General features: G+C 48.2%; 2 protein-coding genes across 3 annotated transcripts; one reads left to right on the plus strand and one right to left on the minus strand.

Annotated features, from left to right (window-relative positions):
* The first annotated feature begins 344 nt into the window (after positions 1-344).
* Hsph1 (heat shock protein family H (Hsp110) member 1) lies at positions 345-19,774 on the plus strand. Of its 2 annotated transcripts, XM_038345306.2 has the most exons (18): positions 347-727; positions 2,888-2,945; positions 4,520-4,660; positions 5,205-5,327; positions 5,843-5,942; positions 6,278-6,411; positions 6,740-6,984; positions 7,540-7,768; positions 9,488-9,594; positions 9,767-9,900; positions 11,851-12,059; positions 13,431-13,562; positions 15,829-15,966; positions 16,564-16,689; positions 17,493-17,600; positions 17,699-17,818; positions 18,010-18,171; positions 18,910-19,774. In XM_038345306.2, the coding sequence occupies exons 1-18, from the start codon at positions 621-623 to the stop codon at positions 19,111-19,113; spliced, it is 2,577 nt and encodes an 858-aa protein (XP_038201234.1). In that variant the 5' UTR covers positions 347-620; the 3' UTR covers positions 19,114-19,774. The 2 variants fall into 2 exon arrangements, with proteins under 2 accessions (XP_038201235.1, XP_038201234.1); XM_038345307.2 differs by lacking the exon at positions 13,431-13,562 and having other exon boundaries at positions 345-727.
* A 4,853-nt stretch (positions 19,775-24,627) lies between these two features.
* LOC119824389 (WD repeat-containing protein 49-like) lies at positions 24,628-72,393 on the minus strand. The gene is made up of 20 exons (XM_038344511.2): positions 72,296-72,393; positions 71,398-71,498; positions 68,782-69,025; positions 65,708-65,813; positions 57,207-57,358; positions 52,288-52,390; positions 50,401-50,507; positions 50,236-50,315; positions 49,472-49,526; positions 48,107-48,152; positions 46,610-46,669; positions 43,582-43,747; positions 38,866-38,961; positions 37,017-37,075; positions 36,692-36,833; positions 35,723-35,762; positions 34,489-34,577; positions 32,995-33,188; positions 29,795-29,892; positions 24,628-24,883 (listed from the first exon to the last, which is right to left on the minus strand). The coding sequence occupies exons 1-20, from the start codon at positions 72,391-72,393 to the stop codon at positions 24,628-24,630; spliced, it is 2,292 nt and encodes a 763-aa protein (XP_038200439.2).
* Between the last annotated feature and the right edge of the window lie 70,523 nt (positions 72,394-142,916).

Here is a 142,916-nt window from a genome sequence, read left to right on the forward strand (position 1 = left end):
GGTCTCGGAGCACTGGGTTCTGTCTCCCTCCGTTCAGTAGTTCTTCGGTGTCCGGGAGCCGGACACTGCTGCTCGGTGTCATTTCATGAGCGACAGGAGTTTCCGTCCCGTTATTCACCGCTGGGATCAAGGAGCCCCAATTGCCCCCGGGGTGGGGAGGGAGGGATGGAGGTTGGGCAAGCTCGGTCTGCTGCAGCCAATGGCGTCCGAGCGGCTGCTCTGTCACCATGGCGACGCAGGCCGCCCGCGGGGGTGACCATCCTTCCATTGGGTAGAATCTTTCTCGAAGGCTCGAGAAGAAGGAAGCGGAAGTGGCACGTGGAGGGGCCGGTGGAGGCGCCGGTGAGTAAATGCCGCAGATTCTGGAAAGTTCTCCTCAGTAGGCTACATAAGGCTGAGCGATTGGGACCTCCCCTTTTGGATTGGTAGCTGAGCGGCGGCGGCAGCAGCGGCGGCGGTGGCGGCGGCTGCGTGCGAGAAGGCTAGCTGCGAGCTGCGAGCTGCGAGCGGTGGCAGAGGCTGAGCGCAGGCTCGCGGGGTAAGCCTGCAGCATCTTCCCGGCCGGTCGGGAGCAGGAGGCGTACGCAGCGAACCCGAGGCGGAGGCTGACCGGGCCAGCCATGTCGGTGGTGGGACTAGACGTGGGCTCACAGAGCTGCTACATCGCGGTGGCGCGGGCCGGGGGCATCGAGACCATCGCCAATGAGTTCAGCGACCGCTGCACCCCGTAAGTAGGAGCCTGGGTGGCCGGGGAGGGCTCGAGCTCGCCGCTTCTCGTGGGAGATGGTGGTCCGGGGATTCGGAGAACCGTGACACCCGGCGACCACCTGGCCTGGCTTGGCCTTTCCCGGGTCGCTCCCCTGGCTCCCCACCCAGCTTCTTCCAATCTGGCGCCGGTTCCCACCTCGGCAGGGATCTCCGCGGAGCCTGAGCTGCCGAGCCTTTTCTTCCGCATGGTGAATCTCCAAATGACCTAGAAGGTTCCAGAGCCTGTGCGCTGCTGCTTGCCTAGGGAGCGGGTGGACTGTTGTTAGCGACCACAGAAACACTATGGTAGAGGAATCCACCGCCTCTGTTTTCATCGACTCTCGATTTGCTAATATTGCCTTACTGCCCTGAATCGTTTTTTTGGAAGAGTCCTTTTTAAAGCTTAACGTGAAAGCCGTTCGTGAGAGTTTCCAGACCTAATGTTTGTTTATTTTTGGCACGGTTTAGAATAATCAGTACAAATTTCACATTGTTGTTGCTAGCACGTTGCTGTGCAAAAGCCTCGGTGGGAAAGATGGATTTTTGTCTCTGAATTAAATATTCTGCGGCACTGTGGGTGGACAAACGGAAGCATGGTAAAGAGCAACTTCTTGAGGGGGTTAGTTTCTGAAGGTTATGTAGGCAAAGACCTGCGTGTGCAGTCAGTGACAACAGCTATTTGCTTTTATAGGCAATTATTGTAGGTCTTTTTTTTTTCAAGTTCAGAGTCCATCATTATTAAAACCTGAAGGTAAAATCATTCTGACCTTAGATGATTTATGTGCAGAGGAATGTTTATGAGAGTGAATAGGAAATAAGCCTTGCCGGTAACTCACTCTAGCAACGCAGTGTGATACTCTCTCTACCTCCTTACAAAGCCATGGTCGTCTGTTCTTTGGCGGTTAGGAGGAAAGATGCCAGTCTTTCCTCGTGCCTCTCTCCTGTGAGTGCTTCTACAGGCTCTGGATTTTTTTTTTTTTTTTTTTTTTAAAGCGGCTGAGAGGAAAGCAGGGGAGATGCTCGAGTCAGTGTTGACCAGCATTTTCGACTGATGTATTATATTACTGTTAAGCTACAGGGTTAACAATTGGATTGGCTACTGATTCCTATTACAGTTGGTTTTAGTTGACTTGGAAAATGAGAAGATCGAATGTCTAGTCTCTCTGGGCTCAGAATCCCGGGATTTGTAGACTGCACCTTAAAAGACCCAGCCATTGCGGGAGGATCCCTGGCTTTTAGGGTGACATTTGGTGTACCTGCTTAGACCACTAGGTCCAGGCTGTTCTGTCCCAGCAAACTTAGCCGTCCTCAGCAGCGTCGCATTTTACTCCCTCTCCCTTACCCATGTAGGCGCGGAACTGAACCAAAATTAGATTGGGTTTGGATTAGTAATGCACAACGGGTTACTCCTCTAATCCAAAACCTTAATCACTGCCTCCTCCACACAAGCCCTCTCCATCTTGTCCCTGTTCTGTTACTACGCGTTCCCTTTCCATCGCTGAGAAAGCTGTCTGTCTGCTTGCAGGTCGCTCTTCATCTTGTCAGAGCAGGCTTAAGTGACTGACTGGTCACACTCCTTTCCCTCAGACTGCAGTAACTTTGGCTGTGGCTTTTTCTTGCTTGACTTTCTTATGGGAGCCTCATCCGTATGCTCTAAACTCTACAGGCAATGCCATAGACCTCTTAGAGTTACATAAAACCTTTTCAATTCTAAAGCAGGTGGTAGATCAGGACAAAAATAAGTGACAGTGACATTTAGGGTTGTATGAAGCTGATGACAGAGGTTCGGTTATGCTCTACTTTTTGTTGGTTGTGCATAATGCCAAGCTTAATAATACTCTAAATTGAGAGCTTGCAGAATTAGTGTTGTTCCATGTTCTTTGTGACCTGGTGACACTGTCTTAGCACTCGAGGTATTGAGCAAGAATGCCTGAGAGACTTCTTCATTGGGGTGAGCAGGACTAGCAGTTGTCAGACCTGTGGCTTTCAATTATTAATATTCCCAGACTCAGTTTGGAGTATCGGGGAAAGTTAGAAGCTGCAAAACTGGGCTTCATTTCTGTTGGAGTTCCCTCCTGTTGGTTTAGAAACTGTTTTGTGTGCTTTTGGACAAACATGGAACATTTGTGTTCTGTTCTAGGTCAGTCATATCATTTGGACCAAAAAACAGAACAATTGGAGTCGCAGCCAAAAATCAGGTATGTTCCTGAAGAGAATGCCCATTTGCCTTAAAGGGAAATCCCAGCGGCACCCCAGAAGAATGATGCACCGACCTTTAATACAGTTTCGGTTTTAAAGCCGAAACTCGGCTGGAGAAATGGCTCAGTCAATCAGAGCACTTGTTGATCTTTCAGGTTTGGCTCCCAGCGCCCTCTTGGTGGCTCATAGCTGCCTGTAACTCTACTTCTTACATCCTCTCTGCCCTCCATGGGAACCAGGCTCACATGTGCCGCGCATACATGCAGACATGCACACTAAAGATGAAAGTGGTAGTAGCTCTATAAGATATGGGTGTCAGGTGTTCGTTTGGAACCTTTGGGTGATTGCTTCATCATCCCCAACCTTGTTCCTTTTCTCTTGTTTCTGTTCTAAGATTTTTATTGGCAGCCTTAATTAGGGTAACTTCATTGCCTGTGTGTGTGTATGTATACATACATATACATATATGAATGAATGAGGCTTCTTAGCCGCTGCCTCCTAAGTACTGGGATTAAAGGGACAGGACAACGTGCTTGGCTTTAAAATGTCTTAAATGACAGACACTTTATTAAAAAAAAAAAAAAAAAAGCCTGGCTAGTGAGGCTCCTCAGTGGGCAGAGGTACCTGTTGCCAAACCTGACAACACAAGTTCCATCCCAGGGCCCCACGTGGTGGTGGGAGAGGACCAACTCCAGCAGAGTGTTTCATATTCCTGTGTGTGTGTCTCTGTCTGGCTTACAAGCTGACTGGATGAGCACACCCACTGGTGCTGAGCCGCGGGCACTGCCCAGCTGTGAAAAAATAGTAGCCCCTTGGTGCTTCTGAGTTTAAGTGACTTCACTTTTAGTGAGGAGCCTACCTTTGAGTGACGTGTCATCTGAAGTGGGTTGACACAAGCAGTAGATGAAGAAAACACCTTCTCAGAACAAGTTGGCATATTTCCATCTTGTTTTCCTGAATTTCATGTCCCTTCTTAGCATGTGTACCTGCGAGCAAGACCGCATCCCAGGGAACAGGTTACTGAAGTACCCTGTTTTTAGCATGCATGTCCAGCAGTGTGAGATGGGTGTGGATTTGGCAATAAGATCTGTGTCATCATACCCCCCCATAGTCATTTAGACACTTTTGAGATGACCCTCACCTCATCTACCTCTGGCATAGGCCCGTTTCTAGGCAAAAGTGCATACGGTCCTTAACCTGGCAGTGCCCCGAGTCTGACTTCAGTGGGACAGTGAGCTAGGGCTTATTTGTGGGGAGAAGATGGGGTGCAGCAGTGCAGTTGCCGAAGCCTTGAGAGCTTTGGAGACTGTTGCACCATCTTTTCCTTTATCTTGCAGATTTTGAGATCTGCCCCAAAGTCTGATGACACCATTGCCTTTCCTTCTGGCATTTTCCATAGAAGAAAGTACAGTAGGAGCTATATATGCATTCATGGAAAGTCGAGGACTCTGAGGGAAAGTTAGGTATACTCCCAGAGTTGGTCTGAGTGGCACAGGTAACGGTCTGAAGCTGCTGTAGGCACTGGTAGGTTGTGAAGTTAGAGAGAAGTCTAAGTCTTCCCTTTCTTTTGCAGCAAATCACTCATGCAAACAATACAGTGTCTAGCTTTAAGAGGTTTCACGGCAGAGCGTTCAGTGACCCCTTCATTCAGAAGGAAAAGGCAAGCCTGAGCTATGACTTGGTCTCAATGAAGAATGGAGGCGTTGGAATCAAGGTAATGCAACTGATCCCCTGGGCTCTGACGGAAGCATCTCTAGAGGGGAGTGCTCAGCTTAGGATTTTAACCCAAGTTGACTGGACACAGTGGGGTCTTTGCCTCCTATGGCTCCTCTTCAAGTGTGGTTAATAGAGCTATGTCTTGAGAGCTACTTAGCCGATAAAGCATGCTGACATAGATTATTTGATGTTCCTTCTAACTTTCTAGTAATTTTTTGGTTGCTTTGGTATTTTTTTTTTTTTTAAAGAAATTCAAGTAATGTTGATGGCTCAGACGTGGTCAGAGAGCCCTTTGGGAGCCTGTGAGAGCAGCGGAGTGCCAACCAGAGAGCTGACTAAGAGCTGCTGTCTGTGGCCAGCCCACACTGATGACTCAGCCCTAGCTTTTCCCTCCTTTTCATCTCTAGGGAAAAGTTCTTCCTTCTTTTCCTCCCTTTCTTTTTTAGTCCCTTTTTTCTTCCCAAACCAATAAACTCAAATTATGTGGAGCAGGGTCCATGCTAACAGCGAAGAGTATGTCAGCATGTCCCATTGTGTCATAGGTCATGTACATGGATGAAGAGCATCTCTTCAGCGTGGAGCAGATAACAGCCATGTTGCTGACTAAGTTAAAGGAAACTGCAGAAAACAGCCTCAAGAAGCCAGTAACAGATTGTGTCATTTCAGTAAGTAGAACCCAGCCAGGCAGTGTGTTTGCTTGCAGCTTGCTTTTCTTTGCTGCAGTATTGCATATATGCATGCTCTTTCCTTACAAGGTATTCTTAGCTGAGTGTTCGGGAGCATTTCAAAGTAAGCTTGAGTGATAATTTTAGCTAGAAGCTGCAAGGGTTTTTGACTATAGTGGGGTCTCCCGTGGAGCTTTCTGAAAATACAGGTTAGCTGGCTGCATCTGCATCTGGGTTCTCTCTGGGACAGTTGGCTGCTGTAAGGTTGGTGTTCTGAAGAGCTTCTCACATTGAAGGATTGCTTCCCTTGACTGAAAACCAATGCTTTGGGAATTACTGTTTTATTTGTTTGTCTTTTAAGGCAACTCTGAGAGCCAAGGAAATCACTAGAAACAAAAGTCTAGATCTATGTTTGTGTTTTGGGGGACTGGCCAGGCCACCCACTGTGACTTTATTAGGAGACTTGCGAAGCAGTTGGAGGTCCTGTGTCTAAGAGTTACCCCTCTTCTTTGCAGGTCCCCTCCTTCTTCACAGACGCTGAGAGGAGGTCTGTCCTGGATGCTGCGCAGATCGTGGGCTTGAACTGCTTAAGGCTCATGAACGACATGACAGCTGGTAGGAGACAGCCCCTAGTGGTGTGTTCCTTAGCGGTGCCTTTTAAAGGACGCTGCGGTTTAGATCTGCATCTGTGTTGACTGATAGCGTTTTCTCGGTTAAGGAAAACTAAGTTTGGATAACCTAGCAGGCTTGGTAGTGTATATATAGTCTGACACTATTTGTGACTTTTGCTTTATCATATCTAACATTGAAGAGTGGTGGGGCATTGGCCAACAGTCAGGAAGAAAGGAGCAACTGGTTCTTTATAACATGTGGGGGGTTTTCCTGTGACATTAAATCCCTGAGAAAATGGCCTGGGCAGCTGGTGACATGCCTTCTTGTTTCCCTTGTAGTTGCTTTGAATTACGGCATTTATAAGCAGGACCTGCCAGGCGCGGATGAGAAGCCTCGGGTAGTGGTGTTTGTGGACATGGGGCACTCCTCTTTCCAGGTGTCTGCCTGCGCCTTCAACAAAGGGAAACTGAAGGTAAAGTTGAAACTCCTGCGCTGAATAATAGTTTGTGAGCCGTGAAGCTGCTTGTTGAAGATGGAGCTCCCTCTTGGCAAACTCTGGAGGGGGTTGGTGGTCTTTTGTGTTTAAAAAAAATAATGTTAAGGTTCTCTTCAGTGCAGATGGTAAGAGTAGTCAATACCATAAGAGTCTTGGAGAGGCTGGCGTTCCTTCAGTGGGTGCCTCCTGACCTGGATTTATGTAGCTTTGAGCCTTTTGTTTGAATAGGACTATCTAAGAGTCTAATTGAAGTGTGGTTGAAAGTAACCTGATTCTTTCTCTTGTTTTTTTTAAACAACCTTAGGTTCTGGGCACAGCGTTTGACCCCTTCTTAGGAGGAAAGAACTTTGATGAGAAGCTGGTGGAGTATTTTTGTGCTGAGTTTAAAACCAAGTACAAGTTAGATGCAAAATCCAAAATTCGAGCCCTCCTTCGTCTGCATCAGGAGTGTGAGAAATTGAAAAAGCTCATGAGCTCCAACAGCACAGACTTGCCACTGAACATTGAATGCTTCATGAATGACAAAGACGTCTCTGGGAAGATGAACAGGTGCTTGTGGCTGGAGTTGTACACATGAAGTGGGCGAAAGGTGGAAGTTTAGCCCAGTAGTCTTGACTGACGCATGATTCACGATATGGCTATTGACTGTAAACACCATTGTATATAACTTAGAATTTAGGGATATGGCTGTGAAGGATGCTTTTTGTGTGTGTGCGTGTGTGTGCACTAGCGTGTGTGTTCCTGCCATGGTGCACATGGGGAACTCTTAGGACAACTCTCAGGAGTCAGTTTTCTCCACCCAGGTTGTCAGGCTTGCCAGCAAGTACCTTTGCTTGCTGCGTCATCGCATCAGCCTGTGAGGGCTTTTAGAAGTACCTTTCCTCAGTGTGATTAGCTTCTTTGTATATTATCCACAGAATTTTCTCCCCATCCTCTTTATGATGTGATGTGTATGTATATACATAAATACATGTGATATATACATTTTATATAAAGTCAATAACGTGGCCCGTGTGGGATTTCGGGTCTGAGGAAAAGGCTGAATGAGTTGGGTTGGTAAAAACTCATAGTAATGGTTGCCGCTGACTCCTTTCATTTCCTAAGGTCCCAGTTTGAGGAACTGTGCGCAGAACTCCTGCAAAAAATAGAGGTCCCCCTTCATTCGCTGATGGAACAAACGCACCTCAAGGCCGAAGATGTGAGTGCCATTGAGATAGTTGGAGGTGCCACGAGAATTCCAGCTGTGAAAGAAAGAATTGCCAAATTCTTTGGAAAAGATGTCAGCACCACACTCAATGCGGATGAAGCCGTGGCTAGAGGGTGTGCCCTGCAGGTGAGGTTCTGCTGGGCTTTCTCCTGGGGTCACATAACGTGGAGCCCTGGGCCTGCTTCCCTTCCAGAGGAAGTTCCTTTAGGTGATCCAGTAAGCCTAGCAGACTTGGGGTACTACTGTGGAGGTGAGAAAGGGGAAGGCATAAAGGACTGCCCAGCTGCTGTTCTTTTTGGTTTTGTTTTTTTTATTTTTGTTTGTTTTCTTTTGGTTTATTTGTTAGGTTGGTTTTTTTGGTTTGGTTCTGTTTTTTGAGACAGGGTTTCTCTGTGGCTTTAGAGCCTGTCCTGGAACTAGCTCTTGTAGACTAGGCTGGCCTCAAACTCACAGAGATCCGCCTGCCTCTGCCTCCCGAGTGCTGGGATTAAAGGCGTGCGCTGCCTCCACCACCACTGCCAGGCCCCAGCTGGTGTTCTGAGATGATGACTAGAAATGGGCCTGGTTGGGAGATGGCAGAAAACAGCTGACTCGTCAGTGTGTGGTGCCGGCAACACCTGACTTCAGGCATGGGAGGGAATCAGCTGTGATGATTGATTTGAGGAAGAACGTGTTTTTTTTTCCACCCCCACATAAAGCTGAAGGGTTACGCTGGTGACACAGAAGCACCAGCTGTAGATGTTGGTAGTGAACAGAGGATGTCTGACAGTCGTTCACAAGTAAAGGAGAGTCTATGACAAAGGTCTCTAGAGAACTCGCCTTGTATGACACAGAAGAGTGGGTAGCCTTGCCCATTGTCTTGTCATGGCCTAGACTGGCTTTGGGGTTTATTAATGTTGGTTAATTGTGGGCTTCCTTACGACGTTGTCGCTTGTCTATAGGTACATACATGTAGAGTGTTTGACCCCTGTTGCCCGAGCTAACCCCTTGCCACGGGTCATTTACTCTGTAGTAGCCCTTTGCAGGGAGGAGTGTGCTCCTTTATATCTGCTTCCCTGGATGGTGGAAATTCGAGTTCCTGAAAAGTAGTGCATTTCTGGCCTCTGCTTTGAGGGAGACCACTGATAAGATGTTCTCCTTGTGGGTCTGTATGCTTTCTTCATTTGTTTAGTTTTGTGTGTCCTGTGTACAGGCCACCCTGTCCCAGTTTAGACTTGACAAATGATATTGTAATATCATATGTGCACATTTTGATTTTCACCCCTTTTGGTGCTTTGACATGTGAAAGCAATAAAGCAGAACTTCTCGTGGGTGCCCACATCTCGGAGAGAATCAGCTTGTAATTGAAAATGCCACCAGGGGCTGGAGAGATGGCTCAGAGGTTAAGAGCATTGCCTGCTCTTCCAAAGGTCCTGAGTTCAATTCCCAGCAACCATATGGTGGCTCACAACCATCTGTAATGGGATCTGGTGCCCTCTTCTGGCCTGCAGACATACATGGAAGGAATGCTGTATACATAATAAATAAATAAATAAATATTTTAAAAAAAAACAAAACAAAACAAAATAAAAAAAAAAAAAAAGAAAATGCCACCAGCAAGGCATTTCTGGGAAAACCTGTATTTTCAGTCTGTGAAACTTGGAATTAAGAATTGCTGGCCCCAAGATTCGTGATTTGTCTTTGTGGCTGGTGATTAGCATAATGCTAGGATGACACATTCTTTATTAAGGTGACACATGCTACAAGCAGTTTAGATCTGCCCATCCCAGTAGAATTGTTATAGTGAAAGGTGTTTGGAAATACTGTGCTGATACTTCTAACCTTTAAATACCTTGTCTTTTCAAGTGTGCGATTCTCTCTCCGGCATTTAAAGTTCGAGAGTTCTCTGTCACAGATGCCGTTCCTTTTCCAATTTCTCTGGTCTGGAACCACGACTCCGAAGAGACCGAAGGGTACGTAGCCACAGATAGCTTTCCAATGCTGTCTTCAGATAAGAGTTGAATGATTAGGGAGTTTTTGGGGGCCAAACCTATCCACCTTTGCATTTGGTTATTGGGAACGTCAGGCAGAATTAGTAAGGTTGTCAAGTCTGAGCTGTGGATGTCTTTGCCGCCTTCCTCCTAGTGTCCATGAGGTGTTCAGTCGAAACCATGCTGCTCCTTTCTCCAAAGTTCTCACCTTCTTGAGAAGGGGACCTTTCGAGCTGGAAGCGTTCTATTCGGACCCTCAAGGAGTTCCCTATCCAGAAGCCAAAATAGGTAAGCAAGTCATGTGTGCACCAGCCCTGGGACTTCGTGCTGCGGCTGGTTGTTAGTGTAGAAACTACTACTACGCTGGAACTACTGTAGAAGAGGCCTTAGGAGTCCTTTCACTGGACGCTTTGACCTGGACTTGCTGGCCTAGCTGCTTTGTTGCAATAGAGTCTGTATTTGTGGAATACTGGCCACTGACCTCCCTGCAGGATTAATTGTTGTTGGCGAGGTGTTACTTCAGGTCCCACAGCAGGGCAGTACTTTCCAGGTCTTCTTGTGTACTTCGCCCTCTCTGAAGGGGTGTCTCTTCAGGTGCATTTTCCACTGGGAGGCTTGCCATTGTCCCTCTGCTTTTAGTGTTATTAACGTCATGTTTTTTATATTGGAAAAGCTGCTGCTATTGCCAGGCCTCTAAGAGAAAGCATTAGGAGGACTCAAGTCTGGCCAGCTGCGTTTTCTTCTGCCGACTAAGGTGTTGTGGCCTGTCACCTGTTCACAGTGTGGCAGGATAGCGGCTGGAGAAGCTGTTGACTGCAGGCTGAGGTTGTCAGGACTGGACTCTGCACATCTATCCCCTTCCCAGAGATGAGCTGTTGCATAAGTGTCGGTGTTGTGCTCACTGATGACGAGCTGTCCGTCACGTGCACTTTCACATTCCGTACTCATGAGTGGCGTGCCCAGAAGGGTTTCTGTAAAGGACCATTTGGCAGTTACTTCCTGACTTAGTGGTTTGTGCCAGCCGCCATGCTTGACTGGCCAAGAAGTTAAATCTAGCTGTATGTGCTGTGCGGACGGCTCCTAGGTTAATGTTGCCTTCCATGTACCTCTTGAATATAACTGGTTCGAACACTTACTTGTGGAGACTGGGTCTGTCTCTAGTCCTGGCTATCCTGGTGCTTACTATGTATTCCTGAGTGCTGGTACTAAAGGCATGTGCCGCCATGCCCAGAAAAGTACACATTTTTAGACTATTATTTGTGTGAGAGTGCACGTATGGAGGTCATGGGAATTTTGGGAGTTTGTTTTCTTCTTGTACTGTAGGTCTAGGTTTGAACTTGGGTCACCACACTTGCACAGCAAGCCCTGAGCTGCTGAGCCACTTAGCAGCCCTCGAGAGGCTCGTGATTTAGTGGGGGATAATTGTTGACACTTGACTCTGCAGTAAATGCTCATTAAAAGTGGCTCTCCAGAGCAGTGATCCTCATCCTTCCTAACTCTGACCCTTTAATACAGTTTCTGACATTGTGGTGACCCCAGCCATAAAATTATTTTTGTTTTTACTTCATATCTGTAATTTTACTATTGTTGTGAACCATATTGTTTACATATTGTTGTGTTTTGTTGTAAATATCTGTGTCTCCCAATATTTTTAGGCCACTCCTATGAAAGGGTTGTTTGACCCCAGAGGGAGTAGCAGTCTACAGGTTGAGAACGCTGCTCTAGACTAGTTCACAGCAACGTTCAGACGACATTCTCTGTTACTCCTCAAGGCTGTAGGACTGCCTTAGCATTGCAGGTTTTGATGTGTGCTGCTGTTCATGTCCCCTAAGTAAAACATGACTTAAATAATTTTGATTATTCCATCAGAAGATTAGTATTTCCTAAAAGACTAAAAAGTTAGCCTGTGCTTGGTCCTGCCTTAGATTTGCCCACAGGTTCTCATGTCTGGTATGGGCACATCCACCTACCTGGAGATGAGGAGGGGGAAAAAGACTTTTCCAAGGGTTTCCTGCCCCTGGTGTCTGCCCAGTAGGTATTACCACAAGAGTGTGCTTCCTTCCAAAGGTTTAATGGCATGAGTTGTAATAGACTCCTAAGAGCCTGCTTTAAGGAACTTGAAGTTGGTTGGGGATAGAAAAACAAACAGTTTCGGCTTGATTTCTTAGCCTTGTGTTTTCTTGGCTGTCTTTGTAGATATAAAGTTCATCTCTAAACTGGCAGTTTCTTTTGCTCTAGGCCGTTTTGTTGTTCAGAATGTTTCTGCACAAAAAGATGGAGAAAAGTCTAAAGTGAAGGTGAAAGTGCGTGTGAACACACACGGCATCTTCACCATCTCCACGGCATCCATGGTGGACAAGGTCCCAGCTGAGGAGGACGACGGGTCTTCTGTCGAGGCAGACATGGAGTGTCCAAACCAGAAACCAGCAGAAAGCTCGGATGTGGATGTAAGTGGTTGGAGTGACTGTCAGTTCAGAAGTAAAATTGACTTCATCTGAGCTATAGGTGGGGGGAAAGGTTAAATATGTTTTAATAACATAGCATTGATCAGAAGTTATGTAATGATAATCAGTCCTGCCAGTTAATGGCAGGATATTAGAGCATGATACATTGTGACTGAAGCGCATGGCCTCTTGAAGAAATTGGTCTGTAACTAAGACAAGCTGCTTTTCTTTTCTTGCTATGTTAAATCAGATGTTGACTGGCTAAAAACAACTATAACAATTGAAATGGAAAATGGTTTTGTTTTGTTTTCATTGTATGGCAAACTTGCTCTTGCTTTCCAGGCCCCATTTTTATTAGCATGGCTTTGTGGGTTGGGGAGACAAGAAGAACAATGTCACGGATAATGGTGGCGTTGTGACTGCTTAGCTTAGACTTGCAGTTGATTTCTGGGAGCAAGCAAAAGTGGCTTACAAGAAGAGGCAGGCAGACAATGCAGTGTTGATGTAAGACTTTGGTATCCACTGGTCTCAAACACTGAAGGACCATTAGAATCACAGAGCCTTCGCTTGTTCTCATCTGGACACTGTCACAGAGTGAGTGGCTAGTGCTTCATCCTCTCGGGGTCATAGTGCCTTGGATGTGAGTAATGCCTTACCTCAGTGCTTGCCTTCAGTTCTAGAAGCTGTAGGTGGAGAATGTGGAAGACCTGAGAGGGTTGGGCAGGGAATAGAGTAGTTCAGCTTTGGTTCTCTAGTCGTGGGAAAGGTCATAGCAGCACAGACTTGCCGGGAACTGGGGGCTACCAAAGAGCTTCAGAGGTAATTTCCTTCCCCTTTTGTCTTGAAGCCATATTTTTAGGCAGGGTTGCTGGTTGGCGTGTACTAGTTATTCTTTGTTCTGAGATCCCTTGAGGTGAGATAGCTGAGTCAGGAAGCAGGGGTGATAACCCTGGGATAAACCATAGTTGTCCTTTCTGTAACTCTTGAGTGATGCCATCGAGGCACGTGCTGCCGCTGCTGCTCGAGTTCAGACACTTGGTTTTGGAAAGAGCCTGGGCTAGTAGCCAGCCCATTTCCTGTGCTGACTAGAGTCAGATCTATACAGGATTAGGAGAAAGGCTCTTCAGGGGACTCTGGATTGTCACCATCGGTCAGAGCCCCTGTGGACTATGTAACTGGTTATAACACTGTCATTCATAAAATTTCTTACAGGTTTGAAATGTTTCACGAACTTGTTTTATTTTTATCTAGTACCTTTTCTGCCCACCTACTAAGATTTCAGAAATTGAGAGTACTGTCTTTGGTGCCCTGTAACTTTCAGTTCATACAGTACACCTGCTTTCTACATCCTTTGTGCCTGGGCTTTCATTTCAGAAAAATAGCCAGCAAGACAACAGTGAAGCTGGAACACAGCCCCAGGTACAAACTGATGCTCAGCAAACCTCACAGTCTCCCCCTTCACCTGAACTTACCTCAGAAGAAAACAAAATCCCAGATGCTGACAAAGTGAGTGACTCTTCCAGTTCCTTCCATTAGACAATGTTGCAGCATGTGATGGTTAACGGTGTAGACCTGGGGTTTCGAGAGGAATCCAGGCGACTGCGGGCTGTAGGATTTGTTCTGTTTGTTTTCTACACATTGCGTGGCTAAAGAGCTGCGGGAAGTACTCGGACTTATGCTGGGAACCAATGTTTTCCTTTAGATCTCAAAGCCTCTGATAATTCTACTCCAAGATGAGCCTAAAGCAAAAGTCTGCTGAAGGCAGAAGTACCTGCTGATGCCAGAAGCAGAAAGATACATCCCAGCACTGCAAGAGTTGCTAAAGAGTTGATTGATTAATTAGCTAATTCATGGAATTTAGGAGTCTGGTCAGCTTTTTCTCTTTCAGCTTACTGTCAGTTTTGAGTTAATTTGATGGTCTGCAAATAAATAGCCGGCTATATTTCCAAGTGATTGTTCCTTTACCTTGCTTCCAGTATTGGAAGCCAAATAAAACTAATGTGTCCCTTGGAAAATGGTAGCTTGTAATCAGACCTTTCAAACTAGTGGTCCTGTTGGTAGTGAGGAGCCCTCATTGTTCCAGCACAAGCTGTGTTTTGGCGTTCACATCTCTGCAGGCTTCCTGTAAGTGATTAACTGTCCATCACAGTCTGGTTTCCTCTCGCCTTCTGAGGATACCTTCCCCCGCTCAGCAAGTTACAGAAGGGAAGGGCTGCTGGAGGCCACAGGAGATTCTCGGAGGCCGGGTTTTCATTTGTCTCTGTCCTGATTAATCCTGCAAGTCTTAGCATTAACTCTGGATCCAAACTGAGTTTTGAAAGCTGCTTTCGTTTTTTCCCCTCACTAGAAAAGAGTTGAGGTGGTAACATTTATTTAGAAAACAGGTCCTCACGTTTCAATATTTTCCCCTTGATTTAGAGTTACATGTCAACAGACTTCTGCAGATAGCCTCAGTACCTTTCTAGAAAATGACATTGGGTTGGCTCTCAGACCTTAAACATGTCTTGGAAGGTTTCTCATCTGGGTTGGAATGCCACTTTGTGGTTGTGTTGGTTTGGCCAGGGGTTGGTTGAATTTTGTTTCTGTTAACTGCCGTAGTTTAATTGGATCCTGGAATATCAATTGCACTCCTGTGTCTTGTCAGCGATAAGCAGTGGGTTGGTTTTTCTCTGTTGGGGTTCAGGGCGTGATGCATTGGCACTGCAGGCTGACTGCATGGGCTACAACACTTAGCCGAGGTACAGTCTCTAGGGAACATGTGTGTGCCTTGTGCTCGTAGTGCAGCTGTCGAGCAAGCCCAAACTAAGGCTTGTCGCTCAGGTGCCCAGGACAGTGATGCAATGGATTGGTAGTCCCATCTTGACATGTTAGCCTAGGCGATCCTGCTAGGTTGTTCTGTACACCTAGCTTAAGTCTACCCTGTAACTGCGTCTCCTCAGCAGTGTGTCATTTGGGGCAGAAAACATGGTAAGAATCTGAGGGCAGGGAGTAGACAGTGTTTGGAAAATTGAAGGCCACCTCTAGAATTGTATTCCTATCATGTGAGTAATCTAGAATAAATACACTGACTAGCTAGCCTTTCTCCAAAGTATTTGCCGGTAATGCTTGAGTTAATTTTCCTTTTGGTAGTCACATACACGTAGTGACATATCTTAAGGTTAGGATGTCAAGCGCTTGTTTTTTATACACCTTGCATAGTCCAAAGCCAGTTTCCTGTAGTGTTTTTATGTTTGTAAGACCCTTTCATCTCTGTGTGGCCCAAGCTGGCCTGACAGGCATAGCTACAGGCTCCTGAGTGCTGAGGCGACAGGTATGACCATTGTGCCTGCTGTCTTGAGAATTCCAAATGAGAAGTTATATGGCCAAAAGGCAGGTAGTACTTCTGCACATGATACACAGACTTGTAGGGGCGCTCTGGGCGCTAATTCTTAACGGAACAGGTACTGTGCTGGGCTGGAGGGAGTAAGATAGTTGTTTCAGCAGTAACCGAAGTCTAGCATCTCCAGTGGTGTTCTGAGTGTATGCGACAGTGTCGTCAGGTTCTAGACCTGACGATTTGGAGACTTAGAGACTGGTGTGCATAGAGAAGGTGATGGTGATGCAGGAAGATGGTGCACGTAGCTGCTGCCTTAGTCCGAGGTGGGCGGTGGGCGCAGATGGCTCTTCCACAGTTCCAGCGTGAGAGTTAGAGATCTGTGCAGAAAGCATCAGTCAATGTGGTAAGTGTTTGTTTTCCAAGGATTAAGAATTTTTATTTTTCTTAACCCTCAAGGCAAATGAAAAGAAAGTTGATCAGCCTCCAGAAGCCAAAAAACCTAAAATAAAAGTGGTAAACGTTGAGCTGCCAGTAGAAGCCAACTTGGTCTGGCAGCTAGGGAGAGACCTTCTTAACATGTACATTGAGACAGAGGTGAGTGTTTTTATTGGGTGTTTGTGTTTGGTTGTTTCTGTATACTGCAAGGGATGAGTGACTAATTCCTCACCAGGAGTGAAGTTTAACTGAGTTCCGAGAGCAGAGAGAGGCAAAGGGATCTGGTCTTTCCGATGAAGCTATAGGGAGTTTGTTGGGTTTGGATACTGTGCATGCAGGTCTGTGCTTCGGTAGTTGTTTGGTTGAGAATAGCTCTGTTCTTTGACATAATTGTGGACAGTCTGAGCACAGGCACTGTAGGAAGCAGGCCATAGAATTACCCTCTTAAAATACCTGTGCTTCACAGATGTGCCTTCATAGTCTCAAAGTCAGGAAACTGAGGGGAATCACTGCATTTAGAAATCGTAAAAAATTACCCCTTTGTAAATTGAAGAGTGTATTGAAAAGCGGGATGGCCTAACGTTACATTAGAAAACAACTTCTCCATGTGTGTTTCTAAGTCAAAGGACCATGACATTTTGTAGAATGTTTCATGAGGGGCAGATTAGAATGAACTGGTTTTATGTGGTCGTCGTGCCAACACGTTGAGGTGTGGCTTGAGTCGCTGGGAGTCGGCTGACCTCTGCTTCCTGACAGGGGAAGATGATAATGCAGGACAAACTGGAGAAGGAGAGAAACGACGCTAAAAACGCAGTGGAGGAGTGTGTGTACGAGTTCAGGGACAAGCTGTGTGGACCATACGAGAAATTCATATGTGAGCAGGTACGCTTCAGGGCTCTCTTACCAGGTAGGCCCGTCTGTGCTTGTGGTCACTTGAGTGTTCCAAAAACAAAAGTTTGAGAGCAGAACTGAGCAGGGCCCTGGACAGGGGCTCAGCTGCCACGAGTGTCGCCTGTCATTCGAGTAGTCTTCACCATGCAAACGTCTGCTCTTGACAGACGCATGACATCAATCAAGGCTGGAAAGATGAATAGGAACCCTTAGCCTCTATGATGGTGTCCCCGGGCAGCCGTCTGTTGCTGTCACCCGTGAGGCATGTTCAGCACTGTTACCAAGCATCACCGGCCGCTGCCCTTTCTTTGCCTGAAGCTCTGGGTAGATCCAGAAGCACAACTGCGTTTCAGATGGAACCTGGAAAAAAGATTGGCCAGACTGGTTTAGGGACTAACTTGTAAAGATGGTTTAAACTTGGGGTAGGACCCCCCAATCCTCGACCCCTCAGCTGCCCTATGGTGTACTTTGATTACTGTCTGTGCCAGGCATAATTGAGACAGTTGCTTTGGAGAGTAGGGACATAATTGCTCTTCCGTGACCCAAGCATGACTTGGAGCTGGGTTTCTCGGGTACAGCATCATGAGGCAGAAGTGGTGTTAAAATCATTGTAGTAAGACAGAAGCCCCAATACCTGTGCCTCACATGACACCGTAGGATTCTAGTTAATGTGAGGGGAACCCAGTGTATCCGGTCCCTCTCGGGTGAGCTGCTGGGGTCATTGCCTAAGATGCCTACTTGGGCTAAGAACCTCTGAGGTAAGGCAGCCACTAACCTTTATCTTTCATATAAAGGAACATGAAAAGTTCCTGAGGCTTCTCACGGAGACAGAAGACTGGCTGTATGAGGAAGGAGAGGACCAGGCCAAGCAAGCATATATTGACAAATTGGAAGAGTTGATGGTAAGCTCTTTGCCCTGACAGGTGCAGCTTGCATTGTAAGCCATAGACGGTTACTGAGGTGTGAGGTTGGCAGTTGTTAACCCTCTCTTACACTTTAGAAAATGGGTACTCCTGTTAAAGTCCGTTTTCAAGAAGCCGAGGAACGGCCGAAAGTATTGGAGGAGCTGGGGCAGCGACTGCAGCACTATGCCAAGATTGCAGCGGACTTCAGAGGCAAGGTAGGCGCTGCTGTCATCCCGATGAGTGACCTGAACTTAGCCAACACGTGACCTCAGGATCTCTAGCCTAATAAATGTTGAGTGAGGAGTATTGTATTGGTGTTTCACACCAAGGTGGATTTGAACTTAGGGAAAGTGGGTCAGAGTAGATGTGTCTGTTCAGAACTCTCTAGTGTCTATTTTCTGTCCAGGATGAGAAATACAACCACATTGATGAATCTGAAATGAAGAAGGTTGAGAAGTCTGTTAGTGAGGTGATGGAATGGATGACTAATGTCATGAATGCCCAGGCTAAGAGGAGTCTTGACCAGGACCCTGTTGTGCGCACTCAGGAGCTAAGAGCGAAAGTCAAGGTGAGTATGTCAGCTTTCGTCTGGACTTGGTCAGCTTGACACATGGCGTTTTCCCTGTAAATCTTTGACCTCATCTGGACTGGTACTGGCTTCCCTAATGCATTATTGCCATTACATACATTTTTCCTAGTTGGCTGCATGCAGTACATTGAACCCCTCCATGTCCCAGCAGGTGCTATTTGTCCTTTTGAGGAAACAGACACCATTGAGGGCAGTTAGTCCTGCCCCCTGTGGAGGGGAGACCAGAACCTGCGTCAGGTGTCAGCATTAATCCTGTGCGAGAAAAGTAAAGTGGGGGGCGGAGTGGGTGGATGCTCAGCCGTGCAGAGCAGCAGGCGGGGCATCTGATCGGGGCGTCCTGAGAAGAAAACAAAGGGCTTGTCTGGGTCACATGTGAGGAAGTCCAGGGAAAATCGGCCGTTTCAGCCACTTTGTAGTTCTGAGCTATAAACCGCATCTTGAAGTGACTTAACCCCGAGTCCCTTCTGTATAATGGAATTCATGATTCCTACATTTTATGTTGCAGCAATGAGGTAGTGTTTATAGCCACCCAGCAAGTCCCCAAAAAGCCCTAGGCAGTAGTCACTTTGATCAGGCTTGTCACTGTGGTTTGTATGGGTTTGTTTGACGAGACAAATGGAACTGGGTAGGAAAGTCCTGAGTCAGGAGTGTGAGGAAGTAGTTGAGTGAACTGGGTGGATCAGAGCTAAAACCTAATGGCTAATTTTGTCTTCTTAGGAACTGAACAGCGTTTGTGAGCCTGTTGTAACTCAACCCAAACCAAAAATTGAATCACCTAAACTGGAGAGAACTCCCAATGGCCCAAATCTTGACAAGAAAGATGATTTAGAAGGCAAAGATAATTTTGGTGCTGAAGCCCCGCATCAGAATGGTGAATGCCACCCTAACGAAAAGGGCTCTGTCAACATGGACCTGGACTAGGCTCTCTGCCAGCTTCCCCTCCATGTCATGAAATGTTTGCCATAGTATGTGACTCTGTACAACAGACTTGAGTATTTATATTTTCTTTCTTTTTTTAAGACTGTCTAGAAATTTTGTGTATTATATGGGGAAAAGGAAAAGCTTGAGTCTGTAGTCTTTGACTCTAAGGGAGAATGACCTTGGTGACAGAGTCCTGTGGCAGTGTGACCCACACTGAACGCTGTGCAGTATTGCTGCTTGGACCGCTGAGGAGTTGAGCTTCTTTTGAGGAGAGAGACTCTGCCTGCTTGTTCACGTGCTCCGTGATTGGAATCTCGGAGCAGTGCTTCTCACCAAGGTGTTTTTTTTTTCTTTTGCATTTTTCTCTCCATTTCCGCATGTGTGTGGCTGTGGGTGTTTATAAATGAGATTAAGTTTGATTTGTAAGGGCTTTCAAAAATTAAGTCTGCCCCATAGAGTGATTTTGCTTCCATTATTACACATTCAGCGAGTGCAACGCAGCTAGTGACCTGTAGCAGCATGCAGAGCAAGGCTGTAACCATCACCACAGTGCACTGTCCCGTGGAGGTGCGACAGACACGGGAGATGTATGGATCATGTGATCATTGTGACCACCTCATGAGCTTTAGAATAAAGTTCACCCTGTGGTGTCATTTCTAAACGGCTCACTTTGTCACTGATTCAGAATGGTATTGGGGGACAAGTACATCTTAAAACACGGCACCTGCTGGAAACCCCACCCTGGAAGACCCTGCTGGTGTCCATGACCATCCCCTTGTTCTCTGGTGACTGTCCAGCTGTGGGTGGGTCGGCTAGTCATTACCCACCTGGGGTTTCTCCACAACTATAAGCCCAGAAGGTTCTTGTAAGTGTTGCCCAATATTAAAAATTCACAGCTGTGGTGGATTCTGGTCTGAAGCCAGCCTCAAATATTTTAGCCAAATCCCACCTTGGGTGGGTTTGAGTGTTCTTTAGGTGTTCTGTTGTCCTTCAAGGTTTTGCGACGTTGAGTTCTTTGAGCTTAGGGAGGCGTGGCTCCCTATGGCAGGGAATCATGGTTGTCAGCAAGTGGCAGAGGAAAATTCTTCACCTGGAGTCAACCGGGAAGCCCAGAAAAAACAGATTTGGTCAGTATCACCTTCAAAGGCATACCTTCCAGCAAGGTCGTGTGTCTGTCTGTCTGTCTGTCTGAAATCTGGTTTTGGCCTTGGGAAGCTTCACACCTAACATGCACGGACACCACCACCCTGGAGCTCTGCTGCCGTATAGGTTGAGTTTTGGTAGTCTGGGATGGGTAAACATCCATTTTGGAAGCTGAGACAATTAGCCCAGGACTAGCACTGGAAAATTCCCTGACTGCATCCCAGAATGGTGATATATCACTACTGTGTAAAGGAGCCAGAGAGACTGGCCCCTGCTCTAACAATCCTCTCTGCAGAGCTAAGCGTAGCCCCCTAGATGCCTACCAACTCCTGAGGGCAGCATCTCTGGGGACTTCACACGTGGCTCTGCTTTTTAGGATTTTTGAAAACTGGGCAAGTGAATTTAAGGGCATGTGCCTGTCCATAGAGGATAGTAGAGGGCATTAGATCCCCTAGACTTGGGCTCTGAGCCACCATGAGGGTGCTGGCAACTGAATGAACTCTGGTCCTCTGCAGGAGCAGCAAATGATCTTAATTGCTGAGCCACCTCTCCAGCCCATGGTTTCCGTCTGCTTCTGTCACTTAGCATCTCCAACATCTGTATTCCAACTATTGGTTGCTTGTGGCTTGACACAATTCCTTTTGGATTCTGACAGCTTTCACACAAATGTAAGAAAACCTCCCTTAAATATCAAATTAGCGCTTATTATTACTGTAAGGCTCTCATCTTTATACGGGTAGTGAACACTGCAGTAGCCAGTCACTCTCAGGCTCAACACATCTTCCCACGCACTTGTCACAGGGGCCTCTTCGTCCTGACACAGTTGTATCATCGTGTCCCATTCTCACAAAATGTCATTTACAACTATTCCTTGGATTTAAGATCCATTCAAAGTGTTAGCCCAGTCCACCTAATACTTTGTGATCGAAGTTTTGCTTGAGAATCTTTTTAAAAAAATTTTTTTTTATTTATTATGTATACAATATTCTATGTGTATGCCTGTAGGCCAGAAGAGGGCACCAGACCCCATTACAGATGGTTGTGAGCCACCATGTGGTTGCTGGGAATTGAACTCAGGACCTTTGGAAGAGCAGGCAATGCTCTTAATCTCTGAGCCATCTCTCCAGCCCTTGCTTGAGAATCTTGAATGCTTTCCTCCTACCAGACTAAGGTGTTTAACCAGGTGTGTGGGGGGTGGCTTTAAAAGAGAAATTAGCAGATGGGTTACTTCAGAGCCACTGAGCAATTAAACGTAGCCCACTGAGAAAGGCAGACATGTTAGGTAGAAAGCGTTTGGCCACCTGACTGTTGCAAGCTACTGGGGCGACCTGATTAAAGTCCTATTTGTCCCTCTTGAATGGCACGTATCTCCGATCAAATGATTCCCAAGCTTAACAGCCCTGAGAATAAAGCCTGTGGTGGTCCCTCTCAGCGGCACGTGCACAGACAGCAGAGCACGTGCATTCTGCAGTCCTGAGCTGGTGTGTTCTGGCTGTGTTTCTTGAGGGTCCCTAGCCGCTTGGGATTTCTCTGTGTTGGTTTGAAACCTGGCCCTCAGGGAGGAGGAGGCAGCTTATTACTCTGCCAGACAGGCCACTAGCTGTGGAATGAAAGAACCCAGCTGAAAGCGTGTGGTCTGAAGAGTGGGCCATAGGAAGAACGGTGGTCAGGCAATTCAGTGCAGCAGGGTTCTGGACGCAAAACTCAGAAGGTCCAGCTGAAACAGACCAAACTGGTTCGAGCAGCAGGTGCGGATGCTCAGATGCGGTCCACAGGAACCCAGGAGGAACCTGGGTTCCACAGACTCACGTGGAGGAGTGTGGCAGCCTTCTTTGTTTTGGTAGAGTCATTATTTGAATGACTAATAGAGTGAGTCCGTGCAAACAACTTCAGAAGGCTAGACGTGAGGATGTCAGAAGACACCAAAGGACCGGCCAGTCTAGAAGGGAGAGCAGCCTGTGAGGACCCCTAGGGCACAGATCGGAAACGCCATAGAACATGCCCTGGTGATCTGCAAACGGTTACCGTGTCAGTCACGGCTGCATTCCAAAAGCACACTGGACAGGCAGAATTCGGAAAGCAAGCGGTCACCTGGGGGCAGTAAATGACCTCCAGAGTCCATGTGGAGACTGTGGAGCCTGGGGTGGGGGTGGAAGGCTAGGTCTGATGATTTCTCTTAATTTATCAAGGAATTGTACTTGCCTTTTGCCCATTAAATCAGCAAGACCTGGACGTCAGAGACATTAACACCGCAAACTCAAGGGACCTTTGAGTGTCCTGTGTCTCTCTGTCCATCTGGCCTTCCCCCAGGTCTCACCCTCTGCATCAGTGTCAGCCAATAGCTGACGTCATCTCTGATACACTTACCACACAGCTGTCTCATCACAAAGCATTTCAAACTCCATTCCTCAGAGAAACAATAAAATTGTGTGATCAAGACCTAATGGGTTGGCCTGGAGAGATGGCTCAGCGGCTAAGGGCTGCCAGAGGTCCTGAGTTCAATTCCCAGCAACCACATGGTGACTCACAACCATCTATAATGAGATCTGATATCTTCTTCTGTCTAATACTCTCTCCATCATGCAGGCATACAAATAAGCACATACGTAAAATACATAAATTTTTAAAAAGACCAAACTGAAGTCTGCCGGTCCAGCCACCAGTATGGTAGGTGGCATTTTGGTTGCTTCCTGGAGACAGGGAGGGCACAGCCAGGACTGGGGCCGCCTCTGGTGAGTGAGCGCACACCTGTGGGCCAAGGCTTTGCAGAATCACATTCTCACTGTGGTACCATTTCCTTCCCGAGTTAGTACCACCCCCTCCACCCCCGCTGCCCTGGTTTAAGAGAAGTGGCTGGGTACTCTCCTCTTAGAATTGGTAAGAAGAGACATGGGCTGGCTGAAGGGGGTCCTGAAAATGGAGAAGGGGATGAGGAGACATTAAGGCAGGGCTGAGGCTTTGGTGAGAAGGGCCATAGCGCACCCCAAATTCTATTTGCTTGGCATGGTGGCCCTGCCTGTCCCCACCTACCTCTCACACACACACGTGCACAAACGCACTCGCACACACACACGCTATTTTGTGGATGCGTGGCTCCACACAAGGATGGCCCAGGAGTGGTCAGTATTATGGGAGGACAACCTTACCTCTTTATCACCCCCCTGCTCAGGATCCCCTTTCCCAGCCCCCATCTCCTGTGCCACCCCCCACCCCTGTTCACAGTGATGTGCGTCTCTGCCACCAGGCTGTGTGCTCTTCTGTTTGTGTCCCCAGGCACATACATTTCGTGTATATGTCAGTGCCAGGGGCCTGACATACACATGAAATGTGAACCGCTTGGGAGTAAAATGCAGTTCCGCGCTGGCCGCGCTCCATGTGTCTCGGGGAAATCTGCCTTCCTTCTAGAAAGCATGGTATCTGTGTTAGGTTTCTGGGCCTGCCGCTGGTGCACAGTAGCCACAGGCTGCCTTCAAACACATTTATTCTCACACAGCTCTGGAGACCAGAAGAATGAGACCAAGGTTTGGGCAGAGCATGCTCCAGAGGTATCTATGAGTATCCTGTCTCCAGCCTCTGGGGGCCACCCTACCTCCCTTCTCCTCCTCTCCCACCTCTTTCCTACAAAACCTCTTTTTATCTTTTCTAAGGACCTCAGAAATATCCACAGTGACCCATCATCTCAAGACCAGGAGCATAATTTAGTCTGCAGAACTCTCACTGGTAGCCCAGGTGTGGTCAAAGGTTAGAGGACGGAATAGCCACCAGTGCCTTTGATCTGCCACCTGTACTGGTCTGAGGGACTGGTCCCCCCTCCCCAGCTCCTAGGAGCCACACCTAGCCTGAGTATTGGGGTGGAGAAAAGGCCGAGCCCCTCTTGATAGAGCTCATGTCTTATAGCAATCTACTTCGGGAAGCCTCCATTTCCTCCTTGGTAAGGCAGCTGCTAACAGTGTCTATTCCCGGGGAACTGTTAGGAATGGATGGGAGACCACACATCTGTCCGAAAGCAGGCCTCCCTGCAAAAAGCATACTAGCAAACTGCCATCTGTTTCCCAGCAACCTCCCTGCTCTGCCCTATCCTCGGCCTCAGCCTCCTCGGAGGTGGTCGGTGGGGGAGCTGTTTGGGGGCCACTGGCTGTGACCACCTGCTTTGGCTTTCCTCCACACAGTGAGATATCGACTTCCCAGAAAGAACACTGTGATGACTTGTTCTCTGAGATTTGAGCTCTAATTGCTTCGGGAGGAGCCCACCTGGGCTGAGATCATTTCTTCATTTTGTCCTTCGTTTGCTCCCACAGGGCAAAGCTTAATCTCAGTTAGACCTTTTCCATTACACAGGAAAGAACTGGCCAAGCAAGGAAGGCAAGGTCCTTAGCACTCAGGAAAGAAACTGCCCCAGAGTGAGTGCTCCTTCCTTCCCAGCAGCTCCGCTTCTCTTTCCTGGCCACAGAAACCCTCGGTGGTGAACATGTCGGTGGTGAACATGTCAGAACCAATGACGGACAGATCTGGCTTCTCCCCGAGAGCAGACACACAGGGGACCTCGTGGCATTGGAGGGCCTGGTAAATGCTGGGCCATTTGAGCTCGGGCACCTTCCAGCGAGGCTTTCTTTGTGCTGGTAGCAGTCTGGGGGAAGACAATTGTGAGGATTCTTTGGGTGTCTGGAGACTGGCCGCTACAACAGCCCCAGCTGAGCACCCTAGCATCCCTTCCCCTTGGCCGTCGGTCACCAGCTCTTTGCTTCTGGTCATTTCTAGTACCATGGAAGGCCAACTGCTCCCGCCTCTTAGGATTCTTCTCTGGTTCCAGCTGCTCCCCCACCCACCCCGACACCATTTCAGTCACACTGAACTCAAGTGCAGGAATTGTCCCTCGGCTCTACCTTTAGGGCTTTGCACCTTTATATTCTTACTGCTTCTCTTTTTAATTTCTGGAAAAACTACTTTTGTTTTATGTGTATGGGTGTTTTGCCTGCATGTGTGTCTGCGCACCATGTATGTGCAGTACCTGTGGAGGCCAGGAGAGGGCATCATATCCCTGGAACTGGAGTCACAGATGGCTGTGAGCTGCTGTGTGGGTGCTGGGAACTGAACCTGGGTCCTCTGGAAGAGCAACGAGTGCTTTTAACCAGAGTCATCTTTCCAGTCTTCCAGTTCTTTATTTTTTTTTATTTTTTTATTTATTTTTTTTTTTTTTTGGTTTTTCGAGACAGGGTTTCTCTGTAGCTTTGGAGCCTGTCCTGGAGCTAGCTCTTGTAGACCAGGCTGGTCTCGAACTCACAGAGATCCGCCTGCCTCTGCCTCCCGAGTGCTGGGATTAAAGGCGTGCGCCACCGCCGCCCGGCTCCGGTTTCTTTATTTTTATTGTGCTATAAAACACATTGTATAAGTTGGCCACCTGAACCAAATACATATTTAGTGCATGCACACTGCTGTATGGCGGGCCACCATCAGCATCATTTCCAGAACTTTGTTTTTCTTTTAGTTTTCTGAGACAGGGTCCCTATACAGTCTAAGTCTGGTCCCTGGCCTTTTAAACTCCCTATAGCTGAGGGTGACCTTGAACTCCTGATTTTCCTGCATCTCCCAAGTGCCAGGACTGTATCTACATTTCACCATATTTAGTTCCCAAACTCTTCCACCTTACAAAACAGAACACACACACACATTAAACAACATCCCACAACCTCTGGCCCGAACAGCAGCCGCTCTGCTTTGACTCTATCTAACGAGTCTGATTGTTCTGGGTGCCCCGTGCCTAGGAATCAAGCAGTGTCTGTGATGTTGTGGCTGGCTGTCTCATTTAGCACAGTATCCTTAGGTTCATCCACGTGGTAACGCCTCTGCCTCCTGTTGAGCCCCTTTCAAGTGGCCACATCCTAGTGTTCGCACTAATATCTCTTGGGCATCAGCATGAATTCTCTCTCTCCCAGCATCCCATGTACCAGTGTTCCCACAGTGCTTCACGCTCCTCCCATCATGCAAGAGCCAAATGAAGAAGCCATGGAGGCTGCAGACCTGTCCTTCCCTCTTCAGGACAGAGTCCTCTCTGCTTGTGGATGTGTCCCCCGTGTTGGATTGCAGTACGGTGTAGGCACAGAGTGGTGCCCAACAAATACAGTAAAGCCCAAAGGCGCCCAGGGATGACTTAATAAAAACAGACCTGAATGTTCAGGGAAACGAGGGCTACAGAACCCTGCTTCCTGCAGCATGGTTTGTGTCTTGAGTGCTGCTGCCATCTTGATCCCTTGTTCGCTGGCCTGTCCTTTAGTCTCTGCCAAAAGCTAGTCTATTTTCCCTGCACTCCATGCACGCATGTCCTCTTGGGCCATCTGGTCCTGGTACCTTCTCTTTGGAAAGGATTCCCAGTCATTTTCTCGTGCATCGGCTCACGCTGCTGAGCCCAGAAAGCCTGAGTGCCACCGCTAGGGCTGCGGTCTGTAGGCGATGGATGCTTGATTAGTAATCATCCACCACTGGCCCAAGGCATCCCCTTGTTTAGAGCAGGTGCGATCTCTGTCTTGCCTTTTAAGGCTTGGTCTCAGAGGAGAGCTGTAGGGGAGCTAAAGAGCAGCCAGGCCCTACCCGTGCCTGGCCAGTGATTTAACTTGAGCTAAACAGCACGGCCTCCCCAAGCCCCAATTTCCTTTTCTGTGGAGATCACCAATTGGGTGTTCTCCGGGGAGGGATATCACGAGGGCCGAAGAAAGTCCTTGTTGTGGAATATTCCTTTACACTATGTGAAGATGTGTCACTGTGATTGGTTTAATAAAAGCCAAATGGCCAATGGCTAGGCAGGATTTTCAGGGCAGCGAGAATGTTGGTAAGAAAAAGGGCGGAGACGCCAGGAGTTGAGAGCCAGACTCAAAGGAAGCACAGCACAGCAGGTAGGTGACGCCAGGAACGTAGAGCAAACAGCACGGGCATCACAAAGTAAAGGAAACCGAGTCGTGTGAAAAAGCATAGATTAAAAGATATGGGTTAATTTAAATTATAACAGCTAGTTAAATCAAGCCTAAGTGATCACCCAAGCTCTTATAATTAATAAGTCTCTGTGTTGTTTTTTGAGAGCTGGTGACCCAAAGAAAAATCCATCTATAAGTCCTATTGAATTTAATATCTGAGATGGCCTTGGGTAGCAGATCCTCCACACGTGGGCCTCATTAAGTCAGTCGTGAGAGGAACACCTTGTCCTATGAGCTATAGATGAAGTCCTCCCACCCCATCCCCAGCCTGTGATCTCTCCGGCTTTCTGTGTATAGCCAAGCTACCCCTGGAAAACTTAATTTGACTTCTAGGGAATCTGCTGTGTAGAGGATTACTGCAGTAGATGCTTGCTCAAAGGAAGTGGTGGTCTGAGCGGCCTCATCAAGACCCACCCTTCCAATGCTCCCAGCCCTGTGAACGCTCCCGTGTGCTAGACAGCAACAGTAGCCTTCTGCCTGAATGGGGAGAGCAGTGTGCTTCCTACCCAGAATGAGCTGTGACTGTTTCTAAACCTGCCTATGCCTCTTGGACACCTGGTTATGATTATAAATGTATCTGAACAGAGTGAAAATTGTATTAATGGGAAAATAACGGGAAAAGCAAAGAAGTTTCTGTGGAAGCTGCGGAAGGGTCTTTGAAATGAGGAGCTGGCAGATGACGGACTCGAGGACCAACAGCTGTCAGGGGCTGGGGAGATTCTAGACATTGGGGAAGACACTGCAGCTCCATGCTTTGCAAACAGCTCCACGTTCCAGCTTTTACTTTTGTAAAAGCAGAACTCGAAACTCATTCATGATGCAGCGGGCATCCAAAGACTGGCGAATCAACGTACAGTCTTCACGTTGCAAGCTGAAGTAAAAGTTTGATAGCACGTGCGCTTCCTTTCTAATGTTTCCTGCCTTAAAAGGCATACATTTTAAAATGTGCCCAACAGCCACCAGTGTTGATGGGCTAGCCCCACCCAACAAACTCAGCACCCCTTTTCCCCTCTACCACTTCCTCTCACTTCGCATTCTGTTCTTTTATCCTTGCCATAAGCAAACACGGAGAAGCGAATTTAGAGCTAACTCTGCTTTGCCACTCTGGGCTGCCACTGTTTGAACCCAAGAGTCAAATAACACCTACCGCTGTGGCATCTGGCTGCACTTGCTCTTGATGACATTGGGAACCTTTGCCCACCTCATCTCCCTACACCAGTGTCTCTGAGGAGAGAGGCAGCTGGAGGCAAAGAGGGCCTGTAGATGTGTATAAAGATTGCCCTACAGCTGCTGGCTCCCTGTTAACCCCATCAGTAAAGGGTGGAAATGCTCACGGTGTCAGCGGACAGGGAAGGAACCTCCCCTTTCCAGTCTCCAGTCCCAATGCACCATACCATCCGATTTCTTGGTATACCCCATACTTTCTTGTATATAAACAGGAGGTTGAAATGACTTACAGTCACATTAGCTACAGCCCGGACCTTTGTGGTTTTCTCACGGGCTAGCTATTTGATCTGGTCAAACTTTGGATTCGTGGCTTCCAGACACATTCTGGCATGCTACGCATGGTGGGTGGAGCTTCCATGCGACAGTCCTTAAATTCTGACAGCATCCAAAGCATTTTTACATTTTTAGCATCTGGGACAGAACTTGGTAGCTGTCTACCAAAAACCCCTTCTCACCCTTCGTGCCTTCCTTAGTCATTCATGGCCTCTGTTGTGACTAGCCGTGGCCGTGCGACTAAGGGCTGCAGAAACTCCTAGAATATGCCATAAAGAATGACCCAGCTGGAAAGTGGATGCCCTGGACCCCCACTCTTATGCCTCTGTTTGCACTTTTGCTGTATAGGTGGAAGACAGGGGGTCCCTGTAACTGTCTTCACTGTTGGCAAACTGTAGAGATGGAAACAGGCCTCATAGGGAAGGAACTTGAACTCATGACGACTGTCACACATGGTGAGGATGGGGCCATCACTCACCCAGGCTCTAAAGCTAGATTCTACAGTGAGAAGACCCTGAAGGGGCTGTTTCCCTGGGTCTGCTGGTGACTGGGACCTCGAGAAGAACATCTAAGGGAGCCAGTGAGGAACATCATTCACTCTGTTTCTCTCGAACCTGCCATAGTCCAGCACTTGGGGACCTGGGATGCATGTAGGGCTTTGAGATGGCCTGAGATTTGCAACTTTGGGGATTCTGGGGCCTTCCTCTTCACCCCATGTCCTCGGGGAGCCAGAAGGGCCATACAGGGCATCTGTGTGAGAGAAGGCAAGGCTACAATGCCCCTTGTGCTGCTTAGGCCAGCAACACCAGCTACAGAGCTGGCGGCAAAGATGGACGGATGTGTGGGTCTTGGCCATGTGTGGCAGTCAGATAAAATAGGGATGGGGGCATTAAATCACATTGATAAGACACACAATGGGTGACACTTCGGTAGTGACCTCACGGACTGGGGGAGCTTAGGGACAAGGACCACATGCAGGGAACAGAGAGGGCTAGCAGGCCTCAGCCAGGAATGGCTGCCGCTGTATTCTTCCCAGGGTGGCTTCCTGGACCCGCCTGATTTTCCAGACTGACCTGCCACGGCAAAACGCAGACCAGCGGCTTTTATCTTCTTTCGCCTCTGCTTCACCAGTGGGACCTTCAGGGGAGGGAAGGTTCTGGGTCTTTGCAGTCTGGAGGAAGAAGACAGGGATGTGAGATGTGAGAACAGGAGCCGTGACCTCTCCGGTAACTGGGACTAAGAGCCACCTGTGCGGCACGTGGCTTTCTGTGTTACAAGAAGACTCAGGCTGGCTGAACTGTCCAGATGACAAGAGAACTTCCCGCGGAGCTTTAGTGCCGGATTCCGGCACCAGTTAGCAGGCAGCATTTCCCCGTGGGCTCTTCTCAGCATCTAGCCAGTTCACTTTGACTGTGCTTGTCTGCTGTCTCTTGTCATCTTAGAAGAGGCACTACCCACATTTAGAGTCCAATGAACACATTAGGTTTTTCTTTGACAGAGATTTAGACAAGCACACAATTTTTTTTTCTAAAAATTTATTTATTGAATATGTATACAGTATTCTGTCTGCATGTCTGCTGCAGGCCAGAAGAGGGCACCAGATCTCATTACAGATGGTTGTGAGCCGCCATGTGGTTACTGGGAATTGAACTCAGGACCTCTGGAAGAGCAGTCAGTGCTCTTAAGCTCTGGCTTTCTCTCCAGCCCCCAAGCACACAATTTTTAAGACTGGAAAGAAAATTCTAGATCATCTAAACCCACCCTTCATTTTATAGTTCAGTAGAAGGGACTGCTGGAGATCACATGACTAATGAATCAGTTTGAGATTCGAACTCAGGGATCCCTCTCTCAGGAACAGCAATAAAACCCCTTACTCTGCAACTCTACCTTTTGGATTTCTGGTCCAAATATACTGTACAAGGGTTCAGGGGTTTGTTTTCTGTCCTTTTTATCTAAGAAGTAACTTTGTGGTGTTATGAATGATAAGTTTTGGGCATTTGAATACTTGGTTCTTGTCTTAGTTGTAGTTTTTATTGCTGCAAGGAGACACCATGACCAAAAAGCAGTTGGGGAGGAAAGGGTTTATTTGGCTCACACTTCCACATCGCTGTTCATCATTAAAGGAAGTCAGGATAGGAACTCAAGCAGGCAGGAACCTGGAGGCAGGAGCTGATGCAAGAGGCCATGGAGGGGTGCTGCTTACTGGCTTGCTCCACATGGCTTGCTCAGCCTGTTTTCATACAACTCTCAGGACCACCAACCCAGGGATGGCACCACCCACAATGGGCTGGGCCCTCCCCAGTCAATCACTGAGAAAATGGCCTATAGCTGCAATTATGGAGGCATTTTTTTTTCAATTGAGGGTCACTTCTTTCAGACGACTTTAGCTTGTGTCAAGTTCAAGTTGTTCTAAAGATAACCAGGACAGTCCAGTCCACCACTGGCATGCTGTTTGGGAGGCTTAGGAGCCACACCCTTGTTGAAGGAAGTGTGTCACTAGAGGTGATTCTGAGAGTTTGAAGACTGGCACCATTTCTAGTGTACTCTCTTGGCTTGGGGAGCCTTGCGCCATTTCCAATGCTTTTTTTTTTTTTTTTTTTTTTTTTTTTTGAGCTCGCATTGTAGACCAGGCCAGGCTGGCCTCAAACTCACAGAGATCTGCCTGTCTCTGCCTCCCAAGTGCTGCGATTGAAGGCGTGCACCACCACACTCGGCTTCACCGCTCACTCTTCGGGCAGTGTTTAGGATGTGAGCACCCAGTTCTGCTCCAGTTGTCACGTCATTGGCTGCCGTGTCTCCCTGGCATGATGAACTCTTATCCCTCTGGAACCAGTAGCCAAAAAAAAAAAAAAAAAAAAACCTTCTGCAAGTTGCCTTGGCCATGCGTTTTTATCACAGCAGTGGAAAAGTAACTAATATGAACTTTTGACTGGTTTTCCAAGTACCTGCTGCAGTCCGACTGATCGGAATGATATTTTCTTAGACAAGATCAAGATCCCTCAGGAAGACTTTGCTTGCCCTGGAGAGCAAGCACACTGCAGATTATTCTGTCACACTGAGCACTGAGCATCCTTCAGCTTCCGCTTCCTTCCTCCTCCATCCCTCTTCCTGCTGCCCCCTCTCTCCTTGCCTTCTCTGTCTCCTCTTCCCTCCTGTCCTCCAGGACCTCACCCTCACGCCCATCCCCCACCACCGCCCTTGAACTTGAAGTTTGACTTCTCTTTAGGTCTGCCTCTGAGCACAAGAACTGGCTGGGGCTTTGTCTCTTTTCTGCCTGTCTGTCTTTCCCTCTTTCTTTTCTTTTTTTCTTTTTCTCCTTTCTCTCTTCCCACCTCCTTCTGAGCTTTTGTTTTCTAAATTGCAGGCCTATCAGCATTAATGAAGACATTAGCATTCTCCATATTGAACACCAGCTGAAACGACTGTTTCTAGATCAGCCAACAATGCCAGCAGCATTCTGTCTCCCCAGATTGCCACGGTGTGGATAGCCATGAGGAAATTGGAGCAGCGCTCCAGGTGAGGCGGAGGCTTCTCCAGTGTGCTGGCCTGGATCCTTTGTTTCTATTTTGAACACCTCTGGGCCTCATGTAAGCTGGAGTGAGCGGCCGGGTTATACTGGGGGATCTGTATTTTGAGAGGCTGCCGAGGAAAAACTGAGTCCATGATTCTGCCGGCAGAGCAGGTGTCCTGCTTTGAGCTGTCACCGAGCTGGCAAGCAATCGCTCATGAAATGACCTTCTTCTCAATTTCTGAAAGGGCAGGCATTTCTTGGAAAGCCATATATTTCATGGGAGCTCTAAATCAAGGCTGCATCAGCCAGGGCCCTCTCCGACCCTCTTGCTCCCATGGTAACTCTCATAGGCTGGTAACTCACATAAGGCTGATCGGCGCTTCCTCTCAGTTATTAGGCGCCCCTGCTTTTAAACACATCTCAGCATAAAGTACGGGCTGCGTGTGCAGGGTCTGCCTTTCTCAGATGTGGCCCTAGGGTTGAGCATGCTACTGTGTCTCCTGTGTTCCAAGGCCAGGAACAGCTGCCTTTCCACAGGCAAAAAGGAGAAAAGTGCTGGGAGAGCCTCTCCTTCATCCCATGGAGGGGTACATGTCCTCCTGGTCCGTCAATGCCGTGGCCCAGGATGGAGGGGACACGCCCTCCTTCCCCTGTTGCCTAGGTTCACCAGATCCTGCTTAGATTCTCTTAGCTTATGTGTGCACCCCGCTGACCAGCCGAGAACCCACGAAGAGAACACAAGTGGCTGGTTCAGGCACTAACCTCAAACAGGACCTTCTCCTCCATCACAGCGTCTGGCTCCTGGCGTCCTTCCGAGCACCCGGCGGGAATATCTGTTTCCAGTATTGGGTAAGTGGGCATGCTTTGAGGGTCTGTCAAAATCTCAAAGGGGACTCTTGGGTGACTCCAGGAGGCAGGGGTGAAAACATCCCAGGGGCGACTCTGCCCAAAGGTCCCTGGAGGAATAAAGATAAAAGTAAATACCAAGCAAATGACAATGGGTAACCTGTCTCCTAACCAGAGCAGAACTTACTGCTCATGGGGGTAGAATGCCTCAAGACTGGCAAGGCCACCTTGGTCCAGCTAAGCTATGCTCTGGCAGTTTCAGAGGAAACAAACATAGGACAACTAACCCTCCAAAGAGAATCCGAGAAAGCCTCCTGCCATGTAGGTGTGCAGTCTACTTGATAATGTACTAAGAACTTGAATGATAAATTCAATCAGTCACAAACCTATTTCAAGAAACGTAAGCTATGGTCCAAGACACCATACTCAGACAGACCACAGTCTCTCTAAGCGGAGGACTAGGCTATTCTTGGTACCATGGTCAATATATGCCAGGCATTTGCCCACCATACAGCCTGAGTCCCTGCCTAGATATGATTCTTATGAAAAAACATTTTCTTCCCAAAGTGACGACATTCAGCCCACTGATTCGGTGAGTTCAAAGGTCTTTGATTTTCTAATTTTGGAGACAGGAAGTTAATGTTACAGTATAGACCAAATCATATCACCCCAAAACGTGTATGTTGAAGCCCTAGCTCCCAAGGTGACTACATTTGGAAAGAGGGACCCTGGTGAGGTAATTAACTTTAAATAAAGTCATAAGACCTAATAGCATTAGTGTTCTTGTGGAAGCACAATTAATAAAAGCTCAGAGACTCATACTGGTATTCAACCCGAAGACCCACCCAAAGAGCAAAGCAGCCAGTCACCAGTTCTTACGTCGACCTCAGTCTGAAAATGGCAATCCTGCCTCCAGGAATCTCAGAATGAGACTGTATCTGAGAGCTGCCTCCTTCCCATTTTATAATCATCTCTGGGGCTGAGATCAAAGGTGTGTACCACTTCTATCTGGTTTCTAAGGCAAGCTAGTGTCTACTGGGATTAAAAGTGTGTGTTATTGCTGCCTGGTCTGTAAGGCTGGCCAGTGTGGCTGTTTTGCTTTTCTGATCCTCAGGCAAGTTTAACTTATTAAAATACAAGTTAATTGCCACTACATCTTGTTGCAAGAGACAATAGAGAGCTGCCCCCATCAAGTGTGGATCAAGAGACCAGTGCTCTGATACCCAAGATTCCTCACCAGAACCTGGCCATGTGGAGACAACCATCCTGGACTTCAAAAGTCTAGAGCTGAGAGGAAATAACAAGCTGCCCAGTCTAGGGTACTCTGTTTATGGCAGCCTCAACAGAAGACCTGTGACTCCGTAAAGGCACGGCCCCTTTGGCTCCAAGCAAGCAGAGGCGGAACCTTACCTATGTATGCACCATCTTTGCTCCAGAGGCGTACAGTGCAGTCAAGGGAGGAAGACAGTAAGATGCTATCTTCCTCTATCAGCTCCAGACTAGCAAGATAAAGGGGGAAAAGAGGGTTGTCAAGGCTGCTCTGCAAGAGAGCGAGGGACGTTGGGTCCAATAGAATAGAAGAGAGAAGCCAGATTCATTTTTAATAATTATTTATTTTTATCTCATGTGTGTTGGTGTTTGGCTTGCATGTATGTCTGTGTGAAGGTGTTGGATCTCCTGGAACTGGAGTTACAGACAGTTGTGAGCTGCCATGTGGGTGCTGGGAATTGAACCCGGGTCCTCTGAAAGAGCAACCAGTGCTGGTAACCACTGAGCCATCTCCCCAGCCCTGCCAGATTAATTTTTAGTTTTTTAAAATATTTATTTATTACGTATACAATATTCTGTCTGTGTGTATGTCTTCAGGCCAGAAGAGGGCACCAGACCTCTTTACAGATGGTTGTGATCCACCATGTGGTTGCCGGGAATTGAACTCAGGACCTTTGGAAGAGCAGGCAATGCTCTTAACCACTGAGCCATCTCTCCAGCCCCCCCCCCCAGATTAATTTTTAAATGCCATTCTTTTCCCCTACCTCCTCCCACACCACGCTCCCTCCAAAATCCCCAGTCTACTTCCAAGACATCAAGTGGGATCCATATGGGAAATCACCTTGCAGGTGATCAGGTGGGTGGAAGAGCAAGCGGTCAAAAAGAATGATCTAGCAAGTTTGGCCTCTCTCTCAGCATGGACTCCAAACCCACTAAGCTCATAAACTTGCAGTAGACTACCAGGTCAATACAGGGAGAACCGCCCATGAACACGAAAAACAATGACTTGGAACCTCTTCCTTCAGCTCCATGTGGACCACATTCATCTTACATCATTGGGAACAGAATGAAAATGCAGTTTTCCTCCTTTGAAAAGCTCACGGGGAGCCGGGCGGTGGTGGCGCACGCCTTTAATCCCAGCACTCGGGAGGCAGAGGCAGGCGGATCTCTGTGAGTTCGAGGCCAGCCTGGTCTACAAGAGCTAGTTCCAGGACAGGCTCTAAAAAAAGCTGCAGAGAAACCCTGTCTCGGAAAAAAAAAAAAAAAAAAAAAAAAAAAAAAAAAAAAAAAAAAAGCTCACGGGGATTTTGAGAGGACTGCCTTAATCAACCCTTCCTATGGAGATTACTGAGCCCTTCAAAGGGATGATACTCACGATGTCACCATGCTGACATGAGCCCTCCAGGATGTCACCGCTAAGTGGAAATAAAGAAGACATCTGAGTAGAACCCTGCAGGAAGAAGTCCAGCACGGTTGTGTGCCCAGAAGGAAGTGGCACCCATGGGCTGTTAGTAATCTTTCTGCGTTAGTGCAGACCAAGGGCCTACTATGTGCAAGTCCCCCCATCCCCCACCAGCTCTGAAAGTGTATGAATAGGACCAATGTAACACACTAATGCCATGATTTTCCTTGGTGATTTTTATTTCCTGTGTGTATGTACATGCTGTGCTTGCATGTTTGCAAGTACGTGGATACAGATGTGTGTGCGCACATGTGTACAGATGTGAAGGCCCCAGGCTGATGTTGGGTGTCTTGCTCTATTGCTCTTCATTTAACTGAGGCAGGGTTCATCGGTGAGTCTGATCTAGCTAGCTGGCTTGCCCCGGGGGTCCTCGGTCTCTGATTCTTGAGTGCTGGGATGACAGCTGGGCCATTTTGCCCACCATCCTCTTAGGAGAGAGGGGATGTGTGGGTGTGTGCACCTGGCTTTTAAGCGAGGGTTGGAAATACAAACTATGGTCCTCATATAAGCATTCTGTGTCTCTGATAAACAATGTGTTGTTGTGCAATCTTGCAAGCAAATCTCTGTGCATGTTTGTCATTTCCTTCACAAATACCTAGAAGCAGAGGTGCCATTTGCAGCACTAGACACAGGTGGTCAACGGGCCCCTCAGTCACCGTCTAGCAATCACCCTCTGTTCGATGCTATCCGACACCCCGTTCCCTGCATCCTTGCTGGCATCAAATGTTCTCAGGAAACTCTCTTTCTACGGCGAGTCTGCTTTCCAAGGGCTTTAAGGGTAATCCCTCCCCAACGGGGACAACTTAATTTCCCCACAAGACCATCAGATGAAAACCAAAGCAATCTTATCTGAGGCTTAACATGAAGAAATTCACTGCCTACTCTTGGGAGCCCGCAGCTCTGGTCCCCGGAGGCCGTACTCCTGGATGTCATAGACATGCACAAAGCCCTGCTGGTCGGCCAGGTAGATGAGGGTGTCTCCTGCCGTCACCACGATGCTGCTCACCTGGGCTTTCCCTTTGGACTGAGACACATCGAAGGCAAAGATAATAAGAGGGGAGAAATGTCAGGAGGCTATCAAAGCGAAGCATTAGAACCCAGCCGACAATCCCAACTTAGAGGCTAGCGTCAGGGAACAACAAACAGCAGCAGCAACAACAAACCCATGGCCAGGAAGTTACCCAGTTGTTCCCCCCTCCCCACTTACCTGTGTGAAGTTTGCAATGAGGCCAGCCCCACTAAAGAGCTTCCAGAAAGTGACAGACCCTAAGCAGGAGGGAAGCTGTAAGAGACGGGCTGCCCAGCCAAGGGTTCTGCGCGGGTTCTGGGCAGCCCCGGTTGCTGTGGAATATTTGTTTAGCCAGGCAAAGATGCTGCATTTGTTAACCACGTAAAGCTGTGCTGTATTTTCTTTCGTTAATTAAATCAAGTTAACCTGGGCTCAGAGAGGTGCCATTAGCAACCGGTTGGCGGGCAGTCGCAGGGAGGAGCTTAGCATGGTTTTTTTTTAGGTTGGGGCGGTGTGGAGGGAGCAGTTCCAGGATGGCAGCAAAGGGAGGATGGTAGCCAGTTGCTATTTTAGCTCTCTGAACTCACAGGATTTCACCCGAGCCTTGGAATCTGAGTTTTATTAGAACGATAGAGATTTGGTTAATTTGAATCTGAGTTGTATTAGAATGATAGAGATTTGGTTAGTTTGAATCTTATTAGACGGATAGTGATTTGGTTAGAACTACCTTTCGTGGCAGTAATGGAGCCATTGTCTGGGGGAAGAGAACTCCCCCAGGCTATGTACCACCTTAGCATGACAAGCCACTAGCAGTTTAAAGTGCAGCTATCACAACACACGTAAAACAGCACCCAGTGGTCTCATGCGGGGGGGGGGGGGGGGGGGGGCAAAAACATCTCTTCCTTCTTTGGTTTAATTTCTTCAGTTAGAACTGTATTAGGGAGGGGTTTTGATTTTGGTGATTCGGTGGTGTCTCCTCCACTAATCAGGGTGGCCTCTTTGGCTGGTAAGGATGGGACAGTATGTGCCAGGCTGGAAATTAGTGTGTGGGAGTGCGTGCACTATTTTAATTAGTTACTTGTCAGAACGGACCTGGTCCAGTGACCACAGTTCGTGCCTGTGGTTTACGTGTGGGTTTAGGTAGCCAGGCTCTGTGAAGTGGGGGCCCCATGCAGACCATCTCCTCTTCTCTTAGGAGAGAGGGGGCCGCACTCCCACAGGTAAAGCAGAAAGGATGAAGATGACTCAGGAAGGAGTCAGAGACAGCTGCCCCCCTCCAGCATCCTCTCTCCTCTCTGCAACAGCACCTGATGCCAAAAAGAGCTTCAGTGTGGGCTGGGACAAAGAGGGAGAGGTGGCCTCTCACTGGTGACAAACAACCAAGCACCCTGGTACCAAGTAGGGACAGCCTAGCCCTCCCCTGCTACCAGGACTGCATGGCCACTGCCTTTACCTTGTAATTTTACTAAAAGCCCTAGAGCGTTTAGGGGCTGGATTTGGGCGCACTTTTGTGACAGTTGGAGCTTGGAGGGCCTGTCCCTGGGTTAATGTCACTAGCTAGTGATGGCCCCTCCTGAGTCCTCACTTTTTCCCCCATAGAGCGCACCAACTCCACCGCTGACCCCAACATCCGGCCAGCTCTTGACCCCTCGACCTTTCTCTTTGGTTCCTCTGTGAGGTTACCCGTGGCTGCCTATGCCGGCTTCCTTTGCACTGTTGGGCTTTTCTGGTTAGCCTTATGGGTCTCACACTGTCCTTGGGATGCCTGAGGCCAGTCACCCTTGCAGGTGGCCCGGGACCCAGCAGGCAGTAAGAACAACAGGGCGTGGAGACTTGATTTGAAGGAAGATGGGCTGGGGGCCTGGTTACATGGCTGCCCTCCTGTAGGGTCGACTGAGGTTGATGTGGGTTGGGATGTTAGCCTGGGATTTGTTAGTAAAGCCAGCAATGAGGTAACAGAGGAAGCCTGAGATGGACAGTGGAACTCAGGGGCCTAACTCACCCATCCTGGACCGGGATGGCCTTACCTTGGAAGTGAGAGGCTTACCTCCGGGCCCATTGCTGATGAGGGAAGCAGCTGTTGAGTCCAGCTTCCTTGCCCGAGTCTTTAGGAAGGCCAGTCGAGAGACACTTCTGTCTGGGCCTGAAAATGAAAGATTCTTTTTCTTTGGCTTGTTTCACAATCTCCCTGCCTTAACGTCCCCCCCCCCACCATTGTAGCTCCCCCATCGAGTATGGGAGGGTGCGTGTGCACGCGCGTGCACGCACACGTGTGTGTTTCTCTCTTTCCTTCCATGCTCACCTCCCCCTCTCTCAGTCTCTTTCTCTCTGCCTTTTACTCACTTGCTCACCCTCACTGACACATATATTCAGCTCTCTTGTACGTAGCTGCCCCAGCAGCATTTGGAAAGCAAGCAGAGAAAAGTGGCCCTCTTGGCTAAGAACCAGTCAGAAACAGAAGGACAGTGGCTCCGGCAGTCTGTGGACACTCCAATCCTTCCTCCCCCAACCCCTAGGATTTCTAGAGAAAGAATAGGAAAGTGATACAAGATACAAAGATACAAGAACAGGTTGAGAGATCTGAGAAGCCCAGGCAAGCGCTCTGGGGTCAGGGTAGGCATTAGCCCAGGATGCTCAGATACTTCCCCAAAGTGCCCCCGGCTGAGCAACTTTGAGGATACCTGTTGTCCAGCAGAGACCTTCACCTCACAGTGGGCTGTGTCAGGAGAACAGATTCACAGGTAAGCGGATGGGAAGATTTGTTCCTGACCTGAAGACTCCCATCCCTTCCTGCTTCTTTTCCACCTACATCTAAGCAGGTCTTGACAGCTACAGCCTTGTGCTGGATGTGGGACAAGCGGCAGAAGGAAACTAACAAAAACTCCCAAGAAATGAATGAAACCCTGTTGGCGCATGCAGGAGGGGACAGAGCTGGGGGAGCTGTCTCCAGTGGGCTGTGTTGCCTCTGACACTTGGAAGATGGCCTAGGCAGAGAAGTCACTGTGGAGGGGACAGGTGCCAAACCAGGACTCAACAGACACTACCAATTCCCAAATAAATCAGCCTGGGACTCCATTCCCAGTGCTCCCTCCTCTGCCAGGGTCTGCGGCTCTTTATCTCCAGTCCCCCATGTCCCTTAGGATGAGAACTCAAATATTTGCCATTGAATAAAAATCTTAGGAATCCACCCAAATCCCTGCCTCCAAGAAACACAAGTAAGATTGTGGAAAGGGAACCTGGGCAACACATCCTTCCATGACCTTCTCTGAGCCAGTCCAGGGTGAGGACTCTAAAGAGGAATGGGGAGCGACATATAAATAAGGGGCTGCTAGGCACCACATGCTTACAGCCCCCGATGTTCAATATAAGGGGATTAGGAGGTAGGTCTTTGAGACATCCAGAGGTGAAGTCCATTCGCCTGCCCACATCTGTCCCAGAGATGGTGGCAGAGGAACACAGTGTGGTCAGGATGCCAGCCTCTTTCTTGCCCAGGTGAAGTCTGGGGATGTGTTTCACCTCCTGGCACCTCAGCGGGGTCTATCTGCCACATGGAGACAACCTTCTCCTTCACAGGATGGACCACACCAGACCCTTACATGGCCTTGCTGTGAAGGCTGAGGGATTATGGCCCCAAAGTGCCACTCTTCAAGTTGCTCAACCCACGGCAGCTGTTAATGACGATGACCATTTAACTCTCAAGTGTTGGGGTCCCATGGTTGGAAGCAGATAAATAAGCGTGTGGGAAATGCGCTGAAAACAGAGCTAACCGGTAGGCATTGATGGTCTCCCTAGAGAAAACTCCATCTCAGAGGTGACAACTTTCCTAAACTTCCCCTGGTCTCTCTCACAATCAAAGTCTTTTCGATGCGGGAGAGGAATTAACAGCTGAAACATTAGTGATTTCATCTATTCCAGCTTTGCCTTGACACCATTGCAAGCCCCTTTCCTGAGGAGACCACAGTTTTCCATACAAGATGGCATCCTCCTCACCAATCCCATGTGAGAAAGACAGCTGGGCTTCCGTGTGGTTGTTAAGAAACCGCCAGGCTGCTCCTTCATGGAAGGGTATGCCTGTGTGTGTGTGTGTGTGTGTGTGTGTGTGTGTGTGTGGTGTAGGTGTGTCTTCTATCTATCTGATGATATCATTGGTTAATTAATAAAGAAACTGCTTGGCCTGATAGGTTAGAACAGAACAGGATGTAGACAGAACAGGATGCTGGGAATGAGGCAGATGCCTTCGGGCAATCGCCATGCCTCTCCTCTCTGAGCCAGATGCCATGAAGCTCCGGCCCAAGATGGACATACGCTAGAATCTTCTTGGTAAGCCACCACCTCATGATGCTACATAGATTATTAGATATGGGTTAAAGCAAGATACGCGAGAATTAGCTAATAAGAGGCTGAAACTAATAGGCCAGGCAGTGTTTAAAAGAATACAGTTTCCGTGTAGTTATTTCGGGGCATAAACTAGCCAGGCGTCTGGGAGCCGGGCAGGAACACAGCCCACTGCTCCTCACTACATGTGTGTGTGTTAGAGAGAGAGTGTGTGTGTGTACACATGAAAGTGTGTGAGAGTATGTATGTGCATGCATGTGTGTGAGTGTGCGTGTGTGGGGGTGTCAGTGTGAGCGCGTGTGTGAGTGTGTGTCAGTGGATGCACATGTGTGAGTGAGAGTGCGTGTGTGTGCACACGCGCGCACGGTGTGTACGTGTGTGAGAGTGTTTGTGAGTGTGTGTATGTGCCTGTAAAAACTTTGCCTTGCAGATGTGTTACTGCGGCAATAGCTGGATCTGTATTTCTGTAACAGAAGGGATTCTCAAACAGCGACTGCTTACAATTTACAACCTCACGGTAACTTGGAGCGGTGATTGCTACTGTGAACAGGGCTTTTGCATCAGAATTGCTTCCTGAAACGTCAGCATCACATCCTTGGCCAGTGACTTTAACTTCAGGTTAATGGCAAAGAAAATCAACTTCTGGAATGCAATGAATGTCACCTCTTTCCTCCCAGACGATTAAAAACAACAACAACAACAACAACAACAACATCATCAGCAGCAACAAGAACAACAAAACTCCAAAAGGAATGGGCTAGGTGGTTAGATGTTCTCAAGTTTTTATTCGTTTGTTTGTTGGCCATGGCTGTCCCGGAACTCACTCTGAAGACCTCTGGCCTTGAACTCACTGAAATCCACCTGCCTCTGCTCTTGAGTGCTGGGATTAAAGGTGTGCACCACCATCGCCTGGCTGAGAATAATCTTTTTAAATACGTGGAGAGATGGGGATTAGGAGCTGAGACGGTGATGAGGCTGCAGGTAAGAATTCCCTGTTGTCCAGGTTGCCAGAGGCTTTAGCGTCTTCTCTAGGTGGCGCTCAAGCCGACCACATGACTTGACTGTTATTTTTAACTGGCTGTGTACCCACAGCTTGTCTCTGCCTTCCAACCAGGAGTTCCCCGACTTTACTTCTTAGAGTGTTCTGCCTCTTCGAGCAGCTCAGAAGTGTTTTCTGACTGAATGACTCAGAGACTTTCTTTTCCTTCCTTCCTTTCTTTTTTTTTTCTCTTTCTTTCTTTTTTGTAACAGCTACTAAGTTACCAGATGCTTAAAGCAGGGCTCTAATATTCACTCATAGTTCTCTAAGGATTTGTGGGTTGGATCTCAGGAAATGAAAACCCTTCATAATTCTACGTCCAAACAACTAACTTCCTGCATCTCCTCTCCCTGTGGCTCCACAGCAGACAACTGATCCTGGGGAAGACTTCCCCTGGGCTGTTAGATGGGGGAGGAGCAGGAGGAAGCCTATCTGGCTATCCTATAGCCTGTTTCCCCACCCTGCACTCACAGAAGTAAAACCCGTAGACAACCCAGTTTGTCCGGTGTTCACCATGCATGATTATTAATAGGTTCAGGACTCAGGAGAGGACTGTAACTTTTAGCATCGGACCAGGCACATGGCAGGTGTTCCTCAACATTGCTTTGATGACTACAGAACAAAAAAATGAAGCCATGATTGTTAGCAGACAGAGAGGAGCCTGAATGGAACCAAGCTAGCCGGGTGGTGGTGGCACACATGTTTAGTTCCAGCGCTTGGGAGGCAGAGGCAGGCAGATCTCTGTGAGTTGGAGGCCAGTCTGGTCTACAGAGTGAATCCCAAGGACAGTCAGGGCTACACAGAGAAACCCTGTCTCAAACCAAACAACAACAAAAAAGGCACCAGGCAAACAAATCCAGAGAGTGGGGGTGAAGTTTTGCAATCGAATCTAATACTCAAGCAATAAGGTCGGATTGAGGTAGGAGATCTGTGGGTCAGGGGCAGCAGAGGAGGCAGAGGATGAGGACGGTATGGAAGCCTGAAATGTTGAGGGGGCGGTACCTGAGCTGGACGTGGGGAATAGGCTTACTAGCTGGGTGGAAGAAGCATGTGTCAGGTAGACGATAACAGAGAGAAGGGGAGGAGGAGAAAGGATGGTGGCCGCAATGCTGGCGGGCTCAGTGGGAGCATCCTTCAAGTTGGGAACAGATAAACCAAACCTCAAAGAGACTATGAGACAGACTTTGATGGACAAGCGTCCAAAGATGGTGCCTGGACCTTTGAACTCTTAAGCTTTCTCCCAGTTTTGGGAGGGAAACGTGACCCAAGGCCAATCCCTCCCGAGCAGGAAGTGGCCCTCACATGGAGACTCCTTCAGCTTGCCGAGTTCAAGCTGATGGGGGGGGGGCAGTCTGTGCACACAGGCTATGGCGCCTGCCCCTTCCCTACCTTCTCTGTGGTCCTGGCCATCCACGGGACTGGGAGGGTTCAGCTTGCAGTACATGTGGCCTGAGATGACATTCCAAACTATTATCTCTCCATCATAACTGGAGGTGGCCAGAAGAAAAGGCGGGCACTGGGCCACGCAAAGGATGTCCTCTTTGTGCCCGTGGCTCTAAGAAAGAAAGAAAGACAGAGCTGAGAAACGAGATCCCCAACTCACATATGGCAGGGGTCATTTGATCCTTAAAATCAGACGCACAGGGGTTCTCTGGGACCTCTGTCTCTTCCTGTCAGAAACTCTGTATGCCAATCACTATGTTGCTGTGTTTCCCTGTTTGGCTAGCTCCTCTAGGGCCCCAGCTTTCTAAGGGAAGTAGCATGTCCTTAGTTCATTATCCCGCCAGCATGCAAGTCGTTGACAAGGTGTCTTCATTCCGGCTGCATGTGGACAAGAGAACCCAGCTAGGGGGCTAAGGAGGTCTGGCTCCCGCCAGCCAGAAAGCCACACACCAGAGCAGAGAGGAGCCCAGGACTCCCACCCGCCCTCCTGAGGTGAAACTGTCAATGGGAGGTGAAGCTATGGGCTTCTCTCAAAAGGAGGCGCTTGGCACAGGTGCCTCTGCTGAAGACGAGAACCCCAAACTGGTGTGTGGAGACCAGTGCCGCAGGGTTTCCCGGGCCCCTGGCCATGTACGTTTCCCATTTCCCACTGTGAGAGCTTACTATGTCATGGCAATTGGTGGCACTCAGCCGTATGAAGATATCCTTCTATCTTTGTTCTTGTGTATTTGCCACAAGGTGTGCCTTGAGGATTTGGCTTGACGGCCTAAGAGGCTCTGTCTGCTTGAACACAGATTATAATGTGAGACCCGGGAAAAAGAGGACTAACACCTATCTCCTTCCCATGATCCTCTACTGCCAGATTTCTACTCCTGCCCTATTATCCCACAATGTGTGCTGAGCACTTGGGTCTGGGCTTTTCCATGTCCTGTCCCAACTATAGAGAGGCTACTGGTGACAGATGAGCTCATGAGGATGTGGTCCCCAAGTTGGGATTAGGGTTCATCTAAGAACAGGAAGAGGCACACAGCTCATGCTCTCGCTGTTGTCTGAGGACATAGCAAAGAGTTGCTGACAGCCGTCACTATCTCTCTGTGAGCCAGAAAGGGAGCCCTCACCAGAGCCTGACCAAGCTGGCACCCCCACCTCAGGACCAGCCCTCACCAGAACCTGACCAAGCTGGCACCCTCACCTCAGGACCAGAACCCAGAGAAATAGATTTCTGTTGTTTAAGCTTTGTAGCATGCACATTCTGTTGAGACATCTCATTAGCATATCTTCCCTCCCACTTCTAATGTGCTAGCCAATCAGACTCTGCCCAGTCCTTCCGGACAACACGCTTCTATACTTCCACACCGTGCTCAAGCATCTCCTCTCGGCCCTCATAAAGATTATCTTTCCCTTCTGAAAAAGCCCTTGTGATCCTTAATCTCCCGGATATGCTGCAGCAAAGCTAGTGGCTCCACTCATCATCACTTGATTTGTTCGGTTCCATGCTTCCTCTCTCCTCCGTGCCTCACCTGTCTGGGAGCATCTCAAGAATCATAGTTGTCTCTTCTATGCCTGCCTACTAAGTGCATGAGCAGGCCAGTGCTCGGCAAATATGTGTGCAGGATGGTGGACTGGATACATGTGCACTTCATTGACTCACGTGTGATATCCAAATGCCATGGCTCCCCTGGGACCTGGCATATACTTTCGTTACTTCCGCCATGCCCACTAAACTGTAAGCTCCGTGAAGGTGAGGCCATGCTTGCTCACCGTTGCAACTCCCAGACTTGGCCCACAAGAGGCACTCAGTGGATGCTGAATGAAAACATCGTCACTGGGCAATTCTTATAAGCTGGGCACTGCGTAAGGTCTTTCAGACCACGGAGGCTTAGTTACATGGATGTACTGGTTAGCTTTATGTCAATTTGACACAAGCTAGATTCATCAGAGAGGAGTGAGCTTCGGTTGAAAGTTGGAAAAAAAAATGTCTCTAATAAGATCAGGCAGCAGGCAAGCCTGTGGGACATTTTTTTCAATTAGTGATTGATGGGGAGGGCCCAACCCATTATGGGTGGTGCCATCCCTGAGCTGGTGGTCCTGGGTTCTATAAGAAAGCAGGCTGAGAAAGCCATATGAGTAGGCCAGTAAGCAGCACCCTCCACGGCCCCTGCATCAGCTCTTGTCGCCAGGAGCCTGCCTTGTTTGAGTTCCTGGCCTAACTTCCTCCAATGGTAAACAGGGATGTGGAAGTGCAAGCCAAGTAAACCCTCTTCTCCTCAAGTATCTTTGGTCAAAGTGTTTCATCACAACAATAATAACCCTGACTAAGACAATGAAGTATGTATTCGAGTGACATGTGCCCTCTGGAATATTTGTAGGGCACATAAGGTAGGTGGGGCAGTGGCAGACAGTTGGGCGGGGTGGCCTTGTTTTCTGTACATTTGTCCTATTGCCTAGGCACCCAGACAGTTTTGAAGGAAGGTCATTCATCCCTGGGAGGCTGTAGGGCACCCAGAACGTTCTGATCTCTAACAAGCATTGCCAGCCGTGCCCCAGCTCGGAGCCTCTAACCAGCCACAGCGAGTCAGGAACGTCATGACATCATGAATAGCATTTGGCTCACCAGGAAGATGCAGGAAATGAATGCTTCTTTGGCAAAAACCCACACACTCCCCACCTTGAGCATCCTGCACATGGGGACTCCCAGCGGGCCTCATGGAGAGCAGCTTGGAACCTTGCCCACTGGCTCCACGCCACAGCATGAACATTGGGGCCATCACCTTTTCCACAGAGGAGGCAGCTGCTTGGACCTCAGTGCACCTTGTTCTACACGGGCGGGAATCTTGCCATACATAGCAGAGGCTTCTGGGAAACTGAGCGTGTGTGGCAGGTTCAGAAAATGCAGGGTAGCCCCTTGAGTGAAGGAGATCTCCACTGTGTGCTACTGTGTGGATTGAGGGTCAAACAGTGGGCTGCGGCTCACCAGGTCATCCTGCCAGCGGGGTTGAGGCTTCCAGAAATGATGAAAATCACGAGGTGTGTCCTGTATCCAAAGCCAAACAGGACACATTGTGCGAGCCATAAAGTGAGCTGCCAACACACTCACAACTTCAGAGAGAAGGTGTTGGCACGTTTCATAACCCTACCCCTCACCCCACGGCTGATGCAGATTTTTGAAATGTCAAAGCAAATTCCCCAAGTGCCAGTGGGAAGAAAAAGCAATCCACTCCTGACGTCTGGGTGATTGCATTTCAGCAAATCATATGTCAACTGTCAAGCTCTTCTTAGATCCACTGCATAACTTTGCCTTCATAATAAGACCCAGAGCCGTTTCACGGGCTAAACCCAAAGCCATCAGCCTCGAAAGCTGTAATACCAAAGGACAAATTCAGTGCTGAAATTTCCCAGGTATTCATCTCTCAAATCACTCTCAGGATGCAAGGCTCAGACTTGAAATATAGTGAAATATAGTGAACTTTCAAATGAATAAGGAGCCCGGACAGCGTTTAAATGCATCCGGAAATCCAGGACCGCCTAGGCTAGCAAGCAGGGCAATAAATGTCACAGGTAGATTTAAAACTTAGTTTGGGGCAGTACTTTAAACTTCGGTCTCTTAAGCCCCTCCATAAAGAGGGTTCTCGTGTCTGTAGAGAGGCCTATGGGTGGCCTCTCATTTCCTCTTCCTGATTGGAGGGGCTCTAGTAAGCTTTAAAGACAGGCCTGGAGGAAGGAAAGAAGGAACGAAGGAAAGAAGGAAGGAAGGAAAAGTCAGCCTTTCCATAAGACCTGTGTCTTTGCAAGTGGGCTGGGAAACCCCTCAGGCTGGGGAGGAGGGGCCGAGTAGGAGCTGTAGGTGGGGGAGGCAGGAGAAAGAGTGAGTCATCCTTAGAACTCAAGACCTGTGAAGGCATCTCCAGGCTCCCAGGAACCCCGAGATCCTGACAGCTTTCCTAGCTGGCACATCCTCTCAAAGGAACACTGGGAAGATTGTGTATGTGTGTGTGTGTGTGTGTGTGTGTGTGTGTGTGTGTGTGTTTCCAAAGAAATGAAGAGAGGAAAGAAGAAGGAGAAATAAGAGAATCCTGTGTGTGTCACTTATTTTATACCAGGCAGCAAAAGCATTCTCAGATCTCCTCTTAAATGAGAGGCAGGGCGCTGGAGAGATGGCTCAGAGGTGAAGAGAGTTAAGAACACTCCCTGGCTGCTCTTCCAGAGGACGCGAGTTCGGTTCTCAGCACTTAAGCCAGGCGACTCTCAACTGTCTCTATCTCCAGCTCTAGAGGGTCCAATGCCTCTGGCTTCTGCGGACACCTACACGTACATGCGTATACCTACATGCGGGGACACACACACACACACACACACAATTAAAAATAATAAAAATACACTAAAAATGAGAGGGAGGAAGGAGGGAAGAGATAGGAAAGTCAGCCTGAGGGGATGGGTTTTGAACCATCTTCATTTGTTCCATTTCACTTACAAAATACACATTTACTCTTCTGTCCCATCCAACAGCTACGACACACCTAAGACAGCAACAAGATGTTACATTGTAACACTTCAATCTCCATCCGTTTACCTTTATATAGAATTAACTGTATGGTTTAACTCTGCCCTAGCCACATGATAAATAAAAGGATACGAACTCTTCCAATGCCTATGAAGGACAATGGGAAATGTAATTTGATAAATTAGGGTTCGTTGTTCGAGCATCAGGAGACGGAAACAGACCATCCCATCATTTCTGTGGTCTACAGATCCTCTGTGAGGAGCTGCCTTCCTGGGAATTACTTGATCTTTAGAGCACGTCTGAATCCCTGAGGCAAGACTACTCACAGAAATGGTCCAGGGATTGCTTCACCCTCCTAGTGTTCAGGAAGGAATTACTGTGTTTTTATTCTTTGATTTATGGTGGCTGAAGTTATTTTTTTCCACTCTGATTTGTTACTTTGAATTTTTAAAAACTTTATTAGTATTGTTTTATCTTCTGGCTGTGGGGTGTTTATGCTTGCATCAGTGTATGTGCACCGCGTGTATCTCTGGTGCCAGTGGAGCCCAGAACTGGGGCCTCTGCAAGAACAGTCTTAACTGCTGAGCCTATGGCTCACACGGTGGCCGTCACGCGGTGGCCGTCACGCGGTGGTCTTCACGCAGTGGTCATCACACGGTGACCATCAGACGGTGGCCATCACACGGTGGCCATGACATTGTGACCATCAGACAGTGACCCATCAGATGGTGGTCATCACACAGTGGCCATCAGACAGTGACCATCAGACAGTGACCATCACTCAGGGATCATCACAGTTAAGAGCACTGACTGTTCTTGCTGAGGACCCAGTTGGTTCTCAGCACCCACATCAGGTGGGTCCCAAATGCCTGTAACTCCAGTGCCAGGGCATCCTTCTTAGGCCCTCTGGTCTCCATGGACACTGCACATATGAGGTCCATATAAACTCATGCAGGCATGCATACACATGCATCATAAGTAAGTCTTCTAAAGAGGAGGGTTTTAGTTGGAGGAAGTGGCCACAGGAAGGCTTTATCTTATGGCTGGTTTTGCGTCTGTCTCCCTTCTCTTCAGGGTCGCCATGACATGAGCATCCTTCCTTTACCATTGCTCTTCCACCAGGATGTTTCACCTTGCTGCAGACCTCAGCTGATGACGGACTGAGACCCCAGGAACCATGAGCCAAAATACATCCTCCCCCCCATCCCCCACAACTTATCTCAGGTATTTTTTCACAGTGATGAAAAGCTAACTAATACAACTGTTTCGCCCCCAACTACGGTAGGAAAAAGAAGGGTCCTAGCTAAATATAACTCAAGCTGAAATATAACTCACCTAGTTTGGTTCACCTCCATGTAGGTACAGTCACAGACCTCACTTTGACTTCCATCTAGAAATACATTATCACCTTCCGTCAAACATTTTTCTGTGTTAACTCCTGCTTAATTTAGCTTTCGTATGTTGTCCTCCTGTGTCTGATGACCAGAACAGATGTCGTCATTTACTTTCTAGGTTTCAGCCCCGGGTCAGATGTCACCGGGATCATGAAGGCATCGTTCATCTGTGGCCACCTTCCCTCTCTGTCTGAGTCTGCCCTTGACTGGCTACAGGCAGAGACCCGGCTTCTCCTTATAGGACCCAAAAGCACAGGACACTGAATGAGTGAATAGGCAGATGGTCACACGGAGGACGAAGCAGACTCGGGAACGAGGCTCGGGAATTTAGCGTCCTGCTTCTTTCACCTTGACTTTTATTTATGTATTCCCCTTTAATAGTTGAAGAACGTGCATCTTATCTGCTCTGTTAGCAGTTGACAGGCCAGAATCAGGGAATTTTTTTTTAAACCAAGAATAAAAATAGCAAATGAATGGATGAGTAGCCTGGGGCAGTTCAGGAGATTTCTAAGAGACTGGCATTTAATTTCTGTGATTGTATCCCCAGGAAACGCAAGCTCAGAAACATTAAATAACGCGAACTACAGAGAAAGGGGAGGTGGAGATGCCACACGCATTGTAACCTCTATCTCCCTGGGTTCCCTTCCATTATGGTAATCAATACATTGTGGGGACCACCTGCTGGAGTACCCCAGCCTCACTTGCCGTGCTGAAGGGTGTGGAGACAATTTCCATTGTTGTAGTTCCATATTTTCAGACAGCCATCTCTGCCCCCAGTAACGAGCCTAGGAAAAGATTATCCCGCTAGGATGACACGATCCAGGCCACCCTGCTGAAAGAAAGGCTCATGACAGTAGAGAAAGGGCGTACCTTCTTCCGCTGGAGTCAAAAGTCAGACAGGTGACGCTGGCATTGCCATGACACCCAATAAACTCGGACACCTGTCTTCCTGTGTCAAAGTCCCACACTTTCACTACCTGTATAAAAAGTTGAAAGACCGATGGCTTAGAGGTAATGGCTATCAAATCAAGGGAAATTTGCGTTGAGAAGTCTGGCGACATAAGTATCAAAGAGGACCGCTTAGAGGAGCTGGAGAGATGGCTTAGATGGTGAGGGGTTCCATTCCCAGCACCCACATGGCAGCTCACAACCATCTGTAACTCCAGTTCCCGGGGATACAGCATCCTCTTCTGATCTCTGCCGACAGTACACACATGGAACACAGACGTACATGCAGGCAAACACCCAAACATATTAAATAAAAATAAACACATCTTAAAAATAAATGTTTACCTAGAAAGTGTCTGTACTCTCAGACTGAGTGTGTTCACCTGCTAGCACGGGTATAGCAGGTAGCCACAACTAGATTGCTTCAACAACAGAAATGTTTAGTTTCACATTCGGCAGGTTCAATGTCCAGAGTGTTGGTAGGTGTCATACTGTTGACTGTCAACTTGACACAATGTAGACTCCCCAGGGAAAGGAGTCTCAGTGAGGGAGTGTCAAGATTTAGGCTGGCCTGTGGGCAGGCTGGCAGGGATTTTCTTAAGCTTGGGTGAATTGAGGTAGCAAGAAAGCCTACCCTGAATGTGAGAGGCACAGGTTTTTGCACTGGTTCTGAACTGAGTGAAGAGCTGGACTCATGCTCCTGGATGTGGGAACAGTGTGACCTAAGTTCACACTTCAGGACTGTGGGTGTGATTTACCTAAGTTCACACTTCTGGACTGTGGGTGTGATTTACCTAAGTTCACACTTCTGGACTGTGGGTGTGATTTACCTAAGTTCACACTTCTGGACTGTGGGTGTGATTTACCTAAGTTCACACTTCTGGACTGTGGAGGCAATGGGATCTGAGCTCACACTTGTGGATGTAGATATGGTGTGAACTACACTCACACTTCTGGACTGTGGATGAGATGTGTGTGACCTAGGCTTACACTTCTAGACTGTGAAGGCAGTGTGAACTATGCTCACACTTCTGGACTGTGAAGGCAGTGTGAACTACACTCACACTTCTGGACTATGAAGGCAGTGTGAACTACACTCACACTTCTGGACTGTGAAGGCAGTCTGCAACTTCTGTTGTGATGACTTCCTGTCAACAACGAGCTAAAATAAGCACCCCCACCACCTCACCTCTCCACCCCGTCCCCTCCCCACCCCAGTTCCTGAAGTTGCATTTGTCAGGGTATTTTATTGAAGCTACTGGAAAAGAACCTGTGGCAGCGGGGTTCATTTCCTGTGCCTTCTAAACTCCCAGTTCTCAGGTCTCCCTCAGCACCATTGTTCGTGATTCTAGTTTCTTCCAGGCCCATCCTGGAGCAGGCCTTGAATGAGAGTCCTCCCCCAGAGAATCCAATATCCTCTGTCTTGCTGAAGTCAGTCTCCACCCTAGGGACGGCTCCTCTGAGGTAGGCTTAGAGCCTGTTCCCTGAATCCTCGGAGCAGACAGTGGGTTAGTGTTTCAGCCAATCTGTGAGAAGTATTTGCTTTAGAGCATTCAAGATAATCCCGAGGATATAATACTCTTGGGATGGATGGTCCTCCCAAAGAACTCCTACGGGGAGACAGCAGGCTCTTCCACTTGACTGTGAGCAAAGACTGTCTGAACAATCTGGATCATTAACAGAGCAGAAGTGAATGTCCACCCCGCTGTTGATTTCTAGGGACACACTGCTCAGCTTTAACGGGAAGGTGGCGGGGCCAGGCAACCTCACAAGCGTGTCGTTGCTAAGACATCACGAGCGGGTACTTACGGATGCTTCACAGCAGCTGACCACGTGCCTGAAGGCTGGGTTGTACCTGCAGCACACCACAGGCTCTTGGTGGGAACGCACCAGGTGGGGCTCTGGGACAGATCTTGCTCATGAAAAAGAGAGACAATGAAGAGCTGAGGTGACTGCACGCCAGGGACACCCAGGAGCAGGTTGTCTACATCTCCATTATACAGTGGCCATCAGGGGAGGCTTGGGGCTCAAATGATAGATCTAGGGACCTGGGGGAAATTGCCTAACTGCTCAAAGTCCCACTCTCTAACCTGAAATGTAGGGGTAGAAACGCTGCCTTAAAGTGTAACAGGGTGTGCTGGCTGGTTCTTATGTCAGCTAGACACAGGCTAGAATCATCAAAGAGCAAGGATTTCTCAACTGAGAAACTGCCTCCATAGATCAGGCTATAGGCAAGCCTCTTGGGCATTTCCTTAGTGATTGATGGGGGAGGGACCCGGCCATTGTGGGGGAGACCATCCCTGGGCAAGTGGTCCTGGGTTCTCTAACAAAGTAGGCTAAGCAAGTACGATATGGGGAGCAAGCCAGTAAGCAGCACCCTTCCGTGGCCTGCCTCTGCATCAGCTCCTGCCTCCAGGGTCCTACCCTGCTTGAGTTCCTGTTGATGATGAACAGTGATATTGAAGTGTAAGACAAATAAAGCCTTTCCTCCCCAAGCTGCGTTGGTCATGGAGTTACATCAAAGTAACCCTAACTAGGACACAGGGAATAGGAAGAGGAAGAGAGACATAGCATCCTTTTCGAACAGCGCACATAGGCTAAGGCACTCTCAGAACACGTGTTTGACACACGGTGAGCTTTAATGACTGCTAAGGAAGAAAACAGAGAGCATGGACTTCCGACCGATTGACTGATTGCTTGATTGGTTGAGGCTGGTTCTCCTGTAGCTCAGGCTGACCTCAAACTCAAGATCCTTCTGATTCTGTCTCCTGAGCAATAACAGTGTCACAGGCGTGTGCCACCACACGGGGCTATGTGTCTCTTCTTAAGGACAGGAAGAGTGTGACTGGGTGACTTATGGAATGCTCTGGAGCGCTGAGAACTTAGATTTCCTCCCAAACGCGTAGAAACAAACTAGCACACCGTGAATCCTTGTGCCCAGAAAGCCCCGCTTCTTAATCACTGCAATGATGAGGCCAACCAGGTGGCCGCTGGCCTCTGCTGTGACTCTGTGGGTACTCAGGTGCGAAGGGCACAGCAGGGCACAGCAGGGCAACCAGAGTCTGGTTCCCTACACTGCCTCTGGGAGGCCGGCACTCAAGAGCAACCCAGGCTCCGTGGCCTGATTTCCTCCCCTGCAAAATACAATTTCTTCTGGAAATGTGAGGGATAATTATGAGGGAATGGATATAAATGTTGGCATGCAGCGGAGGTAATACCGAATGTTAATTCCTTGTGTGGTCTCCCTGCCACCTCCCTCTTCTGCAGTGACTCTCCAAGCATCTCCGGCATGGTGCTCAGACTGCTCTCTAAGGAGAAGCAGCCTGTCCTGGGGCTTTAGGAGGTGTGTGTGGCAGGGAGCGGGAGGAAGGGGGTGTCTGACCCAGAGGGAGGAGGCAGGAAGTCCACAGAACGGACTTTCCCAGTTGCTGTGGGAGGTGCTTGGGCAAAGGAGGGTTAGGTAACCCTGGGTTGCACAGCGCCTGAGTGACAGCAGGCATGGGGGTGGGGGGGCTAGGACAGGGACAAAATCGGGCAGCTGTGTGTTAACACTGAAGATTGAGTCGACCACGAAGCAGACTTCCCATCAGGGCATCGCATTCCAAAAGAAATCAATCAAGCGGGCTGTTTGTTCTATACAATTCTGTCACGCAGAACAATCAGCAGTTTGATTGGCACAAGGTTCCCTTGGAAGCATGCTGTTTTGGCATCCTGAGTGAAACACCCCAGACCGCTCGGGAGCCTGGCTGTCCCAACCATTTTGCCGTGGCTCTATTTGAGTTTTCTGAGCTATTCTAGCTGACCGCATGGCTTCACTGAGCTTAGAAAGAGTGGATGGCTGAGACCAAGGCCACTTGCGATGCTGTGATATGTGCTTGTTTTTCCATGAACTTAGTTTAAGAACTGTTTTTAATTTTGTGTATGTGGGTATCCGTGTGTGGGCTTATGTACATGAGTACGGGTGCCTATAGGGGCCAGAGGGGACAGGTCCTCTAGAACCAGTGTTACAGGCAGTTGTGAACCACCCAGTGTAGGTACTAGAAATTGAACTTGAGTCTTTTGCAAGAGCAACGCATCCTCTTGACCACTGAGCCACCTCCGGCCCCCTTGAAATGAGCTCTTCCCATCTGCAGTTTGGCCTTGGAGGTACAACAAATGGATTAAGAACCCCGACCTCCGTGCCTCTGTTCCATCAAGAGAAAACAAGGGGAGGGCAAAAAGTCTTGATTTGGGGCACAGGACTCCAGTCACCACTGTGAGACATTATCTGAAACCCGCAGGCTGTGACAGTCACTGTGAGGATTTTCTGCATCCTGGTCTCGGGCGGTGAATTCTGGCTTTGGAGTCTCAGAACTGCTGAATGCTAGTAAAAGCAGGACAAAATGAAAATGTGGCGGGGAGGAGGAGGGTGCGGTGTGGAGCCAGGAGAAATACCAGGATTAAGAGTGAGCCATGTGGGGATGGAGAGATGGCTCAGAGGTGAAAAGCACTAGCTGTTCTTCCAGAAGACCTGGGTTTGATTCCCGGTGTTCACATAACCATAACGAACGAAGAATGAGCCACACTTATGCTACGCCGACTGTGACGAGGGCCAAGCTTTTGGATTACAGAGAACCTCGCAGTACTGAAAGCATATGTCAAGCACCCCACCACTCACATAAGCCAGGCAGGGAGAGCTCCTTCTCCACAGAAGGGTGTGGCTTATTCCATAGCCTCTGGGCCTCTTAGGGCATGGAGGAAGCTTCCTTGCAGGCTGTGGGAATGGGTATCAGGAAGTACATTTCCTTTGTCTGTTTTAGATTAATTAATGAATTAATTAAATGTGTCTGAGTGTTCTGGCTGCATGCATGTATGTGCACCACATGGGTGCCTCGTGTTTGCAGAAGAGAATCCCCTGGAACTGGAGTTACGGGTAGTCATGAGCCACAGAGGCACAATGTGGATGCTGGAAACTTATCCTGAGTCCTCTGCAAGAGTAGCAGGTGCTCTTAACTGTTGAACCACCTCCCTAGCCCCTTGTGCTTTTTTTGGTTGTTTGCTTGGTTTTTTTCTTCATGCAAAATATTCTGATTGTGGTTCTCCCCTGCCCCAACTCCTCCCAGCTCTTCCTAGCTCTTCCCCAACTCCCCATCCACCGAAATCCACATCCTTTCCTACCCTCATATTAGAAAGCAAACAGGCATCTAAGAAAATAAGTAAACAAGCATGAATGGGACAAAGCAAGCAAGCAAACAAACAGAAAAACAAACAGCCAAAGGAAAAGCACAAACAGCATATATAGATGTAGAGACAGACAAATTGACACACGTAGAAAGCCCCTAGAGACACAAAACACTCCATGAGATGGAACCCATCCCTCACACTGCTAGATGGCCAAGAAACTAGGGACTTAGGGGAAAGCCAATACCACAGCTCTGCTAAAGGAACACAGCAACAGAACGGCTCCTAATGACATTCTGCAATGCTCATAGATCAGAAGCTTCCTCCTGCAGCAGATGGGAATAAATACGGGGACCACAGCTGGACAGTGTGCAGAGAGCGAGAGGCCTTGGAACACCCCTAAATGAGATAGATGTCTCCCTCAAATCCCTCTCCTCACAGCTCAAGGGGTGCTGTGTAAGAGGAACCGGAGGGGATGCGGCAGGAAATAAGGCCTTCTAAGGGTAGGACTGACGCCTGTAGGACTCACAGAGACTGTGGCAGCCTGCACAGGACCTGATGGGATCCCAGCGCCGGCCCCACGTCCCTAACCCAGGAACTATCTGTGAGTGATAACCAAGTGAAAACTTAGTTTTCTCTAAAGGAGTTTCACTTGGTCTATGAACCACTGTTCAGGCCAGGTCCCGTCCATGGGCAGCAGAAGATGGCCAACCCAAAACAAACTCAGTGGCGTCTCTGTCCCACAATGCTTTGTCTGGGCATTTTTCTTTCTTTTTTTCTTACCCTGCAGGTCTTTTGTTTTTATTTTATAGTTTCCATTTTTTTTTGTTTCTAGAGAATTCCTGTGTGAGCCAATCTGTGTGTCTCTACGTCTGTATGTATTTCTTCCTTGTTTTGTTTTATAACATAGGGTTTCATCTCATCAGGGGGTGTGAGCGGGGAGAAGCCAGAAGACTGCCCTCCCCCAGAGGCAAGTGGCCACTAGCCTCTTTGTCAAGAAGGCAATGACTCTATAGCTAGGGGTTTGGGTGGAGTTTTGGGGTGTCAAGGAAACTAGAATACATATGGAATCCAGGAGACTCCACCCTCAAGGCATTACCGGCCCAGGCACCGGGAAAGTGAATCCTCAGAGGTCCCCATTCCAGCCCTGACTTGTCACTTGGGTGTGTGCTTCCTGTATGGCTGGATTGTTTTATGGATGGGGGGGTCTAAGACATGGGGCAGGGCAGAAGCAACAGTACTGTGGGAATACCAGACCCCCAGGGCTCTGTCTGCTCAGCTTCTGTCTTTTGCCCCATATAATGAATCTTTATGTACTGTACACTTAAGGCTGGTGGATGGGATAAGCCCAGGGCGAAATTGCTTCTGGATAGTTCAGGTTACTCTAGTGTGGGAGTTCAAAGGGCCTCACCAAACATAAGCTAAAGGCCAGAGGCCCAGGGCTGCAGGTTCAGAGCCTGGGACCCGAATGGTAGAGCATTGAGTAGAACATTGACCATGACACTGGAATTCTCTAGCACCCTCTAGAATGTTCTGCAAACAAAGCCCAGAGGACAGAGAGCTCATACCCCACTTTCAGATGAAGAAAAGCCAGGGTATCTGTGGCCACGCACAGGGTTCTAGGTCTAGGGAGGTAGAGGCAGGCCGAGAGTTCTCCCTTGATGCCACTGGCTTTGGATGAGGCGGTAAAGCAGCAGCCATGGGTCTCCAGATCCCATATCTGTGGAGGAGATGGGGGAGAGAAATAGGTTTTCTTTTTTTTTCCTACCTAGGATCTCCCTACATAGCCCAGGCTGGCCTAGGACTCTAAATCCTGTGTGTGCCACACGCTCAGCTAGTGGTACGCTTTGCACATCTGCTGTGCTTCCGCAGCTGCTGCCTGCTGTGGGGTCCGGCTTGACTTGGCCAAGCTGATCTCTACCCCATGTCCACCCCTGCCAAAAGTCGAAATGCTGGCACGAGTTCATCTCCACTGTTGTGGAGAAGACAGCGAAACCTATAGCCCTGGTTCCCCTTCAATCACGGGAGTGTGAAAGGCGATCAGAGAGAAGGGACCATTGTGACCATGAGTCTTGAGGCTCTACTCTTCCCATAATGACATGACCAGTCACCCTCTTTTCTATGGACCCAGCTTTCAGGAGGCTCTGGTGCCATGGATCTGATTTGTGGTACCGTAGTAACCAAACCTCCTGTTCTCAGTTCTCTCTCTCTCTCTCTCTCTCTCTCTCTCTCTCTCTCTCTCCCCGTCCCTCCCTCCCTTCTTCCCTTCCTTCCTCCTTTCCTTCCTTTCTTTCTTCCTTTTTTATGTGCATTGGTGTTTTGCCTGTATGAGGGTGTCAGGTCCCCTGGAACTGGAGTTACAGACAGCTGTAAGCTGCCATGTGGGTGCTGGGAATTGAAGAATTGAACCCAGTTCCTCTGGAAGAGCAGCCAGTGCTCTTAACCACTGAGCCATCTCTCCAGTTCCCTGTGCCCAGTTCTTAGTACAAGAATACACCACCAACCCAGTCACTGGGCAGATATTTGGAGGATACATGGAACAGACTCCTGTGTGGCTGTTGTTTGAGGACGCGACAGCCCAGAGTCCACTTACCTGTGCTGGAAACCAAGTGGTCCTCCTAGTGCCTGGGTAGCCCCACACAACTTCCTAACTCTTCCACTCAGTGTTGTTTGTAAAACAGAGGGACAAAATGCTGCCTGTCTTACAGTGTTGCTTACAGAAATTTAGAAACGTGACTAAAGAACAGTGTTTAAAGAAGTGGGTAAACATTGCGTCGGTATAACACAGTGAGAATAACACTGTTGTCAACCATTGCTGTGCTTGTAAATTGTGCCATGGCGCTGGCATTCTGTTAGCAGACTGTGAGACGGTGAGGGCTGCATGGCTGGGCCAGACACAAAGCTGGGGGGGGGGGGACCATGACCATCAGAGAGGCAATGGCCGCCCTGTGAGCTGACAGGCACCCACAGTGTGTCAACCGCTTTGAGTCCTGGTTTCCTTCACTTGTTGTTATGGGTAAATGACTACCCTCCCTGCAAATGGCAAATAACCCCAGTTACTCGGGATGGGGCTCAATTTGGAAATGGGTTGTTGAGCTACAAGTAGTGGATGACGATGAGGCCATCCCAGAGCAGGCTGGGCTCCAATACAATGGGTGACTTTGCAAGAGCAGGGGAGTTAGAGAGAGACACACACAATGGGAAGACAGCACATGAAAATGATGGGAGAGGCGGGGGCAGTACATCCACAACCAAAGACTACCAGGATTGCCAGAAGAGTGCCAGGAGACAGTCAGGGGCCTGGGTCCAACCCACTTTCACAGCCCTCCGAAGGACCCAACCCGCCCAACACCTTGATCGTGGGCTCTTCGCCTCCAAATTAAAAGCTGTTGTAATCCGCTGCCTTGGTCTGTCACCTGGGTACCCTGTCCCTTTAAGAGACAAGCTTCAACCACTCCCAACCTCCCCTGTCCTTCCACCCAAGCAAGAGAGCAAGCAGATCTCCCATCTACTCTCGAATCCTCCCTTTCTCTCTCTGTCTGCCCTTCTTCTGGAGAGGCGGCTTCTGTCTTTCTCTCTCCTCTCCCCTTCCCCCACTTATCTCCTTCCCTTCCCTCTCTATAACCCACTAAATAAACTCTATACCCCAACTCTCTCTGCATGGCGTATATATCTGTCTCCCACCCGCCGCAGTCTCCCACCACAGGCTCCCACCCACCAGGGGACCCATTGAGGCCTCAGGTCACCCACCGCCGCCCCTGTGCAGTCTCCCACCTGCACACCCCTTTTATAAATGATAACATAAGCTGGTACATTTCTGTTATTTAACCCACTCTGCCTCTGGTGCTTTGCTATGGTTCCCGTGTGAGTCAGCTTTTCCATCACTATTATGAACACCTTCAAAACTAACCTTAGAGTCAGATATAGGGGTTAATGCTGAAAGATCAGAGGAGCAGAGCAGCAAACCACTAGAGAGTTCTTACCTCTACCGATGCTCAGACAAAAGGGGCAATCCTGTCTCTACAAATCCTCAGACTGCTGCTGTCTCTATGAAACCTCAAGAGTGCACCTCAAATGGAATCCTCAGATTGAGCTCCTGCCTCCTCTCATGTTATAGTCCTCTCTCCCAGCCATATTCCTCCTGTTTCCACCTCCCTAGTGCTGGGATTAAAGGCACGTTGACCCCAAGTGCTGGGATCACCTTTGTGTGGGATCTACTTCTCGGTCAGACAGATTCAATTTCATGTAGCCCAGGGTGGCCCTGAACTCACAGAGATCCATCTGCTTCTGTCTTCTGAGTGTTGGGATTAAAGGTGTGTGCCACTACTTCCTGGCCTTTATGGTTAACTAGTGGCTTAGCTCTGCACTCTGATCTTCAGACAAGCTTTATTTGTTAGATCATAAACAAAATATCACTACAGAAAGGTCTCCTTTGACTCATATGTCCAGAGAATCCAATCCATAGTCTTGGTGGCCTTGTTGCTTTTAGGCCTGCAGCAAAGCAGTGCCTCATTGGCAGGGGCACGGGAGAGGGGGAAGGACACAGAGACCTGTTCACCCTAGGGCCAGGTAGCAAGAAAACAAGGAGGGGGACAAGGTCTCACTGTCCCCTTCCAGACCATGCTCCCAACACCCCGGAGAGTTCCCACTAGGCCCCACTTCTTAGAGGTTCCACCACCTCCCAATAGCTCTGTGCCGGTGACTAGGCCTCTACATGGACATGTGTGTATGTCTATGTATGTGCATGTTCCTGGGTTAGGGGCACCCCCTGGAGCTGAAGTTACAAGCTGTTGTAAAGCTGCCTGATGTGGACGCTGGGAATTGAACTCAGATCCTCTGCATGAACAATACATGTTCCTAAACACTGAAGCCATCTCTCCGGCCTCAAACTAAGTGCTCTCGTCAGCCAGCTTCGGGAGGCAGATATTATCCGTTGGCTCCGAGTGAAGTTCTGAATTGACAGGCTAAGAAGGAGCCAAGACGGGAAAATCTAACAAGAGTGAGCTCATGAGCCGGGCGGTGGTGGCGCACGCCTTTAATCCCAGCACTCGGGAGGCAGAGGCAGGTGGATCTCTGTGAGTTCGAGGCCAGCCTGGTCTACAAGAGCTAGTTCCAGGACAAGCTCTAAAAAAGCTGCAGAGAAACCCTGTCTCGAAAAACCAAAAAAAAAAAAAAAAAAAAAAAAAAGAGTGAGCTCATGGGCCTGGGCAGGGCAGAGCTTTGTCTTCTCCTTGGTGCAGCTGCCAAACGCTAGCCCTCTGAAGTCTTTGTCTCCTAAGCTGCACTCCTAATGCTTTGAATCGCACTCTGCTTATGTTCCATTCGCTCTCTGAGCTCTTAGCAAACTGGTCATGCCTGGATCCGCGTGGGTCTGTGATTCCTGTGAAGTCAGCGTGGGCCCCAGCATTGTCGCCCCTTGGAAAGGGAGATCCCAAGAGTGGCTTGCAGAAGGGGCAGCCCCTCCCCTCTCTCTGCTCTCAGTCTGATGGAGCTCTCTCGTCTTGCTGGCTGGAAAGTTAACCGGCACAGTTGTTACCAGCTCCCCTGTTGCCCGAAGACTTGGCTCACTGATCTCACTTCCTGGCCCGAGGTGCCATGATTTGAACACGCTTCCCAAAGTCTCTACTGCACGCTCAGCCCCTAAGTTTTTATGTTAACAGTATCTAAAGGTAGGCAGTTGGGATTCGGTGAGGTCATGAGCATAGGACTCCCATGATCGAGTCAGTGGCTCCATGAGAAGAGAAAGGTAGAGCTAGGGGTATAGCTTGGTGGTACCTGCCTAGCGTGTGCAGGACCATGGGCTCCCTGCTGGGCACCTAAACTGTATTGAAGAGTAAAGAGGGAGACCCAAGCTAGCACATTTGCCCTGCCTGACCATGTGCTGCCTCTTACAATATTGACACAGCAAGAAGACCCCAATTAGAGGCCAGTGTCTTGCTCTTGGGTTTCTTAGCCTTAGAACCATGAACTAAACTAACCTGGGCTCTTTGGTAAAATGGTTCATCCCTTGGGTATTTTGTTATAGCACTAGGAAATAGTTCCCAAGGGGGACAAAGGAAATTCTGGAATCTGGGAAAAGTCATTTCAGGTAGGATGAGTGGGTGCCTAAGACCCATGAAGGAAAGGTGTGGAGACACTTATTCCGTAGACATATAGACTGAGTCATCAAATTGGCATCGAATTTCCCAACCAAATATAGCCACTGCGAGCACAGGGGACATTTGAAGGAGAACAGCTCTCTGCAGTAAGCAGGACCTCAGCAGGAGGTCAGCATCTACTGCTGCCCACCCGTTCACCCAGTGACAATTTCTGCTGCCAACAAGCCCTCCGTGGCGCTTACCCCACTGACTTCCACCCATGTCTCCTGGGCTGACATCAGTCTCACAGAGTAAACCACTGTGCACTGAGCCCAGTCTATGCGTGGCTTTTAAGAAGGACAGTTACTCTACACGGTGGGTCTTTCTCCTATCTTGGGAAGGAGTAAACCGCTCCAGAACTAAGTCATTTCAGGAGGACTGAGTGGTTCGCCCCAAGCACCTGGCTTGTTGTAATTTCTGAGTTTAAACTCCGGGTTGTCTCCGAAGCTTTCTGTCACCAACTTTCTTCCAAATCCGCACATCTTTGTCCATTTGCAGAATTGTTGCTGGCAGGAGGGTGGCCAACTGAGACATGCGCCACTGCCCATCATGGCCGTGAACTTGGCACGGACTGTGAGAAGAGTGGTTGAAGTTGCAGGCAGCAGGTCCCTCTTTATCTACCTGCCTCTTGACACTGGATGAAGAGGTGGGGCCCCTGACTGGGGAGATGCCAGCCCTCAAATGGGAGCCGTTGCTTACAGAATTGCTGGCGCTGGGTTAAAACGGACAGAAAGAAACTTATTATCTTAGCCTGGAGAAAACCTGGGATGTGCTTAAGAGAGCTTTCCGTGTTATGCTAGCTAGCATGCCACCCTACCTTCCTTAGAAAAATTAACTTTCCCTGAATTCTAATTCCAGTTGACGAACGGCAGCCCTGTTTGTGGCTTATGGAGAATTTTATAGAGAATTCCAAGTGAAAAAGGCAATCTGAATCTGTCACTTTATTCCCTGTTAAAGAATGCCAGAAGCCAGCAGCCTCCTGAAATGTTTGTATGTCCCCATGATTTGAAGGAGTAAAATATTTGGGCTGAAAAATAATTCAAAGAATGAAGACTATCTGCTCAGGCATGCTGGGAATCGAGCTATTTGGCGCCTAGTTGATTAGCTGTTATTCGATTGGAATAGTGCAGTCTGAAATAACTTATGCACCATATTTCCAAGATGGGATTTCAATATAATTTTAAACACACATTGGGAAGCTATTCAATATGCCTGACTCATCACCGGCGAGATGCTAATCTTGTAATCACAAGTTGAGATTGGAAGAAAACGGAGAGTCGGTGGGGAAAGAAAATAGGACGGAAGACATGTCCCCACATACAAAATTATGATCCTCCAAGAGCCGCAAAATTCAATGGGGAGAAAGAAAAGCTCATTAAAAAACTCGGAGTCCTCCACACAGGGACTTTGGATGAAGCTTTCAGGTGAATTTGATTTTCAAAATAAATCCAACAGTGGAGTTCATAAATCTCATTGTAATCAAGTTTGCTCAGAGAACTGAATTGCTTGAACTAGGGCCCCAGCTATAGTGCTGGCTGTGGTCTCCACACCTAGTTGTGTAGAGACCCACTTTCTGTCTCTCTGCGGGACGGACCCTGCTCACTGTGTGGGGGCCGTCTTGGACCACATCACTGGCCTGGCACATGATCTTCGGCAGACTTTTGCTTTCTCTGCTCATTCCTCCTCTTGCTCTTGCTGTCCTCTTCTTCGATCCAGAGCTGAAGAGTCTATCTAACTGCTAACAATGACCCATTTCATACCACCAGTCCTGGCCACACCCCTACGCTCTGGTTGACCCTGTCCAACACAACCAAAGCTGTGCTCCTGGTCTTAAGGCCCCTTGTTTGCCCCATTCCCTGTCTCTGAGTTTGGCTTAGATTCCAAATCTTGGTGTCGCTCTTGAGTCTTCTCGAGCCTCCCTCCCTTAAAAACTTCTTTATTGAAATATGACTCGCATATCACAAAATTCACACTTTGAACGTTCAAGTCAGGGGGTTTCAACACAGCCACCGAGTTTCAGAGCCATGACCAGGGTACAGCCAGGGCATCCCATCAGCCCCTTTAGGACCCCCATGCCCATTGTCAGCCATTCTGTATTTTGTTCACACTCCGGTTCCTGGTTTCTTCTGGACGGTTCATACAAACGGAAGAAGCAAGACAATAGGTGGCTAACATCATGCCTCTAAGGTTCACACATGTCATAATGTGGACAGGGATTCGTTATTTTGCTCTCACATGCACTGCTTTCATTTTATTTTATTTTATTTTTTTACCATTTATTAGTTGCTGGACATTTGAGTTGCATCTACCTTTTAACTATGACAAATAAAGCTATTATATGCACTGATAAGGACATTTTTGAGGAATGCATGCTTTTAGTTCTCTTGGAGTGGGAGCTCTGAGTCATATGTTAACTATTTACCACTCAAGAACTGGTAAGATGATTTTTTTTTAAAAAAAATGGCATTTTTGATACCAATAGACAGAAGTTTCAATTTCTTCTCATTCTGTCAGTATACCATATTGGCCTCTGCTAATTTTTCTTAAATTTTACCCATCCTCGTGAGTGTGAAGTGATATCTTACTGTGGCTTTGGTTTTCATTTCCCTATAACTATGATGTTGAGCACTGTATGCCGTGATTGGCCACTTTTGAGGAAGTGTCTACTCAAATCTTCTGTCCACGTTTCAATTGGCTATCAGTATTTTTGTTACTAAGCACTAAAAGTTCTTATATTCTTGATGCAAGTTCCTTATCAGAATGTGGTTTGCAATATCCCCTCCATTGTGTAAGTTAATCTATTTCTCATATTAATGATGTTCCACGAAGCACAGATGTTTCTAATTTTGACAAAGGTTAATCTAATTTCTTTTGTTTCTTGAACTTCTGGTGTCATTTCTTAGAAACAAATGCCTAACCCAAGGTAATGAAGCTATTTCTCTCTCACTCTCTCTCTCCCTCCCCTCTCACTCTCTCACCCTCCCTCCTTTTCTCTCTCTCTCTCTCTCTAGACAGGATCTCCCACCTCCTACTAATTTAGTCCAAATTTCTACCCTGTGGCCCCCAACAGCCCAGTAGGCAGAAGTGCTGTGAAGCCCGGTCATATCCTCTGAAGAAACAAGAGTAATGATGGAGGAAGAGAGCCAGTCAGACTGCTTTTTGCATTAAAACAAAACAAAAAGCACCCAACACACTACAGAGGTCATGGGATGACTAAGTATTAGGCATAGACAGGATGTCCAGTGTATGAAGGCAAACAAAGCCAAACCATGATGTCACTGCCTCCGTCTAGGTCAGAAATGTTTAAGTTCTGAGGCTCACGGGTAGCGTTTCAGGAAGGTACATGTCCGGCGTGTATTGCAAAATAAGAGCTAGCCACTGATGGCCAGGGGCAGAATTCCCAGTTCTACTTATCTATCTTCCAGACACGTGGGGAAATGATTGAAGAGGAGCTTTCTGGACTGTGTACGGGCAGGGGTCCACATGCTGGAAGGGCTACATACGGCCCCAAGCACCAACATGGAGATTTTACAACAATCAACTGCTTGTGCAAGTGTGCCCAGACTCAGACACACATCCACAAATACCCCGACACACACATATACATGCATATATACACAGAAACATACACATGTGCACGGGGACACACACAGATACTTATGTAGACACACAGAGACATACACATACATACACGCCCCTCCTGAAGCAAATGCACACATCTAAACCCTGTGTGAACCTTTGTCAAGGCAGAGCTCCTCACATTGCCAAAGATGGAGACAAGCAAATTGCTTGGGGGGTTAAGGCAGGGAGAGTTCCAGGCCATTCTGGACTCCAGTGGGAGACCATATTTCAAAAATAAGCAAGCAAACAAACAAACTAATGAATAAAACCTGCCTGAAGGATGCATGCATCAAAGCGGGGGAGGGACAGACCTTGACAGTGTTGTCAGCAGACATGGAAAACACTTTATTTTCTTCCAAAGATACGTGTACATATGCCACAGGAGCCGTGTGGCCTCTCAGCACACCTGTTGGTTTTCTAGAAAGAAAAGAACAAATGAACACAAAGCCATTCTATCTGCTGTTTTCTGTTTCTCTTTTTAAAATGCAACTCGGCTTGGCCTGGATCTGGCAGTTCTATTCAGCCTGGAGGAGGCTTCTGCTTCCTTCTGATATTACACAAGTATATATTTCGTGTAATAAAAGGACTGAGGCAAAATAATAAGCAGTTTTAGCAACAGACCTCGGGGTGAGCGGAAGCCTGGGGCTCTGCTTCTCCAGCTGTTAACAACAGCTGCATAAAAGGAACAGGCAAGGAAGGTGGGGCTGCCACGGAGGCCGAGACACATGGGCACTTTCTACAGGCCCGCCCGAGGGAACAGCGTTCAAATCTGGGCTCTGCAATAGAAAGCTATTTTAAAGCAACCTTGCGGGATATCGTGGCTGGGTCCTCTGGGAGGGTCAAGAGATAGAGAGAAAAGCCTGGCTGAGGCTAAGGCAGAGAGCACATACCTGCTTCTAAACGTAACAGAAGCAAACAGAAAACTGCCTTTCATTTTTATTATGTCTCTTACATTGTTCTCCGCTTTGTTATTGTTTTTTTTTCTTTTCTTTATTTATTTTTTGGTTTTTCGAGACAGGGTTTCCCTGTAGTTTCTAGAGCCTGTCCTGGAACTAGCTCTTGTAGACCAGGCTGGCCTCGAACTCAGAGATCCACCTGCCTCTGCCTCCCAAGTGCTGGGATTAAAGGCGTGCGCCACCACCGCCCGGCTGTTATTGTTTTTTTATCTTTGTTATTACCCCAGAGGGTGAGCATCTTGTCACCATTATACATGGGAAAATTGAGTCTGTTGCAGGTGGTTAGGAGAAGCTCCTGGCTGGGGAGTCACAGAGGCACAGACAGATTCAATACGCTTACGCACTGCACCTTACAGTGGCTGTCACCTGTGCCATGGATGGGAACGGAGTCACCTTGTGGGCCTCCATAGATGCCAAAGAGAGTGATCCAGACAGCAACCTGGGCATAGCCGACGTGATTTGTGCTCACCCAAACTCAAAGATCAAGTAGGTCCCCTACTTCCAACCCCTGTTCGCAGCATGTCTCTGGGAAATGACAGGCCTGCCTGTGGGACTCTGACTCTCTCATTGCTTCTCCAGGCTTCGGGGGCCTCATTGATGAGTGGACTTGATGCAAGGGCCAGCAACGACAGAAGCCGGATGGATTACAGACATTACACTACACAGTAGTCTCAATATATAATCAAGAAGGTAAAACTGGGGAGAACTCAGTGGATACAGCACTTGCTGTGCAAGCAGCAGGCATGACTAATGGAGTTCAGATCCCCAGAACCCACAGAAATGTTGGATGGGAATGTCAGCCTGCTTGTAATTCAAGCACTCAGAGGGCAGAGACAGAGGATCCCCCCCCCCCCCCAAACAAGCTGGTTAGCTGGACCAGTGGTAACCACAAACTTTGGATTTGACTGAGAGACTCTGCTGCAATGAAGAAGGTAGAGGGTAGCTGAAGAGAAGACCCATGTCTTGGCTTTCTGATGCTGTGATAAGCATTGGCAACCAAAAGCAACTTGGGGAGGAAAGGGTTTATTTCGGCTTACAGCTCCCAGGTCACGCACTCCATCACGGATGGAGGTATTTTCTCCACCGAGGTTCCTTTTCCTCAGGTGACTCTAGTCTATGTCGAGGTGACAAAAATCTAAATCAGCACAAGTCTCAGTGTCAGCCCAGGTGACCACACACACGTGCACGAGCACACGCAAGAGACACACCAACAAGTATACGCAGGAGCGCACACCGCACACATACGACAATAATAAAGTAAATGAAAAACTGGAGTGTTTCTGGGAGCCTGTTCAGAAGGGCCTACTGTGTGCAGGGCAGGCCTGGCCCAGGGCATATGACAGTGTCCCACTGAGGAGGTGATAGCCAGGGACAGTCAGTGGACCCAATCCCAGCTCCTTATAGACCAGTTGAGGCTTTCTTCTTCTTCTTCTTTTTTTTTTTGGTTTTTCGAGACAGGGTTTCTCTGCAGCTTTAGAGCCTGTCCTGGAGCTAGCTCTTGTAGACCAGGCTGGTCTCGAACTCACAGAGATCCGCCTGCCTCTGCCTCCCGAGTGCTGGGATTAAAGGCATGCGCCACCACCGCCAGGCTCAGTTGAGGCTTTCTGTCATGTCAACTACACCTGTTCTCTCACGTTAACTCTGTATGGTTTACAGAGGCATGATAGAGCTATTCAATCTGATGGGACTAAAGCCCATGCCCTCGGGAGGACACCGGGCCACTGCTGCGAGGCCACACGAAGCATGCACTCATTGCACGTAAAAACTTCAGTCACTCTGCAGCTGACCATGGTCCCTTAAAGGCAGGATGCTGTCAGACAAGGGGGAGTCACACTGAGATCCGGGTGAACAACATCCCGTAGTCTCTGTGCCATTGTAAAGTATTTACATTTGTTGTTTGTTTGTTTGAGACACAGTCTCTCTATGTAGCCCAGGCTGGCCTTAACCTTGAAGTCATGATTCACTTTCCAAAGTGCTGGCATTATAGGCATGGCCACTGTGTCCTGCTGGGATTTATGTTTCACAACAGTTACAATGAAAAAATTTTAAATATTTTCTTGCATATGGATGCTTTACCTGCATGTATATCTGTGCACCGTGTACGTGAAGACCAGAAGAGGGAGTTGGATTCCATGGGACTGGAGTTAAAGATGATTTTGAGCAATCATGTGGGTGCTAGGAATAGAACCCGGGTCCTCTGGACAAGTAGCCAGTGCTCTTAACCACTGAGCCATCTTTCTAGCAGCCCCTGTAGTGAACTTTTAGAGGCTTAGAAGCAGAAACATCCCAGGCTCTGTGTGGAGAGACTAATTTTGGACAGGGACTTTTCAGTGATCCTCACAGGGACCCCCCCCCCCCCCCCCCAGTTATATTCCCATTTACTTGACTACACCAGTAGATGTCTACCTGGAAGGAGAAAGACAACTTACCCAGGCAGATAAGGATTCCAGACCCTGACGAGTCGATCCATCCCTCCCGTCACCAGCAGGTTCTTTTCCCTACAGAAGGAGAACGCCTTGACTCCCTTATGGATGCTGAACACAGTGTGATTGCATTCTGCCCGCCTTGGGGGCAGAGCAAGCGATGCTGAGCTTTTCCCCTTCTTGACAGTCTTCCCAGCGTTCCTTATTTCTTCTAGCTTTTCCTTCACGTTTGTCGCTCCCATAGCGAACCCTAAAAATATGCACAGGAGAACAAGACACAGCCTCTTAATGTAATCGCTCAATTCCCTGACGGCCTGCTGTTTTTGTTAAGGCCCCCAGACTTGTTCTCAGTAATGACGCTGGTATTTTCTTTCATCCCCACGGTTAAATTCCAGACAGCCTGAAAATAAAAGTGGCGTTGAGTAAGAAAAGACTCTTCTCACTTTTCTAAAAAGGGACACGAGACACACCTGCGATGGCAGAGGTAGCATGAAGGCCATTTGCCTTCTAGGCTTTCATTGCCCGTGGCATGCCCTCACCAGCAATGCTTTTATTTGAGTCTTTCAGAAACTCAGTGACGCAAGCACATCCATCCCCACCTCATCTTATCGAGAAAGCACAAAACAACTGCCAACCAGAAAACATGGAGCTGTCCTGGAGAGATGGCTCAGCACCTAAGAGCACTGGCTGCTCTTCCAAAGGATCAGAGTATGATTCCCAGCACCCGCGTTGCCTTGGAGACCCCAAGATGTTGGGAGATGCGAGAGCCGTGGGATACCTACCAACAAGTGCTGCTGCCGGGCGGTGGTGGCGCACGCCTTTAATCCCAGCACTCGGGAGGCAGAGGCAGGCGGATCTCTGTGAGTTCGAGACCAGCCTGGTCTACAAGAGCTAGCTCCAGGACAGGCTCTAAAGCTGCAGAGAAACCCTGTCTCGAAAAAACAAAAAACAAACAAACAAACAAACAAACAAAAAAACAAGTGCTGCTAACAGGGAGTGGAAAGGAGTGTGCTGCCATCAAACAAAGCTGAAAGGAGTTGGAGAGCTGAAGAATGTTTTGACATCAGACATGGAGACGCAGAGTTTGGGGTTTGGTCTTGCTTTGGTCCAGAATTTCCTCACTATGCTCTGCTCCAGACATTTTGGAATGGTAATGTATATCCCGTGCCATTATATGCCGGAACCATGTGATCTGCTTTTTGATTTTGATTTTTACAGGTGATTACAGTTAAGAGATCACATGAACCTCAGAAGAGACTTTGAACTTTAGACTTTTAAATAAGTTTGAGACTCGCATAGACTATGGGAATTCTGAGATTGAACTGAACGCGTTTTTGCATTATGATATGACTACATGCCTTTGGGGACCAAGGAGTGGAATGTGGCAGTTTGAGGAAAAAAAAAATGGCTCCTAAAAGGAGTGGCACTCTTAGGAGTTGTAGCCTTGTTGAAGTAGGTGTGGCCTTGTTGGAGGAAGTGTGTCACTGTGGGGGTGGGCTTTGAGCTATTTTTTTGCTCAAGTTTCGCTCAGCGTGACAGTCTACTCTCCATTGGTTGCATATCAACACGGAGCAGAGCCTTCTCCAGCAGTGTCTGTCTGCACACTGCCATGTCCCACTATGATGATAAGGGCCTGACCCTCTGAAACTTTAAGCCGCCACCTCAACTAAATGTCTTCCTTTGTAAGAGTTGCTGTGGTCGTGGTGTCTTTCCACAGCAATAGAAACCCTAACTAAGCCGGGCGGTGGTGGCGCACGCCTTTAATCCCAGCACTCGGGAGGCAGAGGCAGGCGGATCTCTGTGAGTTCGAGACCAGCCTGGTCTACAAGAGCTAGTTCCAGGACAGGCTCCAAAGCCACAGAGAAACCCTGTCTCGAAAAACCAAAAAAAAAAAAAAAAGAAACCCTAACTAAGACAGTGGCTCACGATCATATGGAGTGCCAGTTCCAGGACTCTGATGCCCTCTCCGACCTCCACAGGACATGAAAGGAACATGGTGTACATACAATAGGTAGACAGAACACCCACATGCATAAAAACTAATTTAAAAATAACAACAAAAATGGCAGGGGGAAGCATTGAGCTCAGGATGGTCTGAAGCTAACTCTAGTGCCCTGAGTGTCCATTGGCTCCATCAGGAAACTGGGGAATTGTTTCCTCCACTGATTTGGACAGATACGTTCATCTGGATGATTGGTTGATTTAAGAATCTCTTCAACAATAGGTTCCAAATGGTGGAATCAATGTCCTCCTGTGGGTTTCCAGCCCATGTCTGACCTGAGGATGAAGAAAGAGGGTCCTCAATACACTCAGCAGGGTCCCTGCTCCCTGCAACCTGGATTCCCCTTCATCTCCCCTGTGTTCCACGTGACTCAGAAGAACTTTGGAGAAAGAAGGCTGGAGAATAACATTCGGCTCCCCACTCCCCACTCATTGCTGGTAACTCTGTTGGGCAAGGGTTAGGCTGTCTGAGTGTTGTGTACGTTATTATGACTTACAAGGTCAACACTTTCCCAAGAATCAGGAAGAAGGATGCACCATTCTGGAATGCTCAATCAGTCTAATGCAGGCTCTTTCTTCAAGGGCATGGACCGCTCCTCTCAGCAGACCATGCTCAGGTACGACTCTGCCACAGGCTTTCTGAGTCCTCAGGAGAACCGGGAAGTCTCTGTGGCAGAAACCTGTCGTTTTCAATGTTGCCGCTATTCTGCCTCTTGGCATCTCTAGTTTGGAGAAACATCCGTGCAATGGAGTTCAGAGATGTGTCTAAACATGTAGACAGGACATCCTCTGTTTTCCTCCTCACTTTTCTGGAGCTCTTTTATTTTGCCAAAGCCTCAAAATTAAGGACGCCAGCCATCCATTCTGGGAGTCCTGGGAGAGAACTCGGAGAAGCGCTGGGCAGCTTGTATATGATTCATGGCTGTCATCCAAGTCTGGGGACACCTTTGGTGATCTATCGACAGAGAATTAAGATGAGGGTCATGTGTGTCCTTCCATAATAGTGAAAGCCTGCATTGGGTAGAGAAGCTGTCTACCCCTTCCCCCTTTTAAGATGGCAGAACTAACCAGAGGCTCTGGGTGAGCACTTAAAGTGTCAAAGAAAGACGGTGCACCTGCCTCAAACAGCAGCTTGACAGGTTTGTTGCTCACCCTCCTTGTTTTGAAGCCAGTTCTGAAACTTCTGAGCAGGTGTGGCACTTTATTTGAATTTTATTTTATTTCCCAAGTAAAAAGAGAATAATCCAAGTTCATTTGCATGAACTCTAGCGACTCTCTTCCAATAGAGCCAGACAAGGATAGCCGTTTAAGTGGTTGCCATGGGAACCAGAGAGCATAGCTCTTCTCCAAGGTCTGAAGGAAGGATGATGAAAAGTTTAAGTGGTCGCCATGGAAACCAAGAGCAGATCCAGTGCCGGTTCAGATCCCCGGCGCATTAGCTAGCAGGCAAGTCTTCAGGGATGAGGGTGTTGGAGGAAGTGAGACTGATTTTCCTCTGTGATCTTCGCGTTAGGCTGACCCCAGATGCTGCTGCCACAGCCGCAGGCTCATTGTGGCACCTGCAGCCAGGCGAACGTGCTCCATGTCAGCCCTTGCCTCCTCCGAGTCCAGCTGCATTTTGAGGCTTCTTTTACATACCCTGCCCAGGGTTTCACCCCTTGCTCTTCAAGACTTTCCTCACCACATCAGGTACCCCACAGATGTGGAGGTCACAAATCAGAGCCCTGGTCCCATTTGTCAGGGACAAGACACTCCTGAGCAATCCAGCCCTGTGTCCCCTGTGGCCTTAGCCAAGATATGCTTCCCTTTGCATATTCATTCACGACAGAAATGAGGCTAGACATTCCTGCTTTAAATAAACAGCAATGTGGACGGCGCTAGCGGCTTGACAGTTAACTGAGGTACTCACAGGCAGTGGCTTTCCTCTGTTACAGCGTCCCTTCTTCATAAGGTCCATCTACCTGGGAATACGTAGTTGACCATAAGGCAAGCTTTATCCCTCCCTACCCCCAAGTATATAAAGGAAGGGCCTTCAGGCTCTGCCCAAGGCCTCTTTGCCTAAAGGGGTAACAGGGAGTCTTAGGAAGGGAAGAATTTCCTCCCGTGATGAGACTGTTACCAAGGAGCAAAGGCTGGTGCCAGGTGTGTGTGTGTGCACATCATACACGCACACACAGTAGCAATCTGCAGGCGCTGTGAAGTGTAGTGAGGAGGCGGGCAGGCCTGCTTTTATCCCACCCGGCTCCCGCACGTCTAGCTTTACACCCGAAATAACAACACACAAACTGTATTCATTTAAACACTGCCTGGCCCATTAGTTTCAGCCTCTTATTAGCTAATTCTCATATCTTGCTTAACCCATATTTAGTAATGTGTGTAGCACCACAAGGTGGTGGCTTACCGGGAAGGATTCAGCATGTCTGACCTGGAGGCTGGCTCTACTGCATCTGTCTCACTGAGGAGAGGCATGGCATCTGCCTGAGGCATCTGCTTCACTGCCTTCTCCCCAGCATCCTGTTCTGTTTACTCCACCTATCTAAATCCTGCCCTATCAAAAAGCCAAGGCAGTTTCTTTATTAACCAATGAGAGTCCTCCATCAGTGAAGTGCATAGATAGCCTGGAGTTTGGGGAGGTGGGGTGCTGTAGGGACAATGACATGTGAGAAAAACATTAGACATGGCTGTTGCCTCCGTCCTCTGATTGCCCGGGTGCGTGACACTTCAAAGCACGGAATGAGAGATAGATGTGGTTTTGAATTCTGGCTTTGCAAATGCACCCCTTGACAAATATTTGCTGAGCACCTGTTTATTAGAAGCCAGACGCCATCCTAAGCCCTTGGGTGCTAATGGTGGATGAAACAGTTGGGAAATCCTGGCACTAAGAGGAGATAGACTATCAAGAGCACAAACAACATATCTGAAAGGGGCTAGGTCCATGTGTGCAAACAAGGGAAGATGCTGTAGAATAATCAGTCCTCTTGTACAACGTAAAGATTCGTCACTCAAATTGGTTTAATAAAACCCTGATTGGCCAGTAGCCAGTTGGGAAGGATAAGTGGGGTGACCAAACTAACGATGCTGGGTTGAAGAAGGGCAAGTCAGGGGAGTCACCGGGAGATGCAGGGAAAAGCAAGATGGGAATGCCTTGCTGGAAAAAGGTACCAAGCCATGTTGCAAAGCATGGATAAGAAATATGGGTTAATTTAAATGTAGGAGTTAGCTGGTCACAAGCCTGAGCTATCGGCCAAGCATTTATAAGTAATATTAAGTCAGTAATAATAAGTAAAATTAAGGTTGTGAGGTATTTTAATTGATGCAGGAGGGCCCAGTGTGTACTGTGGGCAGTGCCATCCTTGGGCAGGGGATCCTGGGTTGTAGGAGAAAGGTAGCCAAATGTCTTAGCTTGGGTTTCTAATTGCTGTAAAGAGACACTGTGACCACGGCAATGCTTACAAAGAAAACATTTAGCGGAAGTGGCTCGCTTACAGTTTCAGAGGTTCAGTCCATTGTCATCATGATGGAGAGCATGGGAGGGTGCAGGCAGGTGTGGTGCTGGAGCTGAGAGTGCTGCATCTTGCAGGCAACAGGAAGTCACACTGAAGGAAACTTGAGCAAAAGAGACCTCAAAGCCCACCCTCACAGTGACACACTCCTCCAACAACGCCACACCTCCTAATAGTACCACTCCCTTTAAGGGGTCATTTTCTTTTAAAGCACCACACCGAATATGAGAATCTGAGCCTGAAGAGCAAGCCGGTAAGCAAGGCTCCTCCATGATTCTGTGTCAGTTGCTGCCTCTAGGCTCCTGTTTGAGTTCCTGTCCTATCACACGTCCCTTTGTGATGGACTGTAAGCTGTAAAGTGAAGTAAGCCCTTTTGTCCCCAAGTTGCTTTTGGTCATGGTGTTTCATTACAGCAATAGAAATCTAACTACGGCAGGTACACTATAACATGAGGGATGCCATGGTGGTAGAAGTGTGGGGGTGTGGATGTGTGTGTGAGAGAGAGGGGTGAAGGAGGGAGAGAGAGAGGGAGGGAAGGGTGATGGTAGAGGACTGGGAACATGAGAAGATACAAATAAGGATAAGGAGCTTGAGCAGGAGGAGAGGCTAATCTCTCTCTCTCTCTCTCTCTCTCTCTCTCTCTCTCTCTCTCTCATACACCACACACACACTTCTCTGGAACTATCCACAGTCTCAGAAGAACTACATTAATCCCTTCCAAATATGATGTCCCTGATGACCTCACCACCTTCCATTTGACCCCACTTCAAAGAATCTACAGTCTCTTAATGCGACCGCTTTGGTGACCCTGTCTCCAGCACAGGAACTTTTGGGAGACACATTCGAATGAAATCTGAACCACATCATTTATTTAACTATAGAGAAGCGAGGCCCGACATCACTGCTGTATTAGCAGCAGAGTCAGGGCCAGGACTCACTGATCTTTCTAGAACAACTGCTTTTGATCTTCCCAAATAAACACTGCGTTCTGAGCTGCTGCAGCCTCCAAAGCTTAAGTCTCAGCTTCTTAGAATTCAGACCCACCAGCAATCTAGAAAGCAAGCTTTTCTAGTTCCAAGAAAAACCAATCAAAGTTCCCAAGAAAATCAACCATGGCACATTTCTTCCTAACCCTCTAAGATTTAGATGTCAGGGGATCAGAAATCTACAAAAAGGAGAAACTTCCTGGAGAGGACGCGAATCCTCAAGTCTATGAATCAGGGAGCTGGAAGAGGCACCTGATGGTTTCTATCAAGAAAGCAGCAAGAGAGTGTTCACAGGAGGCCAAGGCCCTGCCACAAGTCTTATTGATTTTTCAAAATTCACCGTGGCAAGTGGAATTAGCTGTCTGAGGAAGTCCATTTTCCCAAGGGCTCACAAATGTTCGGGTCTAACTAGACTGATATCACGTGGGTGGCTCGGCTGAGTTGCTGCAAAGGTTTGAAGTATTCTATGCATTACAAATGGGTTGCATGGTGAGTTCACGCTAAGCCCTTCTAGTGTGTGTGTGTGGGGGGGGCAGGTTTCAGGTGGAATAAGGAGGGGGAGGGGAAGGGAAGAAGGAATTCTAAGAAGAACTTCTTCCTCTGACCAACTGAGCCAAAATCTCTGAGAGTAAAGTGCAGGTAACCTGATTTTATGAAGTTGCCTAGAGTACCCCACCTGAAATGGGGGACCATTGACAAGTGTAAAACTTGTCTAAACCTTGAAAGTGATCCTGATCAGTATCAACATGAAAAGGTAAACGTGACCCCAGTGTCACTGAATAACTGGAAGGGATTTTCCCATATGGTGTTAAGAGCGTTACAAAATAATTGTGCAGCAAAAATGTGAGAACGGAGGATGTCTGCAAGGGATACAGTATCAAAAGGTCAGTACATTACCAGGGCCAAAGAATAAATGCTTCCCGTATTTTGACATGTGTGAAAGTCACCACTTGATTTAGTAGCAGATCCATTGCCATAGCTCTAGGGTGGGACCTCCATGCTAGTCAGCTTCCCTTTCCTGGGACAAATAACTTCAGGGAGGAAAATTCACGTTGGCTCAGTTTCAGGGCTTTCAGTTGGCCGCATGGCTTCTGGGCTGTGTGGCAGCAGGGTGGTGGTAAACACGGTGGAGCAAAGAGCTCACCTTCTGCTGGTGAGGAAGCAAAGGGAGAAAAGGATGGCGCCAGGGAGAAAATAAATAAACCTGCTGAATGGAAGATATGCCCTTAGAACGGCCGCTGCAAGAACGGTTGAGGAAAAGGTTTATCATGGGTGTGAGGGAGAGCATAGCCAGAGGAATCTGGAATGATCCAGACTGAACTGGGCCATAAGAGGAGAGAGAAGGAGGGGGAAGGAGAAGGAAGAGAGGTGAGAGGAGGAAGCCAAGGAGCCACGAGACCAAGAAAGCACATAGGCAAAATGGCTGGATTATGTAAGAAAGAGAGACTAGGGGAAGAGAAAGAAAAGCCCAGCCTTTAGGAGGGAGAGGTTTAGGGTAGGGGACTGGGTAAAAAAATGCTGGGAGAAGCCACGGGTACTGAGTAAGACTGGTCCATGGTTTATTTTATTTTTGTTATGTTTGGGTTTTTTTTTAGACCTATCATCTTTTAAGGTGGTACCTTCTACCTCCACGTTCCTGCCTTGGGTTCTAAACTTGGCCTCTCTCTCTCTCTCACTCTCTCTCTCTCTCTCTCTCTCTCTCTCTCTCTCTCTCTCTCTCCTCCTCCTCCTCCTCCTCCTCCTCTTCCTCCTCCCTCCCTCCCTCCCTCTCCCTTCTCCCCCCTTTTTCCCTGTCCCTCTTCACCTCTTCTTCTCTCCCCCTTCCTCTCTCTCTCTCTCTCTCTCTCTCTCTCTCTCTCTCTCCTCTCCCTTCCTCCCTCCCTCTCTCCCTCTCCCTCTTTCTCCACTCCCCTTTCCCCTTCCCTCCATAACCCACTAAGTAAACTATACCCACTTTCTCTGAATGGCCCCATAACCCACTAAATAAACTATACCCACTTTCTCTGTATGGCGTCTACCAGTCTCTCACCCACCACTGCTCCTCCTGGGGCAGGCTCCCCCGCCTAGCGCTAGAGGTGTCTCACTCACTGCCGCTTCCCACCTGCCTGGGACCCACAGAGGCCTCTGGGGTGGACCCAGCTGCCCCCTCGGGGGAAACTGCACAGCTTTTATCTAAACCATTACAAGGTTCTTCAGAACTTTTAGTGTCAGTCAGTGTTTCTGCCGCCCAGACAAAAATAGCCAAGACAACAACTTAAGGGAGGGGAGTGGGCTTGGTTTCATTTACAGTTTAAATGTATGATAGTGTGTCTGCTGAAGTTAGGTTTTAAGTTAAGATGACCGCGCTGAGGCGGTCTACACAAGCCGCCCTCCAAACTCTCCTTTTTGCTTAACTCATTTTGAATTTTATTTCCTTCGATGTAGAAAAAAAGAAACTTGTGCAGGGACTCACTTATAAAATAATTCAAATAGTGAATGCATACCATATGATTGTTATGGATATTAAGGAAGTAGACTGGACACACTTAAGGTATTTAGTGCTGACCTTGACATTTAAGGAAGTGTTCCAGATAGAGGAAGCTCCAGGGACAGGCAGAGGGGCAGTACTCAAGATGCGGTCACTCAAACTATATTATTAGTTCAAATCTAAAGCAATGTGACCTCTTGATGTCCACCCAAATGTCAGGGTGCATAGTCTGTCTCAGGTTTGCCCATGCCTCCACAGAAGAGTCTACCACTCGGCAGAATCACGCGGAATATTCCTTTACACTGTGTGAATATATGCCTCCATGATTGGTTTAATAAAGAAGCTGACTGGCCAATAGTGGAACAGAATGAGGTTATGCCGGAAAGCCAAACTGAGAATGCTGGGAGGAAGAAGGACGTAGTCTGAGGAGTTGCCAGCAGATGCAAAGAGAAGCAAGATGGGCATGTTGTACTGAGAAAAGGTACCAAGCCACATGGCAGAGGATAGGTAAGAAATGGGGGTTAGTTTGACTATAAGAGTTAGCTAGTCACAAGCCTGCGCTATTGACTGAGAATTTGTAATTAATATTAAGCCTCTGTGTGGTTACTTGGGAGCAGGCTGTGGGACAGAAACTTTCACCAACAAAATCAAGATCAGGTTGAGGAAATCCATTGCTAGTCTCAGCCATACACCGAGGGCTGTGGCTGGGTGTCACCCACAAATTCCTGAGTTAAGAACCTTAATTCTCAGTGCAGTAGTGCTGGGAAAGAACGGACGGAAGAGTATGGGCCACGAGGGCTTCACCCTTGCAGATGGAGGCAGTTTTCTTGGGAATGGGTTAATCTCACTGGAGAGAACGCTTATGAATGCTCTCTCTTGCCCATCTATGTTTCTACCATGAGGCGATACAGCATGAAAGGAAGCTGCTGCCTCCAGAATTGCACGCCAAAGCAACTTGTTTTCTTCTTAAGTTATAACTTTCCACCTGTGGTGTTTTAATACAGCAACAGTAAAGCAATAAAATAGTGAGAACACCCATAACACTTAGAGGTGAGCTGGGAACTGGATCCCCCTCTTGACTTTTCTTGGAATTCTGTAGTTAGGTTTTTTTTTTTCTTTCTACCATTTGCTCTTTGGGGACACCCAGCTCCCAAATAAATACATGGGGACTTATTCTTATTTATGAATGCCTGGCCTTAGCATGGCTGTTTCTAGCCAGCTTTTCTTAAATTATCCCATCTACCTTTTACCTCTTTCCTGCCTAGCCATTGGCCATTCAGCTCTTTATTAGACCAATGAGATGTTTTAGATAGGCAAAGTAACACAGTTTCACAGAGTTAAGCAAATGTAGCATAAAAGAATGCAACACATCTCTGTATCATTAAACAAATGTTCCACAGCATAAATGAATATAACACATCTTCAGCCAGGTGATGGTGGTGCACCCCTTTAATCCCAGCACTTGAGAGGCAGAGGTAGGTGGATCTCTGTGAGTTTGAGGCCAGCCAGATCCACAAGAGCTAGTTCCATGACAGCTAGGGGTGTTACACAGAGAAATCCAGTCTCGGAAAAAATAGTTAACACATCTTCAACTAATATTCAATTTAAAAATACTGAATAATTTATTTTTGTTGTTGTTATAACGAAAGTGGGTCCTCCAAAATGGCAGTGCTGGTGACAATGTCCTAAACAGAAGGGCTCTGACTGGGTAATAAAAGGCTTGGAATTGTGTGAACAGAACCCGAAATTCAGTATTCCCCAGGAAGCCCACAAAGCAGACTGCAGATTATGACCTCCCTTAAAGGTCAGCTGCCTCAGGCAAGGGCAAGGGCATCTAGCTCAACCTTCATTAGGTCAAAGACAGTTGTCACCTAAAATCTGCTGGCTTTTTTACCTTTTGCTTCTCTCTGCATCCCCTCCCCGAAAATAGTCTCGTGTGATCCTCAATAAAGCTTTCTTCCTACCTGTTTGTAGTTCAGTAGCGGTGAGCACGAACCACAGTGTACAACAAGCCCACGTGCAAGTTTATTGATGGGGGCGAGTACAGGGGGTCGTGTGGGGCCTGCCTCGGGAAAGAAAGCGGTGAAGAGAGCAAAGACTGGATGGAGCCTGTTTTTTAAAGGGGCCTTGGCGCATGCGTACAGAGACGTTCGGCAGCCATGTCGTGCATGTGCATAGATTACGTAGTGACTTACGGTAGGGCCCTGGACTGACTAAGCGCTTGCATGAACACTGACAACGCATGTGCTATCGAGGTGATGCCAGAAATGCTCGCACTACGCATGAACCAAACGTTGGTTGATTTCAGTAGTTTCACTGCGCCCTACATTACAATTTGATGTGCACGGGTGTTTTGTCGGCATGTTTCCTGTGTGTGCAGTGCATACAGAGGCCAAGAGTGGACTCATAAGCCCCTGGAACTGGAGTTGCAGACAGGTATGAACCTCCAGGTAGGTGTTGGAAACCAAGCCCCTTCTTCACTGCTGAGCTGTTTCTCCAGCCCTGCTTTCGGGATTCTTGTAAGTTCCCACTTCTCGCTTCAGGCCAGCACCCATTACCCGCTGTTTCCTATCTACGTTCCCACACATGTAAAATACGTAGCATGTGATGTGGAGTGCTCAGATGGGGAGCCTGGCATTGCTGTAAATAGATTTTGCTCATATTTTAACGCAATGCATATTGAGCAAATTCTCTCATTCCGCCTCCCCAGCAGCTTCCTGATGTGAGTCTTAGGAACCGAAGAACTAAACAACAGAGGAGGTTCAGCAGGACCCCAAGGAGTTCTGTGAGAGCCAAAATTACATTTGAAGTTTTACTTCCTATGCCTTAGAGATCCATGAAACGCAAATGCCTCTGATCTGCAAGCCTCTTGCCCAAGGACAGACCGTTCCTGAAATGCTGTAGACCATTGTTTATGGGAGATAACAAGCCACGTGTTTTCACTCCCACTCCCCCAACAAGTTTGTTTGACCCATCTGCAGTGGATGTGCTTGAGCACATGTGGACAGGATGTTTGGAGGTAGGAAATATCAGGATGTATGCTTGCCCCTGATTGGGTGCAGGCTGGAGGTGTGTCAGAATGCTTGCTTGCCCCTGATTGGGTGCAGACTGGAGGTGTGTCAGGTTGTATGCTTGCCCCTGATTGGGTGTAGGCTGGAGGTATGTCAGGATGTATGCTTGCCCCTGATTGGATGTGATGGGAAATGCAGTGAATTATGGGTTTTCCTTTTTAAGTCCTTGCAAAACTGGATTTGGGGCCATTTTTTCTGAGGAACCAGAGATGGATCTGGCCAGAGCCCATCCACCTGGCCAGTATTTAATCAAAGCTTGCTTCAAATTTGGCTTTAAACTAGTAGTGGCCTTATTCTCAATTGGTGGGATTAACATTTTCCCTCAGGGTATTGGATGTCTGTCAGTGCAGCCCTAAAAGTGGGAGACCCTACCCACCACCGTAAGAGTAGACACCGTACCTATTACTAAAGCTGTGGGCTCGTGATTGGAACTGGAAATGACAGCGTTTATAGAGTCATAGTAGTTCAGCTGGAAAGAAAAAAATGAGAAAAATTAGAGAGATCACCCACAAGGCGAAACAACAATGTTCTTACATCATCCCCCCCCCCAAAGATCTCAGGAGGTAGAAAGGATCCACATTTCCAGGAATAGAAATGACCTTTAAAATCCCCATGTTGGTGGGCAGATATGGAGGTGGCCTGGGAAGTCTTCAGTTCTTTCTTCCTTCACAGTGTTGGAAGCTAATGCCAACGCAATGCTCCCCGGGCATTCTCCGGCTGGCAGAGCCGGCAGCAGCTTCTACTGCCTAGTTTAGCTTGTTCTGAGAACACTGAAAGCTGTACACAGTCTTCAGAGCAAACAATTCTCTTCCTGAGAAACCATCTCTCTATCAGAAGAGACCTGAGCAGCATCCTGGCAGTGCGAGACTCTTTGACTCGTTTACTTTTCCTGATTTTGAAGACTGAGCTGGACCTTGGACAGGTGTGTGGGGATTGGCCGTTCAGGATCAGGGGGGGGGGGGTGAGCCAGCCAGTCTCAGATGAAAGGAACCAGATGTGATAGAGTCTGAGTCCTTTGTCTCACTTCCCTTTCTTCCCAAAGAAAGCCGTTAGCCCTAGGCTGTATATTGGATCAAGCTGCAGTGCTGTTAGAAGACCCATTGTGATCTACAAGATCCGTAGACTTTCTTATCATTTGGTCTTTGTAGGCAGGATGCTAAACTCAGAAGTGGCTGCAAGAAAGGCAGCCTTTCTTTCTGATCCTCATGGGTCCCAGAGGCCAGAGACTCAAAGGGACAGAAAGAAGAAAGTAAGTTTTCAGCGCAAAGAGAACATGGAGGTTGGAGCCCTGCATAACAGGTCAGCGTGGCCATAGGACCACACCGAGCATGGCAAGGGCCAAGAGTGCCTGCACCTGTTCATTGCTGTTAGTCTTCTCAGAAACAAGGTCAACAACATCCCCGACTCCTGGGCAGGACAGCCAGGCAGCAGGGCCCAGAGAACTCTACCTGTATAGTTCCTTCTGGTCCAGGTCTTAAGCAGCAAGGCAGTGCTAGGCTTTGATGCCTCATTTTGGCATGGGCCCTGCCTCCCCAACCCAGTAGGGCAGTAGAAGAGGTGACCTGCAGAGGGCTGGGTTGGGGAGGCAGGGCCCGTGCCAAAATGAAGCATCCATGCTCTCTTTGCAGAGGAAGGGGAGGGGGCTTGGAAGTGGGCAGGGCTTGTCTCTTAAAGGGACAGGGTACCCAGGTGATAGGCCAGCAGATCAAAGCATTGGACTATGACCCATCTGTCACCTTAACTACAAACGGTTTTGTCTTGCCTGTTCCAGGAAACAGCAATCATGCCTATGTTTCAAAAAGTTGTTATAACCATTCTGCAACCATCCTGTTTGTAAAGGTTGTTATGACAACCTGTTGCTATGACTACCTTGCTATGATCACTTTGCAGTCATGTCTTTGTTTCAGGAGGATGTTATGACCAACCTGTTATGCTTATATTTTGCTCCTTTAACCCGACCTGTCTTGCTCACCAAATCCCCCATTCTGAACCCCCGGCCCTTGAGCTATAAAAACCTTGTGTTTCTCAAGCCCAATACTGACCTCTTGAACCCAGGGGAAAGAAAGCCCATGTACACAAATAAAAACACTTGCTTTAATTAATTTAGCCACGGTGATTTGGGTCAGTGGTTTTTCTCCTCTAATCTTTGGGGTTAACATTGTCACACAGTAGACAGCTGGTAGCAAGGAATCCGAACTGTCAGACTCTATAAGAAGTCTGGCTCCATTTATACTAACTGAAGAAACCAGGCAAGAAGGGCACATGCATAGTGTGACATATTTCTTCCTTGTTGTTGTTTTCTGTTTTTAACATAAAATGAGTGACAACTTAAATGACAAAAATGTAGAGTAGTGACTGAGTGGGAGTGGGAGCTATCTGAAGGTATCTCATGGGGTGATAGAAAGGTTCTGTCTGTTGAAAGATCGGTATTTTCTTTCCTTTATTTGTGTTTGAAGTTTTGTTGGTGTTTATGTTGAAGGAAAATGATCTTGATCCAACCTTCCCTTCCCTTTAATTTGCCTTTTTATTTACCAAGTAAGTTTGGTGGCTTCCTGATTTTCTTTCTTTTGTTCAATATTATTTCTTCAAAAAATTTATTATGTTTATTTATTTTGAGTGTATATGTGTGTGCATGGGTGTGAGCGTGTATGTGTGTGCACGCACACACAGCATGGCACATATGTGAAGGTCAGAGGACAGCTTATAGAAGTCGGTTCTCTCCTTCCACTTTGTGTGTTCCAGGGATGGACCCCAGGTCCACAAGTTTGGCAGCAGGGGCCTTTTACCAGCTGAGCCATCTTGCCAGCCCTCAGTAATTTTTTTTAGCATTCTTTTCTGGCATAAACTTTTCTGTCTGGCTTAAGCCAGTGTGTTCAGTAAGAACAGGCATGGTGTAAGATTGCATGCCTTGTGTATCCTCAGGGTTCCTCATGTCCCCACACACCACTCTGCACTGAGTAGTAGACTTTCTTAGTACAAAAGGCAGTGCTTGCTTTCCTGTGTACCTGAGTACCCAAGAAGCAAAGGCTTAGGTTCTTGGGGCCAAAGGAGAGCTCAGAGACTCAGTCCTACACAAATAACCCCTTTATTATCCTAATACATTCTGGCCATGTGAGTTGAGTTACTTTTAGCCTTAAAGAGCAAGGGAAAGATATCTACGATCTTCAGACCCTAGGACACTGGGCAGGGACCCATCCCACCAGGAGGTTCATTTTACCAAACCAGTTGGTTTTCATTCGTATGGCGCTCTCTGGATTTTATGTGACATGGATTTGTTTCCAGTTAGGTCTGCAAAGTTACCTTAGGAGCAGTGCTGGCTTATTAAGTGGTACAGAGGGATCTTACCCGAGAGCTCAGTCACTGTCCCTGAGCACAGAGAGGGTAGCCGGCAACCTCCAGTTTGTTTCCTCTGTTTTTACCTGAGTGACACAGTCTCCGTGCACCTTCCAGCGGGTGTACTCTGCGTTTGGAGAGGCTGCAGCGCTGTGAATGGTGATGCTCGGCATGTCCTCAACTTTAGGCATCTTCTTCCAAGTTCTAAGGACAAGAATAGAAGAATCTCCCCCTTATACTCTGTCCTCAGCCAGGAGTCTTGCCTCTGGGGAACCATTCAGTTGGAGGCTGCACGTGCCTCCATCCTTGTCCATTCTCCCAGCCCTCAATACTCTGTCAGCCAGGAGCTCTCTGAATGGGCCATGCCCCTTGAGCGCTTCCTTTTCTAGAGTCCAGGGGGAAAAAGCCAGTGTGTGACTGCCACAAGTAATATGTGCTCCTTTTTTTTTTAAATAATGAAATGTTTGTACAAGCTGAAGACAAAGGTACTTCTTTTAGAGCCCTCTGAGTTTCTGTAGGGAGAAAGGAATTTAAAAAAATCCCTAGTAGAGCATTGATATTATCCTCTTTGAAAGAGGAGGAAATAGAGCCACAAAAGATGAAGGATTTGCCAAAGACAGTACATAGCAACATCAGAATCCCAGCTTGGGCAACCTGGATTTCAGTGGTTGCGAACGGATTGACTACCTGTCAACAATTGCACATGATGGTGGTTGTGGTTCAAATATAATATTCCAGTAAGTGTACCCAGAATGGAGATGCCAGGTTGCTGTGGGATAATCCCTTTGTGGTTGGGTTAATAAACACGCTGACTGGCCAATAGCTGAAAAAGAAGGTTACATGGGAAAGCCAAATTGAGAATGTTGGGAATGAGAAAGGAGGAGTCAGGAGATGCCAGTTAGCTGCCGAGCAAGCAGGACTTGTAGAAAAAGAGGTAACAAGTCATGAGCCACATGGCAAAGTATTAATAGATATATGGGTTATTTTAAATATAAGAGTTAGCTAGTAACAAGCCTGAGCTACTGGTCAAGCATTTATAAATAATATTCAGTCTCTGCCTGGTAATTGGGAAGGAGCCACTGGGACAGCGAGTGGGCTGTTAGGACAGGAAACTCCGCCTATACCAGGTCACTGAGACCCTGCAGTTCCTATAGTCCCAAGTGATGCCCTGGCTGCAGGTTAAAAGCACAGATTTGGGAGACCAATTCCAGGGCTTGGTCTTCTATGCTGAAGTACGTTTGATTAAACGTCTTGGAAGTTAGCAAGAGAGAACTGTATGCCAAAACATGGGAACTTAATACTTAAAGTACAAAGTTAGTCAAAGGACTGCACGTCTATGTATGTGGATAACTAAAATGTCTAAGGGAAATATTTCTATGATATTCCCAATAGGATAGAACAGTTACCACAGACTGAACATCCCAGAAATGTTCTCCAATTCTAAAGCCCACAAGAGGCAAAACTCATACTTGACCTTATAAGACAATTGTAACTAAATGCAGGTACATTGACAGAATTGCATAAAATCTTCTTCAGGGATATGGAGAATATGATTAAACGACATTCTCAAATAATTACTAAAATATTTGTAAACAATCTCTTCTGATTATGACACGAATAGCCAGCATCTTGCGACTTCTCTCAAGGTAAGAGAAAATATGCTCCAAAACTCACCATGATAGCATTAGAGAAAAAAAAAAAACAAATGAATTAGAGGCATTCAGGCATGAATGTTCATTCTCATGTTCAGAGAGAATCCTCTCCAGTACAATGCCAGGCATAAATCAGCCACTTTTAGCTGCATGATACATGTGACAGAGGTTAAAAGGGACAGGAGAGTCCATCAAAACTGAAGTCAAGAGTGCAAATGGCTAATTAAAAAGTATGTGGAAGAAAAGAAAGCATTTCTGAAGTTATCTTTGGTTGTTGGGACAGTAAGATTCTGTCTATCGAAATCCCCTCCTTTTAACTTGATAAAAAAAAAAAAAAAACAGTCACCACTGGTAACGGATGAGTCCATATGCCTCGAGCTTCCCAGGCAGACTCCTTCAGCCAGCCCCCAGAAGCAGAGAAGAAAATGTTAAGTTGTTAGATCTGAACATTTACAAGTGCTTAACTAATTATAAACTAAAAATAGAATGTCTTGAATTCAAGATCAGATGAGAGAGCCAGCATCGATCCACCCAGTACCCATCCTCCCTACTTCCCTCCATCCACTCTCCATCCATCTCTATCCATTCTTCATCTGTCTGTCCATCCATCCATCCATCCATCCATCCATCCATCCATCCACCCACCCTACCATCCATTCATCTATCCATTCATCTCTCCATTCATCCAAAGCCTACCAGGACTCATGAATAAAACTTCTAGTTTCTATGCTATAGGAGTTCCAGTCTAGAGACAGATTGTGAACAAGACACTCTGGTGTAGCACTGTAACACCAGTCAGTGAAGTCTACCCAAACTGTTGAGAATGTATGATGTGAAGAGAAGGCTTCCCTAAGAAAATGCACTTCCTGGAGGCCCTGAGAGAGGGTATAAACAGTTAGAGGAAGTCACCAAGACAGACACAAAGGGACATGACAGAAGAGGATGCTTCTTAGAAGTCCACTTGCTTCAAACCATGGGGGCTCACTGGGGTTTGCAGGCATCATGAAGAAATGCACAAGGGAAATTAAGCAGGGTCTCCATCTGTCATGTTTTGTGGGTTACATGAAATGCTCCGGAAAGATTTAAACAAGAAGAGAGACACCATCATCTCTCACCATCTTTTCCACTCCTTGACATCACCATGACAGAGATCTATCAATATAGAAGTCACAGCACGTACACAGCGATGGACCTATGCCAAGGCCTCTATCTATCTTGGCCTCCCGGAACCTCCTTTAGTGCTCTGATCTCAGGTCCCCCACACGTGCAGGTCACCGATCCTGAAACAGTCATTCTAGCCTGGCTGCCCTTGTTCAAGCTCTCCAGATATGGCTCACCCAAGGGCCCATCTCTGGCACTTCTTCAACAACAACACTCTCCCTTCCCCTAGACAACAGTACCCTCCCCTCCCCATCTCCCTATTCTCCCCCACTCCTTCTCCTTCCTCCCCTCTTTGATTCTTAGAATCTCTCAATGGGGCCCATCCTGGCTACCTCACCAAACACTGTACTCTTGAGTGTATGCACCCATTCATATGCATGTGGGTATCAGGCATTCGAACTCTTTTTATTTTTTACATTTATCGGCTTCAAAAATATTATATAACTTATTATAATATCTGTTTTATTTTGCTCCCATTAGACTTTAACTCCACAAGGGGCAAGACTCTTGCTTTGTTCACTGAGGTATTATAAACACTAAAGGCAAAGACTGGCCATAGTAGAGGCTCAGTCAATGTTTGATGAATGAATGTAAGATTGGATGTATTCCCCCACCCCAAACCACCCAAATGAAATAAAGGATCAGAAATGAGGGCTAAAGGGGCCAAAGAGAAGTTTGTGTCAGTGATAATGAGGACAGGTTGAGCGAGGACCGTGATCACTGTGAGGTGGCTATAGGCAGGATATTACAAGTCATAACTTGGTGAGTGGCATCTGGGCATGAGAGATAAGCAAACAAGGATGATTCTTCTTATATAAGGCATTAAAAAAACATGTCATGATTGATGTAAGAAACACCTCCCCCAGGCTCATGTTGTGAACACTTGGTCATAGCTGGTGCCACTAATGTGAAGGTCTTGTGTTGGCCCTCATGAGGCCCGGGCGTGAGGCCTAGTGTAACTTCCTGAGCCTAACTTGAGTTTGGTGAGGCCCAGTGTAACTTCCTGCGATTAACTTGTATTTGGTGAGGCCCATTGTAACTTCCTGAGCCTAACTTGAGTTTGGAGAGGACTGACTCAGCACAGTCCAACCTAGGCCCACCTCTGCCCAGCCACCACTGACGTGGCAGGATATTATTGGCCCTTATTCCTTACTCCACCTCACTCCATCCCAAGACTCCCGCCCCCCTACCTCAGCCCTGTATAAATTCCTTCCCTGATGCAATAAAGTGAGTTCCTGCTTCGACAGACTCTTGGCTCAGTGTGTGTTTCTCCCCTCTCCCCATGGGAGGTCTGGGTCATTGACACTCAGCATCCTTCTCAGCCCTAGGGAGAGACCAGCGGGACCATCTCTGCCTCAGCCCTATCTGCTGGAGGACCAGGCAGTCTTGGAAACTTTGGATGTGGAACATGCCTGAAGAAAGTATATCACCTTGGGGAGGATTCTTGGGGACATATCCCTGGCTCCTTCCTGTCACACTGGTCCCTGTCTGTCAAGAAGTAAGGCTGTCTCTCACCACATACTGCCACCATGGTGCTCTGCCCAGGAGATGATCTGCCATGGAGGGGGGACCCTCTGAAACAGTAGTGGTCAAAAGACCTTCTTTCCTATGTTTATCTGCCAGGTATGCTGGTCACGGTGACGCGTAACCCATAGAAGGTTCCACCTACGCAAGTGCCAAGTCTTTATATTCATGCTCTATTTTCCCACTGACATCTGGAGAGCATGTGTTCTGTCCCAGTACATCCCCAGAAACCTTCTGATGCCCCCTAAAACCAAGCTGTCCTTGGCTAGTTCATTGCAGACAGGAACAGATACACAGCAAACTAAACCTGGGGGGAAACACCAGATTTGTGAGTAGCCCCATGAATCCGGCTTCTCTCCAGCTGGAAACTCCTTTCTCATCATAAGCGGCGCCCACTTGCTCGAAGTTCTTCCTGTTCTCATGGCTCCCAGATGGGGCCCAGCTGCCCAGGGCTATTTCTTGTGTTCCGAGCCTTTTAGTGGTCCACTTGCTTTTCTTTTTTAATCCCTTACGTCTGTCCCCTCCTCCCTCTGCCACCCACTTACTAGGCTCTGTTTGAGCGGACCTAGTTTTGAAAAATAGCTTGAAGACTTCTTATTGAGGCCTGGCCTCTGGGTTTTTTTGTTTTGTTTTGCTTTTTGTTTTGTTTAATAAATTCTGTAATTTTTGGATCATAGGGCTAGTCGACTGCATAGCTGTACAGAAAGCCCCACTAGTCAGCAGACGGGCAGCTGTCTCAGAGGCACACGCGACTGTTCCCTGAACTTTTCCGATTTTCTCTGCTCCCTTTTCTCAAAAATTCTGACAAAAGAGATACCTATCTACCTGCCTCTTCATGGACCGGCCAGAGTGATGGGGTACTGCCGCCTGAGTGCTCTCCTGTTTCGTTCCGTTCCTCTACGTGCTGGAGTATTGGACCTTAAACGCCGTCGTTCACGATAAATGGATGGCAGTGGTTTTCTAGCTCCTCCCTGGAAGACTGAGATGTCAACTGTAGACGGGAGCCTGTTGTCTGTGGCTGCATTTGAGCATCTGTCAGGCCAGGGAGTGTTCTTCTGTGTCTGCCCGGGTTTGAAGGGAGTGTTTCTTAAAAGCCCCCAGTGGTTTCTGTGAGTTCTGCTTGCAGTGGGGCCATTGTCGTGGAGGAGGAGCTACTGTGATCACTGTATCCTGTCTGTGCCAGCATGTGCCTAGGAGACCGTACCACAGGAACTCCTCAGCCTCCCTCTTTCTCTCATATGGAGAAGCACTGTGAGTGACTGTGTGTGTATAGGTGTGTGCTTGTGTTTCGGGCACGATGAGGTTTGAAGGGATTGCACTGTAATTATGTCTTGTGTTGTGTGGGGATCAGGAGTCTTTATGGGATGTCTTCAAGAAGGGTATCAGCTCTGTGGTCCATGCTCATGGAGTGTGTGTGTGTGTGTGTGTGTGGTGGGGGCTAGAAGCTGTATCTGAACATGTGACAAAGAAGATCTGTGGAGAATGTGTATTAGAGATGCCCTCCAGGGCACTGGGGATATGTTTTGAGATTTTTTTTGAGAGGTGTGGGGGTTGGGGTATATGTTAAAGTCTCTGGCGTGGATGTCCACAGGGTATCTTGTGGGCTTCTGTGTGGCATATGGGATCTTTGGGGGTGAATGTGGGACATCTGTACTATCTGGGCTTACAGGACCCGGTCCCTGGGGGCTCTGCAGCTCTCTCCATGACTCTGTGTGGGGAATCGGCCCCATAGCTTTCCTTGGTCCCAGGCAATTCTCTGCCTCTCTGGAGCTTCAAGCTAGCGGTGAGTACCAGCAGAAGCCTCTGGTGAAACGAGTAGGCTTTGGCTGAGGGCTGGATGCAAGTGGTAGTTCCCTCCCCGTGGCCGTAAGGAGAGGTGGTATTGATCGTGCGTGCGTGTGTGTGTGTGTGTGTGTGTGTGTGTGAGAGAGAGAGAGAGAGAGAGAGAGAGAGAGAGAGAGAGAGAGAGAGAGAGAGAGAGAAACACCTTGTGCTCTTGTGGGTCATGCAGTGGCCACACCCATCCCTAGGTCACCTACTAACACTGATGCCTAGTCCACAAAGGCACATACGCCTGTCTCCAGAGTTATTCAGAGGGAGACTGAAGAGGTAGTGTGTCAAGGGCCCTCCCTGCCTGCCAATCTGCCAGACACTGTAAGACTGGGCGCAAGGGATAGACTTGGACTTTTGTGCACTGTTTCCAGAGGAAGTCCGAAAAGAAGATGCTCCACAGAGGATAGCAGACAAGAAAATTTCCATCCAGAAGAGTCCCAGATCTCCTTGCCAAGAGGCCACTGCAGAACACTAGTGTCTCCGTCGACTCTGTAATCTATAATTATGATCTGTAGCCTATGATCTCATCTCCCCCCAGCACGTCCAGGCTGCAGCTGGAAGCTCACCCTCTTGCCCAAGCTCCCACGTGGGATAGGTTCACAGAGCTGCCAGTCACTGTGGGTGATCCTGCTTCCCCTCCCATCTATCAAGCGTGCCAGGTCCTCTGCACTGGTTCTCAGGCAGCATGAGCAACATTCCAGAAGCCAGCCAGAGGCCCCAGCTTTAAAAGCAGAGAGTGAGGTTATCAAGGTCTGAGCTGAAAACTGCACACTCAGCCTGCCTTTCTGTAGGTTCCACATCTCTGGTTAAGCCAACCGAGCATCAAACATGCACAGACCGAGCCGAACTGCGTCTATTTTGAGTATATACAGACTCCTTTCTTGAGAATGCTCCCTAAAAAGCACAGTATGACAGCCAACTGGTTAAGTATCATTACGTTCTGTCAGGTCGTACACATCACTGGACAGCTTAGAGCACCAAGGAGGGCTTGTGCAGGCTCTATCAAACACTGTGTGTAATTTTAGCTGAAATACTTGAGTGCTTACACGTGTTGGTATAGAATGTTGTAGAACCCAGAATACTGGGAGGCAGGGAGCTTACCCTTAGGTCAGCTACCAGTATAGTTAAAGGAGAGCTTGAATTGTGGCTAATTCTGGCCATCTTTTCTTTTTGTTTGAAAAGGCACCTAGCGGACTTTGAAGCCAAGTTCATTCCTGACTTTCGCTTTCTGAATCATTCCACGAGAGCATCTCTAGCTTACCGGAAGTAGTCCCGGCGGCCACACAGTCCTCATAGTCCAATAGTTTGTTCTTCTCCAGGACAGGCATGGCTTTGTCACCCAAGTCCTGACGTCAGGACACCCCGTGCCACCCCATCAGTTGCGTTGGTCTTTCCTGGATTACCTTCTCCCACTCCCGCTGGCTCTGCGTGGGCGGTCATGTTTTCCAGGTAATCACCCAAGACTCAGAGGCAGGGGGCGTCCCTGCTGGGGACCACACCTTCGGGCCGGTGTGCCATAGCCTCTCACTACTATAGCTTGGATGGAGAGTGTCCCCCCAGGCCTACTATGTTGACAGCTCTGTCCAACTAGTGGGAGGTGACAGACCTTGAAGAAATGAGGCCTAGAGGGAGGAAGTCAGGTCATTGGAGGGATGCTCTTGAAGGGATATTGGGCTCCTGGCCCCTCCTCTTCCTGTCTCCATCGTTGCTAGGCCACTGTGAGATGGCCTCTTCTACCACATACTTCCACCACGAGGTACTATATCCTTGTGGGCGAAAAACAACAGGGCCAAAACCCAGCAGGGCCAAATGATCAAGGGCTGGAATCTCACACACTGAGCAAAAAGAACCCCTGTTCTCTTTATAGCTGTCTATCTTGGGTCTGTTGTCATGGTGATAGGAAGCCAATGCACACTATCCCTTTGCAACTGTGAATTGAAAGACCATCAAAGGACAGGTGCTCTCCTTCCTGACAGCACATTTGATGGCAAGAAAGGTGCTGGGTGTGACTCGTGCCAGGGGCGTTGCAGAGAGAGGGCTATGAGCTGTGATCTGGAACACTTTTCGGAAGAGATGGGATTGGATCCCAGGATTGTTGAAGGGAAGAATTCAGGATGGTGGGGTGGTAGGAAGTGGCCCTGTGACTGGCCTCTGGACTACAGGCAGTGATGGTTTCAATGGGAAGTGCGCCCCATGGGCTCAGGTAGTTGAACTCTGGGTCTCCAGTTGGTGGCGCTGTCTGGGGAGGTGGTGCAGCCTTTCTGGGGGAAGCACATCGCTGGAGCTTTGAGAACTGGCAACTTTACCCTACTTAAAGCTTGCTCTCTGTTTCCAGACTGCTGTTTAAGATGGGATCTCTCAGCCTGCAGTGATGCCTCCCCCACCATTAGGGAGCTCACCCCCTCCCCCAGAACTGTAAACTAAAATAAACTCTCTTTGCTTTAGGCCATGGTGTTTATCATAGCAATAGAAAGGGACTGATACATTCGGCAGGAGTGGCATCCAGCACACACAGGGTACTTAGAAAAATCCTCTGTGGGACCCCTTTCTCTGTGTCTCCCCCACTTTGTTGTTTGGGCCTAGGGGAAGCTGGGTGCCTGAATCACCACACAGAGGCTGCCCATCAAATACATCTATTACTTGAACAATTACTTGAACTGTTACTTGCACAGCAAGTAAATTTCTGTTGTGAAAACCCACTGAACTTGGTGGACGTTTGTTAAAGCGTCTTAGTCATGCCCTATTGCTGTGGAGAGACACCATGGTCATGGCAGCTCTTAAAAAGGGAAACATTTAACTTGGGTTGGCTTACAGTTGAGAAACTTAATCTATTATCATTATGGCGGGAAGCATGGTGGCACACAGGCAGACATGGTGCTGGAGAAGGAGTTGAGAATCTTCCATCTGGATTCTCAGGCAGCAGAGAGAGAGAGAGAGAAGACACTGGACCTGGCTTGAACCTTTGAAACCTCAAAGGCCACCCCCAGTGACACTCTTCCTCTATCAAGGCCACACCTCCTAATCCCTGTCAAGTAGCGCCACTCTCTAATGGCCAAGCATTCAAATCCATGAGCCTATGAGGGGCCGTTCCTATCCGGACCACCACACGCAGCGTGCTCACCCGAGTTACAACATCTAATCATCTGGATATGTTATGCTTTCCTGAAATATCCATTTTGATCTTTTTGTATTACTGATTGTATTATCATCTGCTTTGTTATACTGAGAACTGTTTCTTGGATGAATGAATAGATTCAGCTTCAGAGGTACAGAGTGGTGTTGTAGTCATGTCAGGAGGATGAGGCCAAAGCTGAGAGATGGCTGTATCATGGAGCAGGGTTGTGAAGTGGAGTCGGAGTCTAAGGAGATTAGAAAGCAGAAGAAAAAGCAAAGCGCCAAGCCATTAAGCTAGCCTACTACAGGGATCCACCTGCCTCCACTCCAGCCCTCCCCCTGTTGGGGGTACTGGTGTGCAGCACCCAGATTTCATGTGGGTACTGGCAATCTGAACTGAGGTCCTCATCTTTGGACAATAAGCACTTTGCAGACTGAGCCATATCCCCTGACCCCTTGGCCGTCTTGAGAACATTTGGTGGAATCCTTTACCCTATTGCAAGACACATATAAAATATTATGAAAAAAAATTGCTTTAAAGATGTATGGCTCCACCTCTTCTGCAATTGCATTTAAACTTCAATATTTACCTTAATAGTTCACCTGCAGATGCCAAAACCAGAATGTTCACACATCCCTGCAATCAATCACAAAAGAAAATGTAAATGAGTGGAGTGAAAACCCGGCATGTCTCACTTGTTCCCCGTGCGCAGAAAGTGTGCGTTCTCTCAGCAGAAAGAGCAAACGGCATTTCTCCCTGCAAGATGAGTGGGCAACCCCTCCCCAACCAGGTGGAATGTCACACGCAGAGACACTGGAGCTTCCATGACCTTGAGGGGGACATCAACTCAGCCACACTGCACTTGTCCAAGTGATGGGCCTCAGAGTCACAGGGCACTCGCCTGTGGCACACAGAGGACCTTGATGCTGCCAGCTCACAGGGAGCTGTGTTTGGAATTGGATTTGATATGGCGGGACACACCAGCGTAAGAGCCTGGTGTATATAATAATGGTCTGACTTTATTTTAATTAAAAAGAGGAAACAAAGCAACAAAAAAACTCTTGCTGTCATGAGATTCCTAATAGATTCTGTCACTCTCTTGGTGTCCTAGGGACCTATCTTTGGAGCAAGTGAAGCTAGAATGGTGGGGGAAGCAACTGGCTTTGTTGTCCCACAAGGCTAGATTCTCTTTCCTTTCCCTTCTTCCGCCTGCCTGGTGCGCATGTGGGCATCAGGTCTGTCTGCTTTGCAAAGGAATTCCAGCTTTATTACCTCCCATTCGTCCCCTGGCTCCCTCTACGGAACTCCTCATCCATCTAACCTGGGGTGCTATCTGGCTTTGGACCCCATCTTCCAGCCTTGCGCTTCCCCACTGACCTATCTGGTTCACCCGTACCAACCCACAGACAGCTCCCACTCTGCTGCTCTCCTGCAAGAAACCGAGATGATAGCCTGCTCCCTGCTAGATTAAGTCGAGACCCTTAAAAGACCCCAGCCTTCAAGCCTCCATCAATGGGGCCCCCCATCTTTTATCATTTCCACTTCTGTGGTCTGAGTTAAGCCTTCCTCTACTCCACCTGGCTGCCACTTCCTTCCCTGCCCACCATCTCTGTGTCATGTTTACAGGCGCCCATTCATTGGCTATCCTTTCCCTGCCTGGAACTGGTACTTGGAGTATGGCGCTGGCTCAAGAAGGTCTCCTTCCTTGCCCCAGTCCAAAGACTATTTTCTCTAATCAACCCTGACGATCACTATCTCCTGCCTCCTGTTAGCAGGATTACGGAGCTCTTACTATATATAAGCACTGCTTCAGTACTTCTAAAAGGAATTTAAAGAGGTGCATGTCCCTTTCCTTCGAGATGAAGAGGCTAAATCTCAGAGACCTCGACCCAAATCTCAGCGTCACTTGACAGCAAAGTCTGCGTCTTTACTAGCCACTAAACAGACCTGTTTGTGTGTGTTTGTCTTCTGAAAGGCTTTGATGGCAAAGCACATTTATTCTGCTATTTTTCCCTTTTTGCCCTCCAATGAGCTGAGTTACGTGCTGAGCACATATGCCTTTGACACGTTCATGGATTTGAGCTCCTGCTTCCAGATTTAATAATATCATGACCTCAGATGAGCAATGTATGGAAGCAACGGTCACCGAGATCATTTGTCTTGGTAAATGACCGCTGATAATCCATATCGAAACAAAGTGACCGGCAACGTTCTGATAAGAAACCAGCTTAGCCTCTATGGAATCCTTTCTTCTCTTTCCTCTTTTGGAAAAAGAAAACCCGGATCCGACACTTGAGAACTCACTGCTATTTTGAAGTCATGTTGCGTCCAACCCTTCTTCAGACCACCCCGGGGGCCTTGTGACATTACCTGCTAATGCTTCTTACTCATCTTCTCAAACAAAGGGGCACCAGCCTGTCAACCGATACCCTTCCCTCTGCAGAGAGCGGAGGTTCTCTCTAGACTGGCAGGGTGGGTGAGTACTCACCGTGGAGCCAGCCCCCCTCGTCAGGCCCCTGGGTGCATGTCTTTGGGGTAATATTTACAGTGCAGGATGGCTGGGCCCTGTGGCGCTGGATGGGATTCTTAATAAAGGCAGACTTCATTAAGACAGAGAGCACGGGCGTCGCGCCCTTGCTTTGAGGAAAGGACGAGCCAGCACAAGATGGATGCTCTCCCTTGGCTTGGAAATCACGCAGGTCAAGTGCCTTGTCACACATTGACGGCCCTTTAAGTTGCTAGGCAGACTGAGAGGAGCGACGCAGATAAACCAAGGCGGAGGAATTACGCGATCCATCCTGGGCGCATAAATGCTGCCACACGGACGCCGCCTTTAAACAAAGTGATTTGCTAAATGAGGGGCTGGCGATTTTCCAGATGGCCAATGTGACACAGGCTTGGATAAATCCTTTCTTCAATCACGCGTTTGTCTGGACTGAAAACATGAAAGGCCAGGTTGCAGCCACTGCAGTGGCTGCAGCAGCTTCGAAGCCCTTCCATAAAAGCCTCCTGGTGTGGCCAGCAAGGCAGCTGGAGCCGATACCCTGGCACCGTGCTAGGGATGCCACAGGGACAGCTGCTTCTTAGGTGGATGCCAGCCAGCTCAGAACAGGGCTTTCTGTGCCTACCCCGCCACTTCACATTTCACCAGGTCTCTGGGGTCTTAGTCCCAGATGAAGCTGTAGTAAAGGCTAAGAAACAGAAACACCACTGTGTCCTATGCCATCATTTTAAATATGAATTATTTGACATGATTTTAAAATCGTTTGCGTAGGTTTTGTCTCCCGCCCCTACCCCTCCGCCCAGTTCTGGGAACTGAACCCAGGACCTTGTATATGTTAGGTAAGCATTATAACCCTGAGGCACACAGCCAGATCCTCAAGGTCAGTTTGGAAATCAGCAAGATAGATGGAAAAAGCCATCTCAGTTTGAATACATGATTTAAGGAAAATTTTGATTTTTAAACCCGGCCTCTCTCTGCTGTGCCTTCCTCCCAGTAAATTTTATCTCGGCTCGAGGACTTTGCTAGAGACGATGATGATCATTTCATCCTGGGACCTTAGGGTTCCACAAAGAATAAGTGAAATGGGGTCATCTGGAGGTCATCTGGAGACAACAAGGGGGCGTCGACCCACCTGTCATATAGTGGGCAGCAATGGGAACAACAACAACAAAAACCCCACAAAAAAAAACCCCAGCTTTATTGACTGGGTCCACTGTGCCAGGCTGCACCCCCAGGAAAGTCTGATTTGGATTGATGGAGTTCTTCAGCAGCTCTCAGGATTTCTGTTCAGTTGCTAAGGAGTCCAGCCCCTCCCCACGAGAGACCCCACTGGCCAGGCAGAGCCTCCGTGTTAGTTCCTTTCCGACTCAAGAGGCAAAGTTGAATGGGCTGAGTCATCGGTGGAGGCTTCTGTGGCATGCAGGGGAAAACTACTTGGTTGCTGAGTAAGAAGCCCGAAGTGGTTTCAGATCTACACCGGGTGGAAAATTTTGTCGACTGAGTTCTACTTCCTGTGTGCACACTAATGCTTTCTCACTGATGGGGATTTCTCTTAGGAGTTTCCGATCGTGGGAGCTAACTGATCCATAGTCAGTCTGTTGTAAACAAGTACACTGCACAGCTGTTGGGCAGTGGATACCATGGTCCTCTGCCTGTCTCAACTGGGTACCATGGTTTGTGGCCATATCACCCCGACCATGCGCCATCTCTTCAGATACCATCCTTGCCCTGACTCTTCTGTGGCCGACTTCCTCAACAAGGTCACAAGTCCCCGTGCGTTATCTGCAGGATAATTTCTCAAAGCACTTTCTGTAAGGACAGGTAAAAACTGACTTGCACATAGCGCCGCCTTAGGGTGTGCTTGGCTAAGACTTTCTCATGGAGGTCATGAATGGCAACAGTCCCAGTCACTAGAAAGGACTTGGTACAGTCCGCAGAGTTCCAGTGAAGAGAGAACAATAAAGACATTAACTCTGGCACAGTTCCATTTTTTAAAAAGACCTAACAATAAGAAAATGACACAGAAAATGTAAACGTTGTGTCTTGATGAGCGAGCACACCGGCCCAGTTAAGAGCGCTCGCTCTTCCAGAGGACCCACGTTCAGGTCTTAGCACCCACATGGCCGTTTTCAGCTGTCTGCAACTCCAGCCTCAGGGGATCCAACACCCTCTTCTGGCCTCCACGGGCACTGCATGCGTGTGTACACGGAAACATATCAGGCAAAACACCACATAAATACAATGACTAGTAAGTTTTTTTAAAAGTTATGTGCTGGTTTAGATGAGCCAGCTCGGCATGCAAAGGCAATTGCCATGAGCACGCGGTCTGAGTTTTGATCTCTGTGCCCCGTATGGAGGAAGGAGAGGACTGACTTCTGTAAATGGACTGTCCTCGAACCTCCTCATATTTGTATATGCACACACCCAAGATTAATAAAAACATAGTAAAGAGAAGTAGATTTCAGGGCTGGAGAGATGGCTTGGTGATTAAGAATGCATCTTGCCTCTTCCAGCAGATCCAACTTCGGTACCCAGCACCCACACCCGGCAGCTCACAACCACCTGTAACTCCAACTCAAGGTGATCTGACGCCCTCTGCTGACCTCTGTGGGGACCTGCCCTCGTGTGTCCCTGCTCACACACAGACACATGTAATTAAAAATAGCAAATTAAGTCTTTAAAGAAGAAATAGATCCCTTAATCAGCCTCCGGAGACACAGCCGAGCTCTGCTGGAAGCCATCTTTTAAGGCGCCATGAGGCTTAGCCCAAGCTGCAAACACCTCAAGGACGGTCACTCTGGAGCAGCCTTCACAAGGCTCGTGACAAACAAGGTCCCCTGTCACAAATGTGGCTTCCCTTATGCTAAGTATGACCGGGTCCCTGGTGCCAGGGATACAGAACAATAAAGAACTATGCAAATTGTGGAGCCCCTGAAACCTGCCAGAGCAGGGTTAGGAGGCCGATTAGATGACAAAGTGGGCGGTTAACATTGCTGTCCTACAAATAATCTTGTTTCTCTGTCGCATAACTCCGCGGCTTAGCGAAATGCCACCCTGAGATATTTAACACTACATTCATTTTAAAACTTTTCCCAGACTAAGGGGGAAAAATCTTTTTTGAAATGATCGTCAAATGAGGTCTTAAATATGGTTTGAAAATGCCATGAATTTTTAACATTCAAATACAGCTCCACAAAGTCACCCGCGACTGACATTTTATCCCATCTCAGAGCTGTTAATTAAGAAGCTCAGATATGAGCAGCAGAGATGAAATCAACAGAAGCTGCAAGCCATTCTTAAAATAAGACTCAACCCCGATTTGCTTCGATCCTGAAGCAGCACACCCTGGGTGCCTATTATGTCATTCACACAGAGTCCACTAGGGGGCAGTGGATGACTGCGTCTGAAGCAGGAGGGCTTTCAGGCACCTGGAGTGTGGCAGGCGCTTCACACAATGATCAGAGCTGCAGTGGTGACAGGTAGGGAGCAACCAGTCATCGCTGCCAGCGCGTCTGTCAGAAGGATAAGGTGAGATGGGTCATTTGCATTTTCAGGAACGAGCTTGCATTCTAATGAGCACCCAGGGCTGCCTGGACCTGTCCTGGCTTCCCTCTTCGGCTTGCGCAGGAAAGCAGTAACCAGGCCAGATCATACCCAGGAAAGCATCCAAGAAGAAGCAGAGGCAAGGAACTCCAGTCACAGGGGCTGGCTGCCACTGGAAACGGCAGGCATAGAGAGGCTTCCCTCTGCCATGAAGTCCCTGCCAGCTTCCACTTGGGGAGTTCCAGCCTGGAGGCTGTGTGGCGCAAATTCAAGACACCGCCGTTCCTGTACTAGTCTGTATGAAGGGCACCCCCTAGAGTGGAGCAACACAATGCTTGTGCTCTCTTCCTGCCCGTGGGCCATAGGTTGTGGATCTCTGTAGGGTTAGATGCTTGCTTCTGGGGTCTCTCCTATGAAAACCCTCTGCATGAAAACATTTCAGGAAGCATAGAGGGACAGCCCCGGAGTGAGATGGGGGAAGGGAGGCCAGATGCAGTTCTAGGCAAGCGACGTTCCCTCCTGTCTAAATTAGGGAGAGTACGGAATATCCTGTCACCCGGTCACAGTTCATGCTTGCGTCACTCAGTTTCCTCTGCTGGGGGAATCTGCTTTTAAGCCTTATTTCTAATTGTGAACTAAATGCAGGCGAAGGATTTCTCCATCTCGGCTGGGTGAAGACCCTTCACCTTTCCCTATCTTGTCTCCAGGGATCCCACAGGGGGTCTTCTATTCCTAGCCCATGTCGTTACTCGTCTGTTTCCCAGGGACATTTTTGTTTGTTAACTTGGTCGTCCTTATAGCCCAGAGCCAAGGGCATAGACTAGTCACCCAGCTCAGGAACACAGAACCTTGGGCACACTGTGCTGCTTCACTGTCCCTCAGTTTTGCGTCCCCCCCACCCCCGCCTTCCCCGAGATAGGGTTGCTGTGTGTAACAGCACTGGCTGTCCTGGAACTCGCTTTGTAGACCAGGCTGGCCTCTAACTCACAGAGATCCTCCTGTCTCTGCCTCACAAGTGCTGGGATTAGAAGTGTGTGCCACCACTGCCCCGCCGGTTTCTTCATTCTCATAAGGAGTCATGGTAGCCTCTACCTTTGTGGGGTGTAGTGATGTGAATGGATAGTACTTCAGGCTTGTTAGTAGAGCCGATTTGTATGTTAGTGAGCACCAAACGTACTAGAGAGTACCACAGGCATGTTACGGAGCAACACGTGCAAGTTAGGGAGAACCATACACATTAACAAGTACCATTCACATGTTAGGGGGGACCACACACATTAGTGAGCATCACCCACATGCTAGGGAGGACCACAAACATTAGTGAGCACGGCTTGCATTTTCTCTGAATGTTCTTGTGTGTTGTTTCCCTTTCCATTTTCCTTCTCGGTTTGTCTCAGGCTCAGGACACAGATGCCCCCCCTCATGAGAGTACCCCACCTCACCCCTGGAAAGCACAGTAAACACCGTTCTGGTAGTTGACTCAGTGGCACCCCCACACCTACCTGATCATCGCCATAGAGGATCAGGCACTTGTCATGCTCCACTGAGCTAAAGCAAAGACATAAACACAAAAACATCATCTTCAGACAGGACACGGAGAGCAGGAGCCGCCAAGGCCTCCCCAACAAGCCCTGCTTGTCACAGTCTTTGGAACACACTTGTGTGCCTGGATGAGGAGTGTTTTCTAGCTCTCTTTAATCATCTTCTTCCACTGTGCAGATTCACGATCAAAATAAAAACAAGCAAACAAAAAACCCAGTGCAGTGTGGGAGCTCAGAGACCCGTAGGGAAATGCCTGGGCCAAGAGTCTTTCTGAAAGTCGGCTATGTACCATTTTAGTGGCCTGGAAGGAGGCTTAAGGACTCCCCTGACATGGCCACCCATCCACCCATCTGTCCCATCTGAAGAAAAGTGGGAAGGGAAGGGGAAAAACTCCCATTCGAGTGGCTGTCTGGCTTTGGATGTCATTGCTTGTCGGGAGCAACTAGAGACTGAGGGAGTGATTCTCCTAATGGAGAAAGACTTTAGTAGGGTGGGGCTGGCGCGGGGCAGACGGCACAGGCAGATAAGACAGAGGCTTAGAAAAGAGGAGAGAGTGGGAACCTTGTGGGAAGACACTGAGTGGCGTGACGAGCCCCAGGACTGTGTATCGAACTCCCATGATGCTTGAAGTGACTGGATCCAAGGATGTAAAAGCACCAGCTGTGTCCAGGAGTCAGGCCCACAACCAGTGCAAGCTTGGTGGCCGTGTATGTGGCTCTAGTAAATGGCCCTGGATAATGCATCGCTGACAATCAACTTTATTCAGTTCCAGAAGGAAAGGAATAAATGAATGTATTTCTTACTTGGGTCAGCCTCAGAGAACTGCCTGTCTTTGGAGCACTGTAGTTACCTCTAAAGACCACCCAAACCTTACACTGAATGCTGTTTCTGTGTGTTTCTGGAAATCTGGGCAGCTCAAGGAGAAAGATGGTGTTTGTTTCATAAGATTGGTGAGAGTATTAAGGGCTATATTTCATCTATTGTTTTTCAGCGTTGTGCGTATATTTCACTCTTGTCTCTATTCACGAGTGTGTGGGTTAGAATCCTGTGGTGCATTCTCTTTCATGTTCATCACTGTAGACATCCCTGATCCCATGTTTGAGCAATGGTGTGCCTAATAATCAACACCACAAAGAACTACGTTTTGCCTCCCTGGGCTCTGGCACCTTAGCCTTTTATTGCATAAAATAAAACAGCCTAAGTTCTTCCGTTGTGAACTCTGCTTCTCGCATCTGCCTCCTGATTCTGCTCTTGCAAACATTTTCCCTCAGCCCACGAAGATGAAGAAAGTCTCCTGACCAACCATGGTATCATGGTGCACTCAGAAAAAGTGGCAGGGGGTTGGATCTCTGTGAGTTCGAGGCCAGCCTAGTCCATAGAGCAAGTATCAGGCTGGCCAGGAATACGCACAGAGAAACCCTGTCTTAAAAACAAAATAAATAGGGGCTGGAGAGGTGGCTCAGAGGTTAAGAGCACTGGCTGCTCTTCCGGAGGTCCTGAGTTCAATTCCCAACAACCACATGGTGGCTCACAACCATTTGAACTGAGATCTGGCGCCATCCTCTGGCGTGCGGGCATACATCGAGGCAGAATGTTGTATACATAATAAATAAACAAATCTTTAATAAATAAATAAAAGGTCAGGTGGTAATGGCGCACACCTTTAATACAAGCACTCAGGAGGCAGAGGCAGGAGGATCTCAGTGAGTTTGAGACCAGACTGGTCTACAGAGTGAGTTCCAGGACAGACAGGGCTACAGAGTGAGTTCCAGGATAGACAAGGGTACACAGAGAAACCCTGTCTCAAAACAACAATAAGAACAAACAAGAAAATAAATAAAAAGAAATTTTTGTATATTATCTTCAAGAATGTAGCTTAGAAACTTATATATCGTTGCTTTACTTGGACTTTTTATTTTTTTCTTTTTCTTTTTTTTTTTTGTTTTTTCAAGACAGGGTTTCTCTGCAGCTTTTTTAGAGCCTGTCCTGGACCTAGCTCTTGTAGACCAGGCTGGCCTCGAACTCACAGAGATCCGCCTGCCTCTGCCTCCCGAGTGCTGGGATTAAAGGTGTGCGCCACCACCGCCCGGCTGGACTTTTTATTTTTTATAAGCATGCAAATATTAGGTTTTGGAATTTTTTCCAAACAAATAGTTTTTGTTGCTTTTCTTTCCTCCTCCTCCTCCCTCATCCCCCTCCTTCCTTTGACCTTTCACCCCTCCTTCCTTTGGCCTTTCTGCTTCCAGGTCACCTGTGCCTGTACTTTATTTTCATACATAACACACGGGTTTACTGTCTTTCCTAGATGAAAAGTATTCATGTTTGCTTCTTTGCTGCCGTAATAAAATGCCGACCAAAAGTGCTTGGCTTTATTTCAGCTTACAGGTCATAGTCCACCATCCAGGAAACATGGGGGCAGGAGCCTATGCAGAGGCCGCGGAGGGGTGCTACTTCCTGGCTTGCTCCTCGTGGCTAGCACAGCCTGCTTTCTTAGATAACTCAGGGTCACCTGCCCAGGGATGGCACCGCCCACAGCGAGCAGGGCCCTTCTACATGAATCAGCAATCAAGAAAATGCTCCATAAACACACCCACGGGGTATTCTGATGAAATCAATTCCTCTAATTAGGTTTCCTCTCCCAAGATTTCACTCTAGGCTTGTGTCAAGTTGACCACTGACGCTAACTATGACAGAAAACGGTGGTTATTTGCGGTCCAGCTCTCCCACTAATTTGGGATCTGGATTTTAGCACAGTCTGTCTCTGGACTGCTCGCTCTCCCTTGTACCTACATCCTATGGCTCTCGCTGACTTTAACTTAATGGTAGGGTTGGGCAGCTCTAATTGAGTCCTTACTCCTCATTTTCTTAGCCTCCAAATGGACCAAGAGCAAAACGATCTCATACAGGCTGATTGGATGCCGGACTGAGCTTTGGTGTTTGAGCACCTTGACAATGTTGAATTTTCTATCAGGGACCATGGAAGCTTCCTATATATACAAGTTTTTTTTTTTTTATGTCTTTGAGAGATCATCGTTAAGGCTTTTGCTGGGCACATGTAACGTGCCAATCCATGCCTTTAGGCAAAAAGGAAGTGAGATGGATTGTGGAGTATCGAGTTTCTGGTGATGGAGACCCTGTCGCGCTCTCCCACAGAGACCAGGGGGACCTTATAGTAAAGGTGCATTCCGTCACGTGGGACGGCGACAATATTGGCTCAGAGTGCTTGGATGCTTGAGTCAGCAGTAAGGACAGAATATCATTCGCGTCTGTTAAGAAGGTTCTCGGCAATGGTGTGGAGAAATGGCCCAGCAAATAAACGTTCAGTTCCCAGCACCCAAATGATGGTTCACAGCTCTCCATGACTCCGGTCCCAGGGGAGCTGGCATCCTCTTCTGATCTCTGAGGGCATCATCAGGCGCGCACACACACACACACACACACACACACACACATATACACACGCAGGCAAATACGCATATATATACATATATATGTATATATACATGTGTGTATATATACATATACACACATATATGTGTGTATGTGTGTGTATATGTATATATATATATATATATATATATATATATATATATATATATATGATCTGGAGGAAGAATAGGAGGAGGGGAGTAGGCGAAGGAGGAGAAAGAGGAGGAGAAGAAGAGCCTAGAGGGCTTTTTGTACCAGAAAGCTGTTTTTCTCTATAGCTCACATTCCTACTGAAGAGTTTCAACAGTTTAGCCCCTTGTGTCAGGGCTAACTTCAGCTGTCACAGCCTGGAGTCACCAGTGAAGGGGGTCTCAATGCAAGGACTGCCCAGAGCAGAGCAGCCTGAAGGGATGGATGCCTTTGAGGGGCCTTGGCTTCGAATATATATGGGAGGGCTCGCACCCCCCCCCCCCCCCCGTAGGGAGCAGGTGATCCTGGGCTGGCTGGAAAAGCTAGCTAAGCAAAGGACTACAAGAGCACCAACCACAGCCTTCCTCCATGGCTTCTGCTAGAGTTTTGACCTCCCCTCCCCCAGTGATGGGCAGTGACCTCTAAGATGAAACAAACCCCTTCCCTCCTGTGGGTAATCTTGGTCCTGGAATTTGTCACCGCAGCAGAATGAAGCCGAAAACACCTGCCTATGATTCTTGATTTTAGTATCAGCTTGAACTATTCTTCTAGGCTACCGGTCTTGTTTCCTTAATCTCAGCTCTAATTCGGTCACTGTCGTTGCTTTAACTTTGTCATTGTTGGTAACTGGGACATCTCCCCTTACATTACCCAGATCTGATCCGGGATGTGACACCGATACTAACACACTTCCTGGTCGCTGATGCTCGTGGTACATACACACACACACACACACACACACACACCATCTGCCTTAAGCCCCACACCCAGCAGAGCGAGCCACTTCCTCCTACACCCTGGCTCTCTTGCGCCTTTTCCTTTTTTGTCTATGTTTAGCCCTTTGCTTAGGGAAGCTGCTCTCTAGGGTAAGCCTGGCTTGACTTGCCTTCGTCCATAATGCAAGCGTGGCTGGAGACAACCACAGAACTGACTGAGAGGTTTGACATCAAACTCACGGCCACAAACCACTAATAGGTTCTGAGCGCTCCGGGCAGTTGGTCCTCATCTTTCATTCTGTGAGACCATTTCCCTTCTCCTTTCCTCTGCGAATCCCCATGACCTCATCCCCCGTGCCTTCGCTCGGACAGGACAGGAGCTGGCCTAGTTTGCATCTCTGTTGCTCTGATCAAACACTGACCTGAAAAAAATGGTGGGGAGGAGGTGGTTTATCGTATCTTACAGGTTCCTGTGGACTATCAAGAGAAGTCAAGGGTGAGAACTCAAGACAGCGACTAGGAGGCAGGGCTGAAAGCAGAGGTCATGGAGGAACGCTGCTAACTGGCTTATCCTCTCTTATACAACACGAGCCTACCTGCCTGGGGGTGGGACTGCCCACACTAGGCTGATCCCTCACACGTCAATCAGCAATCAAGAAAATGTCCCACAGATATTGCCACAGTCTGAAGGAGCCAGTCCTTGAACTGAGGTTCCTTCTTCCCAGATGACACAAACTAACCTGGGCAGGAACTTTCTAGGGCGTGGAAGGACCCTCCTCCAGTTCCTATCACACAGGCACACTTAGTGTGTTTGGACCCACGTACCAGCTCAGCCTTCCCTCCAATTCCCCCAGACAAGCCAGCCATGCTCCCCCAGAAGCCAGTCCTGACTCACGCCTTGGGTCCTTTCCTGTTCCACCCAAGGTTTGAGCTCAGCGTCTTTCTCTTCTATGTTGTCCACTTTTCAGTTCGGGTTTTTTTTTTTTTTTTTTTTTTTTTTTTTTGGTGCGTTCCTCTAGCACACAAGCACACCTGGTTTCTCCCATTGGGGACCAGAAATGAGGCTTTGTAATACTGTTCCTGTCATCCTTTCAGCTCCCGTACAGCTGCCCCATAGTCAGCAGCGGTCTCCATGCCGACAACGCACACGCCGACAATGCCCGCCGAGAGGTTCAACCTTCTTCCCAGCAGTTGCCCTTGCCCGTGATCTCTCCGGCTCAAGTACCTGCCCCCCTCACCCCACTCCCCCCGTCCTCACTTGGCGCATTTGAGCCACCAGTAAGAACAATTGCCAGTCACATGACCAAGAAGTAGAACAGAAAGGCTCCCCGGGCAAGATAGAACCCCAAAGTCACTTCTCTACTTCCTTCCTTCTCCAGCGAGGCTCTCTCACCCCCCCCCCCTTCACCACGTCCCACCTATGAATCAGTTAAGGGGTCAAATTATCCATTGGGTGAGAGTCCTTATACTCTCAGGGTCTCTGGAAACTTCCATAGACACACGCAGAGGTGAGCTTTACTAATTGACCAAGCGTTTTCCCCGATCCAATCAAGCTGTCAATCAAATTAACCATCATGCCTTGCTTCCAATTACGTGAGTGTGGCATTTAGCACAGGGCCTGGCATATTCTGGGACCTCTTCCAAATCTGTCCGCTCTTGATTCTAGAACCTTGGGGCACCATGGATTAGGACTTTTCCTGTCATGACACTTATGATTCAGTGGGGGTGGGGCAGATAATAAAAATAATTGAGTCTAATATCCGTAAGTCACGTGATGGAAAGCACCACGGAGGTGGATGAAGTAAGGGAGAGTCACACATCGTTCTGCGTCTAGGGATGGGAGAGGCCTTTCTGAGCAGGGCACTGAGTGAGGAGTGCAAAGAGGGGGAGGGATTCTTCCTGGAGGAGATAATGAGGAATACAAAGGCTTGGGAATACCGGGGACTATAGGGTGCTGGAAGAACACAGGAATGGTGTCCCACAGTAAAGTGGTAAGCAAGGGCCAGGGAGAACCAGGATGTAGTGGCATGGCAGGGGGGCATGAAGGGAAGATTTTCCTTAGAGTAAACCAGCCCTCAAAGCTGTGGGGAAATTAGGCGAAGAAGAATTACAGGAGAAGCAGAGACAGAAGGCTGTGAGTGTACAATGGGGAGGCAGGCAGTGAGAGTACCCAAAGTGGAGGTCACCATAGGCCCTGGGATGTAAAGTGCTGTTTTGTATGTGAAATGACCCTCACAGGCTTCCGTATTGGCTGCTGGTGCTGTTTGGGGAGGTAAAAAAATCTATACAAGGAGGGTCTGACTAGGGTAAGTCACTGGGAGTACGTTTCTGAAGGTTACATAAACCCAGTGGCTTCCTGTCCACCTTGAGTGAGCACCTTTCGCCTGCACATCTATCTGACGCCATGTTATGTAGCCTCGTCTCAGGTTCACAGTTATGGACCACGCTAGCCAGGAGCTAAAGCCTCTGAAACCATGACCTGAGGTGTGACGGAGAGATAAGCGCACACAGAGGGAGGCAGAGGCTGCTGGCATGGGTCACTGTATGCAGAACCTTGAGATGATGCAAGGCCCAAAGCCCTGTCACACAGAGGGAGGCAGAAGCTGCTGGCATGGGTCACTGTGTGCAGAGCCTTGAGGTTGGTCCAGGTGCAGAGAGCATGCTCCCTTCCCAAGGTGGCCCTGTCAGGTGATTATGGGACCTTCTGAGGTGGGCCTTCCAGGAAGTTTTAGGCCACTGGGGATTTGACCCCGAAGGGGTCTCAAGGCCTGTAGTATCTTCTCTTGGCTTTATCCAGCTCTATACTACAATGTCACCACTGGCCCATAACAGCAGGGCCAATATTAACATCTCTAAAACTGCGGACCAGAATAACCATTTTCTTTTTATAAGTTGATTATCCCAAGTACTGTGTTATGGTGACAGAAAGCTGGCTAATACGCCCCATGTGGTCAACTCCTTAAGAACAGATGGTGTCCTATACCACAAGGCCCTTGAAGTAAGACATTACTGAGGAAACCCTGAAGGGGCTGATACTATTCTCAGCGGTAGGAACCCAAACTAGGGATGAAATTGAAGTTTGGAGAATAGGGTACATCCTATAGATTGATCCGTACGTGCCACAGTACCCTTGGGGCATGCAAACAAGGCACAACATGAAGTGGGGTCTTGCTCCTGGATGCCAATGTGTTTTCTCAGAAAAGTCTTGGGAAAAAAAAAACTGGAAAAAAACAGCCTGAAGTGGAGTTTTCTGCTCACCCCCCAAAGAGTCTCTAATTCTCCTTCAAAGAATAAAGTGACCGAGTGCTTTGAGAGAGACAGACTTCAAGGACGGTTTATTCTCACTCCCCAGCAAGAACCCATCTCTGTAAAAGAGCCCAGAAATTGTCCACATTGCTCCTAAGCTCTGGCAAGAAACCAGGTCGCAGGAATTTGGACCGCCTGTGTGTCATGGGCCCTGCAGCAACAGTGCCCCTCACAGATAGCAACCATGCTAGATTTCTTTTTAAGGTTAATTGGAGGAGGTCAAATTTAGGCCTGGAAGTCCCTGCAGGGGTTTCTCACCTGTAGCCACTAGGCTGCCTGCTCTACCATCCTTCTAGGAAGAAGAGGAAGCCATCTCCTTTGGGAATTAAGGCTGGCAAAGGTGAGTGATGGGCAAGACCGCTTCAGCCCAGCAAACACCCCGAGTTCCTGTACAGCCATCAGGACAGGGCAAGCCCACCACCAGGCCACTGGGGAGAAAGGAGGACTGGGGCACTGCAAATGCCTAACCGCGTTTGGACAGACTCCAGTTTCTGTTTCTTTGAACTTTTTGGAATCGCAGGGAATGCCAAGGAAAGCAATTTCTGACACATCTCAGTATTGGAAATCCTGGTGACCTCCACACTGGAACTGCTTTTGATTTTCAAAGAGCCTTTCTTCTTCCCCCTCCCCATGGGATGCAGAAGGATGAATTGCTGCCCCCGTCAACCCTCCCATGAGATGCAGAAGGATGAATTGCAGAACAAATCTGGTTTTCCTCTTCAGGATCGAGGGAATCATTGACTCACGTTATGAAAGGTGAAGGGGAGACAGAGGTGGATTAAAAACCGTCTACACGGGGCTGTTCAGAGGATATGAAAGAGAGAGAGCACACTCTGATTACAGCTCACGCTGAAATGTCTCTAGTTGATGCTGTTAGATCTTTTCTGGACTCCCAGAAATAACAATCCCACACGTAACCCGACTAAGGAAAGACGGGAGGTCATCTTTGGCTTGATGTGTGCTTGTTAAGAACAAAATTAATGGCACCACAGCCTTGAAAGGCAGCCAGGGTCAGGTCAGTCAGGTGCTGTGGCTCATTTTGGCAAATCACTGGGATTGTCACGTCTTGAGAGGACCAGCCAACGTCTTAAATTCCACTTGGATGAAAACCAGAACCCATTAGACATGCTGATCACATTTGCATTTCAGAGACGCTAGGAGAGAGTGCAGCCCGCATGCTGAGCCGCAGTGAGCACAAAGGCTTGCTGCATGAGAGCCAAATCCTACTGAATCTGCGGAAGGCTGCTGAGCAAAGCATAATCAGACCCACCCAGAGTCTGGGCTCGGTTAGAAAGAGAGGCTAGAAGCAGCCTCTATCAGCCGGCCTCGGTAAGAAAGGATGAGGTCTCAGGAGAGGGCAGTGTGAGCAGAAATGAGGGGACAGATGAGACAGATGTGTGTGTGTGTGTATGTATGTATGTGTATATATATATATATATATACATATATATATATGTATATATATATATATATATATATATATATATATATATATATATGATGGAGACGGAGGTCAATGTGGGGTGTCTTTCTCAGTTCTGAGCCATCTTCCCAGCCCCTGGCATTTATACTTCATTGTCAATCTCCTCCAACTCAAATGGTCACTCCTTGAAGGACACAAAGATCCCCTGTGTCCAGAAAAGTGTCTGGCCCACAATGGTCCCACCATGGTCTTTGTTGAGTGACTGCTAATGGCTGTGGTACAAGACACTAGAGATAATAAATGAAATGCCCTGGGGCTCAGAGGAGGAGAAATTAATTCCAGTTCAGAGGATTACAAAGGCTTTTGGGGCGGGGGGGGCGGGGAAGATGACATCTGATTCGGATTTGGGGACTGGCAGGATGTCAGTGGTCAGAAGTGTCTGGCTAGCATGTGGGCAGGGAGAGAGCACACGGAACAGGATGCTGAGCGGACACAGCTCATGGGCAGGGAAAGGCAACTGACCCATAAGGCTGGAACCTGAGCTTTAGAAGCAGGGTGTGTGTGTGTGTGTGTGTGTGTGTGTGTCAGGGCAAAGTGTAAACAGTGAGGTGTGCTCAGTCACTGCCATAGCGTTTGGGTACCTCTGCCAGATTTCACGGTGAGGGGAGTTGTGGGCTGAGAGGGTATTTGACTATAGGAGGCAGAAATTTGGGGGTGGTCTTTGCTAGTTAGAGACACAGCCTTGGGGGGGGGTCATGAGCATTGCAGCAGTATTTAAAACAAGACTAGAGAAGAGGGCCAAGGGGAGGAGTGCAGAGGACCAGCAATAAGAAGTGAGCATGCTCCAAGGCTGTGAGGTCTGGGAGAAGGGGGGGGGGGAGCTAGGGAAGGGGGTTGAGAAAGGATGCCAGGGAGACAGAAGAAAACGGGGAGTGGAGTGTCTGGAGATGGAGGTGAAGAAAGTCTATCAAGGACCAGATTGACTCTGTCTTAGTTACTTTTCTGGCGCTGAGATAAGACGCCATGACTAAGGCATGGAGAAGGAAAGGCTTTGCTTCCTTTGTGGTTCCAGAGGGTTAGAGTCTGTGGTGGTTTGAGAGAAAATGGCCCCCAAAGGGAGTGGCGCTATTTGGAGGTGTGGCTTTGCTGAAGTAGGTGTGGTCTTATTGGAGGAAGTATGTCATGGTAGAGATGGGCTTTAAGGTCTCATATATGGTTAAGATACAGCCCAGTGTCTCAGCTCACTTCCTGTTGCCTGCAAGATGTAGAGCTCAGCTACCTCTCCGGCACCATGTGCCTGTGCTACACCGAGTCCTACCATGATGATAATGGATTGAAATATGGTCGGATGGTGTGATGGCTCAGTGGTTAAGAGCACTGGTTGCTCTTCCAGAGGCTGTGGGCTCCATTCCCAGCACCCATGTGACAGCTCACACCTGTCTGTAACTCCAGTCCTTGGGTTTCTGACACCCTCACACAGACATACATGCAGGCAAAACACCAATGAACCTAAAATAAATTAAAAAGAAAAAAGAGTTGTCGTGGGCATGGTGTCTCTGCACAGCAATAGAAACCCTGACTATGACAGTGACCATCATGGCAGGGAGGCTTGAGAGCAAGTCACAGACAGGCTGGCTGGAGCAGAGGCTGAGGGCTCACACACCCTGAGGCAGAAAGGCACACAGGAAACGATACCAGCCTTTTGAAATCTCCAAGCCCACCCCCAATTATACACCCTCTCCAACAAGGCTGTCACCTAGCCCATCCCAAACAATTTTACCTGCTGGGTCCAAGTATTCAAACATATGAGATTATGGGTTTCATTTTCATTCAGACTACCACAATGGCTGAAGTGTCAAATCAGATGAACTCAAGAACTGATGGAGGATGTTGGTACCCAGGGAAGAGCAGCTTGATGCACACAAGGCAGGGGAGAACCTGGTTGCTGTAGATTGGAGACAATAAGTAGAGCTAATCTATCATTTATCTACCATCTATCTATCTATCTATCTATCTATCTATCTATCTATCTATCTATCTATCTATCTATCTATCATCTATCTATCTCTATCATCTATCTATCTATCTATCTATCATCTATCTATCATCTACCAATCATCTATTTCTCTATGAACTATTATCAATTCTTTCTTTCTTTCTTTCTTTCTTTCTTTCTTTCTTTCTTCCTTTCTTTCTTTCTAATTTATTATCTATTTATCTACTCACTCATTTGAGACCTGGCTTCACTGTGTAGCCCCAGCCCAGTTCAGAACTCTGTATATAGTCCAGAGAGTCTTAAAACCTCAGCCTTCAGCCACAGCTTCCCCAGCGCTCTAATTACCAGCACCATTCTGTTGAGCCCCGTTTGGATTCTTCTGAGGAGTTCTGCTGTAAGTAAGGTACATGGCCCGGTTTAAATGTGTTGTTCCCTCTCTGCATTCATGGGTTGGAAATTTAACCCCCAAATTGATATGTTAATTGTGTTTGGAGGGCTAGCCTTTGGGAGCTAATTAGGCTTAGATGAGGTAATGACAGCAGGCGACTGTGATGCCTGTCCTGGCATCACAGGTAGAGCTGCATGATTGCATTGTGCCCTGTGATGCTCCCTGCCACACTGGGATGCAGGAGAAGGGCCTTCTCAGATGCTGAGTCAGACTCTATTCTCCATAAATCACCCAGCCTCAGGTACCCTAACAACAGAAACCAGACTGAGATAGGGTATGAACTAGCAGAACAATTGGAATTTAGACAGAGGAATTGCTTCCCCCCCCCCCACTTTTGCTTCCTTTCCCAATACATGAAGACAATAACACTTTTATTAGCAGATCGTCTGGATCCAGTGGGGGATGAAGAGTTCATGGAAGATAAGGGAAGGAAGATTGCTTTAGGAATCCCAGCCTTGGGCACCAAGCCTACCTGGAGAAGCTAGCAGAGGAATGAGGAAAGCTTGTCTGGCTACGGAGAAGGCAGAGCCCTGGTCTTGGCGCTGGCCTCCCAGGAAGGGATACTTTCGTTCCCTCCTCCCCAGTCTATGTCCTTGTTGCAACCTCTGTTGGCTTCAGCACCACCCACTGGAGAGTCACAGTGATAAGGGCTGCTGGTGTATGCTGTGTGCCATTCAATCGTTAAAAAGCTGATGGGCTGCCCAGGAAACAGAGCCCATTTTACAAGTGAGGGACCCAAGACAGCTGCAAATATTCTCTCACTGATTTCTCCAGCCCTCACTAACACCCTCTTCCAGTGTGTCCCCAGAGTATATTCCTTTAACAGCTACTTAAAATATCCGTGCTGTGGCTGGAGAGATGGTTCAGCTGTTAAGAGCCCTGGGTGCTCTTCCAGGGGACCTAGGTTAGATCCCCAGAGCCTATATGGGCTCTGAACTATCTGTAACTCCAGTTCTAGAGGGCCTGGTGCCCTCTTCTGGCCTCTGTGGGCACAGTAGGCATACATGTATATATGCAAGCAAAACATATATTCCATACATCTATAAATAACTATTTAAAACAGACATGTTCTTAGGATCCAAGACAAAATTCCTAGCAGGGCAGAGTTACCAAACCTGACCATGTTGGCGGACCTCTGTCTGTTTCTCTCCTTCCAATGGGCCCTCAGTCTTATCCATTGACTTCTCTGAAGAATCCAAGTCCTCCCCACTCCCTCACTCCCTCACTCCCTCATCATTCCTTATGCTCTGCAGACTGAAATAAATGCACCCTGTCACTTCTCTTCCTTGTCCTTCAACTCAAAGGTATTTCTTTAGGAAGGCTTTGTGCTGAGCCCTGTCTCTCCAGCAGCCTGAAAGGATAAGGATCCCCACCCCAAGTCCTTGCTCCCCAGTTGTAAGATGAGATGGGTGTGGATCTGAAGGGGTAAAGCCTCTCTCTTGGTCTTTGATTCCCACTTGTAAGGGCTATGTGTCTGCTTCGCCCCCAAGAGTGCAAACACAGGCGAAGCTGAATTTTAAAACATGCGCACATCAGAGCCCATTTCTTGGAGACTCAGGGACCTCACCCATGCAGAACAAAACTGGGAGCCCTGAAGGCTGTGAGGCCAACGTGTGTTCCCTCTGCTATGCTGTGGTAGCAAGAGGTTTCGAAATAGTATTTTGTGTCTTGTTCAAGAAATCCAGGATGTAGGTTGACATCTCGATCCCTAGTTTTAAAGAGATTTTTTTTAAATGTATTGCCTCTTGTTCAGCATACAAAGAGACCAGCATATTTCTCCAGCATATGACTTAATAATAGGCCAGGCTGGAAAAATAAAAATTGTTGCTAAATATATTTATTCATGTTGTCAAAAGTAGCTCTTGTATGTCTTCTGCCATCTGCAGACTCTGTGAGCTGGCATTTGTCTCATTAGCACTATTTTTGTTGGGGATCTAACTCAGGGGTCAAGTGCTTGCCTGGCGTGCTTACAGACTCGGGTTCCATCCTAGAAAAAAAAAGTTTCTCTCACCTCCTTCTGTGTTATGTTTGTATATAGATGTTTCCTGGCTGAGGTGTGCCTCCGAGGATGTCTATGGTGGGGCGAACACAACAACACAGAAGTGGTAGTACATGTGAAATCATGCATTATAGGTAATGATAGAGTGGGCCCTGAACGTGGTAATTAGCTTACAATGTGCTCCCATGAAAATACCCGTGCGCTGTGATTAACGTTCCCTCAAGCAGCCAGCCCCTGGAAGTAGCTACCATTGTACTTCCCAGAACTCCACTCTCCCGGGATATTAGGCTAAATACCACGTTGGGTCTCGGGGTTGGGCTGAGTGATTAGGTCTGGGTGTGAGAGGGTGTTGAGATGAAATGGAGATAAAGTCCAAGTGTTTGCCTTTCTACTCTGCTAGAACGAAAGAGCCAGCCAGTCATAGGGGAAAGGGGTGTTTCGGAGTCCAAGGGTGTAATCTGCAGCCCTCCTGGTGCCTGCTTCGTCTGCTTCATTTGCTGTTCCAAACTGATTTCTGTTGGCTATGCCTGGAAGCTAGACAACCCAAAGAGGAAAGAGGGGTCCTCTTCAGAGCAGAGAAGCACTCAGAATTTCGCCTTGAGACTCTTGAGACAAGCTTTCCTTTTCACAGGCTTCTGGACCACAGACTGGCTGTCAGGTAATGACATGGTCAGCAGGCAGTCCTATTGGTTTCTGGGTCTGGCTCGGTCCAACATGAGCCTTCTGGATTGTGGTACTGAACAGCCCAAGGCAGGACATACAGCTGCAAGCCCATGCTTGTGCTCAACTTGGAGAGCCTGTGATGGGGAGTCTGAATGGTTTAGAGGGCAAGGACTGTCTTGCTCTGTCTCTGTCCTCAGAGCACCTGTGAGCCAGAAGAGGAGTCATTCCCAGTGGGAAGTGCTGGCTGCTGTGTGCTGCTTGCTGTTAGGGGCTTTATTAAAGGAAGGCTTTGATCTGCTCTGTGGTTGTGGATAAAGATGTCACCTGTCTCCAGAGGTAAAGAGGCTGAGGGTGTGTGACTCAGAGCCTCTGTGTGTCTCTACCATCTAACCCAGCTTCCCCAGAGCCCTGGAGGTGCCTGAGATAAAAGAGTCACCTAGGAGTAGCCATCCCAGCAGGATGTATCCTTGTGAGTTTCCTATGGCCCTTCCTCAAAGCAATGTTAGGACCCGATGTCACTTCAGAAAATTGTAAGTGAACATGATCTTTTTTAATCCATCAATGCCAACCACTCACCAAGGAAAGGAAACTCTTGTAGGCTGGGAGCCTGGGCACCATGCCGCGAGTATTTGGTGCGCCCCCCTCTTGCCTCCCTGTAGACTGCAGGTGGAGAGGAATGGGGGCATCTATTGGGTGGAGGACAGGCCCCGTGGACGGGAGCTGTGTGCGTGTGAGCAAGGCTCCTCACTCCTAGTACATGCCAGGTAGTTTGTAGGAGCCAGAGAGTAGCAGCAAAAGCTAGGGTGCTACTTTCACCGTGAGTCACCATGGCTAGGTGCAGGGACAGCATAGACAGGAGCCAGGGCAGCTCGGGGCACTTTGGGTCTGAAGGTGCCTCAGGGGAGTTTTCGCAGGGATAATACGTGAACTGTGGAGAATGGCAGAATTTCGGGGGAGCCACCTGCTCAAAGAACAGTCGGTCTTGTGAGAGCCAACTCTTATTTACCCGTGTGCCCCGCCCCCACATTCCACAATGTGGGCCCACAGCGAGCGCTCAGCAAACACCGTGGGAGGGAAGGATGGTTGGAGGAAGAAGCGGCCCGGGAGTAGTGTGAGGAGACCCTGTCTGGCAAGCACTGGAGGTTGTTGTGTCCAAGGCACAAAGTGCGACCGGATTGGAGGTTGGAGAGTCGGAGGACGCTGGGACGCCATCTGCTGTAGCTTGAATATTTGTATTCCCCACTGAAACTCACGCGGGGGCTTGTCCCGACCGTAGCAGTGTTGTGGGGTGGGGACTGGTGGGTCTGGGGGTCATGTGGGTGTGGGTCAAGCCTGGCTGAGTTGCTGCGAGAGACACATGTTACAGAACAAGCCCCGTCCTTCCGTATCACGCACTTCCCTTCCCGCTGTGAATTAGAGCATCAGGAAGTGGTTTCCAGAAGCAGAGCTGATGCTGGTACCACACCGTGATGCTTCCTCGACCCAAGAACCTCAAGTCCAAATAAATCTCTTGCCCATTCTTAGGCATTCTATCACTGCAACAGGAAAATGACTAAGACCCCACCGCTTCTGTCAGTATGGCTGGATGGGGAGTCGGCAGATAGGAAAAGTTGGGCGCTACCAGCAGAGTTGTCTCCAGAAAATTCACCTAGCCACATCTAAAATGTCATTGATAACTGCATGGCTCAGAAACCAGCTTTAGCTCTTTCTGAGACGGGGTTTCTCTGTGCAGCCCTGGCTGTCCTGGATCTCGCTCCGTAGACCAGGCTGGCCTCGAACTCAAGAACTCACAGAGATCTGCCTGCTTCTGACTCCCACGTGCTGGGCTTAAAGGCGTGCGCCACCACTGCCCAGTTCAGTTTCGCTTCTTGGGTGGTCAACTCTTTGTTCGGTAAATAATGGCCCCTCAGCTAAGCATAACTGGGGTGTGTGACATGGTGACGGGGCATGTATGGAGCCCTAGCATGTGCTGACTGAGCAGCTACCCACAGGCAGCCTCCCTGGAACGGCCGTTCTTACCAGTAGTCCAGTTTCAGCGGGACAGCTTCCAGGCCACCAAGCTGACAGTAAGGCTCCAAGTTCGAGAGCTCATACAGCCGCAACTCCCGACTCCTGTTCAAGGCAAGCATTGTCGGTGGTAACCGAGAGCTCCTCATTCCATTTCTGGTGACCCCCCAACCAGTGACAATCCTGCTCTATGGGGCCCCGGTCCCCGCCTTCCTGAAGCTCTCTGGGTGGCGACGTCTCTTCAGCTGGGTGCTAAGCCCAAAGCTGGGTGGTCTGCCCTTTGCCATCAGAGCCTGGTGGGCTCGGTTTTCTGCTGCCCCGGCTCAGGAGCGCACCACTGACTTCCGGTCTCTGTCAAATATGGTCCTAACAATGTCTGTGTTAGTGACGAGTCACTGAGAGCCACTGAGACGCCATAAGAGAGTGGTTGGTCCAAGGCCTGGGGACTATTGAGAATGTCGGGCTTTGGTGTGGAGGGCATCTGGGCATCAGATTGGAAGAGGGGCGTGAAAGGCTCTTCACTAACCTGGTCTTGCCACCTTTCCCCCTTCCCTAGGTCATTACAGCTAGTACCCGGGCCCCATCCTCCTGCCTTTGGCCTACCTTGGGGCTGCTGAGGAGAGAGGACCAAGATAGCTGATAGTTCACACCACTCTCTATTCCAGGCCCTAGGCCTGAGCTTCCTTATGCTAGACGTCACTTCCTCTCCTTTCCTTTCTAACAGTTCCAGTGTGGGTTCCCCGGCCCCCAGGGGAGTCTGCTCTGTCCCCTCTTTCCACCCATTAGCTGGCTCAGAGTGTTTCATACTCTACCATATCGGTCTCTGAACTGTGGGGACACCACACACAACAAGGTGGTTAAGTATCTTTTTTCAAAAAATTAAATGGGGGGGGGGGAAGTTACCCTGTCCAGTGAAATATGCCACAGAAAGAAAAGACAGACATCGTGTGTCCTCGTTGGTGGAACTGGCACACATGGCCCTCGCAGGACCTAGCAGAGTAGGGGCCACTAGAGACTGGAAGGCCAGTGGAAAAGGGGGTATTGGGGAGGATGGGAAGGCTTTAAATTAGGAACACCGAACACAAAGAGGAGTAATTCTTATTTATATAGCACACTGGGGGTAGCTATTGTTTGAAATAAAATATAATACCTTTCATTTTCTCAATGACTAGAAATTCCCAACATATAAAAATTATTAGCATTTGATTGATGATTAATCAAAGTAAATATCACCACGATTTGATCATTACATGTAGTGTCCACATATCAGATTAATATATTGTATCCAATAAAGGTATGCAAATGTTATGATTTTTTTTTAAAAAAAGGAAATAGGGGCTGGCAAGAGGGTTCAACTTGGTGCTCTTCTACAGGTCCTGAGCTCAGTACCCAGCACCCACATCAAGTGGTTCACAGCTACCTATGACTCCAGTTCCAGTGGACATGACACCCTCTTCTGACCTCCCTGGGTATTGTACTCACATTATGTACCCTTACACAGACGCAGACACACACACACACACACACACACACACACACACACACACACACTCTCGCACACACACAAATCAGTCTTTTTAAAAAGGTGATAAAAAGTAGTATAATAAAAAAAATCAAAAATCAAGCTGAATTTATAAACTTAAATTTGTTATTTAATAGCATAATATTAAATTGATTACATTAATTATATTGCTATTTTAATACATGTATTTGATGATGATGAGTTAATAATTATAGAACGTATTAAGCAGCATGAACAATTATATCTAATAAAATAACTGGGATAGGCTGGGATTGGGTTAACTATGAGGTCATGCAAGTCTTCAAAGTAGTTAAGGCCTAGAGCCCAGGTGACCCGTGGAAGGGAGCTGTGAAGATGGCTTCCCTGCATGAGGTGTTTGTCTGGTAGGCAGAGCTGTGGGACCCCATCAACCTGCTCCTTAACTGCAGCCACCCACCGAAGTCCACTCAAGCTGCCTTCAGCTCCCACCCTCCCTCCGTGATCTCAGTCCACACTCCTGCGGGCCTGGAGCGTTCAGGACCCTGCTCTGGGGACCTCAGCAGTGAATGACAGCAGCCAGGACACCTTTGTTTGCACGGTGTAATTTACCCTTTGAATTAATTCCGTGCAGTCAAGACTCAATTTAGATGGATGAGAAAATAAATACACCATTTAATCTAAATAAAGTATGCTTAAGAATTACTCCGACTAATGTTTTCCTCATGGGGCCCCTTTCTTGGTTCCAGAAGTATTTCCTCCAAGAGGGCGCCTCTGAGACAATGCTATCGCTGCATGAAGACACACAAAGTCTACCTCTGCCCAGACATATGGGTCCTAATATTTTAAAGACTCTCGCTTTAGCCTCATGCTGCAAATGTGTGTGTTTGTGCACTTCAGACATGGTTCTGCAGCTCATCAAACCCAGACCGCGCCCTTTGGGCTGCAACTTCCCGTACTTGCCCAGTCCCAACGATTAGCTTGTTAAACTGTGGCATGCTGACAATGTCTGTCACCCACTGGGACTTCCGGCTGGTGGATTTGCCCTGCAGGATTGAAAAGTGAAAATAAACAAATGTATATAACTTTTATTTTCTTAAAAAAATTGTATTTATTTAATTTAAATTCTTTTCATTTTTTTATTGAAAAAATGTTACCTCTATTTTACGTGCATGCGTGTTTGCTTGCATGCATGTGTGGGCTCTAGTTTTGTGCCTGGTGCTCTCAGAGGCCAGAAGAAGGCGTCAGTTCCCCTGGAAATGGAGTCACAGTTGGTTGGGAACCTCCAGGTGGGTGTTGGGAATTGAACTCAGGTCCTCTGGAAGAGCATCCAATGCTCTTAACCCCAGAGCTATTTCTCCAGTCCCTATAGTTTTCTTTCATTGATTTCTTCCTTCAAGGGGAGGAACATGTTATATTCAAAGAGCTGACTCAGTGCCCTCCCCTGGAATGGGCTATTCAGCAACCTGAGAGCTTAAGCTGGTAACTTCTGGTTTTAAGTCACCTAGGGGCAGAGACAGAGCTTTCTATCACCAGTATCTAGCACACCCAGTACCCAGTACACCCAGTACCCAGCATACCCAGTACCCAGCACACCCAGTACCCAGTACACCCAGTACCCAGCACACCCAGTACCCAGCACACCCAGTACCCAGCACACCCAGTACCCAGGACACCCAGTACCCAGCACACCCAGTACCCAGGACACCCAGCACCCAGCATAGCCAGCAGTCAGCACCCAGCACACCCAGCACCCAGCACACCCAGCACCCAGCAACAAGCATAACCAGCACCCAGCACACCCAGCACTCAGCACCTATCACACCCAGTACCCAGGACACCCAGCACACCTAGCACCCAGCATACCCAGTACCCAGCATACACAGTACCCAGCACACCCAGCACCCAGCACACCCAGCACCCAGCACACCCAGCACCCAGCACACCCAGCACACCCAGCACCCAGCACTGAGCCTGTTTCATCACAGCAGCTCAAATATTTGTTGAATGAGAACGGTGGGGGGGGGGCGCAGAGATGGGCCTGGCGTTCTCTCTCCTAATTACACTTCCCAAAAGCACGTTGGCTTCTGAATTTCTGATCAGTGATTCAGAAAAAATCTAGCAGAACCGCCTTGCAGGCATAACCACAAGGGGGGGGGGGGCGGGGCGGGGATTCCATTCCATTTGTCATTCAGTAAGACACATGATGAATTACATGACAGAAGCATGTGTAATTCATCATTTCATCTGATGTGAGAAGCAAAACGAAGCATTATCTTGTACTCCACGTGGGGCTCATGTTTTATGTGCCTTCCACAGACTCACAAAAGCTGCCACGAATACACATATTCAAGGGCACAATTTATGTAATCACGCCACTTAAGGAGCAGTTTAAAATAGCAAATAAAATCAAACTGTAGCACTCAGCATCCTTATCAAATGAAAATCACATACGAAAATTGGCTTTTTCCTTTTCAGCTTCAGCTGCGGGGACCAGAAATAAATAGCCCCATCTTCTCGGATGGTGATTAAGGTGTCATCAGGCATAGAGAGGATGCGCAGCAATGGCCTCCCGTAGGACAGCCTCTGCTGGACGGCAGGCAGCAGGAGGGCAGCCTCTGCCCTCCCAGCGGCAGCCTTGGCTTGCTCGGAGTACTCTAGCTGCAGGTATGTGCAGAAGCCATCCTGGAGAGCGAAGGAAAACTGGTTAAGCCGCGCTGTCTTCTGGGCTTTCAGAAATCCACTTTCCCATCAGGGAATGGATAAAACTCTTTTCTCGGGCATGGATAGAAGAATTGTTAGCACACACTGCCAACTTGGGGAGCGGCCACTGCGGGGTACCTTCAGCCGGGTCTAGAGGTCTGTTGCCCAGCTGTCTGCCGTCCTTCCTATGCTTCCTTCCTTCCTGTATGTCTTGCCCTCTTCCTCTAAAGGTGGTTTGGGAGTCAAGTGGGCTTCTCAGCAATGGCGATGGCTGTTTCTAGCCATGTACCACGCATGACCTCCACATCACGGCCCTTCGCCTCAGTTCTCAATAGGAATACGGTTTACCCCTTTCTACACATGGGAAGACTTAAGTGTGGGAAAGGCCAGCGGCTCATGGAAGAGCGAATACTTAAGACATGGCTGGCCGGGGGCTTGTGGCCCCGTCTACTTGGCTTCACAGTTCTGTGTCTCCCTTGAGATCTTAGCAGTATACCCACAGAAAGATACTTCAATCTTAAGAAAAGAAAGGTGAAAAAAATTTAAAAAAAAAAAAAAGAAAGAAAGAAGGTGGCCTTTGAACCTGAGACATGGGGTGGGTAGCTGTGAACTCTAGGCATTTTTATTTCCTATCGAGTTCTCCCAAGCCACCACCTTGCTAGAAGCTTTGTTTTGTTTTTTTTTTTTTTTTTTTTTTTTTTTTTTTTTTTCGGTTTTTTCGAGACAGGGTTTCCCTGTAGTTTCTAGAGCCTGTCCTGGAACTAGCTCTTGTAGACCAGGCTGGCCTCGAACTCAGAGATCCACCTGCCTCTGCCTCCCTAGTGCTGGGATTAAAGGCGTGCGCCACCACCGCCCGGCTAGAAGCTTTCTTTTTGCCCACTGGAACCAGATGACATTTGAAAGCATTTACATCTGCATCTCTTGGTGTATTGGACTAAGGTCTGAATGGAGATGGCTTTCTGTTCCATATGTCATTTTTAAACTTAATGCATCCCCAGACAGTGGAAGGCTATTGATGGGCTCAATGACCAAGAATGGTCAAAGCTGAAGTCTTTACCCCTTCATCATCCCACACTGGAAACTGAGGGACATTGATGACAGTGTGATATAGGTGGGGGACTTATTCTGTGACAGTCCTGGCTCTAACACCCTTTGCAGGTGCTCACAGCATCAGCCACCAGCAGCTGGTGCATCCAAGGGATTTCTCGCTTCCTATTTTGCCTTGGCAATTAGGTGAAGTGGTGGATGTGGCTCCGACTCTTGGGTTTAGGGTGGCCTATGTGGAGTCTACCCGAGCTACTGAGACCCCCAGGTAAGCTCCTTCATAAACAGATGTGAAAGTGACAAGCAAGCACTTCTCTTTGGTTCGGCTTTGATTGGCCAAAGGGACATAGCCAGCGTCCAAATAATATGTCATATGCATATTGACATATGTAAGTTGGAGTTACAGAATGTAACTTACCCACTGGATGCTCCCCATCGCCTCATAGTCTATTTTCATGAAAAGTTGCTCTATTTGTCCAATACTCTAGAGAGAAAAAAAATGGGTTTATAGGCTTCGCTAGGTACCGATGTGGCGGACTTCAGACAATACCATGGATGCAGGTTTAATGAGGTTTTTAGAATAGATGTCTAAATAACTCCTTTCACCCTGAGGGATGGCCTCATAAAAGCCTGAGATCAGAGATGAACCAGAAAGCAGAAAACTCAGGGTGATAGTCACCACGACCTGGATACAACCTGCTTGTCTTGATCACAGTGGAGTCTGGGAGCTCCACAGGGGGGTCCCTCTCCCGGCTCTGGGGGAAGTGGCAAAAGCAAGGGCGGTACAGAATTATGAGTCATGTCATAGGATGTGGGCCATGAAGATTCAGCTTGCTACCCTGGAGGTGTGGCGGGAGTGAGTCCGCTGGGTTAGGTTATACCTCTTACCGAAATGAATAGGCCTGATCCCGTGGGCTGCTCGGGGGGGAACTGAGCTACTCCCTTCCTAAGTTAATCCACTCACTGAGAAACTCACAACGAACCCCAAAGGGTGTGTTAAACTCTGGGAGAGGTTAACTGTCAGAGCTGAAAGGTAAAGAGGCAAAAACCCCATGTTTCACACGGGCCTTGCGGGCTGAGGGCTTTCTGTCATCGCAGCTAAACCTTGAACCAACACATACGGTTTTCCTCATGACATGAGTTACACATGATGGAGCATAAGCTGTCTGTCAAGATTTCATAATAGTCACTCCTTGGAGACCAACACTCAACTTGAAGCTAAGGTGTGGGTGTGAGGGCTGGCTCAGTGGTTAAGAGAGCTTGCTGCTCTTCCAAAGGACTTAAGTTCAGTTTCAGGAAGCCACATTAGGTGGCTCACAACCACCTATAACTCCAGCTCCAGGGGATCAATACCATCTTCTGGCTTCCTTGGTCACTGCACGCACATGGCACGCACACGCACACACACACACACACACACACACACACACACACAAACAAAATGAGGGGGTGGGGAACTTAGAAATATTGCTGCCTCACACAGGGGGAATTCATGACAGATATTGCACTATCTACAGCCATTTATGCCGAATAAAATGTGGCCCGGAACATCAAGGAGGGGCCATGAAGCCCTTTATCACATACTTAACAAAGAGTCATTGATTTCTGGCTGTCTACTCCCATGGCCTTAGGGTCTCTGCGTTTTATTCCACCAGACCCCGGAGTGGCAGAGCAGTGGCAATCTCCCTCCCATTTCACCACTGAAAAGAGCGGCTTAGAGATTCCGAGTCCCTCCCCTAAAGTCCCTGACCCAGAAATAGATTTGGGTGTAACAGCACTCCGTGCCTCCAGCCTTGGATCTTAGCACTTCATGGTGACTTTTCTTCTCTAACAAGAGACTATTATGGAGTCTTGGTGGACAGCACCTAAACAGCTTGTCCTTTAGCACAGATAACTTATGCCATGAGTAAGATCTTAGGTGTGCGGTCTATGTGGGACCACATATGTTCAGGTGTGCAAGGTCACGTGTGCCCACACATACAGAGGGCAGAGGTGGGGACCAGGCATCTTCCTCTGTTGCTGTCTGCCTTACTTTCCAAGACATTGTCTCTCACTGAGCCCGAAGCTCACCCACTCAGTTAGACTGAGCGGCCATCAGACTCCATCATCCATCCTCCTGCTCCCCCCCCCTCCAGTGCTGGAGCTACAGGTGTGTGCCTCCTGGCTCTGTACATGTACACCAGGGAGCTAAACTCTGATCCTATGCTTCCTGCTTTAGCAACTGAGGATTGCCCCCCCCCCCCGTCCCTAATGTATTGCCCACTAAGACTCTACTAAGCTGCCCATGCTTCAGAAAATAGAAGCCGGCCCCACCTGTGCTCTTGGAAGCCGTCCTCATTAAATTCAGGGGCCACAAAACAACAACCAAACAACAGCAACACAAAGCCATGACAGTAGGAGGAGAGCTGTTGGGAATGCAGAGGGTTTCGTAGGAATAGAGGAGGAACAAGGAGCATGTGAAAAATGACCAACATACGTTATACACGTTATATGTGTGCATGAAATTGTCAAAGAATAAAACAGAAAATTTAAAGAACAATAAATAAGAAAACAGTTTGTATTGTGAGCTAACCAAGATGACGGAGAATGAGTGAACCATTTGATTCCAGCTGTCGGGGAGGTTGGCAGAAGACTTAAGAGAAACACGTGGTTGTCTTTGGAATAAATGCATATATACAGTTAGGCAATAATCTAGTAAGAGTATTATTTTCCTCCTAAGAAAAGTCTCTAACTGTCTCATTGCTCTAGTCTACCAGGCTGTTTAAAAGCCTTTCCCAAGAAGCTGTCCAGGAAATCCAGCAGGTCTCAGTAGAGAGGCGAGCCATCTACAGAGGTGCTGGGATCTAATTCGCTTCTGCGGCTACAGCATTAACTGCACTCTCCATGAGCTGATGTTTTCAAGGCCCGCTTACTTGTTTGTGTGACCTCATACACTGCCTCATTATGCGTTTGAACGTCTCCATACCCAGCAGATGGCTTCCTCTCTTCCCGTGCTCCTACAAGTGGAAGAGAAAGATAAACCGTTAGCTGAGAACTCATAGGCGCCATGTTTTGTTGACTCTAGGGAGCTAAAGTCCAAAGAATTGAAGGTCTAATTAGACTCACCTAAACGCTGCTGATTTCCCATAGGATTTCTGTGTTGTGTTAATCAGTTAAAAGTTAAGCAAAATAAAAAAAAAAACAAATTAAATGGGAAAAATCAAAGCAATTTGTTTTTAGTTCCACTAAGAAGTGACAATCAAAAAATTATCCTTCGTGGTTATTTTATAGAAATTTTAAACATTTGTACTTTGTAATGAAAAAATCAAATATCAAGAAAAGAATCAAATCATCCAGAGAGGCATTTCAAAGCTTACCTGGTTTGTGCCTACCTGAAAGAGTGCATTTAAGTGCTGTAGCTCTTCCAAGGTCACTTGATGCTCAATCTCATCAAAAGAAAAGAAAACGAATTACAACCAAGAATGCGAATTTCTGGTCACTGGTAATTTCTTTTCCTATAAAGCAGTGGCAGAGCTGAGCTGCTGGTTCTGCTCAGTGCCCAGCCCCAGATTCTGGCATCAAGCTGGGTGGTCTGGGCTGGGACGGAAAGACAGGGGATGCAAGAGAGGATGAGCTTAGGAAATAAAAGAAGAAAGAAAGATCAGAAGCTGAACTGGAAGGAGAAAGGAGAGAAGGAGAACACTTTGCCTTGAGTCTAAGGACCTGTTCATTGACCACACCACGATCCAGGATCCCTGCACATTCCGGCTTTCAGGGCTAGGGAAAGTTGTTCTGGGGAGAACAGTTCCACCATCTTTTCCTGGGCTAAACATTTTGGTGGGAAAGAGCAGGTTCTATCTTGGTCTGCCTCCCTCCAGCTCAGCACACAGATCACCAGCGTACATTTCTCACTCCCGGTCTCTTATTTGCTATACCAAATTTTCTCTTTTATCAGTACAGACTCCCAAACTTCTGGCTTTGAATGAAAGGCAGTGGGTAGGGATGAATTAAATTGCAGTGTAACTTACGAAAGACGGACAGAGAAATTGGCTTTCCCCCAACAGGATCATCTGAAATCCATGTGCGCCTGCCTCCAAAGTGGTGCCCCCCAAAAAACTCGGACTGACCCCAAAGCTATTGGTTAAGTCACCATCATGATAAAATACAAAAATCTTTTAAATTCTATCTTGAATGATCCATAGCTATTTTTAAATTCATTTTCATGGAGGAGCAAAATCGGAAACCCAGCTCTCTGAAAATATCCCTGTAGGGGTCTTCCAGCAAAACTCAAACCCAGGAGCAGCGACCAACTAGTAAAAGGGAGGATCTGGACAGTATTTAAAAACAGCCCGACAATCTGAGGGGCTGTTTCTATGATCACAGAAAAGACATTTCTAGGGAGTTAATTCGGTGTTTTCTTCAACCAAATTTTGCCCAGTATCCATCCACAAAAGCTGGTATGACTTTTCCAGACTCACGGTCACACAAATGAAATACGCAAGCTGAGTTTTCACAAGAAGGCAAAGTCTTGGGAGGACCAGGTAACTACAGGTTTGTACATATGTGTGTGTGTGTGTGTGTGTGTGTGTGTGTGTGTGTGTGTGTGTGTGTGAGAGAGAGAGAGAGAGAGAGAGAGAGAGAGAGAGAGAGAGAGAGAGAGAGAGAGAGGAGAGAGAGAGAGAGACTGGGCATGTTGGTGTATGCCTATAATCCCAGCTATTCAACTGGATGAGGCAAGAGGATCGCTTGAGCCCAAGAGTTCAAAACCAGACTCAGCAACACTAATAGACCCTGTTTCAGAAGGAAAGCCCCGAGTGCCCATGTGTTATTCTAACACAAACTTCCATCTTTCAAATGCCTAAAGAAACATTTTCTCTGTCTTTATTAGTTCCTTAAATTTTACATTGCCATAGCATAATAGGTAGAGAATTGGTCTTTTGTCTTCCTGGATCTCCATTCCAGAATAAAAGAGCAATTAACAATAGCAACAAAATATGGCCCTGCCTCCCGAGAGAGGGCTCCCAGGTCCAGAAAGACATGAACTTCTGTGTGCTCTATGGATGTGTTAGAAAAACTCTGAGAGAGAGGAGTGAAAGCCTTCATTAATAATAGTAACAGCGGGCAGGATATGCAAGCCAGTGTGAGTGTATAATTTATCAAGAACTCTATGGTAATTTTTATTTATGAATAAGATGTGACCCTTCCCAGCTCCTGCCCATAGTCAGCCCCTGCAAATACAGCCTACTGTGGCCACCTCCAGTATCCAAGGAGGATACACTGGCAGCCATTTGGTATCTGGCAGGGTGTGTGTGCACGGGGCCCTTCTGGAGTTTCTATGTCTCTTTGCTTCCTGACTATGTGAGGTACACAAACCTTCCCGCCTGCTTCTTCCACCTCCTCTGCAAAGAAGGGACCAAGTGAAGGTGACTAGAGGAGGTTTGTCCGTCCTTGTCAGCTCGTGTTAACCCAGTTCCCGTTGCCCTTAAGGAAACCATCTTTAGCTCTCGGAGACCTCATCAAATTTTCATCTGTGACGGAGCAAAGTGAAAACCTAGTGATCGTTAGCCAAGTTCTTTTGGGGAAAAAAAAAAGGCGGCAATAAACATACGTTTTTGAAAAAAAACACTGCAACAAAACAGGGCCATTATTGTGCTGTTCCTTGAAAATATAAATCAGGCTTTCCTGTAATTGCATGTTTCTAAGGCAAATTTGGAACATGAAGCAGAGGAAACATATGTCCCTTCTGGGTGCTCCTGTGCTTGGCAGGGCCATCGCCAGCGAGTCACTTTTGATCACTGAGATACTTGAATGACGTGTTTTCCTACAGATAAAACACAGGGGGAAAATGCCTGACTATTTATATCCAAACTATTGTGGCTATACAATGATAATCGTAAATAAGTCAGTCTGCAATCATGGATTGGACATTTAGAGACACCAGCCACTGCCAAGCAATGCATTTGCTCCGTTCAAATGCAATTTCGTAGAAAACTACCTGCATCCTCCCCTTGGGGGCCCTATTAGAGGGAGTTCTAGGAGCCCTGACTCTGCAGTCTCCCCAAGGCAAGCAGGTTTAGATTAGAGTGGTTTTCCCGGAAGGGTTCATTTGCCTGCTGGTTGCTCATTTACATTGCAAATGACTCTTCTATTGTTAACAGCCAAGCGTCATTTTGTTCCTTGCAGTAAGAGTCTCCTCTGTCAGTGTGGTTTACAGATAATTTCTCTTCTACGACAGGGGAATTGACTAATTAATTGAATCAAGTATCCCTTTGAAAACCTATTTCTTCCTACTGGGCCTTCCTGCTCCCTGCCTCTGTCTCAGGATAGCTTCCCTTTTGAAAATTAAGTAATATAGGAGTGGGGAGGAGGGATGGATGGATGGATGGATGGATGGATGGATGGGTGGAAAGAAAAAAGGCAGGCAGGCCAGCCTGTTTCTTGAGTGACTGTCTCTACAGTTTCAGAATGTAGACATGACCTGGAAGTCCCAAGAGTCAGAGGGGACTCCAGAAGGGCAGGGAGACGGGTCCCAAAGGGAACGAGCTTCAAGCAGTTATGATTATTCCTATAAACTGGATCTGAAGAAGTTCCCAAAGGCCCAGGGATCAGAGTCTTGATCCCAATCCCATGGCACTCTTGGGAGGTGGTGGTGGCATCTAAGGGGCGGGGTTTAGTGGGCGGAAGTTAAGACCTTAGGAGTGTTGTCTTGAAAGGAATATTGAGAATCTGGTCTTTGCCTCCCAGCAGCCAGGAGGTGACTGGGAATCCTTTGCCACATGCCCCCTCCTCGGTGGACTGCGATGCCACAGACCCAAAGCAACAGGCAGGGCGCGTTTCCGTGGACTGGAACTTGGGTCACGGGACTAATTAATTGAATCAAGTATCCCTTTGAAGGAAGGTTTACCTTCCTTCCTCAGAAGCCGTTTGCATTGGGCGTTGTCACAGCAATGGGAAGCTGGCAGAGTTCTGAGAACACTTTTTAAAGAAAAGAAATCACCGTAAGAGTGAGGGAAAAGGGCAACAAGTGGTCTGGGGGATTATATCGAGGCCTCCCCAAATCACAAGGATAGGAAGCCTTTAAAATGACTGTCTTGGGTCCCGGAGAGGTGGCTCAGTGGTTAAGAGCCCTTGTTCTTACAGAGGGCCTGGGTTTGATTTCCTGAACCCACATCATAGGTCACAAACATTTGTAGCACCGTTCTAGGGGATCCAGTAGGCACATATGTGGTACACATACACGCATGCTGACAAACATTCTTACACATAAAATAAATTTTTTTTGGAAAAAAATCTAAAAAATAATTTTAAAAAATACTGTCTTGCTTTAGGAAGGCTGAGACTGGAGAGTCAGGAGGTGTTCAAAACAACCTTGTCTACGCAGAAACAAACAAATCATTCAAAAACATTTAGCCAAAATCATCTTTTTTTTTAGATCTGTTAGGTGTCAGAAGATCAGTGAAGTGACTTCAGTGTTAAAATAATTCACGCGGGCTCAGGCATTCCTTCTGCTGCGGCGTAACCGTCGCTGAGTTCCGTGTGTGTTTTACGTGATGGTGGCTATTACTAGCGTATCTGGCCTCCAGTTCCTGTCACACGCACAGCAGGCGATTGCCCCAGCCACCCCTGCCACATTCATCTTAGATCAGCTAGTAGTTTTGCTGTTTCCCAAATGTGCGAGCCAGCCAATCGCAGTGAACAGAGCTCTCTGACCGGCTCTGGCTTCACCGACTCTGGTGAGAAACCAGAGCTCCTTGAGCCCTTGGGATTTAGTGGTTGTGATACAGCATTACCCGGGCAATAGATAGCTGATACACTATCTATTAATGCATGCCAATACTGCATTGCATGCATCCCAGAGCTGGACTATCACTCCCACCAGAGGTATGTATGCATGCACACACACACATACATTTGTGAAATGTATTTGTCTTAAATATGTCTAAGGCACTGTGCGATTTTGCTCCCATTTAATTCTGCTTCCCCCCCCAAATTGGGGTCCTTGATCTACTAAACTGATGTCATAGTCCAGTGATGGGCCAGAACCTGCAGTTTGGAAGCCACATGATGCTCTGTAAGAAGACTTTGTTACCATGGAGCTCTCAACTGTAAATAACGAGCATAGTGGGCACTTAACTAATGTGTGAGACAAGCTTGCAGCTACAGGCATCCTGAGTTTGCCTCCACACCCCATCCCCCACCTCCAGGATCTGACTGTCCCCTTTCAGGACTTCAGAGGTACCACTATGACGTCTCCTTCAGGGACATTTTATGAGTCGTTATTCCTGGCTGCAACTAATGAATGAATCTTTGGTAGTGCTGGCCGTGATGGTGGCTGGCTGGCTGCCCCCCAACCTTGACAGACCCACCCCCAGAAACAGGAATGTCCAGAGTCTGCAAGACTGTCTGAGTGAGGCCCAGAAGGAGGTCAGGAACCTCACGTATCAGGGTTGGGGTCTGCTGTGCATAGGTGCCCCCAAACCACCTGAGCAAACTACAATATCTCAAGCTTCTGGATGGACGAATTGACAAGAACTCACGCTTCTGGTTTTTGTTTTATCTCCAAGGGAAGGAAATTCAACTTGATTTTTTGCACCTTTAAAAGTCTAGCCCCAGGTGTCACCAATCCCGTCACCAATCAAACTGACAGACTGCAGAAGAGGACACTGTGGTCGGATGTGGTCTTTACATCAGAGGTCCCCAGTGTGGCCGTGTTAGGCTGTGAGACCTTTAAGAGGCGGGGCCTGGCGGAGAGGAAGGAGGAAGAGGAGTGCTCACATGACCTGATGGGTGGGGGGGGGGGAGAGAGAGACAGAGACAGAGACACACAGAGAGAGACAGAGACAGAGAGACAGAGACAGAGAGAGACAGAGAGACAGAGAGACACACACACATACAGAGAGAGACAGAGACAGAGAGAGACAGAGACACACAGAGAGAGACACACAGAGAGAGACAGAGACAGAGACACACACACATACAGAGAGACACAGAGAGAGAGACAGAGACAGAGAGACAGAGAGACAGAGACACACACACATACAGAGACAGAGTCAGAGAGAGACACAGAGAGACACAGAGAGAGACAGAGACAGAGAGACAGACAGACAGACACACACACACACACAGAGAGAGAGAGAAAGAGAGAAAGAGAGAGAGAGAGAGAGAGAGAGAGAGAGAGAGATCATGTCTTCTGCCTGCTGCTTCTTCTCTGCCACGGTAGAATACAACCCGCTTGGTCCTCTCCAGACACAGGGAGGGGAGGGCTTCTGGTGCCTCAAGAACCATGAACCAAACAAACTTCTTTATATATCGCACAATGTGAGATGTTTTGTTACAGTAACACAAGCAGGCAGGGCAGTGGAATTCCATGCTGTGAGTGCTTCAATGGCATCAAGATCGGTCCCCACCTTAATGGATCTCCCCGCTGACTGAAACAGATATTCCAGTTGCCACTACACTTCTAGCTATTTAGCTACTCAGCCTTCCCGGACAACAGCAGTGTCTTCAAAGGACTGTGAACCGTCTAGAAATGTCTTGGGAACAAGAAGAGGGGAAGGATGAAGTACAATATGAAGAAGCTGGCCTAGGGTGGTGTGAGCAAGTTTGGGCTGCGCAGAGATGAAAGGAATCTGGTGTTCCTAGTCATAAGCGGGGGACCAGTTCACACGTGGGCAAGTCCTAGTCGTAAGTTGTGGGGGGGGGAGGAACAGTTCACACATGGGCAAATTCTAGTCACAAACCCAGACCAATTCACACGTGGGCAGGTCCTAGTTACAAACCCAGGCCAGTTCACACGTGGAAAGGTCCTAATCACAAACCCTGGGCCAGTTCCTCCTGCCTACTTTCTTCCTGGGCTCTTTGCTGCCATCTGTCAGTGAAGACAGGAGTCTGACGATGTCTTCATTTCCTACATCCAAAGCCAACATTCTGCCCCACGAACGACTCCGGCTCTTGTCTCTTCCAACATAAAATTAAAATAGCTCCTGCGTGCTTGTTTTCCCACAGTGAATTTCAATCCACTCCATTTTTAGGCTGTCTCTCTTGTTTGGCAATGACATCATCCGACAGTCCTCCGCACTCCCGACGATGTGCCCGCTCCCACACCCCCACCCTGGGAGTTTCTGATCCTATCATATTTCTGACATGGAAAAAAAAACAATACTTCCCAGGGAGGTACAGACCTCAGACAAAACCCAGGCAGTGTCATCTCTGTCTCTCAATTATGCTCAAATGGCTCTGTATTTGCAGGAATTCATCTTTCTCTTTAGAAACCTCCTCTAATTCCTTTGGGGTGGGATCTCTGGATCTTATGGTGTTTCTCATCTTAGCTTTTTAAAGGACCATCCATGAAGCTGCCATCCCAAAAGATGAGCTGGTTTTAGGAATCTGCTGTGTGGTACGGTATAGTGGCCAGAACCATACTGGACTGTGCACCTAAAAATTTACCTAACAGGGTGGGCCTCTAGCTGCGGTTAGCTCAGTTGGTAGAATGTCCCCTCCCATGCACGGGGTCCTGGGTTTGATCCCCAGAATCTCATAAAAGGGGTGTGGTAGAACATGCCCATAATCTTGCACAAAGGATGTGGAGACAGAAGAATCAGAAAGTCAAGGTCATGCTGGGCTTCGTGGGGAATTTGGGGACAGCCAGAGCTACGTGAGAGCTCTTCTCAAAAACAAACAAACAAACAAACAAACAAACAAGTGAAGTGAGACCCGTGGTCAGGGAATGCTCCTAATCCATACACAGAAGGGTCACCGGGGACTTTCAGGGTTGAGGGATATCTGTTACCCTGACTGTGGGGACAGTTTCCCAAGCCTCAGTTTATGTTCGGATTCATCAGCTGTGTGTGTTAGACGTGTGCAGTTTACTGTACTATTGTACTACACGTCAATCACACCACCGTGAAGCTGTTTAGAGAGAGGAGACCGTAAACGACAGCCACGTGAGCCAACTGGACAGGGGCCCACAGATTCCCAGGAGGCCCCCACAGCTGGGAGTCTCCGCGTGAGGCAGTCGGTCGCAGGTGGTTTCGCCGTGTGCATTTCACACTCTGGCTCAGCACTTGTGTAGAGAGCCGACGTCCCATGATGCACTGCCTGTGCTTTCGCTGGGAGGCACACTCAGAGGCTGCCTACCGTGTGGAGTTAGTTTTGATGGCCACCATAATCCACTCAGCCAGTTTCCTGACCCGCTGGTCTTAGCCACAGTTAGATGACCCCTGCACACAGACAGCTCCTCTTGATGCGTTGTCCATTATGATGCTGACAAAACCAAGCCCAGTGTTTACCTCCTTCCCTTCCAGCCTTTGCCACTCAGCACAGGCCCCACTTCTGCTCCTTAGATGCGGTGGGCTGTAGCCACTTGTGTTCTTTCCTCTGTTCCACACAGTCATAGGAAACTCCTACACATCCCTCACGCCCCATCTCCAACGTTGCCTTCCCTACGAAGCTTTCCCTAGGTCTCGTGGTCATTTGCTCCTCTTTGGGAGCATGTACATGGCTTTCGAATACATGACCTCTTGCTTCCTAAAAACTGACCAAAGAGTCCGTCCTCGGTACAGATCTTGGTATTTCTGAGTTGTTTCCCAGATGTTTTTCTTTAAATGGTCTCGGTTGAAGATAGTATGAGAAATACTATCCTCCTTGGATTCTAAACCAGAGTAACCATGAAACCTGGATGCGGTGTGCTTACTGTCATCCCGGCGGACAGTCTCGGTTTGCATTCTGCTGCTGCGATAAGCACCAGAACCAAAGCAACTTGGGGAGGAGAGGGTTTCTTTGGCTTACGGCTCCCAATCACATTCTTTGAGCAGAGTTGGGGCAGGAGGTCGAGAAAGCAACAGAGCGGCAGAAACTGAGGCAAAAGCAACAGAGGAACACCGTTTACTGGCTTGCTTTCCATGGCTTACTCAGCCTGACTTCTTATATAACCGAAGACCACCTGCCTAAGGGTGGCACCACAGGACTGGACCCTCCCATATCAATAATAAATTAATTAAGAAAATGTTCCACTGGTTTGCCTACGGTCAGTCTAATGGAGGCATCTTCTCAACTGAAGTTCCTTCTTCCCAGATGACTCTAGCTTATGTCAAGTTAACAACAACAACAACAAAAACCACAAGGACATAAACATTGACAAAAACACCTCAACCTCTCTTTTACCCCTTCTGTCTTTGCTCAGGACCAAACCAAAGACCTGTGTTTGTTAGACAAGTGCGGTACCATTAAACCAAAACCCATGTTTATTCCTTAAAACCTCACCCTGCTGCCACCTAAAACCACCTTTGAGGCAAAGCTGTACTAGCCAGGTCAAGTCCTGGGATAGAGTCTGTTAAGTGTGGTTTCCTCCAGGGCTAAGCTCATGTGCCCTCTCTATAAGTGTTTGGGACTTGGGTCACTGGAATTTATTTAAACACAGATAGTATCAGCATGGCTATAATTTATCCAAGGATCTAAGAAAGAAAAGAATGGAGCTGGGCCTTGGAAAGTTGTGAGTGGGGGTAGTGGTTTGAATAGGTATGACCTCCATAGACTCATATGTTTGAATGCTTGGCCCATAGGGAGTATCACTATTAGGAGGTGTGACCTTGTTGGAGGAAGTGTTTCATTGTGGAGGCGGGCTTTGAGGTCTTATATGCTCAAGCTACACCCAGTGCTTCTGCTGCCTGCCGATCAAGATGCAGAACTCTCAGCTCCTTCTCCAGTACTGTGTCTGCCTGCACACTACCATACCCTACATGATGATAATGAACTGAACCTCTGAAACTGTAAGCCGGCCCCAATTAAATGGTTTCCTTTATAAGAGTTGCTGTGGTCATGGTGTCTCTTCACAGGAATAGAAACCCTAAGACTGTGCATGTGAAGGAGAGAGAAGAGAGGTGTAGAGGTTAGTCAGGCCCTGGGGGGTACCTAGAGGTGTTCCAATAGCCAAGAGGTAGGCACCAAGATGCAGAGGGATCTAATTATGGCCCCAGGTTTTCACTGTGTCGCTGGCAATGGGTGAATTCCTGATATGCCTGGGGCCCCAGCCCCAAGCTCTGCTAGAGATTGCCCTGGGAATGAGCATGCAGTCCATTGGCTGCTTTCTTACCTTTTCAGCCCTCAGACTCTGGGTCAGGTCTGCATGGTGCAGAGGTGTCCTCCTGAGTGTGGGCTCCTGAGTGCTGACCGAGTGGCTACGCATCCTTTCTCCAGTGAGGCAGGCCCGCAGCAGCCAGGCAGGGGGCTCCACGCTCTGAAGGCCAGACTCCTCTGAAGGCTGAGGCCTTGTGGGAGATGTCTGAGCTCGAATCCTCACAGGCTCCCCCAGGATGGCTGCTCGTATCAGGATGCTGCACAGACACCAGACAGACATAGTTCCTTTAGGGGAACTCTGAAGGACTGAGACTAACCCGACCTGGAATGTGTGTGCATCACTCTGAGCAGCCTAGATAGCCATGGCTTTAGCTAGGACTCTCAAATTCAGAAAAGACTTTTAGGGGTGTGAGGGCAGAGTCTCTACCTTACCTGATCAAGAGGGGAAGCATAAATTGAGGCCTTCTCACTGTGGGAAGAAAGGGAAGAAGAGCAGGAGGAAGGGTTGATCCTAATACCTAGGTGTTCATAAGTAGTTTCTGTTCCAAACAGAAAATAGCAAGGAAGCAAGGATGCATCCAGGCAATATCTGTGCAAGTGAAGAATCGCAATTAAATAAAGTCAACAACAAAGTGAATCTGACAAGTATTTCACGATAATTTTGATTGTAGTACATGGTAATTAGATATAATACTAATTTCAGTTCATTTTGCCACAGTGTCACGGAATCCCTAGTGGGGCCGGGAGTGGCTGGTTCACCCAGAGAGGGTTTGCATCACACAGAAACAGAGACAGTGATGGCTTATAGACTTCTCTTCTGAAGCACGGAGACCTTCAGGTATTTGCCCCTAGAGTGGCATCCGCTAGTCCCCTGATAAAACAACAGTGCAAAAATCTTGCTTGCTGGACCTTCTGATAAACATAGACCAGAAAGAAACTTTCCTCTTTGGTGGCCCAACAAGGCAAAAAGAGCTTGTAATCCCATTTCTCCTTGTCTCCTTGTCAACAGACAGATGAGTTATTCCACGGAGAGGCTTTGCCGTACCACGGTCTCCTCTGGCCCCGCATTCCAGTTAGCCACCTGCCCACCGAGCTGAGCTCTGTCTCAGGCCACACTAAGCACCTATACCATTCCTTCTCTACCTGTTCTCATCATCCGCTGACCCCCTACAGCGCCTTCATCTACTCTCTGCGCATGCCCAGTCCGCAGAGACACAGAAAGTATATCAAAGAAAGCTGGTGCGAGAAGGAGCTTAAAGAGCGCTAAGCAATTCAGACAAGAGCTCATCCAAACCATCACAGGGGTGCGTTCGTACAGCAGTCAGATCAGAGCCAACACGGGTGCCCTGGGCTCCCTAGAATTCTGTCTGCCAAATGTGCTTGCAAGGCTGGGAGACAGCAGCCTGCTTCAGATCATGAGCTGGCATGCCCTGGTTGCCCATGGCAACCCAGCTGCACTGGAGTGCTAGCGTTTGTAAACGTGTGTGGGCTTAAAATGGTATTATTGATTCTGTCTGAAAGACGATAGTCTGATTTGTGTATAGCTCGGAATAAATTAATCGTTATCCTTTACAGCCAGCGGAGTATGAATTTCCTTCTTCCCCACCTCGCCATTTTTAGTTGAGAGACAGCAAATTGCAACAGCAGATGCGAAATGAAATGTTTCCCATAACAACCACAGTAGAGGAATCAACATCCAGAGGACCCTCCTGGAGAGCCGTCCGGCACCGCTGAATAAATAACAAAACGGACGGGAGTGGGAGGGAGCCAGTGCTGGGGCAGCCTATTCTAAACAGACTGCGGGGTGTAGGATGAGCTACAATGAGATGTAGCTGGGGAGAGAGAAACCTACGGGTCTGCCCTGGGCACCCTGGCTCCGCACTTGCTGGGCGATTTCCTTCTGTTGTCTTTAACACGCTGAATATCCCTGGGCAGATTGAGGTAGCACTGCTCCGATTCCTCTCCTCCCTGTCCGTGCCCCCTCCCAGGGACTCTGCGCATCCTCCCATGAAAGCCATCTTGCATTGTGCTTGGCCGCGGCCTTGGTGTTGTAGCTTGCTTTGACTAATTTGACAAAGTGGCAGAGAGCCAGTTCTGAGATGAGACTTTAAAAGGCTACGAGAGTTGTCCTGCTATGCTTCTGTTGTCCCCATGAGAAGAGCCTGCCTGGGGAACCTCTGTGCCCGTCAATGGGAATGCAAATGAACACATGGTGGACAGCCACTGTCCCCACCAAATCCAGCCACCAGACCTCAGCTTGGAGAGTTTCCCAGTCAGTTACTCCAGCCAAGCTGCAGATACACGCCCATTGCCAAATGCAACCAAGGTTCTGTGGATGCTTCTTAAGAAGCCGTAGCTGTCTAAAATTGCCCTCCAACTGTCTCTACTATCATGGTCATCCGTGATGCAGTTTGATTAGGTTTGCCCACAAAGGCCCCCTGTGATCAAAAGTCCCATTTGCAGGGTGGCAGTGATGGGAAGTGTTGTGGCACATTTGGTCATCAGAGGCATAAGGTAGTTAGTTCACAGGTGAGTTCTTCAGAAAGCCCTGTGGAAAGGAGCAAGTCTGGCCCTTGTTCTCTGCTCCCGGTTTAAGGTATAAGGCTTGGTTTGGCCCTATGCACACTTTTGGTGTTATCTTTTAGTCCTTGAGGAGGAGAGGCCAAGGGGTGATCTTTGTTGAGCCAGCACCATTGTTGAGCCTCACACTGCTGTGAAATAAATTTCATGCATTATTAGAATTTCAAGTCACACTGGGTATTGACTGTGTACTGTACCCTGAGACACAGTTATCACTGCTGGAACACTGTGAAGGCCGGTGACGGAGAGAAACCTGCAAGAGTCTCAACTCACTTCTTCTCTGCTTAGGGAAGTCCACCCAAAGATGTGTAGGGATATGATTGAGTGGCGAGAATGGACGGCTTTATCCCCCTCGGAACTGTAAACACTGCCTTCTGTCCATCCCAGAATGAACATTTCTACAGAATGCGACCGTCCTACCCTTGTGCTTTTTCTGTCCTCCATCTTTCCCACTTCTCAGTGTCTCATTTCAGACATGACCACAAGACTCGACTTTGACCACTTATATTTGAGTAGATGCCTACAGAGTGGCTTTTTGGATAAAATTGCTGTGTCTGAGACAAAAGGAGAAATTTTCTCTTCCCTGAATTTCAGTGGAGATGCCCTTCTTCCATCTTGCAGCTGGGAAAGCTCCGTGCCCCCAGGTTGATGATGGAAATAAGTACTTTTCTAGCATTTAGGCGTGGTGAGTCCAAAGCTGGTTCTTGCGGCTCCACAAGATTAGAGGATGTTTAGGCCATAATTCAAACTGACAACCGAAAGGAAAAGAATCCACGGTGACCATTAGTCCCTTGAGCAAGTAGTTTCTGAGGTCATGGCTGCCACGTCTGTGAAGGGCTCAGGACAGTCCTCCACTTCTCCGGATAGTCTTCTCTTTATCCTATTAATGCTTTGGAAAGAGCTTTAATTCAGCATTAATCAAAAGCTCTCTTGTTTTCAGGATTGACTCCAGTTCAAGTGTGCGTGTGTGCGTGGGTGAGTGTGTGTGTGTGTGTGTGTGTGTGTGTGTAATCAAGTTATCAGGGCAGAGGGTCTGATTATGAGGAAAATTTCCATAGCAACAGCCAGTAAGAACACAGAGCTGGAGCCATCTCTGGGCATGTTGTTCTTTCCAGGCTCAGGGGGAGCTGGTCACGGTGAGTGAGACAACGTCCCTCCATCTTCCTTGACAACATAAACAGTTACCTTGCTTGCGTAGCCTGCTTTTACAGTAAACAGATCCAGGCCTATACCCCAAGCGAAGAACATTTTATGAGAGTTTTATTTTTTTTTCAACAAAAACAGAAGTAACGTTTCCCTTACCTGTTATCCTGGGAAGTTTCTAACCTTCCCAGAGCAGAGCATGGTCTCTGTCTCCAGTTCATGGCAGCAAGTGGCAAGGGTTCCCGGGTCCCCTTCACTGAAGTCGCGTCTACTCAGCTCCTTGAAACCGTTTTAGATGACCAGAGGGATGCTGCATGCAGAAAACTGTGTGCTTTCTCGCTGGGAGCAGCCCACGTTGATGAAGTCTGCCCAGGACAGAGGCTTCGGTGCCCACTGTCTGTGCCAGGATCTGTAACGGAAGGACCTGCAGGCTGTAGGTCCCTCCTTCTTCCACTCCTCCCCGGTAATCCCTTCACAGGTGTCAGCAATCAATAGCCATGTGACACTGTGGGACGGAGGAACATGAGAGAGGGAACAGCTCTGGCACACGCCAGCACCTTAGTCAAAGTGTGCTCAACATGACCATGACACACAAGGTACCATCTTGTCGCCCAAGACTGGACCCTGCTTATCAACCCTCCTTTCCCCCAACTTCCCCATCTCCCGCATCAAACTTCAGTCTTGAGGCGGCTTGGGGTAGAAACTCCGCAATCACCCGAAGCTCTCTTCCTCCCACTATAGACAGCCAGCTCCCCCCATTACATCCTGTTGGCTTTACCTCTACTGCAGACGCATTCCCCCCATCCCGTCCTCTCAGGCTCTCAACACCTCCTGGGCTGGCACACCCTCCTTGCCTCGTGTGGACTTTGGCACAGCCTCCAATGACGCTTGCTGTCTGGCTACTTCTCTTCCAGATAGAACAGACGTGACTGTTTGAGTCAGATATGACGTGATGGCAATCCTCTCAAACCCCGCGACACTTCTCATCTCATTGGAAGAAAAATTCAAAGACTTTACCTTACTACGGCCCCAGAGGCACCTCCATCCTCTCTGGCTCCTCCTCCTCCCCTTCTCTCTCTGCTTCCAGTAGGGCAGGCAGAACTCTGCGCTCATTCTCCAGTCGGGAGACTCTTTTCCCCCTCCCCCATAGCAAGAGTTTCCCCTCCTCGGTCACAGCCACCAGTGACAAACTCAAAGCTGTTTCCTCGCACCCTTAACCCCCTTCCAAGGGAACAGTTGTCCCTTTAGCCCGTTTGATGTTTTCCCCCCTCCAGGGTTCCTTACTGCATTGAGAGTTTATGGCACACTGTGCATGTATCTTAGACTTATGTGTGTTTTCTGTTCTTCCTTTGATGTAGCATACAGTACTTATTTAGTTTATGGCACACTGTGCATGTATCTTAGACATATGTGTGTTTTTCTGTCCTTCCTTTGATGTCACATACAGTACTTATTTAGTCATTGTTTTTCCCTTCGTAGCATAAGAGCCATGAACACGAATTTATCTTTTCATAATCAGTCCTCAGAACCTAGGATTATGCATGTAGGGCATAGTTGAATAAATGAGCAAGCAAGGCAGGGAGCGAGCGAGCGAGTGAGCGAGCGATGTTTTCCAGTTTGCCAACAGCTTACAAAGACTTCATCTACGAAACCTTTTTTTTAAATATTTATTTATTATGTATACAATATTCTGTCTGTGTGCATGTCTGCAGGCCAGAAGAGGGCACCAGACCTCTTTACAGATGGTTGTGAGCCACCATGTGGTTGCCGGGAATTGAACTCAGGACCTTTGGAAGAGCAGGCAATGCTCTTAACCACTGAGCCATCTCTCCGGCCCCCCCGTCTACGAAACCTTTACAATAATCCCGAAGTGTTGCCGCTCTCACTCTAGAGGAAGAAAGAAGCCCAGAGGGGCATGGCTCACTTCAGCTTCAGTGGACCCTGTGGTAGGATCCTTCCTGTTTGGGGATGGGCTGACTGAGCTCTGTCCTGTCTGTGGGCTCCTTTGACCTGTTCCACACCTGTGCCACCCCTGGCCTCCCATAAACTTCTATAGAAAGGGTAGGAATGTACTAAACGTTTTTATTTAGATTTTTAATATCTTGAGTTTCATGCCTGAGTGCTGTATTTATATCATTTCCATCCCTCCCCATATCCACTCCCTCTCAAATTCATGATCTCTTTTGTTTCACGTGCATGCACGCGCATATGCGCGCACATACGCACACATACACATGTCTGTTCAGTGTTGGTCATATGCACATGTGTTTAGGACTGATCATTTGAGGTTGGCTAACCTATCAGGGAGCTCGGCCCTGGAGGACACACATTCTCCCTCAGCAGTTGAACGCCTGTAGCTCTTCACATAGAAGCGGGTCCTTGTGAGATTCTCCCCACTCCACCCACACTGGAATGTTAACCGCTGTTACCATTGTGCAGGTCTTGCTTTAGGCAACCATAATTTTGAGATTTCATGGGTATAGCTTTCCTGTCAGGTCTGGAAGCCACCGTAGCTGTCGCTGTCCTGGCCCTCTGGCTCTTACAATCCTTCTGCCCCCTCTTCTGCTCTTTTTTAAATCTTAGGTGCTATCCACGCATTCTTACCCATAGAGCTCTGGTGTTAAGGTCAGGTTTGCTGTGGTGACTTCTGTATAGGGTTAGCTGAGTTTCCCCTGTGCCTCAGAGGAATGTTCTGTCCAAAGTCCATTCCATTCCAGGTAGAAAGAGGAGCATGGGCTTTACTGACTCTGTGTGTGTGTCTGTGCATGTGTGTGTGCGCATGTGTGTGTGCATGTGTGTGCGCGCGTGCGTGTGTGTGTGCATGTGTGTGTGTCTGTGCATGTGTGTGCGTGTGCGCGCGCGTGTGTGTTTCTGTAATAGCGCTTCGATTAGCAATGCCAATAAACTAGTTTTATATCTCTCCCATTTAAAGAGCTCCTTAGCGTGAGCTTATAAAAATGTTATCTTGAGCAGACTGCCAGACGGCCGAGCAACAAGAAAGTAGGTTAGAAAATGGCGAGATCCCATTTATAAACAACGTTTGACAAATTAGCTAACAGTGGTGGTGCCTCTGCTTCCCCCCCCCCCCCGTCCCCATAGTAACCAGGACCGCTTTGAAGTTGTCTACTAGCGTTTTGTATTGATATTTTTTTCTAGCCTCCTCTTTCACTGAGCAAGGTAGCGGGACTATTTCTAAGCCAGTGCCAACCGAAACGTGCGCGCGACTTTCCATCCTGAGGTCACTGTCTCCATCAGTTCCTTCCTGTGGCTGCGATTCAAACGCCACCACCATGGCAGCTTACAGAAGGGAGAGTTCCTTCTGACTTACGGTTCCAGAAGGCTAGGGTCTGTGACAGCCGAGTTGAGGCAGCAGGTAGGCATAGCAGCTGGAACAGGGACAGACACACACACAAAGGACAGAGGACAGAGGGCGGGGGGGGGGGGAGGGCTGGAAAAGGCCAGATTTGAACTCTCAAAGCAAACTCCCACATGGCATACTTCCTCCAGCAAGGCCACCTCCTACATCTCCCCCCAAACAGTTCCACTAACTGGGGACCTATCCCTCAAACGTCTTAGCCTACAAGGAACAGTCTTATTTAAACTGCCACACTGCAGGCCCTTGCTTGATGGACAGAAAGCTTTCTGACACTTTCTTTCATCAAAGCTGTCGATTTGATGAATGCAAGTGGTAAACTTTAAATGTAAAGTTT

This window comes from Arvicola amphibius, chromosome 10, assembly GCF_903992535.2.
Source record: "Arvicola amphibius chromosome 10, mArvAmp1.2, whole genome shotgun sequence".
Lineage (NCBI taxonomy): Eukaryota > Metazoa > Chordata > Mammalia > Rodentia > Cricetidae > Arvicola > Arvicola amphibius.

Excerpts from the sequence above, each read along its gene's own strand:
- LOC119824389 (XM_038344511.2), bottom strand. The coding sequence starts at position 72,393 with ATGCAGCTGGACTCGGAGGAGGCAAGGGCTGACATGGAGCACGTTCGC. Across the intron at positions 57,359-65,707 it reads CTGCTGACAACACTGTCAAG|ATATGGGATCTGGAGACCCA; the intron begins GTCTGTCCCTCC and ends TCTCCTCCACAG. Across the intron at positions 37,076-38,865 it reads CATCAGCAATGGGCCCGGAG|GGTCTGTCACTTTCTGGAAG; the intron begins GTAAGCCTCTCA and ends CCTCCTGCTTAG.
- Hsph1 (XM_038345306.2), top strand. The coding sequence starts at position 621 with ATGTCGGTGGTGGGACTAGACGTGGGCTCACAGAGCTGCTACATCGCG. Across the intron at positions 9,901-11,850 it reads CTATCCAGAAGCCAAAATAG|GCCGTTTTGTTGTTCAGAAT; the intron begins GTAAGCAAGTCA and ends CTTTTGCTCTAG. Across the intron at positions 17,819-18,009 it reads CAGCGGACTTCAGAGGCAAG|GATGAGAAATACAACCACAT; the intron begins GTAGGCGCTGCT and ends TTTTCTGTCCAG.